The sequence below is a fragment of the Manis pentadactyla genome, chromosome 6 (assembly GCF_030020395.1).
Source record: "Manis pentadactyla isolate mManPen7 chromosome 6, mManPen7.hap1, whole genome shotgun sequence".
Taxonomy (NCBI): domain Eukaryota; kingdom Metazoa; phylum Chordata; class Mammalia; order Pholidota; family Manidae; genus Manis; species Manis pentadactyla.
Window position 1 is genome coordinate 62,144,078 of NC_080024.1, and position 144,179 is coordinate 62,288,256.

At 39.1% G+C, this 144,179-nt stretch overlaps 1 protein-coding gene and 1 long non-coding RNA gene across 2 annotated transcripts; both read left to right on the forward strand.

Moving 5' to 3' along the window:
- The first annotated feature begins 34,486 nt into the window (after positions 1 to 34,486).
- LOC130684238 (uncharacterized) lies at positions 34,487 to 42,061 on the forward strand. Its single transcript, XR_008998427.1, has 2 exons — positions 34,487 to 34,623; positions 41,542 to 42,061. It is a non-coding gene; the product is annotated as an uncharacterized LOC130684238 (long non-coding RNA).
- A 10,671-nt stretch (positions 42,062 to 52,732) lies between these two features.
- SP3 (Sp3 transcription factor) lies at positions 52,733 to 116,299 on the forward strand. Its single transcript, XM_036876933.2, has 7 exons — positions 52,733 to 53,420; positions 54,030 to 54,163; positions 54,609 to 54,731; positions 61,898 to 63,257; positions 102,477 to 102,669; positions 111,912 to 112,108; positions 114,555 to 116,299. Exons 1-7 carry the CDS (start codon positions 53,414 to 53,416, stop codon positions 114,869 to 114,871), a joined length of 2,331 nt encoding a protein of 776 aa, XP_036732828.2. The 5' UTR covers positions 52,733 to 53,413; the 3' UTR covers positions 114,872 to 116,299.
- The last annotated feature ends 27,880 nt before the right edge of the window (positions 116,300 to 144,179 follow it).

The following is a 144,179-nucleotide window of genomic DNA, read 5'->3' on the forward strand; positions in this document are numbered from 1 at the left end:
CCCCAGAAGGCGGGAAGGTTGCTGTGCCAGTTCCATGCGGCGTGGGCAGCCACGCCCGGCTGAGCCGTGGCGCTGTGACGGCTGGAGAGCGGAGAAAGCAGGCCCAGTGAGACAGACGGCAGACCTCGGCCTTGGTGAGGGCACCTCTGTTAGCGCCCACTGCCCACCGTTAGTGACGCGGCCCTTCTTCCACCGGGCGCTGTTGCGGGGGGTGGCCGGCGCTGCTGCTTGTGCCTCAGGAGGACTCATGTTAGAACTGAACTGAGAGACCTTGATGGAAGCTGTGTTTAAATGTTACCTCAGATGGAAGCTGAGGTAACAATGTTTAAAGACCTTCCTTACGAAAAAGACTATTTCCCGTGAGTTATTGCCCTTAAGACTATTTATTTTTAATACCAAATGTCTAAATTCATCTATGCACTAGAGGTCATTTCATCTCGGACTGTGTGCTATCTCAACGGAAAATAATGCTTTCCCCAAATGTGTCAGTTCTATTTTTAAAAAGGTTCAGTGACCTATTTCTGTAATTCTTACAGACACTGAAAGAACAGCAGAGTCTAGTTAGGCTCAGCTTTGTCACCAAAAAGTTACCTCTGCCAGGTGTCACCTACCCAGGCCCCATCCTGCTTTACAGTAAAGAAGAGCAAATTAGTCCGCATATGGTTGGAGTGAGATCACTAGAGAGCATAAACACCATACACGTACACATGCACACACACATACACAGACTTCTCCATTTTTGAACAATGTCATGATGACTACAGCTAACTTTAGCCAAACTCAACATTAGGAGATTGCTTAAGGACCAACCAGTTCCTGGACAAAGGACTTGAAAAGAAAATTTACAAAAGTGGAACTACAATTAATCAATTAATACATTGAAAAATGGTTAACTTCTCTAGTAATCAAAGAAATGAGAATGCCACTTTTCAAAACTAACCCATGATGTGAGAAGTCAGGACAGCAGTGACCCTTGGCTGGGGTGCAAGAGGGATAAAGGGGGCAGGAGAAGGGCTCCTGGGGTTCTGGTGTTTCTTGATTAGGGGGCTGGTTACTTACTTTGTGAAAATTCACTTATGATTTAGGTAATTCTCTGAATATGTGATAAACCTCACTATAAAGTTTTTAAGAAGATAAGCTCACTTTCTACCCATTAAGTTAGCACACAGACAAAATAAAGTTTTTTAGGTGATAATATTCAATGCAGTTGAAGCTATCACAGTGCTGGAATTTTCACATATTGCTAGTGACAGTGTTCATTAATACAGCCCTCTCTGGTGAGTTCAGCAATACGAACTTAAAACTCTTAGAAGCATTCATATTTGTTAACTCAGTAATTCCACTTCTGAGACTGTATCTTAAGATATAATCCTAAATATGAAAAAAGGTTTATATATACATATGCATTGCAATACCACTTCTAATAAGAAAAAAGTTATAATAACAACAGATTGGGAGCAATCTCAATGTCCAACTAGAGGGCAATGGTTAAATTAGATAAATTCACATGATGACATTTTATGCACAGACTACGGTAAACTAAAGTGAGTAATGACAGGAAAAAAACACAGCATGGTCAGTAAGAAAAGCAGGATATGAAATTGTAGGCACAGTTACAACTATGTTTAAAAGAAAAAAAGGAACAACCCTCTGCAGAGAAAATCACCAGAGGGTAAGCAGGCGGGCAGTGCTCGTGTTTGGATGACTGAATCATGGGCGACATCTTTCCTTTAGTTTACTTCCCATGTTTTCCAAACTCTATTTAAGCCTGTATTCCTCTGGTAAAGGAGGGAATGTTTAAAAGGTGAGTCATGGGCTGTTTGCAGTTTCACAAGTGTATATGTTATTGTTTCCATATCAAGAAGCAATCACTAGTTAATATTTTCATAATTTTGATGTCTTTAAAACATTACCTTAGCTATTTGCAGGGGCATGTGGGATTTGAGGCCGAGAGCTTCCCCTGCCACCACTAACGTGGAGACTTTGTACAAAGTCCCATTCTTTGCTCAGATGTCCCAACTGGAAGAGGCCACCCTAGGCGCCGGGCCTGCCAGCTCGTGCTCTGGTTGTGTCTTACTCCTCGTCACTGGAGGGATGGCTGATGTTAGTGTCGCACCTCCAGGTGTTGGCTCTCTGACCGATGAGTATGGCCACTGTGGACCACTGGCTATGTTGGCCCACAGAGTAAATGGACACTATATTCTGGAAGGACTCCCATCCAGCTTCCTGTTTACTGTGCGAGGTGTAGGTTCCTTAATCCTGGACTGATCCAGTGCGACCAAACATTCCAAAACTCAGTAGATTTCTTCTTTACTCATTGAATTCATCTGTGTCCTATTAGATTTTTCATGGTTAGTGTATTCATGAGAGTAAGACTGCTAGGCTTTCTGATGGGTTAGAGTATGTTTCAGAAAGAAATCAGTGGATAAAGGATTTGCTCCTGTTAATGAAGTTTTAAAGGCTGCACCAGTCCTCTGATATGAAAAGCAGCAGAAAAGCCTCTATGAAAAGATAGGAAGCACATCAAGGCTTGGACTGGAAGTCTTCTTGGTATCGAAGAGACAAGCTAATCAGCATTTTTTCCTGCTGACCTATATTAATGTGCCAATGATGTAAAATGGAATTTTCTTCTTAGGTTTTCATTTCTTAAAGAAATATACTCTCTTTCTACAACTATAATATTGAATAAAGTGAAAATTTTTTACAGCTCTCTTAATATTTTTTGAAGATGACATTCCTGATTTTCAGAAATTATTGTAAGATCAGGAAGGACAATCCCATAAGCTGAGAACCTGGGACAGCCGATCAGCTTTACTTACGGTGTTTTGCTTTTAAACAGAATGTGTGATAGCACATTATTTCAGATATGTATTTAAGATTGTTTCCTGGACAGCAAAACATATGAAAAAAGCAGAGATAAATGATTTTTCTAATAAAAAATAATTACCTTTGAATATAGCAACAAAATCTGAGCACTTCTCCATTACTTGTCTAACTCCTTCCCTAATGTAGAAGTGGCTGTAACAAAACACTGGAGACTGGTCTGTTCGTTATTCAACCTTGTGGATTTTCTTTGTCCACAGACACTCTGCTGCATGCAAAGCCACCTGGAAAAGTGAGGAGGAAGTAGGGGCTCCCACCGCTCCCCAAGACAAGGCAGCTCTGCTGGCAGGCTTCGCTCCAAGAGCCCCTTCACTTAGAACCCTCCTCCCTCCAGTGTCTGCTTGGCTGACATCCTCGGCACCCTCAAGTCTCTCGCCACTTCAGTGAGACCCATTGGGGCCACCCTATAATATGGCAGCCAGCCTCTTGCCCCCCTGACTGCAGGATCTCCCTTTCCCTGTTCTATTTGTTCTTTTACCCATAGCAACTGTCAGCCACTCAGCCAGTACTGCTGCGTGAGCATTGTCTTTAAAGCTGACGGCACACTACCCCTGCCCACCACCCAGCCCACCCACCCACTACTGCAGGGTGAGCTCCCTGAAGGTAGGCTGCTCTCTCTTTTCTGTCCTCCAACTGTCCCGGGGGCCTAGGGCAGTTCTGGTCACTTAGTAGGCCCTCTATTCATATTTTTTGAATGACAAAAAGAGTTATTTAGGTGGCTGTGACTTCTTCATGAAATAGGAGGGGCTGCAGTCAACCTTTGGAAAGATGGGTGGCCTTGCCATAGACAGGAGCGAGGCAATCATCGGGAGGCAGCAGGTAGAAGGGTTTCCTTTCATAGGCGATGGGAGGGAAGGAAGGGCTCTCTATGGAAGGGTTTTGAGCAGGGAAGAGACTTGACGCAAGTGATATTTTAGGAAGATTAATCTGAAGGTGGGGAGAGGTCCTGTCAGGAATGTTTTCCTCAGTCTCCACCCCTGCCTTCCCCTCCTCATGAGCACTCTGGGCTTTTCTGTGCCCCCATTTTCTCTGTGCTCTCACTGAACCTGAAGATGTGAGGTGTGTAGCACATCTTAGATTTGGAGGGAGGAGGTTTCAACTCTGCCCACTTCTCTAGGTGAAGTCATTATCCATGGCCCCTGGTCAGAAATGGTAGGCATTGCTTGGAATGCTTCGTTTTGCTTCTCCATCTTCTAATTTGTGCCAAGGCCCCCCAAAGGGATGAATGAATGCTTTGAGATTTCCCTAAGCAACACTAAAATTCCAAAGGAGTGAAAGGCCTGGAGCCCTTTGCCCGGCACATCAGGGTTGTGGGCAAACCCAGCCCCGGAGCCTGTGTCACAGCGGCAGGCCCCGACTTTGAGCGGGGCGACCAGCCCATTAGTGAGAGCGCCTGGAAACCGACTTCTCTGCCATCTCTCCAAACACACACACATACATGTGTGCACGCTCTCACATGCACACGTTCCTTGGGTGCTGCGAAGATCAAGGCCAACTGCAAAGTACCCATTCCCCAAGACTCCTAATTTATGTTGGGAACTAGCTATAAAGCTCCCCTGGTCCCCAGTCTTCCCTTGCAATGATAAAGAGCATGTCACATCACACTAAATGTGACACTTAATCAAAACCCATCTTCTTTAACAAACCCTTAACCTCCTGCTCACGAGAGTCACCAAGGCCACGGGATGAGACAGGGAGCCGACTCAGGTGGTACATGCTTTGATTAAGATGATACAGATTTCCTTTTATTTCACTTTCATCAGAGTTGTAAAATTCAGATCTGTCCCCTTTTTGATTTGACAACAGCACATTTCAGTAGAGGTTGACACCAAAAAAAGACCGAGACTTGTTCTCTCTTCAGCCGGGAGTAGGCAATAATTTCTCTGAATTCCCTTCAGTAATGGTTGTCAGAGCTTCTGATCTTCCCATAAGCAAGTTTTGCAGGGAACATGGTTAACTGAAGCACAGCCCTGGCTGGCATCCTGTTCTTTTCTTAAGTGGTGTCTAGATAGCCTTCATCTACAGGCCCTGGAAAAGACCTCCCCTTCTCTGCCTCCTTCCTTGGGTCTTTTTTCTGAGACTTAAAGCCTCAAATGAATTCTTTTGCCAAATTTCTGGGGTAGGAAATTTACTTCCCTGTCACATAGTAGTTTAGAAACTTCTGGGGGCTCCAGCAATTGTCTATTTCTATAGCATGGCCTTTGTGGGATTTTGTTTTAAAATTATTTAATCATTAGCTGGTTTCCAATGGAACAAGTGCATTTCTATCTGTTCAGTGTACATTTATCAAATCCCAATTATGGATGACATAGGTGTTATAAGAGAGAAATATTTATTTCTGCTTCAAAGAAGCTTTCAATCTCAAAGTAAAAAGCAATGGTGGTAATACATAGTAGAATGTGACAAGTTGCAGCAAGAATTCCAAAGCACCGGCAGTTCAAGCATCCAGTATTAATCACCTACTCTGTGCTAGACCCCATTCTAGGCACTACGCTATGTATAGTTTTATGTATAAAACAGACAACATTCCTGCCTGTAAGGTGCTAACATTCTAGTTAGGGCTGGGCAATGTTTTCAGGTTTTGTATAGTTGGCTTTTGAACAACCCACGCTTGCAGGCTTTAGAAATTGACCTTCTCTGATCACCTTTCATACGCTGAATGTGGACTCTCACATACCCACTGACAAAGGGCACATTTGAGTTATTGTTTGACTTCATGCCAGTGGGACTCCAGCTCAGTCTGTGTGGAATCGATGCCCTTATGATTCACTAAAAATGAGCAGAAATCTTAAAGACGTGTGTATGCTATATGTTCTCATTAATGTATCATAATTGAGACAAAGATGGAAACCATTATGAAGGAGAGAAGCAAAATTAGAGGACCTGTTTAAAATGTAGAAATATCAAATATCAAGTCTGACATTTAGGATTGTTAAAATATATTTTTTGTTTTTGTGAGAGCAGGCTTTCTTATAACGTATATTGTCAATATCTCGGGTGGGTTTTCAGCAACAGCATCCTCTGGGTTCCCCGTCTTTGTGGGAGATCTTCCTTGCCACCCTGGAGGGCTGGGAGCTGTGGTCAGTCCTAAGAATGGACCAAGCATGGCCCAGTACCAGGATAAGACACTTACCATTTACTCAAGGACATAAAGGAAAATAGAATACTCAGCATATTTCAAAGCAGGAGGAAAAAAAATGGTTTTCTAGGAAAGTCTGTATTTCAGCCAGAAAGAGAAGATAAGACAATAGTAAAGAATCTTCTCTTTCCCATGACCAGGTTAAGATTAAAGATTACAGACTAACCTAGAAGGGAAACGTAGAGGCTGGTGCCAAGAGCCAAAGCTGGGAAGGGACTGAACATCAGGCCTGCTCGGACCCTCTAACCAGACCTTCTCCGTTGCCCCAAAGGCCAGTCTTATCCTGCCCAGCGCCTTGCAAGGGGGCTGGCATGGGAGTGTTCCTGAGTGCAAGCCTGAGAGCGAGGCAGAGCAGGACACAGCCAGCACGCCAGCTGGACGTTGTGGGGTGCGGGTAAGGGCAGAAAGAGCAATCCGAAGCTGTAATAACAAGAACTTTGCTTGATTACTCCATGCCACGAGGTCTGTGTCCGATGGGCTCTCGCACAGGCCGGAACTGCACAGGCAGCAACATAGCGCACGCAGGGGGAAGCACAGCCCCAAACGCCAGTGAGAGCTGGGCAAGGAAGCTGGCATTTGTTCTGGGAAAGGAGCCCTTTCGGCCTTCTTGCCAGGCAGGGGAGCTGCCAGTGGTGCTACAAGCCTTGGTCAAAGGCGAGTCACCTTCCACCGTCCTGTTTCAGTCACCTTCCTATTGTACCCAAGAGCTGACCCCTCCTGGCCATTAGGAGGATTATGAACCCTCAGTAAAGCATTCAGTCCTTGGTAAGGTGGGTAAAAGGGTGTGTTTAATTTTCCTCTGTGAGCTTTTATGATAAAATTGTCTACATTTTAAACTTTTTATCATAAAAATTGTTTTCAACACACATAAAAATAGAAATTATAGAATCCTGTATACCCACCATCTAGACTTAGGCATTCACATCTGATCATATGCTCTAAGCTGAATGTTAATGTCCCCCCAAAATGCATATGCTGAAACCTAATCCCCAATGTGATGGTGTTAGGAGGGGGGGTCTTCAGGAGGGAATTAAGTCATGAGGGTGGAACCTTCCTGAATGGGATCAGCGCTATAAAAGAGAGCCCAGAGAGCTCCCTCACCCCTTCCAAAATGTGAGGGCACAGTGAGAAGGCAGTCATCTATGACCCAAGAAGTGGGCCTTCATCAGACCCCGAATCTGTCAGCACCTTGATCTTAGACTTCTAGCCTCCAGAACTTTGAGAAAAAGTTGTATTATTTATAAGCCCCCCCCACCGTCTGCAGTCTCCTGCTGTAGCAGCCTGGACCGGCTAACACGACGTGCTTGCTTCATCAGGGTTTTTTCGTCAATATTTTTAAATGAATCCCAGATATCATATTTCACCACCAAATATTTCAGTATATACTAAAGATGAGACATTTTCTTATGTAACCATGACACCATTATCACTCATCAAAATTAATAATAAATTCTTAAATATTTTCTAATGCCCAGTCCCAATTCAAACATTCTTGATTATCCCACAATGTCTCTTACTGTCTGTTTGAATCAGGATCCAAACAAGGTCCACTCATTGCATTTGGTTGGTGCATTTCTTCAGCAGCTTTAACCTAGAGGATCATTTCTGAAATTTTACCCAATGGGTTGCTCGCACCCACCCGCCCCTCCATCTAAGGTTCAGGGCATCACTCCGTGTGCTCTGAGGCCCCTCCCTTGTGGTCCAGCTGACCAACCAGAGTGACAGGGGCCTGAAGGGATCAGCCTTGGCACAGAACCAGAAGCACCAATTCCCAACATGAGACCATGAGAGTTCGAAAAATGTATGATGCTGTCTCTGTCCCCTGGCTCCAGATAAGACAGAGCTTCCACCTGGAGGAGAGGGAGAGAAGAGGGACCTAGGATAGAAGCCGAATCCGGAGAGCACTGCTCACACTGTGGGCCCAGGCAGAGGGGCTCAATTTGCAGCTTGTGCTGAGAAGCTGGGCAGCTGCCCACTTCAGGGTCCCCCTGCGAGTGTCATAGCTGGCAGTCTCCTTTGGCTTTTCCACGGGAGGGATGTCCGTCTCTCAGGAAAGCCTTTGCAGTCAAAGGCCCATGGCACAGGGAGCCGCCTGCACAGGGGGTGGAGCCCTGGATACCTAGAGGGTTGGTGGAGCTCAGAAGGAGCCCCAGAACCTGGCCAGCAACACTGAGGCCAGGCATGCAGCTGGGCTGGGGGACGCATGTCCTGGGCTCCATCTTTGTAGGACTGCCTGATCACTGGCATACCTGTGCTCCCTCTGAGAGTTCAACCATATGCTATGCTGATTTCCCCCAAATGTAAAACTTTGCTCTAAGAACAGCATTCCTTCCATGGGAGGAGGGAGTGTCTGGAGCCTGAGTTTTGTCCCCTAGCACCATATTCCCCCTTCAACCATGTCCCGGGCCTCTTGGACCAGAACTAACCATGTTATTGGGCCCTTAGAGAAGCAGCCCCCATGGACCCTGGAGACAGGATGGGGAGGATGTGAGCCACACCCAGATGGCGGCTGTGCTCCTGGCTGTGGCCACTCCGGAGCCCTAGCGGCCTTTCTGTTCATGTCTGAGGGAAGCTTTGTGCCTGAGGAACACGTTTGGGGGACACCCCTCTTCTCTGATGACTTGGTTAGTGCTCTTTGGGCTCTTGTCCTGTCTTTCCTGGCCTTGGGGACAGCAGGTCTGGGAAGCCTTTGCCCTCAGAGAGGCATCCCCTGTGACCCCAGAAGTGCCGATGTACCAGGATGGCGGGAGCTTCACGGAGATGCTGTTCTGCTGGGCCCCTCCACGGAGCTTAGAGATCTTGGCGGCTGGCAATCTGGTCTGCATCGGATCAATTTTATCTGCAAAGTATTCAGAAAATTTCTTCCCTAAAGAACATGTTGACCCTCTGGGGGAGGAAATGCAGTGTGGGTCGCTTGCTTGAAGACCTTCTCTGTTTTGATGAGGCTGTGCAAAGACCAAGAGAAGCCACAGAACATGAGCCAAGTTTTGGGGGTGGGGGAGGGCTCCTCTGCTGACACTCCACATCTCCGCCTGCCTTCCATTCTATGTGTTTACCAATTGTGAAAGCAAATCCAGCTGCTGGAGGAATTACTTCCAGATGACATTATGGGAAAGGAAAACACACTATAAAAAAGCTGCAGAATAAAAAGCAGAACATGTACGCTCTGTGGGCCAGGACTTCATGTGGACTATTTCCTGATATTGTGCAATAAGCCAGCTCCTGGGGTAATAATAAGAACAGTGCAAATGCTCTCTGTACCAGAGTCAGGAGACCAGAGCAGGACGGGACTTGGCAGAACTTGCAGAAAATCACTTGACCTCCCTGGGCCACTGTATTTTCTCCCACTCAAAAACTGCTTCCCACCTTCACTGGGGATCCCTGTGAAAGCCTCAGAAAATATCTTCCGTATGCTGAATGATGTGACAGAAACTATGAAAAAGCAAGGACATTCTGCTTTTGAAAATGGGATGCATTTCTCAGCCCCCCAGAACAGAAATTTGCTGTGTTGGCTTTCTCAAAGATTTTAGAAGCTCTCTAATGAGCTGGAATTAAAGTGTCCTTTTACTAATTTGGTTTTACAGGTCACTGGATAAAATCTACTCAGAGTGGTTTGGAAGAGGATTAGGACATTTGTGTCTCTTCCAATCTGACTTTCCAGGCAGGGTCAGTCAGCAGCTGGAGACTCCTTGGGCTAGGGGCCAGAGCTCTTTTGTAAATTGGGAGTTTGTAAGGGCCTGGTGAGCACACTGTAACTATCATCCAAGACACAAAGTCTGCAGGAAAATGAAAATGTAAATGTATTTTCATGGCGCAGATTCCCATTTGCCTGCCTGGAGAAAATGCCAGAAAGCCCAGCATTGCAGTTCCCCAGGGCAAGAGAAACAGTCAAGGCCACCGAGTTACTCTTTAAAGCCCTGAATGGACTCCAGTAGCTAGAGAGTTGCCTTACACTCAGTAAAGCTTCTTAGATGGGCACTGTAGCCGCTAGTCACATGTGGCTATTAAAATTAAATAAAATTTAAAATTGCTTTCAGTCTCACCAGCCACATTTCAATGGTGCCTGACTGCCGCGCGAGGCGAGTGAGTCCTGTGTGGGACACGCAGCACCCTCATGGAGGTTATGTTCTAAAGGGGAAGATAAACAACAGACAACAAACATAATGAGTAACTTCCTATCAGTTGGGATCCCAGCAGGAAACAGATGACACACTCAACTGAGTCACTAAGGAGAGTTTAATAATGGGAGGGTTTACCAAGATGTGGTCAGACTTCAAGGAAGCCGACAAGGAATGGTGCAGGGCCCAGGGATCACCCACTGCAGGGAACCACGACCCGCGCCTAGGCCTGAAGGGGCGAGAGGAGCGACAGCCACCGAGCTGTGGCCTCCACTGGAGGAACCTGGCCGGGTGAGGCCCACGGGTGGGCAGGAGCCTTGGAACCCCATTCTGCTCTAGGACCAGAGATCCTGCCTGGGCCTCCACGGGCTGGGCCCTGGGGAGCCGTGGGCAGGGAGCCCCGGGAGCAGACAGCAGGCTGGAAAAGGATGGGCAGGGAATCCGGAGGGCACAGTAGTCTTACCGGCTGTTCAAAGGCAATGGGTGGAGGAGGAGCAGGTAAGAGGGACAAGGGCGGGGCAGGGGTTGGCACTCTGCTCCCCACCGCCGCCCCTCCCTGCCTTCTTCTGCCTGCCTGTGTCCCACCATCCCTGTCCTTCTCGTCTCTGTGCTGCCGCTGCCTCTTGCCCCCCCACTCTCTGGGCACACTCACCAGCCCTGGGGCGCAGTCAGGGGGCTCTGCTGAGCCTTGGGTGAGTTCCCATGCTCTGGTTACCTTCGGAGCACAGGTGGGGCAATTTTTAATTTTTATTTTCAAATAGACTTTATTTCTCAGAATAGTTCAGTTTTACAGAAAAATTTAGAATATAGCATAGAGAGTTCCATCTACCCCACACCCAACTTCCCCAATTATTGATAGCTGATGTTAGCATGCTGCATTTGTTATAATTAATAGCCAGTGATGATACATTAGTAACTGCAGTCTGTATTACAGCTTGGTTTTCGTTGTTTTCCCACCAACAGGACCTTGCTCTGGGCCCGCTCTTGCCACTTCCTGTTGCCACTGTCTGTTTTCTCAAATCCCCTTCCAGGCTTGGAAAAGCATTCATAGAGAAAATCATAAAACCGGGGTGAGTGGGTTCAGGCGAACGAGAGAACACACGGAGCACTAAACAGTTACAAAGGGATCTGCAGACGTCGGGGGTTAGCGACCCCCTCCTCCGCAGGCCCTCACTCCCGGTGCCGCCCTCCTCAGAGCCCCCCCTGGTGCTAATACCTTACTTACCACGGTACGGCGACCAAACGGAGAAGCTGAGGGTGACAGGAGACTATTAACTGAGCCACAGCCTTCATTCAGCTCTCACCAGTTCTCCCATGAAAGTCCTTTTTTGGTTCTAGAATCCGATGCCGGATCCCGTGTTGCAGTCACTTGTCCCGTCTCCTCGGTCTCCTCCAGGCTGTGACAGTTCCTCAGGCTGCCCTTGGTCTTCAACACCTTGCCACTTTTGAAGAGTGTTGGTCTGGTATTTTGTAGAATGTCCCCCAGTTGTGTTTGCTTGATGTTTTCTCATGACTATCTGGGGTTATGGGTTTTGAGGAAGAGCACAGAGGGGAAGAGCCTTCTCATGAAATGTTTTCAGGGGGTTCATGATACGAGCATGACACATTACAGGTGACATTAACCTTGATCACTTGGTCAAGGAGGTATCTGTCATACTCCACCACTGTAAAGTTACTGATTTTCTTTTTCTGTACTCTGTTATCCTTAAGTCACTAAACCCAGCCCACAGTCAAGAGAAAAGGAATCACCCTCCTGCTCTGGAGGAGAAAGCCTCAGAGAACGTGTGGACATACGTCAAAAGCACCACGATACATAATTAATATTTTTGGGTAGATGCTTCGAGCCTGCATGAAGATACAGTTTCTCCTTAAAGTCTCACCCACTAATTTTCACATTCCTCAGTGAATCTTGCCTGCGGCAATTATTACTGTGGATCTCTAATGGAGTACTTTACTTCCTTCATTCCATCTACAGTTATAATCTGGAATCCTTCTGTAAGGACAGTTTGTCTCTTTTGCTTATTTATTTATTTATATAGTATGAACCCACAGATATATATTTTTTCCTTGAATTATAATCTAATAACTATTGTTATTAATTTTATGTTTAAATTGTTCTGGTTTTGGACACTGGGAACTTCTTCAGGTTTGCTTGTGTCCTTTTGACACGCCCTCATCCTTTTTGCGTTTTGCTTTGTTTCGACCATTACTTTCCTCTCTGTCAGTGTAAAATGCCCAAGCTCACCTTGCAATTTCAGCCCCAGCTGCCCCCTGCCCTAGCATCTGCCATTTCACCAGAGGACCTCCCAGGACATTTTTAATTCCCCTGCTGATATGACAATGACTTTATTTAGGGCCTGCTGCTCTGCCGGGATTGGAATCCTGTCTGTACAGGAAACTCTCACAGTGGTAAAGAGTCTGACAGATTCCAGGCTCCTGGCCCAGCACTTAGTCATTTTGTGACTTTGGGCACATAACTACATAAGCCTCAGTGTTCACTTCTGTAAACTGGGGAATAATCATCATTCTTCCTTGTGGGGTTGGTGTGAGAATTACATGAAAGAATGCAGGTGAAACAGTTTACATGGCCATCATAAGTAACCAATAAGTATTTTTTGATGATAATGAAGATAGTGCTGTTTTTGGTGGGAGCGATTGGTTTTAAGGGCAGACTGCCTGGCTATGTAACCTTAATAAAACTCTCTGTGCCTCAGTTTCTCATTGGGAACATAAGGATAATAACAGTAAATGATCTCATAGAGTTTTTGTTGGATTAAGTGAGTCACTACACACAAGGCCCTGAGCACAGGGCATAGCATATAGTAAGCACTATTAGCTATTATTGCTTTTTAATTATTACTTTTGTAGACTGCATCTCTGGTTCCTTTGGTGTTATCCTTCCCATGGTTAGCAGGCCAAGAATTATGGCCAAAAAATTAAACTCTCTAGTTAAAAAAAAAACTATGAAATTTAAAGGTAACAGATGGTTAACATCATACAGGTATAATCCTGAGAAAGAGAACAGCCAAATTCAAATTCATAACTAGTTTGATCACCATCACATGCTGCTGACATTTTCTCTTCTGAGGTGCTGACAAATGGCTGAGACAGAATTTCTCAATTCACATTTGCCTTGCACTGAATGCATGGGGCCTAAATGGCCGGCAGCTTTGGGAAAACTTTATAAATCCATCAAATTTGACCATTTAAAAAATGATAACTATGATCAGCCAATGCTGAGGGACCCATTTTGTAAAAGAAATAATGGAACCAATACAGTTAGTGACAATAATTAGAACGCAAGGGAGACTGCTGACAATTTGGAGATGTTTTCTTGGAGAAAATATCAAATGCCTTACAGTTTGCAGGACATTAATAGATAATTAAATTGGCAATTCATGGCTGCAGACGGACAGTTGCTTCCATCTCCATGCACACAGAGTCAAGCATCAAAGGCAATTCCTGCCCCATCTTAGCTGTAGGACAGAGTACCATGATGATGCCTTCCCTCTCCCTGGAAACCCCAGTGAGTTTTCTTGTCAAGAACCTTAAGGTTTTCTTACTATTAGCATTAGTGTGCAGCGGAAGCTACACTCATGTGGGTCATTACTAATTTAATATTTTTCTTTTATTAAGCTCACATTTGAAAAACATGAATGCCCAAGTTAGCCTCATCCTAACCAACAGTATCTATGGCTTCATGGGCTCTGATGATGAGAAATGTCAGGCGACCTCAGCCAGTGGCTAGGTGGGGTCTCTCCTCTCTATGAGGAAAAATCCACTCTGACCTGGCTGAGAACAGAAGAGCATGGACAAGGGCCTGTAGGAGAAAATCAGGCTCTATTCAAGGAGGCAGGTTTCTCCAAGCTAAGACCAGGACACTGGCAACAAGCCCCTCCAGCATTCATGGATACACGTCTGTTCACCATTGACAAACATCAGGTTTCCTGAGGTCCAAGAGCATGAAAGGCAAGGTGGCTGGGAAAAGTGAGAAGGGAGGTTGTTAAATGAGTCAGGAGTTTGCAGGGTGGAGATGGTCAGTGGGTCTTGCAAAGCCACCCCAGGATGCTCTGGTAGGGGCTCAGCATATTAGGAGGGACCCCCTACAGTCTGCTCCAGTCCCTTGGCAGTCCGCTCTGATCTCTGGTTGGGTCACTGGCCACTGTGAGGAAGATAGGGGTCCTTCTGGGCAAAGGCAGAGTTGCAAACATTTGTACCCCACCAACATTAGGACAATAGGAATAGTTTTCACTGGAGCATAACATGCAAGGAGTGAAGCAATGAGAAGGCTGGAGTGGGGTCTGTAGGGGGCAGATGGTAGAACACCCTGCTCCCAAGGCAAAGTAGTTTAACACTATCCAGACACTGGTGGGAAGCTGTAAAGGACTTAAAGAAGGTGGTGACATGAACAGATTTGTGTCTTCAGTCACTCTAGTGGCACTGTTTTCGTCGCACTGAGGAGTTAGAGGGCTTTGAGGTGAGGGGCAGGGAGGTCACTACTGATCGCTTGGTCCAGGTGATAGCAGAACTCAACCAAGGTAGTTTGTAAAGGTGAAGAGGCGATAGCAGATTCCTGAGATCAGACCTGGTAGCTGAGCTGATGGGGGCTTGTAGAAGGAAGAGGAGTTTCTGATGGCTTCTGGGTTGTTAGTACAGGTAATAGATATCATACCCAAGGGGAGGAAGAGCAGGATGTGGGGTAAAGGGGATGTATTCAGTCATGTGCATGATGTGTCTGAGGGATCTGTGGGACCCCTTAAAAGTGTCTTGTCTGTGGACACACTGACCTAGAGTTTAGGACGGAGGGGTAACTGGGGAAACAGAACAAGAGTCCTAGTGTCCACGTGAGCACAAGCTGTGGGCACAGGTAACCTCATCCAGGAGGAAGAGAAGAAATCAAGTGTTCACTTAACATGAGGAAGGAGAGAGTAGCCCATGAAGGAGATTGAGAAAGAGCAGTCAGAGAAATAGGAGAGACCAACTGAGTCGATGGCCTTTTTGTTTCTCCTTGAAGTAATCTTAGCCAAACTGGCTGGACAGTATTTGGGTTCCCCTTTGGTAACCATTCAACATCATTGCTCAGAACTCCATCCCTCAAAAATCAAACAAAAACCTATAGTCTTTAACAAAACAAATGCAGATTGTACTGGGTAGCAGATATAAGAGAATTGGCGATTATGTAAACATAGGATGTATGTACACCAGGATTCTTCCCCAAACTCAAGTATTCTGTGAACCTAAAAGGATGGGACCATGAAACAGTATTTTGGATTCAACAAACATGCAGGTTCCCTTCACCATTTCTATTCATTTGCTTTACTTTGGAAAATTTAGTTTTTTGCTATCCAGGTATACCCAAGGTTTTTTTTGTTTTTGTTTTTTGATGGACAAACTGAGGTAGCATATCCTTATGACTCACTCACATAGGTTATTACATCAAAATGATAATAAGACCAGCACATATTACACCCATGTAATGAATAGTTATGAAGATTAAACATTATTTTCCTGGCACTTATGCTTTCTTCAGTGATAGCACGTATAAAGCAGTGTTTCTCAATGTTCTTGTGTTCTTGTCAGACTTCAAATTAGTTGTTGGTAGCGTGGGTAGTTGCAGGCCAGAAGTTACAAATTAGCAGCCCATGGAATGAATTTTGATCATCCTGCAGGTGTTTTTCTAAAAGTTTGAATTACCCAACAACATTTAGCAACCTGGTGATTTCACATAAAAATTTAGATGTCTGGCTTCTCTTGAAAGATTGGGAGATGCAGTAACCTGGCCCTGCATGTCAACAATGAGTTCATATGCCTCATGGCGGCTCTCCCTTCAGGCCAGGCCTGTCTTCTCTGGTTCTACAGCCCCAGCCCTTCAGATTTATGTTTCCTGTCTCTTCTCTGTAAGCATTTGAGTTTGAGGCCAGACCCCCGTTCTAAACCAGTTGACAGTTGTTCAAAGTGAACAGCGGCTCATATTGTCACCATTGTCATTTGTGTTTGTCTCCTCTTGAGATTGGGAACTCCTCGAGGGCTGGAGCATTACTTCTTTTATGTGCTTCTGTACCTATAGCCCTGGGCTAAGCCTGGCACATGGGCACTTAGTTAAAGTTTGGTTAACCAACTATGAGGTTTAATTCTTTGCAAGCATTTGGCTATAGATGAGGAAGGTGAAATTGCAATGATATGTCTCAGGCCCTAAAGTTTAGAAATCCTGAGTATGAGATCTGTCCAGGTTGCCTGTGATGAGGATGTGAATAAAGGATAGGCTTGGTGTTCAAGCAAATTTATTGACAGGTCCATCAATCCTGCAGTGCTGATTCCTATAAATTGCTTTTGAGTCACAGTATGCATATCAAGGGCTCTAAGAAATTCTGCAGTAAAAAAACAAATGACATGTTTTATTTGGTTTAACTGAATGTTTCTTAATCTTCATCTACATTTTCACTACTTTGACACTCAACTGTTGATTCATAACATTCCATTTTCTTAGATGTACTAAATGGCAAGCTATTTTTTAATGGTGGTGAAATGCAAGTATCCTGGTTAAGACAATTCTGCAAGAATTTTGTGATAGTCTCAGTGGTCCCTGGGGTCTCCATCAGGATATTGCTAAAACAGCATTGGGAAATATGGCTCTCGCTGCGGTCTTGTTAGAAGTCAGGGTTAAGTATCCTATTTCTTTTTCTCCTTGGATTGGGCCATAAATCTCTGAACATATAATAGTTTACTTTGCATGGCATTTTACCATTTGCATGATTACATGCATTATCTCAGCTTTTCCTCACAACAACCCTGACGGTAGGGAGTATTATTCTATTTTATAGATGAAGGAAAGGCCTCAAAGAGCTTCAGTGACTTGTTCAAGGCCTAAAACCAGCGAGCGGCAATGCCACGTCTTTCTGTTCTAGATCCTGTCATCTTCTGAAGTCCTGACTTTTTATCTTCAGCATATCCTTCTGCTTTTTCATCACATCAGAAAGTGGGCACACCACATCAAATTCCTAAGATTTGTAATCCCCTATCCCCTATAGAAAATACTTGCTCTGTTGTTCTCTAGGGAAGCCTTGAGGACCACCGGGGGAAGGCACTAAAGACCACGTGTCCAGGGCCTGGAGGACATAGTCAGGGACGTCACAGAGGCCCAGGACCGGCGAGCTGGGTCTGCACTGGGATTTCTGCTCCTTCACCTAAAATGTTTCCCATTCTACACGGTGCATCGGGGCCACAAGCTCAATCAATCTGCCTTCAAACATTTTCTCTAAGGAGTTGCAAAGCCTCAGTTCCCCGGTCCTAAAGAAGGAGCCATTGGTGTGAAACGCGGTATTTGCCGAAAAAGGCCTCCTCGGGACGCATTCGGGCGCCTTTAACCTGCTTGGAAGGTGTCCCTGGCTCAATGTGTGCAGAATCTGGAGCCGGAAGCGCCGGGACACCGGCGGGCGGTGCGGCGGCGCCTCGGGTCCACAGCTCCCAGCGCCGGGGAGGGGGGCTGGGGGTTCTCTCCGCGGCCGGTGCCGCTTCCCTGCGCGGCGCGGGGAGCAGGAGGGGTGGGGACGCGGCGGGGGCCGAGGAGGGGAGGGGACGGGCGCGGCGCGGCGCGGGCGGCGGGGGCGGCGGGAGGATCGGGGAGGCGGTGGGCGCCCGCGGCGGTGGCCCGGCAAGGGGGCGGCCGGCCGGGCGTTGGGCGCGGAGGGAGTGGCGGCGGGCGCTGCAGCCAGCCGAGGCCCTTTCGGATTTGCTCTTGCCTCGGGAACTTGGGTTTAAGACTGGAGTGTGGCTGCGCTTCTGTACCCAGCAACTGCCGGGAGTGCACCTGGCTGCTCGGAAACTTGCAGGGGAAGTGTGTGGGCTTTCGTTCTTCCAGGCTGAAAGTGTGCGTGAAGCCAGTGTGTACCGCGTGTGTGAGCTGGAGTGAAAGTCCACCAAGGACGGGGGGCTTTGTTCTCCGAAACCCTGTCCCCAGACCTCCAGTGAACGGTGGAATGAAGTGCCAGGGCCACCCGAAGGTGAGGGCGAGGCGGCTTGTTCAAGTTCAAAAAGGCAGGAGGTCCCCAGGGAAGCCTCATCCTCCATGTGGCCGAAGAGCTGCGCTCCGTCAAGAACGGCGCGGACGGTCGACCTTGGCTCCCGTGTCCCGCGCGTGCTGATCTCCTGGGAAGCTCATCATGAAGCCCTGGAGTTTATTGCATTTGCTCTCCCTTCTTGCCTGCTGTTCTCTGCTCCCAACCCCAGGTTACTGGCTCATGCTTGTGTTTCTGCCACCACTTGGTCGGATGCCCCCCTTACTCCTGACTCCCCGGTCTCCCCCGGGCCTCTGGACGTCTCACAGGAGGCGGTATTAAGAGCCCAACTCTAGAGACAGACTTCGGTTTCATCTCAGCTTCACCACTAACCAGTTCTATGATTTGAGGCAAATTACCTACTCTCCCTACAGGGCAGTTCCCACTTCGGTTAAATGGAAATAAAAATAATACCCACCTCACAAGGCTGACTGGGGGATTAAATGAAATGATTCATGTGGAGTTTATCTAGTCTTATCCGCCAGAGCCGTGAGCCTGCTTTCTCCTAAGCTACCTTTGGTATTCCTGCTCTGCACCCCTTCACTCTGCCACCTAACTCGTTACACAGAATTGCTTGACACGTGTTGTCTTTGTGGATAAGATGGCTTGTTTCCTCAACCTGCTTTTTGAGTTCTTCCAACATACTCACTTTTATTTTTATGTATATTCAATGTCATCAATTTGATACATTGCCCAGACTGATTCAATGCCCATACATTGAAGAGCTTGTATTCAAAAAATGTTTATTGACAGAATGATTAATGAAATCTCACCGATACCTAGGGAGAGATTTTTCTAGAAAATTTGAAGTTAATGAAAAGAAAAACTACATGGGGCAGGGTAAAGAGAAGAAAACAATATATGAAGTTACCAGTTTAGGACCATAAAAATGTGTCATATATAGTAATCTCAAGATATATTTTAAAAACTGCAAAAGAGACGTTTCAAGTGAATGTGTCAAATGTTTAGTTGATGCCGTGTCCGTGGTCTAGTAGGATTATGACTGGTATTTTTTCTCCTGCTTTATACTTTTTAGCCCTTTCCAATTTTTCTACAGTCAGTGTATATTACTCTGTTACTCAGAAAAAGTATATATAATTTAACTGATAAAATGATCACATTTTGGATATGTAGAGATGGAGGGAAAAAATTCTGAGTCAGCCACTGGGGTTTGGAAATCTCATCACACTCAAGTTTTGGCTGCCTGTTATGATTTGAGTTTTAAAGAAACCTGGCCTGGATTTACAACTCTGACGCTTAGAGTTAGTGCTAATAGCCCACAGAGTTCATGTTATATATTTAATCAACCATAACTGAGCCATTTTAAGGGTATTTGATTATGTCCTTTGCTATGGATAGAATAAAGAGATTAATTGATAAAATGTCTAAGCTAATCTAAAAGAGCATTTTTCCTAGTTTCTGACAATGTCTGGGGCTTCTAAGAACTGCCACTTAAGTCTCAGCCCTGTATTCTCTCCAGGGACACAGGACTTGCAAGATTTTTCATAGAGACAGAAAAGGATATGACAAGCAAGAATATTTGTTTAAGTTGAAATTATGATCTTCTTTTGCCTCCATAGAAGCTCCTAGATACAAAAGGTATTGAGGGCTGTCCTGCCAGAGAACATAGTAAAGGCAGTTGGGTAATTTCCTGGGTTAATAGCTTTATTTATGCTGTTTACAGGACTAGCTCTCAGAAGTTTACCCCTTTTCAAAATGTCTGTTTTCAGGAAAGGTGGGGCCACGAGAGGATGAACTATCTGTGGCAAAATATCTGGAATCCCCACCTGTGACTCAGGTACCTCTATCCACTTTTTAATAAGGGCCCACAGTGTAACATTCTTCATTTTTGAGAATGTCAAGCCTGGAATCTTGGAAGTACGTTTGGCATGGAGATTGCTGGGAAACAGGACTGGCAAGGGATGTGCACAAGCACATGTCCTGGCTTCGCTAGCTTTTCTCTGAATCTTCTAAGATGGAGCTTCCTTTTGCAGTTATAGTGAGGATGCAATAATGTCAGAGAGAGAAGCTAACCAATTCTGCAGACAGGCCTAATGAGGGGTCATCACAGTTGCATAGTCCCCAAAACTCACACTGTGAATGTAACTAGAATGATCAGACTCTCAGGAGCTGATTCATGCTAGCCAGACTCAATGAAGGCTCTTGAGTGAACAGAATGCCAGTAAACAATGGGGACATTTATCTCCAGTGACCAGAAGACTCATGTTATGTTCTCCAGGACCTTCACTACTAACTCTTGGATACCTGGGGGAACCATCTTAGTAACTAGGAAGTTGTTCGTTGATGTCTACATCGAAGAGAGAAATGGTTAGTGTTACAGGTTGAATTGTGCACCTCCACATTCATAAGTTGAAGCCCTAACTCCTAGTGCCTTGGAATGGGACCTTATTTGAAAATGAAGTCATTGCAGATGTAATTAGGTAAGATTAAGGGTAGAGTGACCCTGATCCAGTATGACTGGTCTCTTCATAAAAAGCGATGGGAACAAAGTTGTTATTGAATGTAACAGATAAAGGTTGTTATGTGTAAGTTTCATGGTAATCACAGTGCAAAAACCTACAGTAAATACACAAAAGCTTGAGCAATCTCAAGAGAGAGACAAAGCTGGAGGTACCACACTTCTGGATTTCAAACCATAGTGTAAAGCTATAGTAATTAAACCAGCATGGTATTGGCATTAAAATTGACACACAGAAAGCCCAGAAATGAACCCATGTATACATGGTCAATTAATTTATGACAAGTGTTGACAAGGGTGTGGAGAAAAGGGAACCCTTGCCACGGTTGATGGGAATGTCAACTGATGCAGCCACTATGGAAATCAACATAGAGGTTCCTTGAGAAATTAAAAATAGAACTATTATATGATACAGCCATCTCACTTCTGGATATTTATCCAAAGAAAATAAAAACACTAATTTGAAAAGATACATGCAATCCCATGTTCATTGTAGCATTATTACCATACTCAAGGTATGAAAACAACCTCAATGTCCATCAGTGAATGAAAGGATACAGAAATTGTGGTATATATACATATACATATATGTATAATGGAATATTAGTCAGCCTTAAAAAGAATGAAATGGTGCCATTTGAGACAACATGGATTGATCTCAAGGGCATTATGCTAAGTGAAACAAGTCAGACAGACATACAAATACAGTATGATCTCTCTTATATGTGGAATCTGGAAAAAAAAACAAAAACCCTAAGCTCATGGATGCAGAGAACAGATTGCTAGTTGCCAGAGGCAGGGGGTAGAGAGGTGAGAGAAGTGGGTAAACTGTTTTTGTTTTTGTTTTAGTTTAAATAAATTGAATTTAAAAATAAATATTCTTTTGTTGAACAAAAAAATAAAAATTCTCTTTTAGATTCAGTGATTAATTACATATGACCATAAAAATATCAAAAGCAAAATCTAGTCCTATAAACTGAAATGAATTTTAACAAAGTATTAGTCTAGTTGTATTTAAGCAACAGAAATAAAAATAACATTGTTTTCTGAATATTGCATATTTGTTTTAGAAAAATTAAAAAACACAGATAAGCAAACAAAAGGAAATAATCTAACTGGAACTCCAACTCTCAAAGATCATAACAATTTCAACTTGGAAGTATTCTTCCAGATTTTTGCCTATGTGTAAATATTCACAAATATTTTAAAATGTATAATTATGTATATATATAAAACATATATACATACATATATCAAACCTACATTTTTCTCTTAACAATATAATGTAAATAATTTATATATCAATACATATACATCATCTCTGTAATAAAAAAAAGGGAAAACCTGGACACAGACGTGCGCACGCAGGAGGATGGTGGGTGAAGATGAAGGCAGAGATTGGGGCTATGCGTCCCCAAGCCAAGGAATACCAACAACCTCCAGCACACCCCCAGAGGCTTTGTCCCTTGTATGTATGGGAAAAACCCTCCCCTAATTTTGGTCTTTGGCTTTCCTTTTCCTAAATCCAGGAACATCTCCCATCTTCTGTTCATATATTCTTTCTTCTGAAGGGTTAAAGCACTTAGGCCTCACAGTACAGCCACATGGCCCCTGCCAAGCATACACACACACACTCCCTGGACAGTCTCAGTTTTAGTGAATAAAAGGATCGACTTGGGGCTACTGATTTAAAAAAGAAAAGGGAAAGTATAAGAAAGAAACAGAAGGAGGAGGAGGAGGAGAAGGATAAAAGGATTTATGACCCCTTGAAATTTTGATGTGTAAGTTTTTGGTGGGACCCAAAAATAATCATTTTAAATAAGCAGCACATGTACTTGTTAACCTCCCTGATAGTCTGTTGATTCTTGCCAGTCTTTCTTAGAGCATAATCTAAATTGTAAGGTCTGGAGGCATCCAGCTTGGTCCGACTTTGGTAGGTTCTACTCCTAGCTTTCAGGACTCAGGCATTGCTCCCTGAAAGTTCAGAAGTGGAGCGGGTGTCCAACCCAGTCCAATTCATTCATTCATTCATTCAAAAACATTTTTTGAGCACCAGCTATTGCTACAAATCAAATACTGTTCTAGGAACTGGAGGTACATCAATAAAACAAATAGAGACAAATTCCTTACATTCTGACTGGGAGAAACAGTGAATAAGTCAATAAATACACTAGTTGAGCAGTATTATAGTAATCTAGAAAAAAATAATCCAAGTAGGGGGACTTGGGTGAATGCAAAGGGTCTACAGGCATTGCAACTTTCAATGGGGTATCTTGGATAGGCTTCACTGACACACTGACTTGAAGGGGAGCTCTGTGAATCTCTGGAAGAAGAATGTTCCCAGGCAGTGGGAACAGCCAAGTATAAAGTCCCTGATCAGAAGCTGAGTGCACCTGGTATGTTAACAGAGATCAGAGGCCAGTATGGCTGGAGTAGAGTGAGGAAGTAAGGAGGAGCTGAGCTCAGAGAGTTTATAGGAGACCCATGCCCTTGTAGGGCATGGCAGGGTCGGTGGCTTTTACTCAAGCGAGATGGGGAACCACTAGAAGATTCCATGACTTTTAAACTATCACTCAGGCTGCTGTAGTGGAGACAGGACCAGAAAAAGGGAGACCAGTTAGGAGATGAAACTCTGAGATCCCAGGTGAAATGTTGATGGTTGGCAACAGAGTGGTAGTAGTAGAGGTGATGAGAGGCAGTTGGTTGCTGGATATATTTTGAAGGCAGAGCCAATCATTTTCTGATAAACTGGATATGAATGTTGGAGAAGAGAGCTGTCAAGGAGGGCCCTCATCAGGATGAATGTTGGCACTCTTGCTTGACTGCTGAGCAGAAGCACCCCCAGATGAAGAAGGATACAGCCTGCTCCTCTGACCCGGACTCTGAGATGGCTCCCAAATGCACACTATGCCTAAAAGAAGCTTTTCACAGTTGCACCAAAGCCAGTCTTGAGACCTCAGGGATGACTTTCCCAAAATGTTTTTTTCTCAGGCCTCTCCCATCTCATCCATCTCTTGGCAAATTGTAAGCCCCTTAGAACTATGGCAGGACCAGGGTGGACACACCTGGCATGGCAGAAAGCCTGAAATTATAGCACAACATCAATGGGGGGTGAGGGGGCAGTGGTGGTGGTAGTAGTAGTAGTAGTAGTAGTAATAGTATTGTCTATGTTACAAAGTTGAGAGCAGAGATTAAAGGATCTCCCTAGGATCAGAAAGTCTACTGCAAATCTAAGATGTGTTTGTCTGACTGACCAATTACAATCTACCTGTCACAGAGAAGAGAGAAGAGCTTTTCAGGAGGAGGTCATCTGGCTGACTACTTCACTGACTGGCAATATATTGATATGGATACCATAGATCTGATCCCCATTTACAGATCCAATAACTGCTCAGCCCCTCCACTCAGGGTGATTAAGCTGGAACAGATTAATTCATTATATAATTCAAATTAATAAGAGACCGATGCATAAACAAGTTTGTCAAATTACTTATAATAGGAAATGTTTCTCAAACTTGAAAACTTGTAGACTTTTGAATATATCTCATTTGAGAAACATTGCATTCACACTTACATTTTGAGATTTTAGGTGATCACTTGACTAAAACAGTCATAAATGCAAATCTAGTCAGGGCATTGATATTACATGGCATTACTTTGTAAGAAGGTGGAAAATCAGATGATACTTGTGTTACAGTTTTTATATTAGATTTAGAATGAAAAACACAAAATTTTAAAATTATTCTGAAAAATTCCTGGACCTCTGAGAATATGATTAAAGACTCAAAACATGAAAAACAATGCAATAGTAGAAAGACTTTGTTTGAAAACTGGGACTGGTTTATGTATACAGGACGCTATAAAGCAAATCCACTCAGGAAACCAGATTGCAGATCAGAAGGCAGATTGGTGGGTGTAGAGTAAGAACAGAAAGAGTTGACTGTTCTCAGGATCACAGCTCTCAGGCAAAAGTAACTAGTTATCTTATCTACATTTGCTCTATACATATTTCTGTTTAAGACTCTACCAGTCATGGAGAACAGACCTCTATCTTTCTGGCATTACGGGAGAGAAGCTGACAAATTATTATTCACTGACTCCACTTTTTCTAGACTTCATCTTGAATTCATGAACTCTCCCTGCCAATGCCTCATTTTAGGTAAATAAGAATTTCACTCTCCTCCTGACAAGGAAGGGACTTGGAACAGAGAGGTGGAACTCCAGAGATCATGCTTTTTCCAACTAGCACATTGCTAGTTTCTGTACTGAACTAAAATTACAAGGGACCCTTATATGTTATAGGAGGTGCTAAAAGGAACTTTCTTATCTGTCCCAATTTTGTCTACAACAGACTCTGAGAATCAATCATTCTTCTCAAATGACTTGTAGTTTTTCTGCCTATTCCTATTTTAGATCCACTTTGACCAACCTTCCCCTTTCCCACCTCCTGCCTCAACTGAGTCAGTGCTAGAAATGAAGGAGCACCTACTGCCCCTTGCCACATACTCCCTCCTGGCTCTGGAACTAGATTGGACTAGAGCCAGACCCAGCACTGGGCTGCTTCCCAGCAGGCTGAGAGAATGCATCCTGTTCCCAGGCAGCGATTCCAGGGGCAGCATTCAACCGCCCATTCTTCCCCAGCCCTTCAGAGCCAGGCAAGGGCATGTAATCCCTTGGGCCACTTGGCAAATGCCTGCTTGTTCTCCAGGACAGTCAGAACCGGGTTGGTGGAGGTGGGGGATGCCTGGCTAGCTTAGAAATGTGCATGCTTGCAGAGAGCATGCCCTGAACTCCAGGGAGCGCTGCTCAGGAGCACGCAGTCACTGCTGTCTCCTCCCTTACCTGTCTGTCACACCCTCTCGGGGCTGATGCCTGCACATGCACCACCCGCGGAGTCCAGTCCTTCTGCAGCCTGGAACGTCCATCCCCTTTTAGCTTTTCCTCACCAAATCCTCCCCACCCCTTAAAAGCCACAGCTGAAATGGGTCCTCCAGAAAGCCATATATGATCTATAACCAGAAAAGGATACCTCCTTTTTTTGTCAACAGCCATACCCATTTTCCTGGGCCTATCTTAAAACAAAGACAACTTTCTGGTTTCTGTTTGTAGCTATTGAAGTACATTTCTTATTTACTCTACAAGGAAATATGGTGGGATATGAGGGCATGTCTGACTGCCTTTGTTTTTCCCATAATATTCTGCACATTGTAGGTACTTACTATTTGTCAAACGAATAATAAATCAGTAATTAAATAAATAATAAACACTGCACATGTGGTGCACAAATTACAGAAGACTGGATCTTTTACAAGTTTCCCTTCAGAAGGTGGGTGTTGGGGAAGTTGGCTGTTGAGGAAGCTGCTGGAATGGTTTCACCTTTCATTAATTACTTGTGTACCCTTGGGCGAAAGAGCACCGGCCTGGCAGTGAGTAGGTCTGAGTCCTAGATCTGGTGTGGACACCTGCACTTGGACTGCATGTTATGTTGTCACAGTTAATTCAGCTGCACAGTAGGGGCACAGTTGAGGTTACAGTGAGGTCCAGGCTGCTCAGTGCCTGTAGAAAGTCAGGAATGGAGCTTCAAAAACACATAGGTCAAGAGTTAGTGTTTATATGTTGAACCTTCCTGTGCTTTAATAGGGTATTTATTGGTTCTAGACCAGGACGTGGAATTGAGCATTTGCAAAATATGGAGAAAATAAACAGGTGCCCTCAATATCAACCTGATAATATGCCTAAGAGTCTGAAGTATTTTTGCATGAAGCAGGAAGTGTTTCTTGTTAAGTCAAATCACCTCTTTTCACTGTAAAGACAATTTTTTGTCATGCAAGTTCTTTGTTATTTCTCCTCTGAAAGGACTCATGCACATCGCCAGATACACGCAATGCATGATGTAGGTTATGTGAATGTCTGACACAATTTAGTGTAGTATCACTGCTTTTAGTAGTTGGTAAAAAAAAAAATCATGTGTTGGTTATATTTTTCTGTGCAAATAGAATTGCTTAATAGAAGAAAAGGAAATAAAGCAACTGTTACTAAATGACCCAAAAGCAGAAGTTGAGTGCCTTTCACATCAGTATTCAAAAGCTTCAGTCACACATTCTGGGCTGGCAGCTGAACTGGGGAAGGCCTGAGCCGTGTTGGCCCAGTCGGAAGAGAGCTTTCTGCACTGCCAGAGGAGAGCGGGCAGGCGGCAGACGCTTGGAGGTGGTGTTGGGTGAATCTTCGAGCAGAATCACTCAGGTGTCATGGTAGCCATGAATGCCAGTCACAAATCCAGTTATAATCACGTAACAGAAACACATGTGGGCTTTCTAATTTTCCAGGCACATGTTGTGTTTCAGAAATCTTGAAATTCCCTAAGGGAACTTCATCTAAACTGGCTCTGTTCAAGGCTGGACCCCTGACAAGCTAACCAGTAAAGTAATTTTTTAGATCAGAATCTGAAGTCTTGAAAATAAGCATATAACAAATAGTTTGGAATCTGAACAGAGATTACAACTTCAACAATATGCACTTGAACATGAATTATCACTGGTTAGACAGGTATCAAATTTGTCCAGTCCACAATTCCTAGCCTCTTTTTTCCCATAAATCCACAAATACAGTGCCAGTGCAAAATAAAGGTTGCTGGATGGGCAGTATGACTGTTTCTCTGGCAAAGGGAATTTTCATAACTCATTCATATGCCACTGACTAAATGCTTAAGACTTGATATTGGCTATTTATTGTACATTACAAAAAGTTGGTTCTGTTTTTAATCCTGGGAAGAGAGCAGTTATTATTTCAGTCTTCAAAGAAGGACCGGTTCTTGAGAGGGAATGACACTGACAGGTAGGGCCAGAGTGTTAACAAGGGAAGCTTTGTTACACAGACAGGATTTTGGAGATGGTATTTTAACACATTTTGCTTCAGAAAATTAAGCTTTCTGATTGCTTTTGTTGATAAGATACAACTATATGAAATATGTGTCTGACTAGTTTCTTAACTAGTTAATATAACTAGTTTCTCTGGTATATTATATACCAGATATAAGCTGATGCTTTGTTTTTACCTAAGTTTGAAGTTAGATGTTTTGAGAAAGACTTTAAATTTACATGTTATTACTAAGGGGCAGCACAGACAATCATCTCCTTCAAGTCTCTGCTCGGTGTTGCTGTGGCAATGAGGCCCACCCCAACCACCTGGTTGAAGATCGTGGTACCACCCCACTCCTCAGCTCTCATAGCACTTAGCACTTTCCTCCTACTGCTTTAGTTATTTATTACATTTCTTTACTATCTGTCTCTTTCTACTAAAAGGGAACCTCCACAGAGGCAGGATTGTTGTTCGCTGATGTATTTTTTTATCAAGGTACCATTGATTTACACTCTTATGGAGGTTTCACGTGAGCAGCATTGTGGTTACTTCATTCACCCATATTATCAGGTCCCCCCACACACCCCACTTCAGTCACCGGCCATTGGCATAGTGAGATGCTACAGAGTCACTACTAGTCTTCTCTGTGCTATACTGCCTTCCCTGTGCCCCCCTACATTATGTGCGCTAATCGTAATGCCCCTTAATCCCCTTCCCCCTCCCTCCCCACCCACTCTCCCCATTACCCTCCCCTTTGGTAACCACTAGTCCTTTCTTGGAGTCTGTGAGTCTGCTGTCATTTTGTTCCTTCAGTTTTGCTTTGTTCTTATGCTCCATAAATGAGTGAAATCACTTGCTACTTGACTTTCTCCTCCTGGCTTATTTCACTGAGCATAATACCCTCTAGCTCCACCCATGTTGTTGCAAATGGTAGGATTTGTTTTCTTCTTATGGCTGAATAATATTCCATTGCATATATGTACTTTATTCATTCATCTATTGATGTACACTTAGATTGCTTCCATATCATTCATGTGTTTTTAATGCCATAAACAGAGCCTGGCCTGTAGTGGGCATGCAGTAAATGTTTGTTGAATGAGTGAATGGACATCTGTATATCTGCACTTTCAAATCTTCTTCAGTACAAAGGGCACTACCAATATCTAAGAACCCTAAGGTGCATTTCTTGAAGGCTAAACCCCTGTGGGTATATGTGATCAAAGTATAGACAGAGAATTGATGCTGGGCACATATTGTGGGAGTTCCAGTAGCTCTTTGAGCATTACCAGAAGCAGCTAAGTGCCAGCTCTGTATCAGACATAAGGCAGAAGTTCTCTCAGTTACTAGGAAGTCAAGGAAGCAGATACCTGTGAGGCGCTGTGTGCCCAGTGCTGAATGCCCTGTGAGGGTCCCAAAGAAGAGAAGGCCCTGCCCTCGTTCTCACATGTTTGCCATATGGCTGGAGGAGGGTCCATAGTAATGTCTGCCTGTGGTTCATGACTCTTATTAGCAAGAGGATCCCCCTAAGTTTGATAAAGGAACTGCTCCAATATGAGGGTTAAAAAAAAAAAAATCTCAGGCCAAAGAAGATCACTGAAAGCACTTGCAATCAGTTGCTCAGACCAGTAGCCCATTCCTCTGACCTGATATCCAAAATTTTTGAATGTATTTATTTGTGTAGTGAAGCCAAGCTGAATGTTTTCCAAGTATCTCCATACCTGACCGTGCTTGCGATGCAGACAGTTCGCATGTTTCCCTGCTGTCCTCTGCTTGCTGTGAACATTCAGTCATGAGGGGATGCCTGATGCTTGTTTGTTTAACCAAGAAGCAAGTCCATGCTTGCCTCTTACCCCAGCTCACCATTCAGAGCCCCCAGGGACTCCCTAGTGAGTTCCCCAGGGCTCTCATCTGACGGGTGCAATCATCTGCTGGTCTGTCTTAGTCCCTCTACCTCCAGCCCCTCTGCACCAGAGCCAGATAAGTCCTCAGTCATGGCTCTCACCTTACCGTGCTCCTCTTTAGGAATGATTACAGATGCCTAGAACTAGATCCAAACCTCTCACCCTAGAATTTTAGGCTTTCCATCAACAGCTCTGCCTGGTGCAGATGCCCTCGGGGCCTGGTCCTTGCCTCATGACTTAACGTGGTGCCCTAGTCTCTTCTTTTGTTCTACATTCCCCTTCCACTCTCTCCTTTTCCTTTTCCCAGCCCTTGCTTTCCATCCTTATACTCCTCTCCTTGCCTTTGTTTGTACTGTTACTCATTCTTTCATTCACTAATTCATTAAACAGATGAGTTTCTACATATACTAGGTAGTTTTTTGGGCCCTGAGGATACAAACTCAGCAATTTGGAAACTCTTTTTTTCTCCCACAATTCAAGGCATTCCAAACCATACACTACCCTCCAGAAACAATTCAATCCTCAGTTTCCCAAAGGTTTCCTGACTGACGCCGTGGGCAATGGAAAGCAGACAGCTGTAATGCTTACAAGCAAAGGCATGGGAATCAGATAAATCCAGGTTGGAATTTTTGCTCTGCCACAAACATCTATGGAGTATTAGGCAAGCAACTCAACCTCTCTAAGCCTCACCTATAAAATGGGATCATAGTACTTCATGGGTTTGTTGTGAGAATGAAGAGAAATAATGGTCAATGATGACTTATTTACTATCTTTTCAATGTTACTATCTTTTTCTTCTCTGAAACCTTATAGCAGATAAATGATGCCTGGTCACTTAAGAAAGAGTGAATATTGTTGTAATGCTTTTGTGTGGTTTTTCATGAAACTCCTTCCCTGCTCAATAGTCCTTTAAAAGTGTTTGGTGGATGTATGTATGGTAAAAGGGCCCTCAGTTGTCTCATCATCTCTCCTATTGGATTCCCAGTTCCTCAGGGACATCAGCTTCTGGCTGTCCTTTCTACTCTACCTCCCCATCAAGATGAACCTTTTCTGTGAACTACAAGCCATCAAGATAGAAAGGGCGATGCCTCTATCTGATCTGGGGCTAATGGAAGAGGGAAACTCTTACAAACTGGAGGATGCCAGAATTTCCAGCTGGTGTTTAAGTGCCCATAGCAGAGTGGAACCCATGGCTTCACTGTGGTCTGTCAGAGAGGGAATTAAAAGTAAATTTGAAGTTTCACAACATAGTTCTCTCTATTATGGGTAGTGCTGTGCATTCAAATTGTCTGTGTGAGGCTCATTGGGATGGGCAGAGATTCAATCACTGCAAATGGCTTAAGGAAATGGGGTGGTGAGAATTAGCATCATCCATCCCAATTGGGGCAAGAAGGAGAACCAGGAAATGTGTTTTTCAATCTTGACATCTTGCCAGCTGGAGCTAGAGGGAAATGTTTTTCTGAACTCATTGGGCAGCCTACTCACAAATCATGGAGATAGCTGCATTCAGTAAGAATAGATATAATTTTTATGTGGCCTCATTAAAGACTTGCACCACCCACTCAGAGTTGTGCAGAGCACCCCTCAGGGACCCTTGAAACTATACCACATCACTAAGGAGAAGCCCACTTTAGCAAATGCCATGATAACTGGTTTTATGCAATGAGGTTATTTACATATCCTCAGCAACATATCTCCTAGTAACAGTTTGGAATATTATAAGAAGAATATGATATGCATATTTAGCCATCAATAGATTATTAAGTTTTTATCTACTAGGTATAATATTTAGGTGTGGTATCTGGTTTTGTGATACTGAGACAGGGACCATAAATGTAGTCAGAATAGGGTGAGGGCCCCCGGAGGGGATTGCAGTCAGAGCAATGTAACTACATGCAAGGAAACCCCCCTGCTAAAACTCCATGTTAAACATTGAGCTCTAGAATCATTCTTCAGTGAGATCAGTTAATGTTCCCCAGATAAAGAAGAGTAGCACATGTTTTATTATGCTAATCATTTGTAACCATGTGTAAGATTCACTTTAGCATACTAAAAGGCCCAGGCCTATGTGCTGTCTTTCCTCCTTCAGATCTGACAGGGTGATTTTTGCAAACTGAGCAACTAACTTAGCATGCAGACCCAGCTGTAGACGACATGGTAAAAGGCAGGAAGAATTCCATCTTAAAGATAAGGTTGCATTTTAACACCCAGGAAGTTCAAGAGGCAAGATTCTTTAGCAAGTAGACAATACCTCAGCCCACCTTGGGGGCTGGGCAGGCAGCCTTTTGATGTGCTCCCAGACCAAGGCACTGGTGTCCCAGAGAGAAATCAAGGCAGGAAATTCATTACGTTAAGTTAATCTTTAATATTCAGGACCCACTTAACAAGTCCCCACCCGTAAGTTTTTTCATGTTCTCGAAAAATCCTCAACTGCCTATAAAACCACCTAGACAACGCACCAACGAGGGACTCTCTTGTCCCCTCCTGGCGTGAGCTGGGAGCTCTGTCCTTCCACTTTATCTCTAAATAAAAGCCTGTACGTTGCTCTCCTACCTTGACTGTTTGTGAAGGTCATTCTTGGGCTCTGCAAACAAGAACCCAGGCATCAATACCACACCTAAATACTGGTTATGTGTTGATGTTAAGTAAGGCTTTAAAAAAATGAATATTCTGAATAGCTTACAAACCACCTTTATAGTTTTCAAAAAAACACATGATCTCATCTGGTTTTTATGACAACCCTGGGACAAAAAGCAGGGTGGATAATTTTCACCATTTTACACATGAAGAAAGAGAGAGGTTAAGTGATTTGCCCAAAGTCACAAAGCCTCTAAGTAGTAGAACCAGGGTAAGACTCCTAGTAGACATTATTGTTTTATTTCTGTGATGATTGTTATTATTGACTCCCAGACATATCTGTCTGATTTTTCTTCTCTTCTGTCCTGTGCACAAAGATGTGTGAAATGCATGTGCCCCTGAGCTGCTCCTGCTTACCTTGGACTAGGGAGCAGGGTGTCTGACTGGGCCTTGACTTTCACTGGGGCATTGAAGGGCTTAGATGCCTGGCCTGGCCCTCTGGGTGCATTTCCTAGCTGTGCCTGGGGCAGGCCTGAGTGGGATGGTTAAAACTGGAGCCCTTTTCACACTTCATGTTTTTCTGGTTTCTAAAAATGAACCAGGGCGAGAACCCCCTGCTGCAGGAGTGTTTGTTCCAGCCAGGGTGTGCCCCCTGCTGCCCGCCTCTTCCCACAGAATGGGAGGATCTGCCTGTAGGCACTCCTGTTCCCCTGTCTGGGAATGGGATTGCTCTGACAAGCTTTAAAGATGTATCACAGTCAGTGTTCGGATCTGACTAGGGAATTAGAATGCAAATGGAGTAGGTGACATGGTTTCATTTCATTTTAAAAACTTTTCTGAAAGTTGAGAGTTGCACGTGTTTGCTAATTTATGCTGAAGCCTTAAGAAGGTATTGTTTCCAGCCCCTAAAGTCAGGCTGGATGGCCTGACTCTGGGAAGGAATGGTGGTGACCAGCGCAAGCTGCCAAGTGCTGGTTTGGTGGGGGTGGGGTGGGGTGGAGTGGGGTGGGGTACAGCTCAGGCCAGGGCTGAGGCTCTGCTGTGTAATTATCCGAAAGAGATCATTCATTCTTATTTGGTCTTCATTTGAACCCAAAATTTCAAATAATGGAACTTCATTAAGTTGGAAGCACCAAGGTTGAGTGGATGGGGAGGGTTTAACTTTAAAAAAAATGTAAAAACCTTGCTCCTGTACAGCTGTACCCTATCCATATTGCACATCTGTATTACTCCTGCCGCCCATGCTTTCATGGTTGTTTCTGAGGGCAAGGACCTGACTTTCAGATGCTTATGAGTCAGAACCATGCCAGGGGAAACCCAGAAACATTTGGCAATTCTACCCAGAGCATGCAAAATAGTCACACCCTCCCATTCAGTCTACATCACGCACGGCTTGGACACAGTAGACTCCAAAAGTCTTTTTAATAGGCTGTAAGAACATGCTTTCCACATAAACTCTGAGACATCTAGGGAGAGAGACAGATTAGAAGAAAGACGAGTGGAGGCAGAGAGACCTCTGTATAGAATAAGCCCCGAGCGCAACAGCAGCCATAAACGTGCCAGAGGAGGGCAGGCAGGCAGCCAAGAGTCTCTGAGCAAAAGCTAAGAGGCAGGGCAGGCCCCTCTCCCCACTGGCCTGGAAGAGTTGGACCGTGCCCACCTGTTGCCTAAGCAACCAGAGGGTGTTCAGAACCCCCTGGAGGTTCATTAGAACTCTGGGCTCCAAGGAGGGCCTCCTTATTCTTTCCTAACTTTGTAGTGAGCAGCTGTGGTTTGGGGGCTTCAGGAACCGCTTTACGCCTGGTTAGCTGAGACCCCAGCCTTGGCCTTCGTGTGATCAGGAATGGACTGAGTCATGGCAGCAGCTGTGTGTCTCTCCAGCTAAAAGCTCCATGTAAAATCATATTCATTGTTGTATCCTAATCCTTTCAGCGTAGATGTGACTTGATTTTTAAATTGTCAAATTAAACAAATTTGGCAAAAGCCAGCTGGGGACTGTGTTACCCCAAGTCACCGTCTCACAGTTCCTGAGTCTCCAGTGTCCTCCACAATTAGGTTTGCCCGCACTTCCACCCAGGCAAGACAGAAAGGAGCATCGTGCTGCCTGAAGCATCTCAGCTGCCAAGTCCTCAGAGGATCAGGCCCCAGAGAGAGGAGGGGGCCTCCTGTGCACCAGCTGTGCGCCATCATGTCCGGGGCCAGGGGGGCCACCATGGCCAGCCTCCTCCAGCCTTGGCACCCCTTCTTTCCAACACTCTTCCCTTCTCAAAAGAAACTGCATCCCCCAGGCCACCATATCCTAGTTCCTGGCTCCCAGAAATCTTTGGTGTGAGAACAGGCAGAGGAATCTCCTGGGGTGTGTCTGGAAAGAAAGGAGTAAGCCCTGGGTTGGATAACTTCCACAGGAGGAATCTAAATCAGTGTTTCTTAACCCTTGTGCACAATAGAAGCATCTGCAAACTATTAAAAAATTGCGACGCCTAGGCCCAGGCTGGAGATTCAGTTCAACGGGCCTGGACAAAGGTTTGTTTTTTGGTTTTTTGGCAAAAGTTGTCTGGAACAATTCCTAGGCAATTCTGAGATGCAACCAGGGTTGAGAGCCACTGACATGAAGGTGAGTATCTTGGGCAGGAGCACAGACAAGCTCCCCGCATGGTACATCATGGTTCTGCACCCGACTGGTCTGCAGTAAGCTCCCCTCAGGCTGGGCCTGTCAGGCAGCTGCGCTTGAAGGTGGAGACCTCTTTCTTTCTCTCTTTCTCTACCAGATGCACCTTCTACATAGCTTCAAACTTGAGGGAGGTGCTCCTGAGTAAGAAGAACCCAGCTCTGTAGCACCGTTATAGTAAGGGAGCTTTGGAAAAGCAGCAGAGGAGAAATACAACCTCAGGGCACTGTGGGGAGAGGGAGCAGTTTGTAGGGTTTTTTTTTTTTACATCTAATAGAAAACCTAGAGTAGGGGGTGGGGCAGAGACAAAAGGAGGGAAGAAACAGAAGTGAAACTGCAGATAGAGTGGTGAATGAAAACGAGAGAATCCAGGAAGGTTACTCCGGCCCCCCCCCCACACCTGTTCTTTGAGAATCTCAGAAGGGGGTGCTTTTGCCTCAAACAATTAAAACAGCCAGCGGCCTTCCTTGGAAATCTGTCCCAAATCTCTTGAATAGCTATAGCTCTGGCAGCTGCTTTGGGACAGTTATTTCAGTGTCCCAGAGGAAAGATATTTTGGGGTTTAGTCCTTGCCAGAAATAAGCCAAGGGAAAAGGAGAAACATTACAGAATTTCCAAAAATATTTTGATAGCAATGCAAAACTTTGGGGAGGTTTGAAGAAAAATTGGAGTATACTCTTATTTTAAGAACACCTAGTGGACTGGCTTTGTATTTGGGCTAGTAGATTTATCATGTTTTCCTGCGTTGTCCTCTGTGGAAGGGCCTGCAAGTTCACAGATGTGGGAAGGTATGTGTCTACATGTGTGTAGTGTACCATGTGCATACTTACTTACATATTTTTAGTTAGTATCATGATTTGTATATATGGAATAGATAAGGTCTATTTAAGTTTTAAAATAACATAGAACTTTTTCTATTTGGGAAAATGAGGGAGATGACATCAGATCTAATTCTGGTAGGAAAGTGAAACAGGAAAGGTTTCAGTTAGTGATTTAAAGTTGGATACATGTCAAGAAACCAAACAGCACCCTTCCTATCCATGGTCCTCAGGGTGGTACTGGTCCATTATCATAATTTACTAGGAGGAAGTAATGCCCTCCTAGAAAAGCTGGCTCTTTTTCTCCTCCAGTCCTTCCGTCGACCACTGCCTGCTTCTCCTGCATTGCCTAGCAAAAGTCTCTTCATTCTAAGGCATCCCAGTCTTAGTGGTTAAAGGACTTTTCTTCTCCCCAGTGGCCAAGCAGTAAGACTATTTCATGCGTCCTTATTTTTAATTAATAAGCTATTAGTTGTTGTTCTGTAATATTTTATTTGTTATAATGTGCTCATTTTCTCTACAAGTGCCCAAGGGCTGTGTTACACAAGGTACAATTTAAAAAATAATGTTAATTATGCCCTAGAGGTCGACAGATGTGGACTTAAGAATGACTGCATTGCAAGGTTGTCCCTCAGTTACGTGCATTCTCGTAAGTATCTGCCCAACAATCAGTCGCCTTGTCTGGGCAGTCAAGTCCGTAGAATCAGTTTGGGATCAAAGATACCAAAAGTGGCAAAGCCTTGCTTATCTCAGCAAAGAAGGTCTTCATACAATTTAGGATCAAATAACAAACATTTCCGTGGTGGAAAATGAAAACAGAGGATCTGAAGAAACAAAATTTTACCAGCAGTCCTAATGTGAGCCCTTTTGAAAGACGGGTGGCTAATACTGAATCTCGTTCTGCTCCAGCACTCAGCAATTGAGTAAACAATATCTGCTCTATAAAGTGGGTGGTAGTGTGTAGCAAAAAACTCACCCCAGGGGCTCCTTTTTCTTCTTTCTTTCAACTTTTTTCCTTAATAAAGAAAATAAATTGTATTTTTTATTTAAAAAGAAAGAAATATATTTATTCCTATGATTATGCCTGTAGGAACTCCCCCAAAGCAGAGTTTTAAGTTTGTATTGTTACTACATTTAAGATTGAGCTCAATTAGGAAAGTTTTCAAGTTGAATGTTAATTGACAATGATTAAGATTTTACAGTTAAAAAAAGTATTCACATGCTTGCTCATGTAATTTTCACAATGTAGAGAGGAAGATGAGACAGGTTTTATCATCTCTGCTTTATAGATGGAGAGGCCAAGACTCCAAGAAGTTAAAGATCTTGGCCCAACTCATAAAACTGGTACATGAAGAATGTAAGTCTTCTGATTCCAAAGCCATGCTCATACTTAAGTGCTGATTGATTAGTTGGGAAGGACTTAAAAGCTAATGAATTATGTATTTGTGTCTTGGACCTCATGGTTTCTTATTAGCTTTAAGTTTTGTCAGGGTGCTTTAAGAGAAGAATCTCAGATGGTAAGCAAGCTCAAACTTCCTATGATTTCCATTCTCTCTGTCCCAAATCATCAGCCTTATTGGGTCAGGCAACTGTTGCTCCTAATACCAATATTGAATAAGTTCTAGAAAAATTCTCTTTCCTCTTAACATAGTCCAGCCCAGCTTTGACAACACTGGACACTTTCAAAACAAGCTTATTCTAGTAAAATGAGTAAACAATTATAAAAATCTATAAATGGATTAGTGTGTGGAACAGAGGTTTCTAAATTCTAATTTAATCATAGTCTGGCTAGTTTGGCATTAACCTTCAGGACACCTACCTCCAGTTCCTTTGCCTGTTTTAATCATCTGGGATGATAGAGAGGAGATGACATGGGAGTCCTCAAACACCTCGCCTGGGGTGGATTTCAGGTGGCGATGGTATTCTGCGCTCACTGGGGTCATTCTCGGGTGTGAGCTCTCTCTGCCCATGCACCCTGCTGCACCTCTGCTTTGCAGCCCCTTTTAGCTCTTTGGGCCTGATGATGCCACAGGGGCTGTTCCTTATGATGTGATGGAAAGGCTCCAGGCCGGGACGAGGGGGTAAACCTGGGTTCCCCTGTGTGACACCGGCAAGTCACTCTGCTCTCCTGGGTCCTGGCCTCCACCTCTGGGAGGTAGTGGGGTAAACTAGACAATCTCTCATATTTTTCTCACCCTCTGTCCTGGAAGTTTCTCTCAGAAGTCACAGATGCCCAGTGGCCAGAGCCTAAGAAGATACAGGCTAAGGTGGTAAGGAAAATGTTGTATTTGACCAGTGCCTGAGCCTATGGGAGAGGGGGTGGCTTAAGCCTGGGACCCAGAGATGCAGAACCCCTGCTTCTCCAAAGACTTCAGTAAGCTGAAAACAAACTAATTCGGGGCCCAGAGATGTAAATAACAGAAACAAGATAATGACCTCTAGGAGTTCAGACCTAGACAAGAGGCAACTACCACAAGGACTGATAGGTGATGATGCCCGGATGGGACTCCATGCTGCCTGGATGCTAACCTCACCAGGGCAGTGGTTTTTACTCTGTTTAATGATGGATGCCACACATAGGCACTCAATAAATACTATTGAATGATGAATGAATACTTCAGACTTGTGATAAACTAAATGAACAGTGTGAGGTTATCTAATTTATCTAACTACGTTCACCCTGTATTCCAGGGCCAGTCTCTGTAGTGGCGGTTAGGTTAGGTCACTAACTAATCACTACTCTCCTTGCAGCCTACCTATAGCCTTCCGTTTTACAACTTGCACTTTCTCCAGTTTGACTCTTGCCTGTGGATGGTTGGTCTGACAGTTATGACTCTGCCCATTGTCAGTTAATAGACATCTCCAGACTAATCAAACCTTAACGATTCAGTTCATTACGCTGAAATGGTAAGGTCATGCAGGCCTCTAGAGCCTTTATACAGAACTAAGGGTGTGTTGATGTGTGGGTAGATATGTGAGGAAGTAGTAAATACTAAACTGCGAAAAGGAGAAACGGATGAGCAAGCCGCCAAGTCTGTGCGCGCCTCTCTGGTAATCAGGGACGCGCTCAGACCCGTTTAAAAATACCCTGCTCTGCCTGTGTTCTCCTCAGAAAATAGACTAAGCGCGTAAAACGGTTCATTAACATCACTTTACATATAATGACAGCAGTCAGGATTTTTGAACACAACAAAAGCCTGACACAAAAAAGGAACAAACCAAACAAGGTGACAGGGTAACAGGGCGAGAAGCAACCTGCTTGGGGCTGAAGCCAGAGTCCCGAGCTGCCGCCAGGCCACGCCTCCCCCGGGCCGGGCGCCTCCGGTCTGCACTCTCTCTTCAGGCGGGTTCAGGCTGCTCTCTCCTGGGTGTATCTCCCCTAAAGAGTTTAGTTTTTTGAGCTCACAGTTTTGCTATTCTCCTTAGTTCCTACTAGGGGTTGCTTTTTTCTTTTCTACCAACCTCGGTCCTGCCCGGGTTTGTGTCTCCTTAGGAAAGATTTCCTCGCAGGTGTGCTGGTCAGAGCGCTGAATGCATCCATGTGCCTGTGTGTTCCTCCCAAGAAGCATGTAGGTTTACATAGTTTGGGTTATATGTGATCCTTGCCCTCCAAGCAGTTTACAAGCAAGTAAACAGATAAGGCAGGTAAATATTGGGTGATGTGTAAACAAGTAAGTCAACTGACTACAATACAAATTATAAGAAATACATTTAAAACGCATAATTCACAATGAAGTAAGACTAGTTGCTTTTAGTAGAGAGAATACAAAGACCTGGCAGATAGGATGGATTTATGGTTTGTTCTTTCTCTCACACAAGAAAAGTAAGTCAGTGTGCTATGTTGGTAAGAGAAAGAAGATGAATAAGACATGATTCCTACTCTCCAGGGTTATAGTTTGTAAAAGAGAGGTTGGTGTTTTACACACATATCTAAAACACGAGATAAAAGGTGTTAAGTGTTACAAGAGGTACACAAACAAAACGTAGGCAAGCACAATGATTTTTGGCTGGGGTGGAGGCATTTGAGGTGAACCTGAGGTATAGGTGGGATTTTATATTTTCACATAACCAGTGTTTCACCATGGTACTGATGCATTGAGGTAAAAATAAGTCACATTAACTGAAAAAATAATAGTTTTTCAGCTTTGGCCCATATCTACAATAGTAATATTCTCAAATCTTACCAATTCTGCTTGCCCTGATGACCTTAACTTTTTGAGATTGCATTCTCTTTTCAGAACCTGAGAAATTTATAGAACTTATTTTCAGAAAAATAAAACATAGACTCCCAGTAAGCTGCATACAGTTTTCAGGAATTCATGGACCCCTGCAGCTTCTTTTCAGACTCCCAGGTATCCATGGTCTCCAGTTTAAGAATTCCTGATGCAGTCTGTCCCTGAAGTGTGAACGCCATCCGTGCTCAGTGTTCAGCAGGGCCACACTGCCAGAGCCTTGGGAACGCTACTGTGCAGAAGCCACACTGTGTTCTCTGGAGTCCTCAGTGCTCACCTCCCCACCCCCCAATGCAGGCTGATCTGCATAACACTGAGGGCTAATTTGGGTGTTAAAGCAGTGCAACTTGCTAGTTGCACCCATGGGTACACACACAGTCAGAATGGGGGATGCATTTGTTCAGGGTATCCATATTTTTTATAGTTTCCCTGGTGATTCTGATATCTGTGATGTGTCCTCCCCACACCCATTCGTTGCCTTAGGATGCTATTTTCTATGAGCCTCTTTCATCCCGCATGCAGACAGACTCCTGGCAAGTCCATCTGACATGCCCAGACTAATCTGAATCCTGGCTCTGAGACCAGCTTAGGCTCAGGCTAGGTGATTCCTCCACTCCCCTTCCATGCTGAAGTAATATTGAGGCTGAATGTCAAAATAATGTCACCAAAAAGGGAACTCTAGAAAGCAGGCAGTTTACAAATATTGAAGAAAACACTTCTGTAACACAGCTTCATTGAGCAGGAGTGGGACTGGAGCCTTTAAGAATCAGGACTGTGACCTGGGGTTGCTGGCTGAATTTTGAGCTGTTCTGATCTGCAGCTTCAGAACTGGACCAGCCTCTGAGGGGTGTGAATAGGCTGAAGTGACAATCATATCCTTTTTCCTATTTTTTATGCCATTTAACATCAATGTGGTATCTCCCTCAGGACTACAGCAGGTTACCCAGAGGGCACAGTCAGCACATGCTTGCACTTCAGCAGCAGCCCCTCCCAGTTTCCACTCCCACCTTAAGCAAGGCCAGGTGGGCTCTTGTCTCCATCAGGATTCCCTTCTCAACTGGAGAGCACAAATAAGGCAGAACTGTAGGTACCCTTTGATTTCTGGATGGCAATCTCTGAAGACTTGAAGACAAACAGCTAGTTCAGACCCTAGTACTTCCCAAAACTTATGATATTCCCAACAGTTACTCACAAATACTCTATCTGGATATTGGGTCAGGCACATCAGAAAGGAACTATTTATGGTGAGTTTGTGACAGGAAGATAGTCTGGGGAGAGTGTGAGGAGGAGGCCTTCCCCAGACCCCTTGACTCATAAGAGTGACTGTGTTTATTGTTTGCTAACCAGGCCTTCTTCAGCTTCTCTTTTTTCTTCACTTATTTTTTCTTGGTTTAAATTTAATGTAAAAGTTTTGCTGTCTTAAATGATTTCATTTAAAAGAAAAAGAGAAAGAAGAAAGCTTTTAAGTCTTTCTAATAACTTTCCATCCTTACATTTGCCCTCTAATTGTTGTGACTTTAGACATGACAGAATGGAAGCAAGGGGGAGGAGGCCAGGGAGGGCCTGGGGGCAGGGCTGCCCACAAACACGGGCTGGGCATCCCTACTCTGCACAACACTAACACTATTAAAGAGACGCTTTTGAGGTATGGGGACTGAGTTGTCTTAAAAGGAAGGATGTATTTTTCTCCTACTGAGAGTTATTATCCATGGAATTTATTTTCTCAGAAGGCAGCAGCAGCCTGATTTTGGCAGTTTTCAGGGCAGTGTGCTTTTGAATTTGCTTTCATTTCTTTTTTCTCTCTTAAAACGTAGGACTGTGAAAAAGACTCAGGGAATTCACATAAGGAAAGGGCGCATGTCAACCTGGGCTGAAACTGTCGTGCTACAGGATTCCGAGACGCACATGAGCTGCCCAAACAGGAACAACCAGGACTCGGGACTGAGTTCAATCTTAAAAACAAACCAAACAACCAAAACCAAAACAGCTACCAAAGGCAGAAAACAAAATGAATTCCACACCTCTGAATATCTAAATATCATTAAAAGGCAAATGAAAAGCTGGGAAAAAGATGTTTGAAGTATATAGGAGAGGAGTTTAATGTCATTAATGTGCACTTACAAATCAATAAGAAAATGTGAATACCTTGATAAAAAGTTGGATAAAGGATATAAACAAGTAATGCACAGTACAAGCGATACAAATGGCACTAACCATAGAAAAACCCTCACTTGTAATCAAAGAAGTACAACTGAAAACAAAACAAAAAAAGTGATCTTTCTGATTATTAAATTGGCAGATTAAAAATAAAAATAAAATCTGAGTTGGTGACTATATGGCTGCTCACTTTTGTAAGTTACTAATGCGTGTACATATTGGTAAAACCACTCTGGAGGGCAATTTGACAGTGCAAGTCAGAAGCCTTACAATTGTGGACACCCTTTGGAACAGCAAGTCCACTTAAAGGAATGTAACCTTAGGAAATTTTAATAAGTCTGTGTAAATATTTAGCTACAAGGATGTTAAATAGTATGTTTACACTATGAAATATGCAGGTATTAAAAATGATGTCACGGGTATTTGTGTACAGGATAGTCATGATATATCAAATTTTAAAAGTTAATTAAAATTAGCATATAACAGGATAACCTAATTTTTACAAAGAATAAAAGACTTTATGGATACAAAAAAAGGTTCAGTTATAACCAAAGGTTTTCTAGGGTAATGGAATTATAGGTAATTTAATTTTCTTCCTTTTCATTATCTCTATTTTCTAAATTTTATGCAAAGAATGTATGTTCTTTTCATAACTAGAAAAATAAAGCTCCATAGCTTTATCTATTTAGCCAAATGGTAGTATATATTTATCTTCTGAGGCTGGTGCCAGTGGAGAAGCTTTATGGCTTCAAAGGTAACTGGCCAATGAACTCTGTCACTTCCAAAGTTTAAATAAGAATTCTTTGAATTTGAAGTAATTTGATTTTGCCGTTTGTGGGATAGTTATGTGAGAACTGTATCTAGAGTAAAAAATTCATTCTATGATTTAATCCCCTTTGAAAAATTGAAACGATGTTCTGAGGAATTTCAAGTCCACAATGGCTAATGCAACCATGCAAATAAGCATTGATATTGGCAGTGTTAAAAATAAAGGCCCCAAAGCCCATAATACCAGTTATGAGAAGAACATCAGACAAACCCAAACGGAGTGACATTCTACAACATACTTTACAATGACTCCTCTAAAGAGTCAGGGAAGCAAAGAAAACCTAAGGAACTATCACAGCCCAGGGGGCACTAAGATATGACAGCCACACATGTATGGTATCCTGAATTAGATTCTGGAACAGAAGGACATTAGTGATAAAACTGGTGAAATTCAAATAAAGTTTGTTGTTTAGTTGGTAGTAACTCACCAGTGTTGGTTTCTTGGTTTTCACAGATGTACCACAGTAATATAAGATGTTCACATCACGTGTAAGGTGATCAACCATCCAGGTTTGCCTGGGAGAGTTCCTTGGGATGTGGGACTTTTGGTCCTGAAACCATGACAAGCCCAAGAAAACTAGGACCTTTGGTAAACTCACAGTAGGGGAAACTGGGTTAGAGGTAGATGGGAACTTTGTATTATCTTTGTAACTTTTTCATAAGTCTAAAAGTATTCCAAAATAGAAAGTATTAAAAAATAACTAAATAAATTAAAAACAAAACATGAAACAAATTGGGGATAGCTGACTAAAAGTGAGATCATAGGCTAAAGAAGGACAATAGCCTGTGTGTCAAGTTTTCTGCTGGACTCTGCTTTCAAGTGGACAAGGCAGATACATCCAAGGATTCAGGGCTCTGCTCTTTATTATCTTGCTGATATGTTTTCAGAGATATGTATGTGTTCGTGGGCAATTCTACGGGTTTGTTCATCGGGCCTTTTTACGCATTCACTTTTAGCATACATCAAGTAAGCTTTAAATAGTCTGTGCTTGCTTGCATTCCATTGCTTATCCATGGATTGTACCTACTCCCAAAATAGTTGTTTCTAAGCCTTTGTTCATATGCTCCTGTTTCCTCCTCAACAAGTTGCCATGATTAGCTACCCCTCTGTGTACAGGTCCCTGTGTTGTTCTTATGCTTCCTTTCACTTTCAGTATTCTAGATTTTTTAATGTGAAGATTCTATTTACTTTTTTCTTTCATTTAAAAAATTACAGGATAACTTACACACAGTAAAATTCACCCTTTTCAGGCACAATTCTATGAATTTTTGACTACTCTATTAGATTTTGACTATTTTAATTAAAATATTTCCTTCTTAACAGATGCTTGAATTCATCAATAAAGATAAAGGTGACTAGAAATACTTATAGACTATGTCTGTACCAGTTATGATAAAATCTTAATTAAATTATTGTTTGTTCCCTAAATATTCTTTTTGTCCTGAGTACAAGATTCAGAATGACTGATTTCCACGGTGGACAAGACATTGGTACATTTTGTAGAAAATCAATGACTGGAGGTATCAGAAAGTCATGATTTAATTTAAAGAGTCACCGTGGAGCCACATCTCATCTGCCTCAATCATGTGAAGTGACCTCTGTGCCTGATGACAGACATCAGCTGAGGGAAGCCTGGAGGCAGTGCTTGGGGGTAAAGCACCATGACAAGAGCAGCACACAAACAGCTGATTCAGAAGTTAGAGGAGTGTGGGGCAGGGATGAACTGCTTCAAGGGGATTAGACATCGATTTGGTATCGAAGTGTGGAATAGTTTGGAATGGATGGATTACAAAGCCCCAGGAATCAATATTAGGACCAATTTTATTCATTTTATATGTCAGTGACTTAGAAGACGGAACGCGCCATAAGTTTGTTATACAAAACCAGAGGGAGGGACAGTCAGTACAACGAAGGAACGGAATGACTTACGTAGACGAGGAACATGAGCAGGTAAGCGGCTTACTCAGTTCCGTGTGGAGAAATAGGAAGTAGGAAGATAATCTTATAGTAATGTGAAATCAGAACGCTCAAACTGGACTATAAAAGTAAAAACTCACGAGATGAGTAAGCATGTTAGAAATGAAGGAATTCAAATGCTTTGAGTAAGACAGGAATGGTGACTAGAATTTAAATATTAATTTAAATATTACTATTTTAAATATAAAAATTAATTATATTTTTAATGTATTAAATTAAGAAAATAACTCACTGGAATATATACAAGTAGAGCAAAAATAGTGACACTTGTCTGTGAAGGATGATAGAATCCTTACTTAAATTATGGGTGGTCTATTCACACCAGAAATATCTTAAATTAAGTGATAGGGTCAACCAATTTATTATTTACCACACTTTCTAATTCACATAATTTTATGTATCCAATGCTATGTAACAAAAACACTTAAATATTTCCTTATAAGTTTTTGATGATTTATTTGTTCAGCCTATGAATACTAGTTTTGTGGCCCCTATATTACTGGCAGTTTTTCCCTTAAAATAAGTCTGAAACTTTAATCCTAATGGAGTCCAAATCCGTGGTTAATGAAATCAAGGAATCATTCAATAGATATTTGTTGATTATCTTTTATTGCTCAACACTGTAGAATTGTTTCTTGAATTATTTTATTAAAACAACATGTCTTTTTTGATAATGCATAAAAATGTAAGGTTTTCCTTTAAATTTGATATTCAAATAAGTTAATGTCGTAGCTTAAAAGCAAAGTCTCAGTAGGACAAAAGAAGAGCTGTTTTATTTTCAAACCATACCTGTCTCCTTCCCTGAGGGTCACAGAAGGGTGAGACAGCCTGCTTGTGCACAAATGCTTATGATTTAAACTCTGGTGACAGCACTCTCATGAATTAGGTGTAATATTAAGGATACAGGCTCTATATAATGAAAAGTTAAAGTCAAGGGAAACACTACTTGCTGGAAGCAATGGCTTTAAGGAAAGAGGTTAAGACTGAATGGAGGCTTAAAGGCTTGCTAGAATTTGCATGAGCACCGGGGAGAGGGAAGGACAGTCCTTGTGGCAGACTAAGGAAACACTCAGGGGTAAAGGGGATTAAACACAGGGCAGTGAGGAGTTAAGAGAGAGACCCTTGAATGCGTTAGATCTGGGGCATCACTAATGATTTTTGAGTAAGGTAAAGGGAGGTTAATTTGGTGGCAGGTGCAGAACAAAAAGGAGCAAGAGAGTCTGGAATACTGGCTATGGCCTTAGAAATGCAGCCAAGGCAAAGCTTGCCTTGATCTCTTTCAGAAGCAGTGGACTGACTCTCAGTCATTTCTGAATTTGGAGGAAACTCCTTGGGCAACATATCTTGGGCGTTTTTGGCTTTTGTTCTTTCTCTTCTGTACTATTTGAATTTGGGTATGTTTACATTTGGTCTCTTACTTGGACTATCTGCTTCTTGAGGTTAGGAGCCATGCTGCATCTTGCAGGGTGGGTTTCAAGCAATTCTGTGGTTTCAATAAACGTGTAGCCGAGAGAGACTCTGCAGGAAAACATATTGGGGCCTGATAACTGCCTGCTAATGGGAGAAGAGAGAGATGCGTCAAAGGTAAATTCATGCACAGCCATATGGGAAAACGGTGAGAACATTGCTGTCAGAAACAGGAATGTCAGAAGGGAGATGTTTCTGTTTCTGTAGAGAAAGCTATGGGTTCAGCTTTGAACTTTCTGAGTTTGAGTAAAAGTGAGCCATTCAAGAGGAATTTACAGTGCTTGAGGAACTCAGATGACATGGGACAACTAAAGATAAGATTTGGGATTGAATTTAGAGACATGGCTGATGTTATAGGAATAGCTGAGCTTCCAGGGGATGAGCTTGGGAAAAACTCAGGGAATCAAAACCTGAGTCTGGAGTAATGTTCATATTTAGGGACTAGATGGAGGAAAAGAAACCCCAAAAACTATACTGTTCAATATTAGTGGTCACTAGCCACGTGTGGCCAATTAAATCTAAATTAATTAAAATGAGATACAATTAAAAATTCAGTTCCTTGGTCACATTAGCCACACTGCAAGTGCTCCATGGGCCCACATGGTTAGTGGCTCCTGTAAGGAACAGTGCCAACAGATTATTTCCATCATCACAAATAGTTTTGTTGGATAGCTTTGCAAAGACATGGAGAAATGCTCATCTGAGAGAAAACCAGGTGACCTTTCAAGGAAGGAGAGAGTTTAAAAGGAGGAAATGTTTACAGTACCAAATGCTGAGAAAACCTGAAAAAGTTTATGTTCACCAGTTTACCGTAAAGGATCTAGATGAATAGCTGGAAGAGACACACAGGCGAAGTTTGGGGAAGGGGCGTGGAGCTTCCATTTTCTTTCTGTGCATATGCTACCTTGTTAGCACTTGCACATGTACAGCAACTGGGAAGCTCTTTGAACTCTGTATTTTAGGGAATTTTATGGAGACTTTATTATGTAGGCATGACCGATGATTAACTCATTTTGCAGCCTTCCCTGGAGGATGGGGGTTGGGACTGAAAGTTCCAAAGTTCAAATCATGGATTGCTCTTTCTAGTGACCAACCCCCATCGAGGAGCCCATTCAGGAACGTCACCTCATAAGAACAAAGGATGCTCCTATTATCCAAGAAATTCCAAGGGATTTAGGAGCTCTGTGTCAAGATCCAGGGTCAAAGACTAAATATTTGAACAAAAGATGCACCTAATGCTCTTATCACTTGGGAAATCACAAGAGTTTTAGGAGCTCTGTGCCAGGAACCAGGGGCAGAGACCAATTTTTATGTTATTTCACAGGCCCCTAAATCCACGCCCTGCACTTGCTTCTCTTTTCAGCTCTGGGTTCAAATTTACAATAGTCTGTGGATATATATCCTCATCGATATCCTGCTAGCACCTCCAGCTCAACACATCTAAAACTGAATTCATGATTAACCATCCCATATCCATTCCTGTTTTCTATATTCCTTATTCCAGCTCATCTTTCCACTTAACTTACTAAACTAACTAACTTACTAAACTAACTAACTAACTAGAAAACTTGGTCATATGAGAATTATTTTCTTCCTACCCTCCACCCCTTCAGTCAATCAGTTGCCCAGGGATGCTATTACTACCTTTGCCATAGACTCATTTATTAATTTATTATTTCAGTTTGTTTAAAATAATGATTATGAAGTTTTTTCAGGCAAACAGACTACTAACAGAAACAATATAATAATAATAATAATAATAATAATATACTCAGCCTAGCTTAAGTAAAACTTGCAAATACAAAGCTCCTGGAAAGCCCATTCAAATCCCATTCTCTTCTCCATACCAAGGATAATCACTATTTAATTTAGCATTTCTCATTCCCATGCAAGATTTTATAGTTACTTCACATCTATGCATTCACATATTGTATAGAATGTAAGTTGGTATGTTTTTAAACTTTATATAAATTATATTATATTGTTCATCATGCTATAACCAGCTTTTTTCACTCAGTATTATTTTTTGAGACTTATCCATGATAAATCATCTTTCCTTTATTTTAAATGTTATTTAATGAATATACAATGTTAATAATCATTGTGGATTATACTATATACAGTATGTGTGTGAATATATATACATATATATGTATCCATATGTATGTGTACATGTACAATTGTATTTTTTTTTTACTCTACCTCTTGCATTGAAATGGGGTGATGATATGTTACATTTTAGGGATAATTGAAAAAATTGTATCAAGGCAGAAAAAATTATTTTCAATATTTTCTACAGTTCTATCCAACTATATCCCTGCCACTTGACACTTCATCTTACCTTCTGTAACTAGGCCTTGCATCTGGTTGGCTTTTTTGAGAACAGTTGAAGGATATGTCTGGCTTAAAGGATTAAAGGATAGACAAAAATTCCATTATAAGGTAGAGATTGAATCGTGAAATAAAGTATGCATACAGTTCATGCTGAAAGTTTTTGTATATATATCATTTAAGGACACCACCCTTTAGTGGCATTAGGTTATTTATTTATCAACATTATTTGTTAAGTTACCTAGTAAGTTTGCTAATTTGCAACCAACAGAATTTCTAGCATCTGTATGATTCTGAGATAGTTAACAAGACATTTTCTAGCATTCCATATTCTTCGAAGACAGATTATTAAGAAGGTAGAAATACATAAACCATCTTTTCTCAGAAAATTGAAGTGATTCAGAAATCTGTCAGTGAACTAAGCTTCCTGGACTGACATGGAGATGTCTTCAGAAGTATTATGGATAATTAGAAAATTTAGAATACCCGGGGATGTTGATAGCCTGGGGAAAGAGAATGGGAGTCCTTGAGTTATAAAAACATCAGTCCTCTTGTATCATGGTGATATTGTTGGTGTGGAGCCTGAATGAAAATGAGGGTCTAACTCATTTGGGAAAGGTGCTCTTGGCGAGGTGAACTATTAATAAGGTTGAAGAAATTTTATTGTATGGTATTTACTTATTTTTATTATTTTTGTAGTCATATGTAAGTTTTTAATTGAAATATTAAATAATCTGGTCTCACTGTAGTATAGTAGCAATAATTTCAAAAGTGATGACAATGACATTTATAGATATTTATACAACTGCAATTTAATAGGGAAGAATACAGATATGGAAATATCTGTGATTTTTATTAGTGACAAAATCACAAATACTGTTTGATTATACCATGGCTTGCTAATATTTACCGTCCAAATTTCTATTTGAAGGAAATTCAAACTTTCAGTTAAAGGCTAATAAAACTAAAGATATAATCATGTTTTATTTTCCATGTAAAGCCAGAGATAACCTCAACTCTACCCATAAATCCTATATTAATAACACTTGCTATAGATATGGAAACCATATTGCTTCATGTTTCAACTGATAATCAATTTTTCTAAGCCAGAAGTTCATAAATTGATAGATCAACAGATCACCTGGGAGCTTCATTTTTAATTTTCTTATTGTACAGTATTTATTGGTCAATTGTAATTTTTATTCATTATTTATTTTATCACAAGATAATTATCTTGACAATCTTTCTGCTTAATATTAAACATCCATAACATATTAGGTATTGGTTAGAGCATTCAAAATAGATGACTCCTAACATAAGAAACTCACATTCCAAGACTTGCTTTAAAAATGATCTTCCTTATAAATATGTACCTATTTTATCTAGTTCATTGTTTTATATTTTCTTTGTTTTTGCATAATGGATGGGTGAATCTCAAACTGATCATGTTAGAAGACTTGTTAAATGGTGAGACTGAAGCATGTGGGTTGGAATCCTGACTCTTCCGCTTATTTGAAAAATGATACTGAGCAATTCTTACAATCTTATACTCTTGTTGAGCCTCAGTCTCCTCATCTATAAAATGATAAGCCTATAATTCTTATCTTTTAGGGCCCTGAAGATTTTAAAGATGTGAAGGAGTTGGCACATAGCAAAAATTCAAAAATGTTACCTCTCCTTTTGGTAGATTAAGAAGAAGACAAGCAATATGGCTTTTGAGGCATATTTTGAGTAAGTAGGGAAGAAATATGGAAGGAGTTTAGTATATCTTGTCAATGTCAACTAGAATACTTCCTAAATATGATAGTGATTATGTGTAAAACAGTCTTGAAGATTCTTGAAATCCAATGTGAAAATTAAAGAGATCCAGGGGTGAGTAAAAGGACTGTCCACAATCATGGCAGCAAAGATTATGTTAAAGAGACACTGATTTAGGCAAAATGATACAAAATTGCTACCTGTTTAGATTAAAAAAATGGTTGAATATTGGCAATTTCATATAGTCTGCTTAATAGACGCTCAAAAGGGAAGAAAGGCAGTAGGGGCTGTGAGGGAAAGAGCAGAGTCCTTTAGGTGCAATGCCGTTAACCAGAGCTGTTCCTGTTTTTAATATAGAACAGCTAGTCTCCTGCAGCTTTGAATCAAGCATCATTTAGAGGTCTCATCTCTGTAGAGAATAAGGGGGTTGAAGAGGGTGAAAATTCATGCCAGTGGGTTTATAATAGTCATTCAGGCCCTTTGACATTCATCACGGTTTCCAAAGGATTAAAGAAAACTTACTGATCTACTTTGATGTAAACAGTGGCTAGCACAGAGCTTCCTCAAATCATCTTTGGAATGGACAAAGTATACATAATATCCAGCACAGTGTTTCGCTTCCTGATAAGCAACTGCAATTCTGTACTCGTAAGTATTTAGAAAAGCGGGTGCCACTCGCTGCTTTCTGAGAAAACAGATCTCTTTTAATGAACATAAACTGTATTTTTAAGATTTGACTATAGTACTTGAATAGTTAAGGGAAGGTGTTCATTCTAGAGACTATCTTCATTTCCAGCCATCTTAAGATAGTCCCTGATAATCACTCTTTTTTATGTGTGGTCTGAGAGGGTCTTCTGAATCTGATCTGTAGTATTAATACTTTTGGTATATGTATCTCTTAAAAATATTTCATTAAAAGCAGAACAGTTAGCTCTGGTAGGATATTTTCTCTTTTCAGAAAGATGATATGAAGTGTTGTCATCTTGTCAAAATGGCCTATGAAGAAAACAAGTTTGAAAATGATTTCATTCTTTTTTTCAATGAGGGAATGAACTCCTGTGTCCAAGTGTTTTGCTCTCTCTGCGTGGCTGGACTTTGTTAAAGGGGCATGGAGATACTATGTGTGTAGACCCATAAAACACATCTCCACTCCTGAAAAAACATCTGCAGATGCCTGAATTTTCTCTCTTTGGGTAAGTGCTATCCTCCTGTGATGCATCCATTTAAGAAAAGAGTGACAGTGCTGTGACTTACCTCCCTCTCTCCCATTCGTTTTCACTTCTGTCCTCTTCAAGTCTTCCCTCTATTTTTTCTTTCAAAAATCAGCTTTTTCCACACTTTTTCTTTAAGAGTACAGTGTTTATAGTATTTACCTTTTAAAGTGATTAAATATGAGACCAAAGGTCTTACTATTTGAAGAGATCAAGCCTATTCTTGGATTCAGAATTTCAAATCCTTTTTCTTCATGTTTGTGGTTTTTAGGTCATTTCCCTGGAAGTTCTCTTTTGCGCAATTAGGTGTCAAGTAACCATACAATGTTTCTGATTCTATGAGCATAGGTGGCAAGTGTAAGTGCTTTAGAACTGAGAGGCAACTGAGTCTTTCACGGATGGGTTGGAATTTTTTTTGTTAGTGTGGGCAAAATCTAGTTCACCTGCTTGGACTGTACAATACCATCCTCCAGCACAACTTTATCACACAAAATATAATCATCAGATTATTGTCCGATTTCTAATAAAAAGGGTATTGTAGACATATTATTTCCACTGCTTGAATTTGACTTGTTTCTTGGCAATTAGATCTAAAGGTAAGAGGCAGAGATGTCTCTTAGTTGGCAACACACACACACACACACACCCTGAGCATTCCCCTGCTCCTACCTCTCCGCCCCCAGGATGACAGCTAGATATCAAGGATGCCAAAGAGCTAAAGTGTTAACCTAACCCAGTAAGTGAAAGGATATTTTAAAGTGTGACTAAAATGTTCCAAGAGAAAAAAATACTTCGCTGAGAATCATTTTTTAAATGTTAGCAATTGTTGATGACCTTTTTCAGATGTTTGCCTTGTTATCAAGACGATTAAGAAGCAGGGAATACCATGTTTGTACAGCAAAATTATATTACCTTTTTTAAAAAAAGGATTCTGCCCTTCTGAATATGTATGTGTGTGTCACACCACGTTATTAAATGAAATATACGTTAATTGCCAGTCTTGGTGCCAGTGGACGGAATGCAAGCTCTTCTCCGGTATGTGAGGTGAAATTACTTTTTTTTTTTCCTTTTACATGCCTGGCTCCAGGGTAAGAGTGGGAGACGGGTGGGAAACCTGGGGCTAAGGGGGATGGGAAAGAGATGGCTCTGACTGAATCTAAGAGCTGAATGTGTGTAAGAGAAAATCCTCCTCCAGCCTCGGAGGGGGTGTCTCCCCCAATACCAGCTCCCTCCCCCGGGCTCGTGGGGCGGGTCTGCTTTGCTCAGAAGCAGCAGCGGCCGCAGCACCAGCCCCGGGGCTGAGCGGCGGCGGTGGCCTCCTAGCAGCACGGGGAAACAGCGGCTCCGAGACCTCGAGGCCCTGGGGAGATTCGGCAGGGGATGCCGCCGGGATGGAGAAAGCGTCGAGCGGAGCCGGAGGCACGGGGGACGGATTTCTTCCCCAGCTCAGGTCCCCTACAGCTTGCCGGGGCCAGCACAGAGCGCCTGCGAGGTGGGAGAGGCCTGCGCCTCTGGTCTGGCAGTGGCAGCCCGCGAGCGAGGCGGGCACAGCGGGACAACATCCGAGCCCTAGCCGCTCTCAGGCATCTACGCCGCCACTGCCGCTCATTGTTTCTCCCCTTCCACCCGGGGGCAAACAGGAAGCGCGCTGCCTAACCGAGCGACGGACGGCCGTCTGAGCCAATGAGTACTGTCGACGGAGAGCGTGGCGGCGAATAAGGACGGAGAAGAGGGGCGGGACTTCCGGGCGGGCTGTCACCCTCTTCCCCCCTTTTGGGCTGGAGGCTCCACCTTTTGTGTTTCCCGCACAGTCAATCAAAATAGGAAAAAAAAATCCCCGGACCGCTCCGGCCGTGTCCGCCGCCGCTTCCCGCATCCTCTCCCGCCGCCGCTGCCTTCGCTCCTTACCATGTGTAAGGCGGCGGGGAGCCCCGCCTGAGGTGCCCTAAACACACTATGACCGGTACGTAAAGCCGAGAGAGCAACCCTTGCTGCCGCCGCCGCCGCCGCCCACAGCCAGCCCGGGGCCGCCGCAGCCGGCTCCCGGCCCCGTGTGTGCGACGGAGTGTCTGTGAGAGCAGAAAGCCGCACTCCCCGCCGCCTCCGTCCCCTCCCCGCCGGCCACCGTCCCCCGTCAAGCCCCAGCAACGTCGTGTCCCCGTCGGGCCCCGGGGCTTGCGGCCCGGTCCTCCGGGAGCGCATCCCCCTGCGCGCGGGCGCGGGCGGCGGGAGGGCGTGTGAGTGACTGACGGTGCGAGAGGAGCGAGCGCGAGTGCGAGCGAGCGAGCGGCGCGAAGGGAAAGGGGAGGAGAGGAGAGGGGGCAGGGGCAGCGCGGGGAGGAGGAGGAGGAGGGAAAGGGGAGGAGGAGGAGGGTTACAGTCCGCGGCGGGCGGGGGCAGCAGCGGGAGGAAGGAGGGAGCTGCCGCCGCCGCGCCGCCGGGGGGCGGGTGGGGGAGGGGAAGGGGCCGCGGCCCGAGCTTTCCGAGTGATTTCGCCTCGGCCCGCGGGGCCCCCTCCCTCTCCTCCACCCGCCTTCCTCCCCACCCCAACCCCCCCGCGCTGTGCCTGCAGCTCCCGAAAAGCCCGTGAAACAAGAGGAAATGGCTGCCTTGGACGTGGACAGCGGCGGCGGCGGCCACGGCGAGTATCTGCAGCAGCAGCAGCAGCAGCACGGAAACGGCGCGGTAGCGGCGGCGGCGGCACAGGTGAGGAGCGGCAGAGCCGCGGCCCGGCTCCCCTCGCGCCGCTTTCTCCTCCCCTCGCCGCTCCCCTCCCTCCGCGCCTCTCTCCTCCCCTCCCCCCGCCCCGGGAGCTGCCCGCCCGAGGCGCCAACGCTCCGACCCCGCCCGCGCTCCCCTCCCGCCGCCTTTTTGTGAGCGTGAGCGTGTGTGCGTGTATGTGCGCGTGTGAGTGTGTGTGCCCTCCCGGGGTGCATTCCGGGCGGAAGGAGGGGGCTCGGCGCGCTGCCCGTCTTCCCGCGGACGGGGAGCGGGGCTGCGCACGAGCGGGAGGACGCGAGCCGGAGGCCGGGAGGCGGCGGCGGCGGCGGCGGCGGCGAGGACCGAGTCGCACTTCCTGTGCGAGCGGCGGCCCGGCCCTAACCGCCACTCCCTCCCTGTCTCTCTCTCTGAACCCGCCCACCGGGGGTAGGACACTCAGCCGTCACCGCTCGCTCTGCTGGCCGCTACCTGCAGCAAGATAGGGCCGCCATCGCCGGGCGACGACGAGGAGGAGGCGGCCGCCGCCGGGGCCCCCGCCGCCGCCGCCGGAGCGGTGAGTCTCGCGCGCGCGGCCCGCCCCCGCCGAGGCCCTGCGCCCGCCATCCCGGGCCTGAGGCGGCCCTCCCTCCCAGAGGCCTCCCGGGCGCCCGCGCCGTTGGCGGGGCGGCGGATCGCGCAGCCAGGGCGCCCTTTCCTGCCTTCTCGCAGGCCTGCGTGGACCAGAAGCAAGCCCAGGCTTTCTCTGAATTGTCATGCGGCACCTCGATCCAAATTCACTACAAAATGAAGTCTGAGAGGGCGGGGGGAGACGACTCCAAAATGGATGTTAGAGCGATTCACATCTGTGCCGAAAACTCCTTCGTTGAGCACTACAAAATTTTCAAGCACAGCCTATCGGCCATAGATAGTATCAACTACAGAGGCAGTGTCTTTAGTTTCTCGTATTTTTGAACCTGGAGCTTTTTTTTGCTGGAACTTAATGAACCTCACTGATTTAAATCATAAACGTTAAAAAAAAAAGGAATGAAGTTTACCCTTTGAATCACTCTTTTGTGTGCAGGAGTGACACTTTGAGTGCTCATTTAGGGGCCATTGCAAACTGTTCAGTTTTAGTTTTTGCAGACTACTCAAATTGGCAGTAATTTTTCATAAGTGGATGAAGTGGAACAATTAGTGACCATTGAAGTCAGCAAAGTTAGCACTTTGGCTTTTGAAATTGAATATGAATACAGTTACAAACACAATTACATGTAAGGAACTGTATTTACATGAATGCTAATGAATACCATGCTTGTTTGGTTGGTAAAAGCTGTATTTTCATTTTTTTTTGATTGCTCTTCTGATAGGATGTGGTGGGATTCTTTTTGTACTGTTCGCAGTTTGGAGCAGGGGGAGGAGCTGGCCAGTGTGTATGAGAGTTTAATACAATTTAGTTAGAAACAATATTTTAGACTTAGTTTGAATTTTATATTTGACTCATTGATGTTGCATTAGTTTCTAACAGGTAGATGTGTCCACTTACTAAAGTAATTGAAACCTCGCCGTCATGTTTGGGTGTTTTTGAAGTGTGTTATAGGAATAGATTTGTGTAGTGATACTGTAAATAGTCACCATAGACACAAAAGTTTGATATTTGGTATAGTCCGAAGGGTATTCTTAGTGTGTCTAGGATTTACAAGTGAAGTTAATGTTAGACCATATTGTTAAATACTGTATGTGTAATTTTAGTGCTTCAAATTATACTCCAGAGGGATGTGAATAGTTTAGTGTCTTATTAAAAGTATGATACTATATCCGTCTACCCCCACAATGCCTAAACAAATTGTTTATCTAAAAAAAAAAAAACCCAGTGCTTTGTTAAAATTGCAAAGTAGATTGCTTCTATTTATCTTTTTCAATAGTTGAAATTAGAATAAATAACTAATTGCAATTTACCAAGTTTAGATACCAGCTCACCTGTGGGAGAGGGAACATGTGAAGGAGGAAGTTATGGATGAAAAATGTGTATATGTGAGTCTCAGCCCTAGGAATAAATCACTATCTCCAGTCTCAGCCTATTGTGCCTATGTACTTGGAAGGAAGGTCTTTCAGTGCCTCTTCAGCTCTTCCTCTTAACTACCAAATCTTTACTGATGTCACATTTCCCTCCAGATGAACGTGATTTAGAATCAGAGCACTTTTTTGTATGTATGGTACTTTTGCCTGAAAATTTTCACTGAGTAAAATCAGTAAGACTAGCTTGAATATGTTTGTTTAAGCAAGTGGGAAAATTATTTTTCCAGTTTAAAAAGAAATTTCAGACATGTACATCTCAGAAAATGAAAGAATATAAGTGACACTGGGATTTCTTTTCCAACTTAACAGTGTGCTTAGATAATGGTACTTTACTCAAATTACTGGGAATCATAAGAGGTCTATAAAAGCTTTTGTAGCTGTGCTTTTGAAAAATTTTATTTTGGAGTAACTTTATAGAAAAGTTGCAAAGGTAGAAGTAAGAGTTATACTCTTCACGCAGCTCCCCCTAAGGTTAATATAAACATGGTACATTTGTCAACTAGAAGCCTAACAATAATACATTGTTATTAAATAAACTACAGACTTAATCTGATTTCATCAGTTTTTTCACTAATGCACATTCTCTATATTAGAATCCAGTCCAAGATGCCACATTGCATATAGTATTGTGTTTAAAACCAAGTGCATATTCACACATACAGTTCAGCTTTATTCTAGTTCAGTTTGGTATTTTAAGATTAAAAGGGCATTGAAAAGCCAATCAGCTGCACTCAAGATTTGCTTTAAATACTTTGAATTTAGAATTTGTTATAATATGGTACAGATTTTTCCTGGAGCCTGGCCAAGAATGTTTGGTTACCCTTAGTACAATGCTGAATAGGTCTAATTACTAAGTAATCTCACCTGTAATGTCCCACAGCATGGACTTCTAAAGTTGGTTTGATGACAGGACTCTTTTGTACTTCATTATTAGAAGTTGTGTAGTTGATTACAGTGACAAATCAGGATATAGGAAAAGTAAACCTTTATGCAATATTAACTTGTGTGCACTTATAGATTATTAGTTTGCTCATTTCATGGTACTTTTTAATAAACTGCAGAAGTAAACATTACAAATGTCATTTCCTTACCATCAGTTTAGGTTGTAAATTTAGTGTCCATTAATTTATTACGTAAATGTTGATTAGCCAAAAAATGAAAGATTATTTCAAAAAAAGCTTATTTTCACGATTAAAACAAGACCTATACTGTCATTGCAGTGAATTCATTGGGGAATTGTTTTAAGTCTGTTTTGAGTTTTTTAGTGTTCCTTGAAGATTTTAAGAAACATACTTATCTAAGAATGGTTCTTAGTTTGTTTCCACCTTAGCTTCACACTGGTTCTTGTTTCCAGTTACAACTCCGTCCTTGCCTGTTTCTGGCTTTCATAAAGCCATTTCTGGGAGCTGAGAAGTTAATAATCCTTTGTAACTGCTGTGCAATAAGTGATAGGAATTTCTCCTTTTTTCCTTTCCACAGGTATTATTTGAGAGGATAGCCTCTTTTTTTCCCTCTCTTAGCTTCCCCTTCCCCCTCCATTTTTATGCCTGGTTGCACTGGAGAATGCCCTTGTAATGAATTGCTATGGCAACATCCCAGGGCTACTCTGGTTGTGGTCCTTTCTACCCTGTGATTATGTGTTTATGTTCAGAGAGAGGCTTAGAGTACCTGCAATTACAACTTTTTACAATAATGCCGAAGTCCATGTTAGGTGGTGGTAGTTGTCTAATAAAAATATTAAGAGTTACTGATAGAAACTGGTAGATTTTCCTTTTAGTGTGTAAGCTTAATGGAGAGGGTTATCTTAACTTAAACTTAAAACTAGTTCTTGCTTGGGTTATATGTTTTTATGTCTCTCTCCCTTTATTTCTATGGTGTTTCCAGTAGTCTACAATCAAACATTTTTACAACTTTTTTTTGGTGTTGGATGATTTTCTAATTTATCTTTTAGTGGTATGCTGCTGATGAAATCCTTAGTGGAATTATGGAAATAGGTTTAAAATTGGTATAGCGTTTTTTCATAGAAGACTGATGTCTCAAGGGTAGCTTTATTGATCTATTTTTCTATCATTTTCTTTGCAATGATTTAAAAGTATATATATATATATATATATATATATATATACCTTTATTTGTTCAATGAATACAGATTTTTGTGCCAGGAATTGTGCTAGGCATCTAATGGATGTTTCTCAAATTTGTCCTTATAATCTTAGTAACTATAGTAATATGTTAGGACTGCATAGTGCTTTATAGTTTATGAAGTTTAACGCTTGCTTTTAGTTCTTATGACCTTGCAAGGTAATATAGTTCCCATTTTTAACGTAAATTGAGTGCTTGCTGCTCTAAATCACACACGGTTCCCTAGTTCTACCTGGGACGACACATTTCTGACTTCTTTTAGTGTAATAAAACTCCCCTCCCCCAAGATAGTCTTAGCTTAAATCATGAGAGACTAGTACTTTTCTGATTCAGTTTTTCTTTTCAGATTTTTTCCTCAATTCTATTAAAAAACTTGATAAATTAAAAAAAACTGTACCATTTATCATTAAAAAATCATTTTTGTTGCCTTTTTTTGTTTAAATTATCTGTTGCTGTTCCCAGCCTCCCCCAGGCATTGGCTTCATAAATGTTTTTTGTGTATGCGTTTCACCTTAGATTTATTCAAAAAGTTCAAATACATCATTTTGTCCTGGGTTTGGGGATTTCCTTTCAATTAATAGCCTGCATTGTTGGGAAAGTGCTACTACAGTTTTTTTTTATTTAGTTTCTAGAGGGGTGTGCTTGGGGTAGTATTCTGAGACTTGCCATTTGAGTAGTATTTATTTTCAAGGAATTTTCTTGACTAGAATGCTGTTCACTTATAATTGAATATCTGTTATTTCTATTTTGAGATTAAAAAAAATACTCTAGATGCCATAATTTGACTATTCTTTAAGGATGAAAAAGGGGCAAAATACCACTAGTGCAGAATTAATTTGTACCTGAGATACTGTATGCTTTGATGCAAGTTGAATAATTATAAACTTAGTAGTAGTCAGAAAATTCAACAATTGATTCTCCAAAGAGAACAGTAACCTTAAGGATTGGATTTTAGATAGTGTTCTTTAGTGTAGATTTCAGCATAAGGTGTGGATTTAAATATCTTTATTTAAAATTCCAGGAGACTGAAATGAAACATGAATTGCTATTCTAATATTGGGAAAGGTGACTTAAGCTTGTAATTTCTATACCAGATAGAAAACTAAGAATACTATTTGATTTTGTCTACATTTTAATAATTTAAATTTGATAATTTCAGATGTTTGCATTTAAAATATAGATCATTATTTTTGTTCAGGTCTAGACATTTGTACTGGCTCCCACAGTTTCTCTGCCTTTAAGTTTCTTTTGCCTTTCTTTCTGTCTCCTACTCTAGGTCTTAGTTTATCTTTATAAAACATATGATTTCACCAGTCACTTGCTTAAAAGCTATACCTTGTGTAGCTTTCATTAACTATCTGCAGGATAAAACCCAAACTCCTTAGCAGGCTCTATGAAGCCATTTACTCCAGGCCCTGATAAAAATGTCTGGTCCTCTTCCCCATTACTTTTCTCTGTGAATATAAGGCTTTTCTGGATCCTGTCTTGAACTTAAAAGTACACACTTTAGAGTTTTGTTTGGTCTGTGGCTTCATTTTTCTTATACCTTTATTAGTGCCTCGGTTTATGTCTACTTCCTAGCTGCCTACAGTGAAATCTTGAATTTTATTCTGATTACTTTAAATACCTCTTAATTGAAATATTATTTTCTCAATCTTCTCTGTTCCTGAAAAGTGTTTTGATCTCATGGCTAGTGTACACCACTATTCACATAGTAGTAGCACGTATGTGTATGTCTGCTTGGATAGACTGAACCATTTGATTATAAAGATTGTGTATCTCATGGGCTTACTCCTATGCTTATTTCATCTTGGTAGATAAGCTCAAAGGTCTTGAACTGAGTCATGAAACTGGTTCATTCATTGAAATGTATACTTTTCAGGTGTGCACTTAGATGAAAATTAGGTAGTGATTTTAAGAGACTTGTAAGATCTTCTGGTTCTCTAGTATTTTTATTAAATTCTGTAGAATGGTTTACGTTGAAAGAACAGTGTTTGTCTTAACCTTTTTTTGTGGTCATAGACTCCCTTTGAGAATATGTTGAAATCCTAGGTTATGCCTTCAACCCCCTAATTGCAATTTCTCATGAAGCTGGTATGCTATCTCATGACCAGTCAAAGAACTCTGGAAGCCTGGGCATGGATCCTAGGTTGAGGATGCTGGGCTAGGTGTGTTTGTGTTCCCATTGTCTAGTGATACGTGGAGTTAAAGGAAATCACATACGAATTTTGAAGAAAGTGGGATAGGAATTTTTTTTTTTATGTTAATTTATATATGGTCTCATTTCCCATGTCTTTAGAAGACAAGTGTGGTGTAGTATTTAAGGGCCAGGATGCTGGAGTTAGACTTTGCCCATTTTTCAATCCTGCCTTGGCCATTTGGTGGTCATGTGATTTTTGCCCCTCAATTTTCTCATTTATAAAATGGGATGATAATAAGAACACCTGCCTCATAGGATTGTTTTAAGGAGATGATAGAATCCTCCAAACCCTTGTCATAGTACTTGACATATAAGAGAATGGCTCTCAAATGTTAGACATTACTGTTGTTATTCCCTTGAAAAAATTTACCCTTTGACAATGCTATGTAGTATTCTATGGCTTTCTGTTTTTGTACATTGGTATTTTTCCAGTGTTGCCTAATCCAAAAAATATGGGGATGATACTTGAGATTCTAGCAAGTCACAATACAGATATGTATGTTTGGCATTCTATTGCAGAATTTTAAATAGAGTAGTAGATAAAGCCATAATCTATATATCCTCCAGGTTTTAGATTCTAGAAAAACCTTTCAGATGGAATGACTTTATCATGTGGTCACAGAGCAATAACCTTTCCTCATTAAATATTTTTAAGATTTTTTTTTTTTCTTTACTGGTTCATGGGGAAACTTAAAGAATTTGATGGCTTGCTAATGGAATAGCCCTAGTCAAGTTTACTCTGGGGTACATTAGTACATGCCATAAAAGGGTAGCTTTAATTGTTTGCTTTAAGGTTTTATAGCAGTAATATACAAATCTTAATCTTAATTTTTCTAACTCAGATGAGTTGACAACACAGCACTAATGTTTCTTTTTTGTACACAAATATGCACTTGACTTAGTGATATATTTTTAGTGGGTTGTATACTTTTCATGTTCTTTGCAGTGTTTAAGGCCTGTTTGGTTTGAGCTGTCCATAATCTCTTTTAGCCACTTCTCCTTTATTTATTTTTAACTGTACTGCATCAGAGATCATAGATGAAGGATTAGATAAGTTTGTAGTTGTAAAACAAAGAATATACTAAAGTTTTTTTCCTGCTCAAGTAGCATGGATTATCTTTGCAATAACTAATAAAATTGGAAATGATAATTATTATTATTATGGTTTCTTCAGTAATACCTCTGTATTTGAACTCTGTTGTGTTATTAAGAGACTTTTATTTTCAGGTAGTAGGATTTGTATCAGTTTTTAGAGTTTTTTGAGGATTGGTTTAAATATACCACAAATACATATCACAATGTTTTTTGTTTTCTTCATCCAGACAGGTGATTTGGCTTCTGCACAGTTAGGAGGAGCTCCAAACCGATGGGAGGTTTTATCAGCCACACCTACAACTATAAAAGATGAAGCTGGTAATCTAGTACAGATTCCAAGTGCTGCTACTTCGAGTGGGCAGTATGTTCTTCCCCTTCAGAATTTGCAGAATCAACAAATATTTTCAGTTGCACCAGGATCAGATTCATCAAATGGTACAGTGTCCAGTGTTCAATATCAAGTAATACCGCAGATTCAGTCAACAGATGCTCAGCAGGTTCAGATTGGTTTCACAGGCTCTTCAGATAATGGGGGTATAAATCAAGAAAGTGGTCAAATTCAGATCATTCCTGCCTCTAATCAAACCTTGCTTGCCTCTGGAACACCTCCTGCTAATATCCAGAATCTCATACCACAGACTGGTCAAGTCCAGGTTCAGGGAGTTGCAATTGGTGGTTCATCTTTTCCTGGCCAAGCCCAAGTAGTTGCTAATGTGCCTCTTGGTCTGCCAGGAAATATTACCTTTGTACCAATCAATAGTGTCGATCTAGATTCTTTGGGACTCTCAGGCAGTTCTCAGACAATGACTGCAGGCATTAATGCCGATGGACATTTGATAAACACAGGACAAGCTATGGATAGTTCAGACAATTCAGAAAGAACTGGTGAGCGGGTGTCTCCTGATATTAATGAAACTAATACTGATACAGATTTATTTGTGCCAACATCCTCTTCATCACAGTTGCCTGTTACTATAGATAGTACAGGTATATTACAACAAAACACAAATAGCTTGACTACTTCTAGTGGGCAAGTCCATTCTTCAGATCTTCAGGGAAATTTTATCCAGTCGCCTGTTTCTGAAGAGACACAGGCTCAAAATATTCAGGTTTCTACAGCGCAGCCTGTCGTACAACATCTACAACTTCAAGAGTCTCAGCAGCCAACCAGTCAAGCCCAAATTGTGCAAGGTATTACACCACAGACAATCCATGGTGTGCAAGCCAGTGGTCAAAATATATCACAACAGGCTTTGCAAAATCTTCAGTTGCAGCTGAATCCTGGAACCTTTTTAATTCAGGCACAGACAGTGACCCCTTCTGGACAGATAACTTGGCAAACATTTCAAGTACAAGGGGTCCAGAACTTGCAGAATTTGCAAATACAGAATACTGCTGCCCAACAGATAACTCTGACGCCTGTTCAGACCCTCACACTTGGTCAAGTTGCAACAGGTGGAGCCTTGACTTCAGCTCCAGTTAGTCTAAGCACTGGTCAATTGCCAAATCTACAGACAGTTACAGTAAACTCTATAGATTCTACTGGTATACAGCTACACCCAGGAGAGAATGCCGACAGTCCTGCAGGTGAGTCTTAAGTCATGCCATACTGTAGATAGATTAAGTTCAGTGATTTGTTAATATGTGGGGAAGTTTTTTGCTTTAGGTTTTTAATGGCATGTGGCTATCTTTAAAGGTGATGGTAAATTTCCCTGTGTCTGTGTAAAAAGTAGACATCAAAATGTCTTCCAAATTGTCCTTCATTGAAAGTTTGTAGTTTTTGAAGTCAAGGATTCATTTCTCTATTAGGCAAACATTTGTAATTTTTGCTTACTTCTAATTTTTTTTTGCTTATATTTTTGTAGCTTACATTTTGTAGTTTTACCTTGCATTTGTTTTCACATCTGGTTGGTATTGTCAAACATAAAAATTTTTATTTCTCAGGTAAGGTGTCTTGGTTGTCCTAGGTGTGGTGTAAATGAAATGTTGCATGCCTTATATTTTGTTGGGGAATCCGATTGGCATAGTGAAAGCATGGTACCTGGGAGTCTTATGTTGTTCACCCACTAGCTATGTGGTTTTGGTCAAGTTCCTTTTTCTTCCCTAAGTTCAGTTCTTTCATCATGTAAAATGGGATTGTTTGACTAGGTAACTGCATCTAGGGTAACTTCCAGACTTAAAATTCTTTGATTCTGTGCGATAGTTTATTCTTACAAGTATGTAGTGGGCATTAAACTTAGCTCTGCTAGATAGATACATTAGTACTGACAATATGGGTAGGAATTTCAGAAGTGCGCTCTTTGAATGTTGTGCAATAATTAAATAGTAAAGTTTTAAGAGATAGTATCATTTTTATTTAGATGACATTTTATAAAATGTTTTCTTGTGCACTGAATCCTTACTTTTACATTTCTACTTAAAGTGTTTGGCTTCTTATGGAGATTGTATTATTGTCACAACCCACTACTGAGTCAGTGGTTCCAAACTCTTGAATTGGGAAACTTGAATTTAATTTATTCAAGTAATTCCCATCACCATAAAGATTCCTTTTTTCTTTTGAGAAGTTTATGTTATCTACTTAGAAAATAGGAATTGTCCTGAAGCCTCATATCTGTACTTGGAAAGCCTTTCATTGCATTTGAGCCTTCTGAAGCTGGGGTTTAGAGCGGCAGTTCTCAAAGAGTGGTCTGTGGACCCCAGGGGGATCCCTGACACCATCTAGAAGTCCTTGATGTCAAACTACCTTTCTAATACTAAAGTTACTTGCCTTTTTCACTGATGGTGGCTAAAATGGCTTGTATTTTAGTACAAGGTAAAGCAGTGTCACTACACTGTACTAGTAGTTGTATGCTTCATGGTCTTGTGCTGGTAGTTAAAGAAAAATGGCAGTTTCACTGAAGACTGATCTTGATAAACCAGGCAAAAGTAATTTTTACTAACTCTTGACCCTTGAGTGCTGTATATCCTTTTAAAAATAATAGCTTTATTGAAATAATAATTTATGAACCATAAAATTCACCTCTTAAAGTATACAACACAGTGGTTTCTAATATATTCACAGACTTGTGCAAATATCACCACTATCTGAATTTAGAGTATTTTCATAACCCTGCACCCCTCCCATAACATCTCATGCCCATTAAAATCATTCCTCATCTCCTCCCCTCCCCTCTCCTGATCCCCTGGCAACCACTAAACTACTTTCTGGCTCTTTGGATTTGCCTATTCTGTATTTGCTTATTATTTCCTATCAGTTGGAACCATACCATACATGTCCTTTGTATCTGACTTCTTTCATTTACCATAATATCTTCAAGATTATTAGTTTTAACTTGGTATTAGCTTGTATCTGTATTCCATTCCTTTTTTGTGGTTGAATAATATTTCATGTATGGATGTACCATATTTTGTTTATCTGTTGATGGACAGCTTTTCCCCTTTTTGGCTATTATGAATGATGCTACTATGAATATTTGTGTACAGCTTTGTGTGTGGATGTATTTTGAGTGGTTGGGTTGTATGTAACTGTATGTTTAACATTTTGAAGAACTGGGAAACGTTTTTCCAAAGTGCACTATTTTACATTCTCACCAGCGATGTTTGAGGGTTGGTTCTAAATTCTCTGCATCTCCATTAACTCTTACCATTGTCCTTCTTTTTTATTATAGCCATCCTAATGTGTGTGAAGTGGTATCTTGTATTTCTGATTTGCAGTTCCTGCTGTATGTCCTTGTAATATTCTGTGACAAAATGGGAAGTATGCTTTAATAAAGCACTTATGCTGCATACCGTAAGATGATTGTCTTTGAAAAGAAATTTTTAAAAATTGTGCAGTTGTATGAGTTGCAAGCTGAATTACAAGCTGTTTTCATCACTGTTTTTAAAAGAATGACTGACAAACTGGTTATTGAGAGACTCATATTTAAGTGACACATATTTTCTTTCAAAAATGAATTGAGTGATCTTGTTGCTTAAAGGTAAAAAACAAAAATATTTGCTATCAGTAATAAAATTTGGGCTCTCCTGTAAAAATTAGAATTTTAAAACACTCAGATCTACTATGAACTTGGTAGCTTTTTAATAATTAAATATTTCCTGATTAGATGGATACTGATATGAGTAAATAGGATTCTTGTGGATACTATTATAATGAAATGTTCTAACATTTAGAAGATCTGTATGGTAAGTCAGTGACCCAGTAGTTTTCAAGTAACCATCTCATGTTTCAAAAATCATGGTAAAAGATCCATTCAGAGTTCTCTGTAGACCAATAACAAGCATATGGAAGGTTTACCAATATAGTTTTAGATCGTACATTTCAACTGACCTTTAAGAAACTGCCACTTGTCAGCTTTGGTATACTATCAAAAAAAACCCACAAATGGCTGAAAGGCATTAAATTACTCCTCCTTTTCTAGCCGTGTATCTTTGTGAGGCTAGATATTCTTGATATGCTCCAGCCCAAACCCACATGTAACAGATAGAATGTAGAAGCAAATATGGGACTAGTTGTCATCTTTTAACCTAGGTATTTATAAAGAGATTTGCAAAAATATAAAATAAGGACTCTCTTTACATTAAACTTTTATATATTTTTGGAAAAAGTTTTCATAAAGTGTTGATTTGTGCTAACATAAAACAGGTTTATTAATCTTGAACTAAAAAATGTAAAATTTCTCTTTTATGGTAATATCGAAATAGTGAACAAAACCTTTTGGGGACCTCAGCAATATTTAAGAGTTCAGGAGGAGTTCTGAGACCAAAAAGTTGACAATACTCATAGAATGACAGACTTCTGGATATTTAGAAGATAGTTTTTAGAGGCTTTTAAAGCTTGTACAAAGTTAAGATTATGGAGATCTATACATTCTAGAAAAACATCTCTGTAGAGAATTTATTTGTGATTTTTGTGGATTTATGTTGGTTATGAAATTAGATTGGTATAAGGACTAAGTGCTTCAGGGCAGTAATTTATCTCCAAAATACAATAAAATTTATTTCCAAAATAGCAATATTGTATGAAGTAAATAGAAAACGGGATTTTTGAAGTGGTAGCTTAGTTTATTGAATGGTGGCAAGGAAACAAGCACTCAAAAGGACCATTAAATTTGAATTGTGCCCCTTTTAAAGGAATAGACAAAGAATTTGAAGAAAATTAGAAGTTAAAGAGAGAATAAAAATGCATAGTATATAGTAGCATATTTAGCAATAAACATGGGAAATTTTAATTTGGGGGATATTTGGTAATAGGAAAACTGTCCCTTGGTGTACTGTCTTAATGACGAGAAGGAAGATAATTATTACAGGATGTGTCTCGCCTGAGAAAATTAGACAAAAACATTTTTATCTGTGTTAGGGCATAGAATGCCCAGATGAAATGCTTAAAACTTTGACTTCATTGGTTTTCATTTTTATGTTTGGTAAGTATGGAAATAATGTGATGATTTTCCAAAACAAATAAGAAAGCAGTTCTTTACCAGGGCTCTGGAATTTCTTCGATTTTTCTTTCTTTGCTTTTTTTTTTTTTTTTTTCACTCTCTCATTTAACAAAAATAACCTCTACTCCATCCTGTTTTAAGCAGTGATTCTGACTCTGGACCCCTTCTACTGAAGGGTATGTTTAGTGCCTTTTAACTCCTTGGAAACCACAAACCCCTGTCTTCCTTGGAGCATAGAGCTCATCAGGCCCCAAGCTGCAGCCCCACTCACTGGTATATTTCTGTTCTGTTCTTCCTCGCAGAGAGATGCATGCTGTTTTAGAGGACTTGTGTTTTTGAAGTTTCACTTTGTCTACCATTGCTATCTAATGTATCTGAAACTGGATGAGGAGGCAGTTAGAATTTACTTACTTTCCCAGTGTCTTTTCTACTGAGGGAATTTCCCCAAAACTTAAGCTAATACTTACTCAGTTTCTGAAGATTTATAGTCCTTTGCCAGATTTTGTTTTACCTAAATACAGATTTAAAGACTGTGTATGTTTAAAATGCAGTCAGATGTTTGAGGTAGAAAGGTTTATACAAGTCATTACTTTAAAGCAGAAAACCTAATGCTTAAAATTCTCCATTATCCATGGAAAACTACATAGTGGTGGATTAATTGGTAACTGCGCTTTTAAAACTAGTAGTGAGAGAGTGGAAACACTACAAAAAGTTGGATTTTTAAAATTTTACAGTTAATTATTTAATAAGTATTGAAGGGCAAAAGGGAGAGATCACTTATGGACTTCCGTTGTGCCAGGTGCTATTTAGATATTTTTAGGTATATTATCTCATATAATTCTTTCTCAGAATAATCCTGTTACTATTCTGACATTTGGGGGAAGGAAACTGTCTCCACGTCTTCATAACTAGCCTTTTTTTTAATCTCCAATATACTGTGCTGACTTGGTGTTCTACCATTTAATTTACATCAATAATGTACCTTTTGGGGGGCTGTTTTGCTTTAGTTTTTTTCCATTTTTGGAGGGAAAGTACTAGCCTTATGTATTTTTTCCCCCTGGTAAGTGGAGGAAATGTCTTCTAAAAATTTTTAAATAATTTTTATTGGTTTTACTCAAGAAATCACATGTCAGAACTGTCTAATTATACTGCTAAAGGCTAAACCTGTTGCTTGAACAGCAGAGTATAGTGGAAAGAATGGAGAAAAATATGTGACTATGGTCCATATGGATTTAAAATAATTGTTAGATCTTGTTGCACAAATAGATCAACCTAGCTATTGTTTTATATAGACTGCACAACAGTTCATTATTAACACAACCTGAGGACATTTTAGTTAGGTATTACACAGTGTACTCAGCTTTGTTTTCATTCTGAACTCTTTATTTGGGTAACAGCATATGCAGGCCATAGTCTTTCACTGAATATTTTGGAATTTCTAAAATTTTTATTTTAAAGCTTGAGAAAAATAATTTGTATTCTGACTTCCCAAAAATATTTTTTTTGGTTTACTCATTTTCAGTCTTAATGTAAATATGTGTTTTCTGAATTTTATTAAAGTTTGCTTACAAAAGTAATACAAGTTTGATGTGGCAAACAAAACATGGAAATTTTAATGTGGAAAATGAAAGTCTAATCTCATCTCAGGAATAAAACTTGGTGTCATATACATTTTTCAGTATTGTCATAATTATACTGTACAGCTTTTTAATCCTGCTTAATTTTTAGTTACTTTTTAAAAATTGGTTGAACATACCTGCTAATTATTTAGGTCAGGAATTATATCCTACTTAATTATCTATTAATAAAGATAAAAGCACCCGCATGAGGAAGAGCCAAGAGTCAGATTCACTGCTTAAAATGGGGGTTGGAGTAGTCCCCTTTTTGTTAAAGGGGAGATGAAAAAAAACTGTTGTTACTTTAAGGTATGGGTTAAATAAGGCAGTACACTTATAGAGATGGGGACACAAATAGGAGGATGTCAACACAGTCTTGTGATCAGCATCTGAACCAACCTGGATCACTGAATTGTTAGTTCAGTATTTAGATCTGTGATATCTTCAGTATTACCTCTAAAGACTATATAAGACCTAGGTCTGCACTGGGGCCAGAGAGACTTGGTGGAGGCATGTGAAAAAATAGCAGGTGTGGAGGAATAATATGTAGAGAAAAACTGCTCAAGTCTGAAAAGCAAAATGGTGGAGGCAAAATCTATGAAAGATAGCCAATAAAATAAACACTTTGGAAATGAATTCATGTCAAATTAAAGAAAAGACAATAGGACAATATGTTAAATTTCTAAAATCACTATAATTGTCTGAAATAAAGGAAGCTATAGCATCTTTAGAAAAATTGTGAAACAAAAAAGGTAAAAAATAAACTCTAGAAATGAGAAACATTTTTCATTGATTCAAAGACACATTACTTTTAAGATTTTAATATTTCTGAAATCAGGGTCTATCTTTAAAATCCATGACATGTTAATGTTTAATGGTGCTTTTTCTTTTTGATTGGTGGTGTGTCCTGTCAACATTGTCTTAGATTAGATGAAATAGAAAAATTTGGAGTGAGTTAGAACAAGGACAGCTCTTCGGCTGAACATAGCAAAAGAAAGAATGAATAGTATTATACTAAGGAATTTACCCAGAATTTATAACATAGAAATAATGAATGATCAGTTGAGAGACTTGAGAGATAAATTGAGAGCCATCAACATAGGACTTCCAGAAAAAGAGAATAGAGTGAATGGCAGGAGAAGTAATATTTGATGAGATAGTAGGTGAGAATGTTCTTGTGTTAAAGAAGTACAGTCTACAGATGAAAATTTTACTTCAAATATTAACATAAATAAAAATTAAGTCCACTCTTGACATACAGTAAAATTATGGAGAAAGAGATAATACAAATTTTAACAGACAGAAAAGTCATATTACTAACAAATTACAGACCTACAAACTTCTCATCAGCCACATAGATGCTGAAAGATCATACAGTAATATCCTCATAGTACTGAGAGAAAACAACCAGTAGCCAAGAATTCTATATGCAATTAAACTCTTACTCAAAAAATAGCATATAATGAAGACATTTAAAATATTCAAGGACTGAGTTAAAGAGGAAATACTAGTGATCACAGAAATGGATAAAAAATAAATTTTACTAGTAAACTATTACAACTTTAAAAAATAGAGAAAATTTCAAAAATACACAAAAGCAGAGAAATGTAATGAGCCATACATAATAGTACCACTTCCTAGCTTTAACAGCTCCTGTTTCCTCTATTTCCATTACTTAACATTTTATTCTTGCTGGAATAAAGTAAATCCCAATCATGGTATGATTTTACCCCAGAATACTAATGGAATGATTCTCAATGTGTATACCCTGAGACCCTTTTCATGGGGGACCATGAGGTCAAAGCTATTCTTGTAATAACACTAAGATTTTATTTGCCTGTTTCACTTTGACTTCATAAGTAGTGTACAGCGGAGTTTTCCAGAGGCTATGTGATGTGACAACAGGTTGAACACAAACAGGTGTGGAGATCAAGCTGTTTTCTAATAAGCCAGATACTAAAAAGATTTGCAAAAATGTCAAATTATTCTCACTTAAAATTTTTTTAAATAAAAATATTACTTATGTTCATATTTAATGAGTTATTTTAAAATCAATAAATATACCTTTAAAATTTTCCCACTTTTTATTCTTAATATGGCAAATATTGATAATACTTATGTAAACAAAGGCCCTTTGAGATCCTCAAATTATGGAAACAAATTTTTTTTATAAAGATATAATTAAATGCAGTAAAGTTCACAATTCTGCACATTGACAATTGCACACAAATGTGTAATCACCATAATCAAGATAGAGTATCATCTCACCACTCCTCATTCCCATGTTCTACTTCATAGTCAGCCGTTCACCCTTATCCCATTCTTTCGTACATAGGTGTAACTAATATGAACTAAAGCTCCTTGAAATCCTCATTGATTTTTAAGAGTTAAAGAGATCGTGATACCAAAAAGTTTGAGAACTGCTCTAATGAGTAAGGATTTTTAAAAGCATAAGCACAGTACATTATTTACAATACCTTAAATTTATAGTAATCCTTTAATATGACTTAATATCTTCCCAGTTGATTAAAAATTTCTTTCTAGAATTGATTTGAATTAGGATTCAAATAAGGACTGTGTTTTATTGGTTGATAATGCCTCCAAGTTTTAGCTTTTCAAGTAATGGTTTTAACAGGTTTTCATTGTCATTTGAATTCCTTACTAAGGTTTGTAAAATGGTGATTTTTCTAATTTTCTTAATCTTTTTGTTTTTATGGCTATGATTCTACCATAAAGAACCTCTCCCTCATTTGCTATTTGGTTACCCAAAAGCACAGTTATTACAAGAAATGCAGGATAAACTATTCGTTCCTTTTATTTTCAGAATGAGTTGGTGCCACGTTAGCTGCCATCAGAGATTCTCTTTTCTTTTGGAGTATCATTATGATCTCATTTTTTATCAATTGTGTTTTAATGCATGTATATCATTATTCTTGGTAGTTAGTGTTTTAAAAAAAGTGGAATGCTAAGCATGTAAACAAAGAAATAGGGGTGCTGGGACTGTAGTGGTTTATCTGTGGGTAAAAGGTTCTTGTCATTTTTAGAAGAATAATCCCAAGAATAGTTGCCCTTTTTACAGAAATTTATAATTTGGGTTTAAATATAAATAGAGTATAAAAATGCAATTTTTAACTTCTAAACTGGGTAGGAGGTAGAAAATTATCAATCCAAAAGAAAATGGGGAAGGAAGAAGCAATGTAGCAAAGAAAAAGAGTAGTAGTAGATACAGAAATTCACGACAGCCCTGAAAAGGAAGCAGGAAAAAAAATACTAGTAATTCCATAGCCAATAAAGTTGGTAAATTGTCTTCTGGTATTCTGCTATATAATATTCTAGTGCTTTTTCTGTGCATATTATATACTGTAAATGTCTTTATAAAGTTAGGGAGGGTTACATACGCAACATCTTAAAACATTTTTTCAAACAATACATTGTGTGCATTTTCTCATGTCTGTAGAAAACTACAACGTGGTTATTTGGTTTCATTACTAAGTATTTTTGTATGGCTGTTGCATTACTTAAGTAATCTTCTATTGTTAGGTGTTTAGGTTATTACTCATTTTTTCCTGTTGCATAGAAATCTTTTCTCAAATTTCCAATTATTTCCTTATGCAGAAGTACAAAAAGAGGAATTTCTCAGTTAAAGAATGTTGTCATTTAAGGGTTTGACATATATTGCAAAATGCTCTTTAACCAGCATTGTATCAGAATATAGGGTTTGCATACTTCATCCATACTGAGATATCTCAGTTTATCAAAAGGGCAGAGTTTTGGTGGGGGACATAAATAGTATCTAATGTGTTTATTTATTACTAGTAAACTTGTGGGCAGTTTTGTGTGTTTATTGGCTATTTGTGTTTGGTCAGTTGACTTTCATATTTTTTGCTTGTTTTCCCCCCACTAATAATTTGTAGTACATCTTTAAAAAAATAAAAAATTTTAAAGGCATCTTTATGTATTAAGGATGTTAATCTTCTGTCATATACCACATATATTTTCACCACTTGTTAGTCATTAAGTTTGGTCATGGTGAGTTTTAGCACATATAAATTCTTAATAGACCTTTTTGTTTAGCAGAGTAATTCAGAAACTTTGAAGCATAGTTTTGGAGTTTAAGTTGTATTGATTTACAAGTCACCTAATGCAATTCAACAGTTTGTGCAAGAAACTGGGAATTTGAAATTATAAACCTGATGACTAGAAAAATATCTAGGATACGTTATGTGCCTTTTAAAATAAAATAATTTTTTATGTGTATTTTGGTCACGTTATTTTCTTAGTATTCTGTGGAAAAGTGCTCACAGATTTATGATCAATTACTTCACAGTGATACAGCAGCCTCAAATATCTATTTAGTTTTTTTGTTTCCCTTTTTCATTTTTTGCTTTACCTTTTCAAATCTCTAAAATTGGTAAGTATAATAAACAGTATTATGTGATATAAACCATGGAATCTTAGAGGTAAACTAATTCAACTCATTAGATTTATCTTCAACATGTAGCTGCTCAGTGTTTTTTTTTTAAGTACCTTTTTATTTTCTGAAGTGGTATATTAAATTAGTGATTAACCAAATTTATTCCATAATATAGCCAGTAATAATGCAAGTTAGAATTCTGGATAAACACAATTGAGTGGAAATTGTCTAATGTATGGTTTTTATTAATTTGCTTTCTTTGATATATTGTTCTATAGTGTTGTATTATTTTAAGAGAATAACTTTATTAAAAGCCAGTCTAAAAACTACTTGTTCATTTTAGTGGTTATTAGGGACAGTTTTTGTGTCCAGCTTTATTATGTGAGGATGCTTGATATGTGACACTTTTCATAAATTCTCCAATGAATAGTACCATCATCCTGCCAGCAACCTCGATTAGAGGAGTCAGTCATCATTCATTCAGTCAACAAATGTTTGAGGGCCTCCTACAGTATTTCAGGTAATAATGATTTTTAGGTTCTTTGTAACAGTGAAAGAGGCAAAGTCCTCACTCTTAAGAATTTTGTGTTGTAGTGGATAAAGACAAATGAGCAAACATTTAGATGATTAGTGTTAATTATCTAAATTAATTTTAGAAAATTAGTGTTAATAACGAAAATATTTTTGTGGAATAATAGGCAATATGGAAAAACCAGTGGAGGATGGTTGTTACTTTAGATAGGGTGATTAGGAAAGACCTCCATATAAGCAAATTAAAGTACAAATCTGACCATTGAGAAAGGAACCTATCATTGAGATCTCGAGGAAAAGAGTATCCATGAAGGGGGAATGAGCTAAGGTGGCTGGAGATCAGCAAATGAGTTGTTAGAAGATGAGACTGGAAGTTGACAGGGGCCAGATAATGTAGGCATGGTAAGGAATTTGGATTATTTTTTAAAATAGGAAGACATTGGAGGGTTTTGAGTAGGGAAATAATGTCATTTTCTTAGGTTTAAAAAAAGATCCCTCTGGCAGATCCCTGTAGCAGGTGGGCCTGGAGGGTGGGGGTTGAAATGGCAAAAGTAAGTACTATGTAATGCAGTAACAGAGGCAAAAGAGGACAATGAGCTTGGTTAGGCTAATAATAAAGTCTGGGGAAAGTTGGAGTGAAGGGAGAATTAAGACTCCTGTTTTGGCGTTGTTAATTTTAAAATGCCTGTAGATATTCAAGTGGATGGTTCGAGCAGACAGGTGGCTTTCAGAATCTGGAGCTCAGATTGGGATATTTAGAGAGAAAATTTTGGGAATCATTAATGTAGACAGCTGTGACTAGATGAAATCATTTGAGTCATAGCTTTTCAACATTTGGCTACACAGTAGAATCTCACAGGGAAGATAAAAAAGATGCCAACAACTTGTGTTCACCTTCCTCCCAAATTCTAATAATTAAATTCTAATAATTAAATTTGCTCTGCATGAGTCCTAGCGAAGATGTATTTTTAAAGTCCTCAAGTGATCTTGAAGTGCAGCTGCTTTTAAAAAAATTGGTCACTTAGTAGGGAGGGAGTATAGATGGCGATGAGATTGGAAGCTAGTTAATATTCTGAGCCTCAAATTGTTTTTCTAGATTTTTCAAAAGCCCTGTTTAGCATAGAATCAAAGGTAACCAGGCATATATGAAGAGATGAGAGAACATGTGTGAGAAACAGAAGAAACAAAAACCGAACAACAAAGAGGACAACAGAAAGAAGATTTATGGGAACTCTGGATACTAGAATTATGAAACATAGACTAAAAAAATTGTTTACTATGGTCTAGGAGATAAAAGCTTGAAGGTTGAAACATTTTATCAGAGTTGAAGAGTATAACAAAAATGACACACCAATTTGTAAAAGAACTAAATAGAAATTGAATATCTGAAACTTAAAATAACCAAGATTCATCTGAGACGCTGAAGCTTAGGACATTTTCAATATGAAGAGGGCAAGAAGTAGAAGAGACAGAAAGCACTAACAGGAGAGAGTGATATCCTGGAGCCAGCTTCTTAAGAAAGTTCTTACCCTTGAGATATGGTAGAGGGTATATAAGATGGTAGAGAATGGGAGTTCTGGTTCTTGGTGATGGGTAGTTTCAGTGGAGTGTGAGGGAGGAAAGCCTGAATAGAATGATCAAAAAGGAGATTAAGGGAAAGGAAGTGGAGATAGTAATTACAGGCACATTTTAAAGGTTTTCTTCTGTTAAGAAGAGGAACTTTGAAAAAGGAGATGGTAGCTGGAGGTGGACCTTGAGGTCAAAGGAGGGTTTTTCTGGGATTGTCCCAGTAACATTAGTAACATAAGTGAGAAATTGATTCAGGAGAAAGGTATAATAGAGGAAAGTTTTTAAGAAGGCAAGCAAAATGAAACACAGGACATAAGCATAGGGGTTGGCCACAGATAGGAGTGGGGATAATCATGTTTTAATGGGAAGGGCAGAGGGTAGAGCTTTGCAGGTGCACATTTGTTGGTAGAAAGATAAGGTAATTCTTGTCATATTCCTCTGATTTCCTTTTGTAATAAGCAACAGGCTGAGATGGGTGAGGAGGTCAGGGGTTAGATATTTAAGAAGGAAAAAGATAGAACATGGTCATACGAGAGCTGGAAAATGATGTTGTTGGTGAAATGTAGAGTTGCAGGGGTTTTTGTGGTGCCCACTTGAGTAATTAGCACAATTGTGTTTTTTCTCTAGTTGTCCTTTAGTTACTTGGTTACAGATGCAGGGTTAACTCTTGTCTGTTCCCTAGTAGAAAGTTCTTGAGTCTGATTTTATCTCTGCCATGTTTTAGTGATCCCTCTCCATTCTTGTTTGTCAGTATGGCTTTTACTGTTCTCCTAGGCGATTGTTAACATTTAACCTGTTTTCTGTGCCTTTAATCTTTCCTCTTCCCAGTGCATTTAAAATTCTTTTTCAGAAAATGCATTTATTTCTTGAATAGAATAAGCAATGCCTGCATAAGGCACAGATTCACTAAGTCTAACAATAATTAAACAAATAGTTTCTCTTCTTCATCTTAACCCCTGTAGTTCCTTTCCCTAGGGTAGCCATTGTTATGTTGTTTTTTTTTTAATGTATGGAATATGCCTGGTGGAAGGGTACATTTACAAACATTACCATACTTACATATTCTCTGCCATTCTCTGAAATTGTACCTTACTGTACTCATTCTTCTGCATTTACAATTTTTATGTTAGGAGAACAAACTGGTGATTGCCTTAGAGGAGGAGGGAGGAGGATAGATGAAATAGGTGAAGGAGATAAAGGGTACAAAATAGCAATTATAAAATAAGTCCAATTATACAATAATTAGTCACAGGATGACATGGGAACAGAGTTAATATCGTAATATCTTTGTATGTTTAAGGATGGTAATTATGCTTGCTTATCTTGGTGAGCTGTTGTTATATCACTCTGTTGTACACCTGGAACCAACATCATACTGTGTATCAACTATATGTCAGTGAACAAAAAATTTGTGTTTGATCTTAATATTGCAGGTATACAGCTATCTCATTCTTAGCATTGGCAATAACAGTATCCTCTTGGACAAGTGTCTTGTCACTTACTTAATAAGATCCTTATTGATAGGTATTTGTTTTCAATTTTGCTTCACATAATGCTGCAGTGAATACTCTTATACATGTGTATTTTTCCCCCCTTAGAGTATGTGTATCTCAAGGATATGTATCTAGAAGCAAAACTCTTGGGATAGTGTTTATGTACATCCATTTCCTTTGTTTTGTATTTTAGTTAACATGTTTGTCTCCTTTTGGAATTCAGCAATCATTTCTTATTCATCTTTCTTGTCTGTTTTTTTTTGACAATAAATAAATGAAGACATATCAGTAATAGATACAGAAGAGATAGAGATCTGTGTGGTAACGTTAAAATGTAATTTTTACCTCTTTGCTTCAGAAATGCTAACTTTGTCCAGATGTATGATATACGTGGTACTGTTTATTTCATACCACTGCCAGTTGTACAGTTGTGTTGTTTGTCACCTTTAAAGACTCTTGACATTTAGAATTGTTTCAGAAGCCAACCTGTAAAACTGGGGGGAAAAAATCCAAGAGGAATTCAGATTTAATCTTGCCTGCATGTGAAGGAATTTAGAAGAATTAAACGATTTCCCACAGTGTTGTTTTTTTTTTAATACTACAGGTGTTGTGTATTCTAAGAATACCATAAAGAGAGATTTTTTAAATGTTTAAGTTATTCATTTTTGAGCAGTGCATACTGAAATATTTGTAGGTGAAATATTGTCTGGGATTTGTTTCAAAATAATGTGGAGGCAGTGTGGGGTTTAGATGAAACAGAATGGTCCCAGAGTTGATTGTTGAACCTGGATGATGGGTGGGTCCTTTGAGATCTGTTATTTTATTCTACTTTTGTATATATTTGAGGTTTCCTATAATAAAAACTTTTGAAAAATGTAGGTTTCATTCTCTCCTGTTTTTATTAGTGGACATTTTGAATTATTAAATTTTTAAAGAAGAAATCTAATGTACAAGTAAGATTGGACTTTAATTTTGGTGTGAAAAGTCCTCTGTGATGTTGGGGTTAGTGAGCCTTGTTCGTAGTAACAGCTTGGACAGGGTGTGAGTACTTTTTCACAAGAGTCAAGAGGACTTTATGTTTCTATGACAACATTAAAGATGGATTTTGGCTGTTGACACTCTTTCTCCCTGCCCTATTGCCTTTAATATGAAGAAAGTAGTTGATAATAGAATAGCCAGTCACACTAAACTACAGCAAAGTATTCTTGTTTTTTCATGTGTATGAAGGGGAAAGTTACAATTGTTTTTATTAAGGTATTATTGATAGACACTCTTATGAAGGCTTCACATGAAAAACTGTGTGGTTACTAGATTCATCCATATTATCGAGTCCCTCCCCATACCCTATTGCAGTCACTGTCCATCAGTGTAGTAAGATGCCACAGAGGCACTATTTGCCTTCTCTGTGCTACATTGTCTTCCCCGTGACCCGCCCCACACCATGTGTGCCAATCATAATACCCCTCAATTCCCTTCTCCCTCCTCCCTCACCCCTCCCGTTTGGTAACCGCTGGTCCCTTCTTGGAGTCTGTGAGTCTGCTGCTGTTTTGTTCCTTAAGTTTTGCTTCGTTGTTACACTCCACAAATGAGGGAAATCATTTGGTACTTGTCCTCTGCCTGGCTTATTTCACTGAGCATATATCCTCTAGCTCCATCCATGTTGTTGCAAATGGTAGGATTTGTTTCTTTCTAATGGCTATATAGTATTCCATTGTGTATGTGTACTACATCTTCTTTATCCATTCATCTACTGATGGACACTTAGGTTGCTTCCATATCTTGGCTGTTGTAAACATGCTGCAATAAACATAGGGGTGCATATGTCTTTCTGAATCTGAGAAGTTGTATTCTTTGGGTAAATTCCAAGGAGTGAAATTCCTGGGTCAAATGGTATTTCTTTTTTTAGTTTTTTGAGGAACCTTCATATTGCTTTCCACAATGGTTGAACTAGCTTATATTCCCACCAGCAGTGTAGGAGAGTTCCCCTTTGTCCGCATCCTCGCCAGCATTTATTGTTCTTACTCTTTTGGATGCTGGCCATCGAAACTGATGTGAGATGATACCTCATTGTGGTTTTAATTTGCATTTCCCTGATAATTAGTGATGTGGAACATCTTTTCATGTGCCTGTTGGCTATCTGACTTTCTTCTTTGGAGAATTGTCTGTTCAGATCCTCTGCCCATTTTTTAATTGGGTTATTTGCTCTTTTGGTGTTGAAGCGTGTGAGTTCTTTATATGTTTTGAATGTGAACCCCTTGTCAGATATGTCATTTACACATATATTCTCCCATACTGTAGAATGCCTTTTTGTTCTGCTGATGGTGTCTTTTGCTGTACCGAAGCTTTTTAGTTTGATGTAGTCCCATGTGTTCATTTTTGCTTTTGTTTCCCCTGTCTGAGGAGATGCATTCAGGAAAAGTTGCTCATGTTTATATTCATGAGGTTTTTTGCCTATGTTGTCTTCTAATAGTTTTATGGTTTAATGACTTACATTCAGGTCTTTGATCCATTTCAAGTTTACTTTTGTGTATGGAGTTAGGCAATAATTCAGTTTCATTCTCTTGCATGTAGCTGTCCAGTTTTGTCAACACGAGCTGTTGAAGAGGCTGTGATTTCCCCATTGTATGTCCATGGCTCCTTTATCATATATTAATTGACCATATATGGTTGGGTTTATATCTGGCCTCTCTAGTCTGTTCCATTGGTCTATGGCTGTGTTCTTGTGCCAGTACCAAATTGTCTTGATTACTGTGGCTTTGTAGTAGAGCTTGAAATCAGGGAGCGTATTCCCCCCAGCTTTATTCTTCCTTCTCAGGATTGCTTTGGCTGTTCAGGGTCTTTTATGCTTCCATATGAATTTTAGAACTGTGTGCTCTAGTTCGTTGAGGAATACTGTTGGTATTTTAATAGGGAATGCATTAAGTCTGTAGATTGCTTTAGTCAGGATAGCCATTTTTACAATATTAATTCTTCCTGTCCATGAGCATGGGATGTGTTTCCATTTATTATTCCATCTTTAATTTCTCTCATGAGTGTCTTGTAGTTTTCAGAGTATAGGTCTTTCACTTCCTTTGTTAGGTTTATTCCTAGGTATTTTATTATTTTTGATGCAATTGTGAATGGAATTGTTTTCCTGATTTCTCTTTTCATCGTTAGTGTATAGGAATGTAACAGGTTTTCTGTGTATTAGTTTTGTAGATACATTTTTAAAATAAATCTTTTGGTGCTTACATTTTGGCAGCCTTGTTGGGGCATAGGTATAATATAGGCTCAAGAGATTGAGAGAAAAGAGAAGTTGAACCATGTTTCTTAGAGTGGAACTGTACTTACTTAGTCAAGTAAGTCAGATAATTAGCTCTGTTTTCAGACTGTGGTCTGTAAGAGAGGTATGTACATTTTCAAGTTTCCAGTAGCTTATGGATTTGGTAGAGGTATTTAAAGCAGACACATGGAGCAGTAATCAGTAATATAAACCAATGTGTAATTGACAATATAAATTAATATAATGTTACTAATTGCATGATACAGGTAATGGTAGAGAAGTTCAGAGATTGAAGATCAAAGAGAGCCACAATTGTCAGAGAAGATTTCATAGAGAAGGGAAACCTCAGTGGAGGAAATCTAGATTTGTATAAGTAAAGAAATGAGGGGAAGATGTTTACCAACAAGGCGAAAAGGAATATAAATGAGAATAGAGGCAGCCTATCAAGAAGACAGTTCAGTAGTGCACCATTTCCGAAAAGATGGTTTGTAAGATATTAACAGGTATTATTATTATTTTTTATTCATTTTATTATCATTAATCTACAATTACATGAAGAACATTATGGTTACTAGACTCCCCCAATCACCAAGTCCCCCCCCACAAACCCCATTACAGTCACCGTCCATCAGCGTAGTAAGATGCTGTAGACTCACTACTTGTCTTCTCTATGTTGCACATCCCTCCCTATGCCCCCCCTCACATTATACATGCTAATTGTAAGGCCCCCTTTCTTTTTCCCTGCCCTTATCCCTCCCTACCCACCCCTCCTGCCCAGTCCCTTTCCCTTTGGTAACTATTAGTCCATTCTTGGGTTCTGTGATTCTGCTGCTGTTTTGTTCCTTCAGTTTTCCTTTGTTCTTATACTCCACATATGAGTGAAATCATTTGGTACTTGTCTTTCTCCGCCTGGCTTATTTCACTGGGCATAATACTCTCTAGCTCCATCCATGTTGTTGCAAATGGTAGGATCTGTTTTTTTCTTACGACTGAGTAATATTCCATTGTGTATGTGTACTACATCTTCTTTATCCATTCATCTACTAATGGACATTTAGGTTGCTTCCATTCCTTGGCTATTGTAAACAGTGCTGCTATAAACATAGGGGTGCACCTGTCTTTTTCAAACAGGAGTGCTGCATTCTTAGGGTAAATTCCTAGAAGTGGAATTCCTGGGTCAAATGGTATTTCTATTTTGAGCTTTTTGAGGAACCTCCATACTGCTTTCCACAATGGTTGAACTAATTTGCATTCCCACCAGCAGTGTAGGAGGGTTCCCCTTTCTCCGCAACCTCACCAACATATGTTGTTGTTTGTCTTTTGGATGGTGACGATCCTTACTGGTTTGAGGTGATATCTCATTGTGGTTTTAATTTGCATTTCTCTGATGACAAGTGATATGGAGCATCTTTTCATGTGCCTGTTGGCCATCTGAATTTCTTCTTTGCTGAACTGTCTGTTCAGCTCCTCTGCCCATTTCGTAATTGGATTATTTGCTTTTTGTTTGTTGAGGTGTGTGAGCTCTTTATATATTTTGGATGTCAACCTTTTATCGGATCTGTCATTTATGAATATATTCTCCCATACTGTAGGGTACCTTTTTGTTCTATTGATGGTGTCCTTTGCTGTACAGAAGCTTTTCAGCTTGATATAGTCCCACTTGTTCATTTTTGCTTTTGTTTCCCTTGTCTGGGGAGGTATGTTCATGAAGAAGTCACTCATGTTTATGTCCAAAAGATTTTTGCCTAAGTTTTTTTCTAAGAGTTTTATGATTTCATGACTTACGTTCAGGTCTTTGATCCATTTGGAATTTACTTTTGTGTATGGGGTTAGACAGTGATCCAGTTTCATTCTCTTACATGTAGCTGTCCAGTTTTTCCAGCACCATCTGTGGAAGAGACTGTCATTTCCCCATTGTATGTCCATGGCTCCTTTATCATATATTAATTGACCATAAATGTTTGGGTTAATATCTGGGGTCTCTATTCTGTTCCACTAGTCTGTGGCTCTGTTCTTGTGCTAGTACCAAACTGTCTTGATTACTGTGGCTTTGTAGTAGAGCTTGAAGTTGGGGAGTGAGATCCCCCCCACTTTATTCTTCCTTCTCAGAATTGTTTTGGCTCTTTGGGGTCTTTGGTGTTTCCATATGAATTTTTGAACTATTTGTTACAGTTTGTTGAAGAATGTTGTTGGTAATTTGATAGGGATTGGATCAAATCTGTATATTGCTTTGGGCAGGATGGTCATTTTGACGATATTAATTCTTCCTAGCCAAGAGCATGGAATGAGTTCCCATTTTTTTAGTGTCCTCTTTAATTTTTCTTAAGAGTGCCTTGTAGTTTTCAGGGTATAGGTCTTTCACTTCCTTGGTAAGGTTTATTCCTAGGTATTTTATTCTTTTTGATGCAATTGTGAATGGAATTATTTTCCTGATTTCTCTTTCTATTAGTTCATTGTAAGTGTATAGGAAAGCCACAGATTTCTGTGTGTTAATTTTGTATCCTGCAACTTTGCTGTAATAAGATATCAGTTCTAGTAGTTTTGGAGTGGAGTCTTTAGGGTTTTTTATGTATAATATCATGTCATCTGCAAATAGTGACAGTTTGACTTCTTCTTTACCAATTTGGATTCCTTGTATTTCTTTGTTTTGTCTAATTGCCGTGGCTAGGACCTCCAGTATTATGTTGAATAATAGTGGGGAGAGTGGGCATCCCTGTCTTGTTCCCTATCTCAGAGGAAAAGCGTTCAGCCTCTTGCTGTTCAGTATGATGCTAGCAGTGGGTTTATCATATATGGTCTTTATTATGTTGAGGTACCTGCCCTCTATACACATTTTGTTGAGAGTTTTTATCATGAATGGATGTTGAATTTTGTTGAACGCTTTTTCAGCATCTATGGAGATGATCATGTGGTTTTTGTCTTTCTTTTTGTTGATGTGGTGGATGATGTTGATGGACTTTCGAATGTTGTACCATCCTTGCATCCCTGGGATGAATCCCACTTGGTCATGGTGTATGATCCTTTTGATGTGTTTTTGAATTCGGTTTGCTAATATTTTGTTGAGTATTTTTGCATCTACGTTCATCAGGGATATTGGTCTGTAGTTTTTTTTTCTGGTGGGGTCTTTGCCTGGTTTTGGTATTAGGGTGATGTTGTCTTCATAGAATGAGTTTGGGAGTATCCCCTCCTCCTCTATTTTTTGGAAAACTTTAAGGAGAATGGGTATTATGTCTTCCCTGTATGTCTGATAAAATTCCGATGTAAATCCATCTGGCCCGGGGGTTTTGTTCTTTGGTAGTTTTTTGATTACCACTTCAATTTCGTTGCTGGTAATTGGTCTGTTTAGATTTTCTGTTTCTTTCTGGGTCAGTCTTGGAAGGTTGTATTTTTCTAGGAAGTTGTCCATTTCTTCTAGGTTTTCCAGCTTGTTGGCATATAGGTTTTCATAGTATTCTCTAATAATTCTTTGTATTTCTGGGGTCCGTCGTGATGTTTCCTTTCTCCTTTCTGATTCTGTTGATGTGTGTTGATTATCTATTTCTCTTAATAAGTCTGGCTAGAAGCTTATCTATTTTGTTTATTTTCTCGAAGAACCATCTCTTGGTTTCATTGATTTTTTTATCTATTGTTTTATTCTTCTCAATTTTGTTTATTTCTTCTCTGTTCTTTATTATGTCCCTCCTTCTGCTGACTTTAGGCCCCATTTGTTCTTCTTTTCCAATTTCGATTATTGTGACGTTAGACTATTCATTTGGGATTGTTCTTCCTTCTTTAAGTATGCCTGGATTGCTATATACTTTCCTCTTAAGACTGCTTTTGCTGCGTCCCACAGAAGTTGGGGCTTTGTGTTGTTATTGTCATTTGTTTCCATATATTCCTTGATTTCTATTTTAATTTGTTAGTTGATCCACTGATTATTTAGGAGCATGTTGTTAAGCCTCCATGTGTTTGTGAGCCTTTTTGTTTTCTTTGTACAATTTATTTCTAGTTTTGTACCTTTGTGGTCTGAAAAATTGGTTGGTAGAATTTCAGTGTTTTTGAATTTACTGAGGCTCTTTTTGTGGCCTAGTATGTGGTCTATTCTGGAGAATGTTCCGTGTGCACTTGAAAAGAATGTGTATCCTGTTGCTTTTGGATGTAGAGTTCTATCAGTGTTTATTAGGTCCATCTGGTCTAGTGTGTTGTTCAGTGCCTCTGTGTCCTTACTTATTTTCTGTCCGGCGGATCTATCCTTTGGAGTGAATGGAGTGTTTAAGTCTCCTAAAATGAATGCATTGCATTCTATTTTGTCCTTTTGTTAGTATTTGTTTCACATATGCTGGTGCTCCTGTGTTGGGTGCATACATATTTATACTGGTTATATCCTCTTGTTGGGCTGAGCCCTTTATCATTATGTACTGTTCTTCTTTAATCTCTTGTTACTTTCTTTGTTTTGAAGTCTATTTTGTCTGATACTAGTAGTGCAACACCTGCTTTTTTGTCCCTGTTGTTTTCATGAAATATATTTTTCCATCCCTTGACTTTAGCCTGTGCATGTCTTTGGGTTTGAGGTGAGCCTCTTGTAGGCAGCATATAGATGGGTCTTCCTTTTTTATTCATTCAGTGTCTCTGTGTTTTGATTGGTGCATTCAGTCCATTTACATTTAGGGTGATTGTCGATAGGTAAGTACTTATTGCCATTGCAGGCCTTAGATTCATGGTTACCAAAGGTTCAAGGGTAATTTTCTTACTATCTAAGAGTCTAACTTAACTCAATTAGTATGCTGTTACAAGCACAATCTAAAGGTTCTTTCCTGTTTCTCCTCCTTTTTTTCCTCCTTCATTCTTTATATATTAGGTATCAAATTCTGTACTTTTTGTCTATCCCTTTATTGACTTTGGGGATAGTTAATTTAATTTTGCATTTGCTTAGTAATTAGGTGCTCTACTTTCTTCACTGTGGTTTTATTACCTCTGGTCACAGCTATTCAACCTTAGGAACACTTCCATGTATAGGAGTTCCTCCAAAGTAGACTGTAGAGATGGTTTGTGGGAGGTGAATTCTCTCAGCTTTTGCTTATCTGGAAATTGTTTATTCCCTCCTTCAAATTTAAATGATAATCTTGCTGGATAAAGTAATCTTGGTTCCAGGCCCTTCTGTTTAATGGTATTAAATAATCATGCCACTCCCTTCTGGCCTGTAAGGTTTCTGCTGAGAAGTCTGATGTTAGCCTGATGGGCTTTCCTTTGTATGTGATCTTATTTCTCTCTCTGGCTGCTTTTAGCAGTCTGTCCTTATCCTTGATCTTTCCCATTTTAATTACTATGTGTCTTGGTGTTGTCTTCCTTGGGTCCCTTGTATTGGGAGACCTGTGGATCTCCATGTCCTGAGAGTCTATGTCCTTCCCCAGATTGGGGAAGTTTTCAGCAATTACTTCCTCAAAGACACCTTCTATCCCTTTCTCTCTCTCTCTCTTCTGGTATCCCTATGATGCGAATATTGTTCCGCTTGGATTGGTCACAGTTCTCTCAATATTCTTTCATTCTTAGAGATACTTTTTTTCTCTCTGTGCCTCCCCTTCTTTGTATTCTTCTTCTCTAGTTTCTATTTCATTTATTGTCTCCTCCACTGTATCCAGCCTGCTTTTAATACCCTCCATCGTGCTTTTCAACGATTGGATCTCCGACCTGTATTCATTCCTGAGTTCTTGGATGTCTTTCCGTACCTCCATTAGAATGTTGATGATTTTTATTTTGAACTCCCTTTCAGGAAGAGTCACGAGGTCCATATCATTTAAATCTTTCTCGGGAGTTGTATTAATAATTTTACTCTGGACAAGGTTCCTTTGGCATTTCATGTTTGTATATGGCACCCTCTGGTGTCCAGAAGCTCTATTCTGGAGCTGCTCAGCCCCTGAAGCAATGTTGTGGGTCGCAGTGGAGCAGTATTGGTGCCTGGGGGGAGGAAAGAGCTGTTCCCCGCCTCCCGGCTGCTATGCCTGTCTCCACTGCCTGAGCCAGTGGGCTGGGCACACAGGTGTAAGTTTTTGTCCCAGAGCAGCTGGATATGGATCCCTGCTTTCCACAAGCAGCCAGAATCCCAGTCTCCCCAGGAACTCTGCCTGTATTAACTTTCCAACCCAGTAGTCATGCGAGTCTCATGAAAGCACCGTGAAATGTAGGTTTGTGCTCCCAGCGCAGATCTCCGGAGCTAGGTATTCAGCAGTCCCAAGCCTTCCACTCCCTCCCTGCTCTGTTTCTCTTCCTCCCGCTGGTGAGCTGGGGTTGGGGAAGGGCTCAGGTCCCGTGGAGCCAGAGCTCTGTTACGTTACCCCGTTCGGTGAGGTCTGCTCTTTTCTCCAGCTGTGTGCAGTCTGACGCCATCCTCTTTCCTGTTGCTCTCTCAGGATTAGTTGCGCCAATTAAATTTTCTAATTGTATCCAGTTTTAGGAGGAAGCCTCTGTCTCTCCTCTCATGCTGCCATCTTTTGGATATCAACAGGTATTATTAAATATGCTATGAAAATTATCACTAGCATGTTAAGGTTTCTGAGAAATCCTGTGGGAAATAAACCTATGACTGTTTAGGGAAAGGAAACAATATCCCTTTTCTTTAAATTTTAGATTATACGTCTTGAGGGATTAGTATTTCATTTAGTTAATTTTGAAGAACACGTTGGAAAATGCTATATAATAACATGAAGAGAAGGCTTGGATGTTTGTGAGCTAGTTGTGGATAGGACACACTTGGGTTAAGAGTGGAGAGCAGTGTGAATACTGTCAGTGAGGATTTTCATGTTTTTAACTTAGGAGGCTAAGGTTTTGAACAGATAGTGAAAAAAATCATTTTTTGAAATATGCACTTCAAGAATAGATTGGAATGGGCAGAAACTATCACTAAAGAAGGTAGGAAGCTATTTCAGTTACACAGAGATAAAATAAGGAAGTGAGAATGCCAGACATTTCAAAAGATGGACCTATAGTATGTGGTGATTTGCTATCAGGAATAAAAGATGAGTCCTTTGTTTTTAAAAAGGTTGTGTCATTGGCAGAGTTGAGAAGGGAAATTGACCTTGGGGAAGCAAAGGGATACCAGCATTCATGGATTGAATTTGTGGTGCTGGGTTGAAATGACTGTTGGTAGGTAGTAGAGAGAGAGGACTGAAATTGTGTACAATAGAGCTAATCTACATGAAATTCTGTAGAATAATGGTAGATACACTGCATAAGAGAGTTATAAAAGGAAAATGCTTTGGAAAATCTTTTGGGATTGGAAACTTAATTAGCTACCCTGTTGACATCAATAAAACAATCAGAAAAATGTGAATATTTTCCACCATTTCTCAGATAGTCTTTTAGGATTATGAAGTTTTAGTGGGTAATATATTTCTTTGGGTAGGAGGAACAGGTTATTTCTATTTCCTGATAGCTAGTATCAGAAAGTTTAGTTTGGACTAAGTAGAGTTTGGGTTTTGGTTGTTTTGTTGGTTGGGCTACTTTATTTAAAAGAGCTTATTTTATCCTGGATTCCTAATTAATAAGTTAGAACACCCAACTTCAAAACAAAGATTTTTGTAGGGAGACATTAACTGCTATATGAAACCAGTTCACGTGTATACTAGTACATTTATTCCCTAAGCAAAATTTGCTATGTTTTTTACATAATCTCCTTGTGATGCTTTTTATATCCTACCACTTATACCTTACCTGGGGATATTCTTTAATCCCCAGTATTTTAATGTATCCAGCCATTATCTTGGGTTTCTCTAATATGCTAAAATTCTTTCTTTGGATGCTTAAGTGAAGGTAGAATAGAATGTAATAAACATTTGTTTTTAGAAGAAAGGGGGTTTCAGCCTTAAACCTGTGAAAGTAAAGCTTTAGGCTTTGATGTAATAAATTTTGGATTAACAGGCAACTGATTTTCATGCTGCAGTGTTAAATGGCAGAAAGTTACAAAGTCAAGAAAGAAATCTTTATGAAAAATGGTAAGAATATTTTTTTTTCTCTTTCACTCCACTTTTAAGGAATAAACATGGCCTTTTCCCCTCCCATTTAATTTTCCTTCAGTCTTTTCTTGTTTCAGCCATAGAAAGGCTTGGCAAGAGGTTAAAGATTTTAAGTACTTGTTTGCCAAAATGAAGTAAAAGGAATAAAAGAAAAAGTAAAAGGAAGTAAAATTTGAGGTCTTTTCACATCTTTTTAATTGCTTTTACCAAATCTTCAGGAACTTTGTTGAAGAAAAAATCATGTTCCATAGTAAAAAAACTTTACTTGTTCTAGAGTTCCTATTTTAACAACTAGCCAGTAGTAGAAGTATGTAATTTCATCATTTTGCCTTTTGATGTGGGTAATTATTGGCAAAAAAAAAGGAAAATTTAAAGGATGAAACTCCTTAAAGACGTAATCAGAAGTTTTAAGTTATGATTTAAAAAATGGTCATGGTACAAGTAGTGACTCTGTGTCACCTTACTACACTGATGGGCAGTGACTGCAAATGGGGTATGGTGGGGTGGAACTTGATAATATGGGTGAATGAAGTAACCACATTGTTGTTCTTGTGAAACCTTCATAAGAGTATATATCAATACCTTAATGAAAAAAAATCTTTAAAAAAATGGTCATGGTAGTCATTAGTGCTGTCTACCTAATGTTTCTGTTTTTCTTTCTGGCCACATCCAAGTTGGATGTAGCTATGTAGCTTGCTTTGGCCAATGAAATATGCCATAATGACTGCTGTCCAGCCTTGATCCTTGGGTGAGGAGAGTGTGCAGTACCCTCAGCTGACTTCTGATGGACATGAATGGAAAAAAAACCTGTTTTAAGCCATTAAGATTTGGTCCGTTTGCTGCTGCCTTACCCTGCCCCCTGTGATCTCACACGGAGCTATGAGCTGTGTGGTGCTACTAAACACTTGAAATGTGGCTAGATTTGAATTGAGATGTGATTGAGTGTAAAATACAAACTAAATTTTGAAGATTTAGTATGGAAGGAAATGTAAAATCTGAAATTCGGTATTGCTTGCAGGGTTGAAATTTAATTATTTTGGGTATATTGGGTTAAATGAAATATTAAAATTTCACTTTCTTTTTACCCTTCTAATGTGGCTGCTAGAAAATTTAAAATTACATGTGATTTAGGCTGTATTTTTATTGGGCAGCATCTGTGTAGCCATCCTGACTAAAATCGAAATTAATACAAGCAAAAGGGTGCTGTGACAAAAATCCTCATATGTGGCATTGGCTCAAGGATCAGGCGGGCAGCAAGGAAACAATGTTAGAGGCTGGGAAGACCAATACAGAGAAACATTTGGGTAAAACTTGCCTGAAACAACTGGGAAGACAAGTGTAACATACCTGATGAATTTGTAGCTTTAGGGGAGGAGGTTGGAAAACAAGTTGTATTTTAGCTGTTGTTGGCTCCATTTGACAAGATACAGAGGAGGGATGTAAGTCCAGGGAAAGGAAATCCCAGGGCAAAATACCTCTACAAACCTAAATCAGTCAAAGGGAGAAAAAATTTAAAACCTGTTTATTGCTTATTGCTTACAAACTGTAGTCTAGGGCCGACTCTCCCTCCTCTGCTCCTGAAGAAGCCAACAAGCCAGCCAGCCCCATCTCCTTAACCTCTCAGGTTCAGACACGCCCTCGGTTGCCCAGGTGTGTTAGGTTATACCCATTGATGTGGAGATGAACTTCTCTACACCCCTGAGGAATGATGCAAATGCACTAAAGCCATACTTCTCTCCACCCTTGAGCGCCTGTTGATATGCAGATGTACTAAAGCCAGGCGAAATAGTTTGGGAATATTACAGTTTTACCCACAGGGGAGCTAGGAAATGATTGGCTTGTTTGCAAGTAGGAATGAGAAACAGTAAAGTGAGTGCAGAAATTTGGGGATTTGTAGAATTGGAAGAAGTTAATTGCTTCCCTCCTTTAATCAGTAAGACGTGAACAGATAATTAGAACTGTCTATGGCAAGGATCCAATCAAAGTTATGACCATCTTTGTTAAAATATCTGAATAGATTAAGGTGACTCAGAGTAAAGGTCTAAGAGGGTGGTGCCTTTTAATTGAGTTAGGGAAAAGAGACTAAAAACAATTCCCTACTAAAGTCAGGTAAGCCCAAGGTAGCCACAATTAAATAGAAATAAATAGACCCACAATCTTACGGAGCACGAAAGCAAAGAAAATGTAGTAAGTCTGAGAGGCATATGTAGAAAAAAAGCCGTGTTTTTAGATATTGGCACTTAGACATGGCTAGAATCTAACAGATAAGCCTAGTTTTCAGGGAGTTGTACAGCTAAAGGAACTACAAACATAGAAAAAGTGTGCAAAAAGTTTTAACTGTGGGAGATTTTATGTTAGTCCCCACTCACTAACCTCTGACCAGCAGGCTGAGAATTCTTGGAGGAGGAGGCACACCTTGTCCACTTCCGCTGTGATGGAGGAGGGTAACAGACAAGGAAAGACCTACTGGAAGGTAGAACTAAAGAGACACAGAGAACTCTTGGATGTGAAACTCCTCCCAGTGATCAGTCAGAGCATCCCCTGCCCCCAGGGCAGAGAGCACTTGAACTATCTATGCAGTGAATTACTCTGAACCACTGACAGTCTTACTAACCACTGACCCCTTGGGTCTCCTGTTTCTTTCTCCTCTTTTGAGTGGAAGTGTTTTTGCGGTTATACTTAACCTTGTTCTTTCATTGTGTATTGTGTGTATGTGAAAGGAAGTAGATAACTTGTTTTAGTAAATAAGCCTCTCTGAAGAGGGGCCACACCTGAACCTGAAAGAGAGGTTATTTCCATATCATCCTTTGACTTTGAACTTGACATTGGAACAGGGTTTTCATATTATCTTATGCAGGGAGGGAACAAATATGTTCCTTGTAAGGGGAGAAGAGTAAAGTGAATATTTGACCAGCAGGGGGTTTAGGAATCAGGATTGTTGATAGTCACTTCTCTTCTAAGCACATTATAGGATTACCCTTTCCTGTCATTTTTGAAGTCAGGCATGGCCATGTGACCTACTCTGGCCAATAAAATATGAATGGAAGTTTAAGAGCAGGATTTGATATACCACATTCTATTTAATCTTCCTTGGCAAGGCAATCTTGGAAGTATGTGTCAAGTGGAGCCTAGGTTCTGGAGGGACTGATGAGAGATCTCTCTTGCTAACACAACTGGACATATAAAACTAGTGAGGAAAGCTTTTGGTGTGTTGAGATTTGGGGATGAATTGTTACTGTAGCACAACCTTACTAGCCCTGATTGATGTGTTAGGTTATACTTTTAGTCACAGTAGGTGCTCAATCAATGTTTGAATTGAATACATTGAAATTTGAGGGCAAAAGTACAATCCTTGTGATAGCCAAGCCCATACATTGACTAAGCATGTCTTCATAGGTAATATGGCAAGAGATTACTTAGGCAGAAAACACAGGAAAAAATAGCAGTGGAACTTAAAACTAATAACTAGAAATAACTGTTCAAAGCTATATATAGGTGTGGTTTACTGGATCATTTAAAGCATTGTGTTCTATTTTTGGTGAATCTGATTAAGATTGCTGAGAATCTATGGAAGTGTTAGGAATAATCCTTAGGAAAAAAAATAATAGGCACCTCTGAAACAGGATTGAGAGAAGGGAATCTTTTGTTTTAAAGGGAATAATTTTTTTAAAAATCTTTTTACTTCACGGGCTAGGGAAAAACCCTAAAACCATTATTGTAGCCATAGCGGCAGGGGCAGTACCATCGGTTTTACTCCAGTCCTGGCGTAGAAGCCTTTCCTGAATAAGTCTTAGGTAGAACTCCAGTGTATAGCTCATCTTATGGTCCTGGGTCCTTTTCCACTGACACTGACAGTGCCCTTTAAGGAAACAGTTGAAAGTCCCTGCTGAAACAGGTATAGTCACTATGGCCATCTTCATTTTTGGGGGTTTGTATTTCTTAAGAAAAGCTTCAGGTACTTTCTTAAGGCCTATTTTATCTAATTTTTATATACAGTTTTAACAATTGTGGCTGACTGCCAAGTTTAGAAATGACTTGGAAGATACACATTAGAAGGGAAGATGGATTTGGTGACTTGGATATGGGAATGGGGGGAGAGTTTTTACTATCAGTTAGGAAGAAGGCAAAAAAAAAAAAGATGAAATAATTAAAAAGAACTAGAATTCTGGGCTTTTTAATAGGATTTCCTAGGGCTTGCTTAATACCAAAAATTATTTGTAATAATGAATTCAGAGTCATTAGGTTAAATAATATTTTGAGATTCCTGCTAAAAGAAAGTTGGAAAATGTGTAACTAATTCTAGAGAGATTTCCATTGTGTGATAAATTGTAGTTACTTAGTGTGCTGCCATCCTAAAAAACTCATGTCCTGAGGTTTTGAATTTTAGGAGTTTACAACGTATTTTTTAAGTGATATACACTTGATTAAAACACACTGAAATAGTAGATGTTTACGTTTTAAAAGTTTTTTACAATTAAAATGTAATGAAAAAAACTCCAGGATATTTGAACTTGTGAAAATAATTTTATATAATGCTATATGCCTTTGCCATGTATTTCATTGAGTTATGATAACATAAAGTATCTAAGAAGCATAACTGAAATCTGTTCTTAGTGGCTGTTTTTTTAAAGGGTATTTTAAGAGATGACTGCAAACCAATTTAAAAGAGTTTTCTTGCAACATGAAATTAGAAAGAATTAGTAATAGAATTATTGTAGAGCTATTATTTACATTCTTAGAGACACACAACACAACACAACACACACAGCCTCTCCCCTCCTGCTCCCCGCCAAGAAGATGGTTTTATCTACTGGGTGGGAGGTTAAAATCATACATGTTGTGTATTTACCCCCCTTCTTACTAAAGAAGATTTAAAAAACAAAAACTGTTTTGTCCCTAAATGTTTAGACTGGGAAGGTGTTTACTTATTGTAGTGATAGAATATTTAGAGGATTAGGTGATAACAATGTAAACTACTGTAGTATCCAGTTTATATTTATATAACAGTTCCCAGTTAAATGCTTACCATTTTTCATGAATATGTTACTTCAGTTCATCTTCAGTTGTCTATAAAAGTGGATCTACTCTTAGGATGAATGTGTGGTACTGTTAGGATTTGAACAGGGAGAGTAGAGATAGCTGCTTTTAACAAATGACTTTTCTTACTTAGCAGTATCCTTTTTGGTATTATTTTAACCTAGGAAGTGATGAAAGAAAACAGTGTTTTCTTTTTTCTTTTTTTGTTAACTTTAGAGTAACTTTAATCTTTTTTTAATCTGAAGAAGAGAGGAAAAGTTGTCTCTCAACTAGTTTGTGAGGGAAAGGAGGAGCCTTAGGAAAGAGTACTCCCTGCCGTAATATCTTATATATTGATGTTTATCTTTCATAGTTATTCTGAACTTCTTATCTGTGACATGGAAGATTTTATCTGTGAGGTTCCTAAAATAAGTCCTTTGTGAGAGTGGGAAGCAACAAGGGAGATTTTCCCAGATTTAAAATCATGCTAAAAAACATAACATTAAATTTACTATCTTAACCATTTTTTAAGTGTACAATTCAGTTGTGTTAGGTATATTCAAACTTGTGCAACAGATCTCTAGAACTTTTCATCTCTCAAAACTGAAACTCTGTACCTATTCCCCTCTTCCTTCTCCCTGCCCCTTAAGCAACAACCTTTCTGTTTTCTGTTTCTGTGATTTTGATTACTTTATATACTTCATAGTAGTAGAATCATAATTTAACCTTTTGTGGCTGGCATATTTCACTTAGCATAATACTCTCAAGGTTCATCCCTATTGTAGCAGGTAACAGGATTTCATTCTTTTTTAATGCTGCACAATATTCCATTCTATATACATATAACATTTTAGAAAATCCTTCCCAGAGTTTTAAAGTCACATTAATTTCATATGATCAAACTACAATTAAAATGATATATTCATATGTAAGGAGGATAACCTAAAGCTGCTATTCCTGGGAAGTAGCAATGATGGGGAACTGGTCTTCAGTAGTACTTGTAACATGATTTTGAATAATTATCTTTGTCTTCTGTTCTCATGCCGTCCATTTTCAACTGTGTGACTGGAGGCAAACTGCTTAACCTCTTTGTTTTCTCTTCAGAAAAGCAGGGCAAAAATACCTTAAGTCATTTGGGAACATGAAGTAAGTTAATGTATGCTAAGTGCTTATAATAATGCCTACAAGTAGTAAATCTTATATGCTAGTTATCATCACCACCACCTGAGTAGAACAGTGTTACCTTAACAGGGACTTATTTAATACTTCAGATTAAATAAAGTGAAGTTAATATTTCACTCTTTACAGTGTATTAATTGTAAATCACATGGTCTTTTCTAATTTATTTGTGGTATGACTGATGTTTTCTACAAGGCATATTAAAAAATTCTTTTTTAGTTCATGTGTGTATATTATAAAAGCTCATATTATTTAGACTTACTTGGAAGAATAATACTATAATGAATAATCTCCAGTTGGGTAGAAAAGCTTTGAAGTTAACTCGAAAAACTGCTATTAAAAAAATGGGGATTTTAAAAAGATAAGTAGATATGAAATTAAAGGTTAATTTTAAGTGGGGGAGTGATAGCAATCATAGAAGAGTAATGATCCAAATGTAAGGAGATAGGGTTTGTGGGAAAGATTGCTTCATGTTAAAAGCAGAGGTAATACATGTATATTTTTTATATGTGGTAAAGGAATAAAAGTTGGTTTTAAAATCCTCCTCTAAAGTGTTAACTTAGTTTGATTAAACTAGCAAGGTTATATTTTTTAGGAATCTATGTTTATAATATAAAACTGTGCCCTTGAAAGAACAATTAGAAAAAAACGTCTTTTGTACCTCTGAAATATCCATAGGAATCAAAATAGTTATGAATATGCAGATCTAATTAAAATAATACATTGGATCTTATAGGATTATCCTGTAATTCTGTTTAGGTGGGTTTTTTTTCTTATTGCAGGTGAAACTGATTAAAGGGAAAATGTAAATAAAATAAACTTAGACTCAAATGAAGTAATTTCATCAGTGCTCAAAAAATTGAAGGCAGAGTATGAAAGCCTTTAATAAGAACAACAAAATCCTAATGATATGCTATTGATAAAGGAGAATGTCTCATTTTATCAACAGTACTGTAATTCATATTTATCTAGTGTTAGTTATTTCAATTAAATACGCACATTCCAGACTTGATAAGAATTTATCTTAAATATTCTTTTAGCGCTATTGATAAATAATTAGCAACTTAGTCTTAGGAGGAAGCATTTAGCATTTTCTTCTGGCAGTATTTTTAATAGAAAGCTAGACATATCCTGAGTTTTATAACACCTAACTAATATTGATTACACAGATTGCCATTGGTGCCTTCACTGATTCCATGTCAGCCGTGTTTGTGTTTATATGTGATATGCTTGGTCTTCATGTGCTTTCAGTGTGCTGCTGTGTATTACTGTTCATATATGTGCTCAGATTAAATGGATTTATACTTTCTGGTTTTAACTGAATAAACTTCAAAGTGGACAAGTGGCTTTAGTGTTCATAAAAGAAACTAGGGATTGAGTAGAAAAGAAAATACTGCTGAAAAACAAGAAAATGACAGGGTAAACACTCTGCATCTGCTATTAATAATGTGGATCCTCACCCTAAATATTTCGTTGTGATGTACTGTCTGATATTGAACAATTAAGCAATTTCACAAACTTGTTTAATTTGCTCAATAAAACAATTAAAATTGTCTATCATATATCTATTTGTGTTATATATTATTTCATAGTCAATTAGAGTGATAGTACATGTGTATGCTTGCTTAATAAACACATTTATGAAATGCATGTTCACAACTTTACTAATAGTGTCAAATCATCAGTAAGATTTGGAGACTGCTGGCTTCATCCTCTTCCTAATCCACAAAAGCTGCCAAACTCTTTGAAAGTCAGCAATGCTTCATAGTAGTGGCTATGGGAAGCTGGTTCCTTCTGAACCCTCACCACCACACTCCTGTACCCCAGGAGATTGTATTTCTATCACATTCTTTCCTGTTTTGGTATTTCTCTACTTAAAAAGTGCTAATATGTTAAGCTATATCTTACTATAATTTTGTGTTTGTGCATTGGCTAATAAAAGAAAATTAGTCTTCATAACTATGTTGTTTGTGTGTGTGTGTTTCATCATGTCAAGTCCAATTCCCTCTCTTTTTCTTCAACTCTTGTCCAGGAAGTTTTTTTTCATTTATATATCCCTTTCACAAACTTGTTTTATTGGGGTAGGCCTTGAAAACAGCTAAAATCATTCTGAGATAAAGAGTAGACGTAATAAGAAAAAGCACTGTTAAGTGTTAGTTCATAAAGTTAAATGTGTATGTAGATCTCCTTGAGAATTTCTATTTCTATTGCTTATATTTTTGGCATTTAAACTTGTTTTTCCTCAAGTACAGAAAGTCAAGTATAAATAGGCATATTCATTTTTTATATTGCTAGTGTATGTTACGCAGGTATTGCTGCTGAATATAAAGGCTAATTTATGTTATTTTAGGTACTCTTACGTGTTAAATCTTATCTTTGTGGGCTAGCTTAGGAATTTAGTGCCATGTTTATAATGCTTGATTTCCCAACGGAACTCTTTGACAGAGTTATATGTACCTGTTTTCCAGTTCATCTCTTTGCGTGCATCTTGAAGCTCCTGTCTGCAGGATTGTGTCCTCACTGCTCTCCTAAAACAGCTGTTGTCAAAATCGCCAGTGGTTACCACATTGTTACATGCAAAATTCATTTTAGTCCTCATTTTACTTATCAAGCGTTTTGACACATAAGATTATGGTCTTGAAATGATTTCTTCTCTCGGTTTCTAGACACCAGTTTCCTCCTGTCTCGTTGGCTTTTTTTTTTAATCTCCTCTACTTGTTAACTTTGAAGAGACCCAGGGTTTCCTATCTACATTCCATTCCAGGCGACTCTTAACCAACTATGTGCATGATGCCCAAATTTGTATCTACAGGCATACTTCCTACCTGAACTTGGGACTCATCCATCAACTGCCTCATCACCACCATCATTTGCATATTTCATAGGCACCTCAAAACTTTCATATCCAGAAATAGGCCCCTTATTGGCCCCCTCTGCCACAATCTTTCCTACCTCCATTCTACCCTATCACAGTTAGTGGCAACTCCATCTTTCTAGTTGCTCAGGATATACACCTAAGAGTTGTTTTTAACTCCTTTATGGTTCTCACACTTTACATAAAACTGCATTATCAAATCTGTTAGTAAATGTCTTTGAAGTTACCTACATAATACTTATTGACTCTGACCAATTCTTACCACTGCCTTATCAACCTAGTTTTAGGCCACTGCCATCATTTGATTGGTAATCACAGCAGCCTTCTAATTTAATTAGTCTTCTACTTCTGCTCTTGTCTCCCATCAGGTCTCCTTAACACAGCATCCAGAGTGATGCTGGATTTATTTTAATAAAGTGTAATTTAAATTATGTCACTCCTCTACTCTTAATCCCTCACTGACTTCCCTCACTTTGAATAAAACATAAAGTCCTTAAATGGTCTGTGAGGTAATACAGAGTGTATAACATAATATATGATCTTATTCTCTCCCCACGTTCACACATTTTTACCTCTGAGATCTTAATCACTTAGTGCTCTTACTCCATATGCATTCCATTCTAGCCTCACAGGTCTTCTTGCTTTTTCCTGAACACACCAAGCATACATCCATCTTGCTTTTCCTTCTGCCTGGAGTACTTTCCCCCACCTTGCTTTCTCCTTTGACTCCTTCAGGGTCAAATGTCACTGTATCAGCAAAGCTTTATCTGACCACTCTATTTAAAACAGCAGTACTTCACTTACTTCCTGTCCCTCCTTACCTTACTTTTTTCCCATAACACTTCACCACTTCCTAAAATACTATAAATTTACTTGTTTGTTCTGTCTTCTCGCAGCTAAAGACTAAAGTTAGTTAAAGGCATGAACTTAACACATTTAACTGTTTTGTCCTTACATCCTAAAACAGTGACTGGCACATTATTGTCAAGTATTTGTTGAGTATCTAACATTATATTCTAAACTTCAAACTGTGGACTGAATTTTTTTGGAGCACCCTCATCTTAAGGTTTTTTAATTTTAATTCTTATGTTGAGGGAAGGGACTAGTTGATAACATAGGAACTAGAGATGAAGCCACAACAAAATAAGTTGATTTTTTTTAACAGAGTTCCTAAATAATCTCCTGTAGATTACTTTTAAAATTTTTATTTGGAATAATCTTTATGTTGATGTAAAATATGTACCATATGTGTATAACTTGATGGATTTTTATAAAATGTCACATAGGAAAAATTACAACCCAGATCAAGAAATAAGATATTACCAGCAACTGAGCAATCTCCCTGTACCCTGTCCTTACCCTTCTTAAAGGTAGGCAATCACCTTAGAGTAGTTTTGCCCATTGTTTTGAGCTTTATATAAATGAAATTCATGTACATATATATAAAGAGAAAGTCTCTGTGTATGTGTGTGGCTTCTTTTGTTTAAAATTATATTTGTGGCATTCATTCCTGTTGCATATAAATTGTTAATTTTCATTATTACATACACCATTGTATGACTGGATCATGAATTATTTTCCATTACTATATTAGTGGATATATGACTTGTCTACAATTTAGGGTGTATTTTTGGTGTCATGTGTATGCATTTCTGTTGGAGTAGAATTGCCTGGGTTATAGAGTATACATAGGTTCAGCTTTAGAAAATGTGGTCAGAAGATTGTTCAAAGTTGCTACATAGGTTTACACACCCACTAACAATGTGGGGGAGTTTCAGTTGCTCTACTACTTTGCCATTTTGGTGGGTGTGTAGGATATCTCATTGTGATTGTAATTTTTATTTTTCTGATTAATGATAAATGTTGAGTCTCTTTTCATGCTTTATGGGCCATTTTTTATTGATTATTACTTCCCCTTCTTCTGAGCCTTATGAACGAAGAAATTTCGAAGAATAACTAGGTACCATGTAGGATACTAATATAAAACACTAAAAATGTTTTCCTATCTACACAAAGATACTGAGGAAGATGTAAACTTGACTGCCTGGTACTGAAGACTTCTTTTTAAAGTGTTTGTATTAAATTGCTATGTAGTTGGCAAAGGGGAATTATTATTTAGGATTTACTAGATTAATTGTATAATTTAAGATTCTAAAAAGCATCCCAGATGTGTATGAGCAAGTGAAATGATTAAACAATGAGTATGACACTTGTTGGACATTTAATTTGTTCTCTTCAGTGAACACTTTATAGTCTTGTACATACGAACTGACTCTTAATTTTATAAAAATCTTCTCTTTATGTGTTATTTGCAGAATGAGCATAGAAAAATAGAGGGCAAAGCATTTCCAGGTAGATTATTACTTATATTGGAGGTTCCTCCTTAGGGAAGGTTTATTCATTTAGTCAGATTGTATTTTCTGAGCACTTTTGAGTGAAGCATTCACTATCTAAAGGGATGTATAAACCAATAAATAGAGTTAGTTCTACCATATGCATGTAGAAAGGAGGTGCGTTTAAACTAGTCTTGAAGGATAATTAGAGGTTAGTTAGATGAAAAAGCTAGAAAACAGTCCAGGCAAGAGGCACATACAAGTGTGTGACATTGAGAAAGGCCGTGTTCTGAAAATGAGAATGTCTGTTTTAATACTGAAATTTGCAAAGGTTGGGGCCGGATTGAGAATGTTCTTGAATACCAAGTTAATGAATTTGGACTTTATATTTTAAAAAAATAGAGACTTAGTGCAAGGATTGAGTGAGGAAAGTGATGCCATTAGACTTTTATTAAATAAGAAAATTATGGAAGCTGTGTAGAAGATGGATTGGTAAAAAGAGAGAGGGAAATGAGGGACTGGGAATGGACTGACAGGACTCACCTGAAGTTGATAGTTTGAGCAGTTAAGTGGCTTATAATATTAACTAAAGGGGATGCAAGGAGACTTGTGTGGACAAGATGTGTTCAATTTGGATATGTCTGTGTTGTATTTAGGTTAAATAAGAAAGCTAAGTTGTAGGTACCCATGTCCATGCCACATTATTTAAACATATTTTGTAGGTAGTAAGAGAATTAGCAATAGGAGCAGGAACTTCCTATAATATCTTTATCCCCTTAGGTTGCATTTCATTCTTACCCTTTCTCATTAGTTTTTTGTTGTTGTTGATTTCTATGCTGTCTTTAAATCTTCTGCCTCTTGAGACTAGATTATCCATTCTTGCTGGTAGTATTTTTGTCCTCCTTTTTTCCTGCTGTCTTGTCACAAATAGTATAAGGCCAGCAGCTTTAAAAACATCTGATAAAATTCCTCATTTTATGGGCTTAAATTTTATCCAGCTCTGGATATGGGAAATCCATATGCTACATCTTTTATCTAACTTGTGAAAGCTAGTACTGTGCAATGTTTGTGCAAGAACTTAAATGTCATATGATGCAAGGTATACACCTGATGATAAAAGAACAAGGTCAATACTCATTTATTTTGTGTATTTGGAGGAATTTTATACTCTTCATCCTGTCACTGAGGAAATAAGAAAGCAATTTCCCTTTAATTTCCAACTATCGAATTCTCTCTGTATCTGGGGTTTAGCACTTTTGGTAGCACGTAGTAGGTAGTTATTGGATGAATGAATGTGCCTGTGTCTCTTCCATGTAATACAGGAAGAGGTGGCTGTGCTCCATCAGCTAAACCTGTAAGAGTTCTGGATCATCTCCTCATGACTTCTTAGGGACTTAACTCCTGTTTTCAGTCTCTCCCCCTGTAATGAATCTGTCTCGCAAGCATTTAAACATGTTCAAGTCTTTCCTCTCTTTAAAAACAAAACTAAACACTCTTTCCTCTCTCTTTTGTTTGATCCCCTTAAGCTTTTACTGACATGTTTTTGTCTCTCTCGAGCCAGATTTCTTGATAAACTTATTTGTGTTATTAAATACTTTCTCAGTTCTTGTTCACTTTCTTAGCTTCTTGAATCTGCCGTATTTGATGTTGACCACTTCCTGTCTTTTCTTTCTTTAATGTAGCACATTTTTCTGGGTACTCCTTAACTTTGCAGGTTCTCCCTCTTCTGCCTGTTCCTTAAATGTTTGTATTCCTCAGAGGCCACTGTTCTCATTCTACTCATAATCCCTGAGTGGTCTAAACTCCTCCTTTAGATTGACGCTATCACTGTGTATATACTGATTACCTGTGTATCTCCAGCACATGCCTGTTTTTCTGAGCTCCAGACCTATAGGTCCGGCTTCTTTACTTCTGTGTCTCACAAACAGTTCACCTGTGAACTCCTCACCTTCAACTCATTAACTATCTTTCTTTACCTCCACCTGAACTTCATCCATTTTTTCTTATCTCAGTGAATGGCATCACCATATAATTCTGTTCCTCCAGCCAGAGTTCCCTCTTCTTCCCATTCCCACCCCCCACCCCCCCTACCTGCCATTCTTTGTTGTGATTATTCTAATAAACTAGTTTTCAACTCTTTGAGCATTTCTCTTAATTGTTGGTTGTACATTACAGTTTTCATTAGTATAAATTCAGGAGTTACTGAGCACATTTGATTTTTTTAGGCTATTTTTGTACCAATTACTGATTAATATCAACCTAAAATAATAAAAGAATAAGATTTTAGTTTACATGATTCAAAATAAAAATTTGTGGAAATTTATGTTTTACCAAAGATGGTTATATTCAGTATTTCTTGTAAATCATGTATTATTTCTTTAAACAATAATCAGTTCTCTGAAATGAAAAAAACCTCATAGTTCCACATAGAAAGTGATGTATCATTATTGATATAAATAAATATGTTTGGCTCTGTTGAGAAAATGATGTAACTTCTTGCCATATCCACTCTTCTTCACCATCACATGCTCATTTTATTTCTCAGTCTGCTTTAAAAATAGAAACTCTCTCATACTTCCATACTTCCATCCACCTGGTGGTGTGGCCATTGTGGTTGGTTAATGTAGTAATAATTGACTTTAAAGCTTAAGTCTGTGAGTAACAGATTCAAGTGAATGACATCTTCTTTTGCATTCACATAATACCTACAGAAAGGCATAGTTTAACAAGTTATGACAGGTTTAAGGCAGTAGAATTTGTTCTTATGAATTGACTACTGAATTTATTGACTAATTGAAAAATTATAATTGAAGTTGCAGATTATTATGACTTTTTACCCAAAAAAATTTTTTTAGTGAACTTTTAACAAGCAAGTTCTCATGCTGGCTTTGTTCTCTTTTTGGCTTAATCTGATATTTAGAATAAAATAGATTGTTTCAGAAGCATAAGCAATAAGGAGCAATGATTTTGCTCTACAAAAATGATTTTTGACTTTTATACATAGTATTTACTTTACCTTAGAGATGCTCAGATCTCATACTATCTTTTTGGGCCAGTGGGCTGCTTCTCATTTGCATTTGTTTTTTCTTTAGATATTAGGATCAAGGAAGAAGAGCCTGATCCTGAAGAGTGGCAGCTCAGTGGTGATTCTACATTGAATACCAATGATCTAACACACTTAAGAGTACAGGTGGTAGATGAAGAAGGGGACCAACAACATCAAGAAGGAAAAAGACTTCGGAGGGTGGCTTGCACCTGTCCCAACTGTAAAGAAGGTGGTGGGAGGTATGCACACATGAAAACATCCTTTTTTTTTTCTTTTAAGACTGCTAATATATCATTATCCTAATTTTTGAAATTATTGCATGCCATGTCACTTAATCATGGGAAATTATTCATTACATGATCATTTTGTGTGTCTATATGTATGTGGCAGAAAAAGTTAGAGAACAAAATATATGAAATAGAATTCTCAGATCTAAGTGACTTTTTAAAATCTAAAATTAGTTTGCTTAAAATCAAAAGTTGATTCTTAGCTTGAGAATAGCAATTATATAAAAATAAGTTCAGAAGTCACTGATAAGAGTAATAAGCCTTAATAATGTAATTTTTAAAAGAAATAGAACTAATATTTTGATTCAGTGTTAAAAATAAACATTAAGACAAAACAGCACTATAGGAGTAAACTCAAAACAGACCAGTGAATTATATTAAACATGGATGGGTTAAACTTAGTAACTAAGAGATTGAGATTCAGATCATATTTCAGAAACATAAAATCCAGCCTTACATTGATTATAAGGGGCATCTCAAATAAATTGGCACAGGAATTTTGAAGATAGAGGAATGGGAAAGATTTATTAAGCAAATGTTAAAGAAAACCTGGATAGCAAATGTTAACTATCAGGCAAGGTAGGATTAAGGTGAAATCATCAAATAGATAGATAGGGATATATTTCTCAAGAATATGAAGTTTTCACCAGGAAGATTGAATAGTCTTGATGCCTTTTCCCCACAACTTTGAAATACATAGAATAAAGACTGATAGAACTCTAAAGATGTATTAACCAAATCTCTAGTCATAATAAAAGACTTTAATGTACTTCTCTCAGAAATACACTGTTGAAACATAAAAAATACTATTAGTACAGTTAATGAGCTTCATCTAGTAGAGGCTTTCTGTCTTTGAGTTGGTCTTACTGATTTTGCACATTGGCCAGCCTGTTTGCAGTAATAATAATGACTAATAACTGCTGACACTGAGCTTACTGTGTTCCAGACTCTTGTAAGTGAGGAATAGAGAGGTTGAATGACTCTTAAGGGCATACACAACTAGAATTTGTACCCAGTTTCTTACTCCAGAGCCTTAATCACTATGGCTGTACTGCTGATCTGCTTCTGTATCTGATCCTTTGATATTTGTATTTACTGGTAATTATTCACTTGTTTGAAATTTTATCTATTCTTTGAAATGTTTTGGTCTTTTTAAATAAGTATGGAGTTCTGGTTAGGCAATAACTTTTCTGAAATTCTCATTTTTAGGAGAACTTTCAAGACAATTGTTCTTGAAAATCATGTCTAATTGAGGGTCAAGACCTGGCCTTTTGTTTTATTTATTCTTTCCTTTAAAATGAAATCTTTTGAATTTCTCTTTATTGAACTAACATATGCTTGTAAAAATTCAAAAATACAGAAGAGTATTAAAAGAGTACCACAGTCCTGGCCCACTTCATGATAATCATTGTAACATTTTTGTATTTGTCCTTCCAGACTTTACATATATTTTTAAGTAGAGTCATCTTATTTTCACTGTTTTACATGTCTGCTCTTATTTTGAAAAATTTTGTGACCATATTTCCAAGTCTGTATAGAGTCTGCATCAGTTTTTTATGGCTGTAGAGTATTTTTACTGTACTGATGTATAAGAATTTAACATCTTCATGGGAAGTTTATTGTTGTCATGCTATTCGTTACACATCTTTACACATTTGTCTGATTATTCTTCAGTATATGTTGGCAGAAGTGGAATTATTGGATCAAAGGGGGGTTGCTGCTAGAAAGGCTATATCAATTTATACTTCCGCCAGTGGTATGTGAGAATATCTTCTTTCCCACATCCTTGGATTTTACCATTTTTTTTTATTATGTCTTGCATTGGTGTTTTTTTTTTTTTTTTAATTTTAAAATTTTATTTTGTTATCATTAATCTACAGTTACATGAAGAACATTATGTTTACTAGGGTCCCCCTTTCACCAAGTCCCCCCCACAAACCCCATTACAGTCACTGTCCATCAGCATAGTAAGATGTTGTAGAATCACTACTTGTCTTCTCTGTGTTGCACAGCCCTCCCCATTCCTCCCCCCCCACATTATACATGCTAACTGTAATACCCCCCTTTCTTCTTCCCTGCCATCGCTCCCTTCCCTCCCATTCTCCCCAGTCCCTTTCCTTTTGGTAACTGTTAGTCCATTCTTGGGTTCTGTGATTGTGCTGCTGTTTTGTTCCTTCAGTTTTTCGTTGTTCTTATGCTCCACATATGAGTGAAATAATTTGGTATTTGTCTTTCTCCGCCTGGCTTATTTCACTGAGCATAATACCCTCTGGCTACATCCATATTATTGCAAATGGTAGGATTGTTATCTTCTTATGGCTCAATAATATTCCATTGCGTATATGTACCACATCTTCTTTATCCATTCATCTACTGATGGACACTTAGGTTGCTTCCATTCCTTGGCTATTGTAAATAGTGCTGCGATAAACATAGGGGTGCATCTGTCTTTTTCAAACTGGGCTGCTGCATTCTTAGGGTAAATTCCTAGAAGTGGAATTCCTGGGTCAAATGGTATGTCTATTTTGAGCATTTTGAGGAACCTCCATACTGCTTTTCACAATGGTTGAACTAATTTACATTCCCACCAGCAGTGTAGGAGGGTTCCCCTTTCTCCACAACCTCGCCAACATTTGTTGTTAGTCTTTTGGATGGTAGCCATCCTTACTGGTACAAGGTGATATTTCATTGGGGTTTTAATTTGCATTTCTCTGATAACTAGCGATGTGGAGCATCTTTTCATATGTCTGTTGGCCATCTGAATTTCTTCTTTGGAGAACTGTCTGTTCTGCTCCTCTGCCCATTTCTTAATTGGATTATTTGCTTTTTGTTTGTTGAAGTGCGTGAGCTCTTTATATATTTTGGATGTCAACCCTTTATCGGATCTGTCATTTATGAATATATTCTCCCATACTGTAGGGTACCTTTTTGTTCTATTGATGGTGTCATTTGCTGTACAGAAGCTTTTCAGCTTGATATAGTCCCACTTGTTCATTTTTGCTTTTGTTTTCCTTGCCCGGGGAGATGTGTTCATGAAGTCACTCATGTTTATGTCCAAGAGATTTTTGCCTTATGTTTTTTTCTAAGAGTTTTATGGTTTCATGACTTACATTCAGGTCTTTGATCCATTTTGAATTTACTCTTGTGTATGGGGTTAGACAGTGATCCAGTTTCATTCTCTTACATGTAGCTGTCCAGTTTTTCCAGCACCATCTGTGGAAGAGACTGTTATTTCCCCATTGTATGTCCATGGCTCCTTTATCATATATTAATTGGCCATATATGTTTGGGTAATGTGTGGAGTCTCTATTCTGTTCCACTGGTCTGTGGCTCTGTTCTTGTGCCAGTACCAAACTGTCTTGATTACTATGGCTTTGTAGTAGAGCTTGAAGTCGGGGAGTGAGATCCCCCCCACTTTATTCTTCCTTCTCAGAATTGTTTTGGCTCTTTGGGGTCTTTGGTGTTTCTATATGAATTTTTGAACTATTTGTTCCAGTTCGTTGAAGAATGTTGTGGTAATTTGATAGGGATTGCATCAAATCTGTGTATTGCTTTGGGCAGGATGGCCATTTTGACCTTATTAATTCTTCCTAGCCAAGAGCATGGGATGAGTTTCCATTTGTTAGTGTCCTCTTTAATTTCTCTTAAGAGTGTCTTATAGTTTTCAGGGTATAGGTCTTTCACTTCTTTGGTTAGGTTTATTCCTAGGTATTTTATTCTTTTTGATGCAATTGTGAATGGAATTATTTTCCTGAATTCTCTTTCTATTGGTTCATTGTTAGTGTATAGGAAAGCCACAGATTTCTGTGTGTTATTTTGTATCCTGCAACCTTGCTATATCCTGATATCAGTTCTAGTAGTTTTGGAGTGGAGTCTTTAGGGTTTTTTATGTACAATATCATGTCATCTGCATATAGTGACAGTTTAACTTCCTCTTTACCAATTTGGATTCCTTGTATTTCTTTGTTTTGTCTAATTGCTGTGGTTAGGACCTCCAGTACTATGTTAAATAACAGTGGGGAGAGTGGGCATCGCTGTCTTGTTCCCGATCTCAGAGGAAAAGCTCTCAGCTTCTCGCTGTTCAGTATGATGTTGGCTGTGGGTTTTTCATATATGGCCTTTATTATGTTGAGGTACTTGCCCTCTATACCCATTTTGCTGAGAGTTTTTATCGTGAATGCATGTTGAATTTTGTTGATTGTTTTTTCAGTATCTATGGAGATGATCATGTGGTTTTTGTCTTTCTTTTTATTGATGTGGTGGATGATGTTGATGGATTTTCGAATGTTGTACCATCCTAGCATCCCTGGGATGAATCCCACTTGGTCATGGTGTATGATCCTCTTGATGTATTTTTAAATTTAGTTTGCTAATATTTTGTTCAGTATTTTTGCATCTACATTCATCAGGGATATTGGTCTGTAATTTTCTTTTTTGGTGGGGTCTTTGCCTGGTTTTGGTATTAGGGTGATGTTGGCTTCATAGAATGAGTTTGGGAGTATTCCCTCCTCTGCTATGTTTTGGAAAACTTTAAGGAGAATGGTATTATGGCTTCTCTGTATGTCTGATAAAATTCCGAGGTGAATCCATCTGGCCCGGGGGTTTTGTTCTTTGGTAGTTTTTTGATTACCGCTTCAATTTATTTGCTTGTAATTGATTTGTTTAACTTTTGTGTTTCTTCCTTGGTCAGTCTTGGAAGGTTGTATTTTTCTAGGAAGTTGTCCATTTCTTCTAGGTTTTCCAGCTTGTTAGCATATAGGTTTTCATAGTAGTCTCTAATAATTCTTTGTATTTCTGTGGAGTCTGTCATGATTTTTCCTTTCTCGTTTTTGATTCTGTTGATGTGTGTTGATTCTCTTTTTCTCTTAATAAGTCTGGCTAGAGGCTTATCTATTTTGTTTATTTTCTCAAAGAACCAGCTCTTGGTTTCATTGATTTTTGCTATTGTTTTATTCTTCTCAATTTTATTTATTTCTTCTCTGATCTTTATTATGTCCCTCCTTCTGCTGACTTTAGGCCTCATTTGTTCTTCTTTTTCCAATTTTGATAATTTTGACATTAGACTATTCATTTGGGATTGTTCTTCCTTCTTTAAGTATGCCTGGATTGCTATATACTTTCCTCTTAAGACTGCTTTTGCTGTGTCCCACAGAAGTTGGGGCTTTGTGTTGTTATTGTCATTTGTTTCCATATATTCCTTGATTTCTGTTTTAATTTGTTAGTTGATCCATTGATTATTTAGGAGCATGTTGTTAAGCCTCCATGTGTTTGTGAGCCTTTTTGTTTTCTTTGTACAATTTATTTCTAGTTTTGTACCTTTGTGGTCTGAAAAGTTGGTTGGTAGAATTTCAGTGTTTTTGAATTTACTGAGGCTCTTTTTGTGGCCTAGTATGTGGTCTATTCTGGAGAATGTTCCATGTGCACTTGAAAAGAATGTGTATCCTGTTGCTTTTGGATGTAGAGTTCTATCAGTGTTTATTAGGTCCATCTGGTCTAGTGTGTTGTTCAGTGCCTCTGTGTCCTTACTTATTTTCTGTCCGGCGGATCTATCCTTTGGAGTGAATGGAGTGTTTAAGCCTCCTAAAATGAATGCATTGCATTCTATTTCGTCCTTTAGTTCTGTTAGTATTTGTTTCACATATGCTGGTGCTCCTGTGTTGGGTGCATACATATTTATACTGGTTATATCCTCTTGTTGGGCTGAGCCCTTTATCGTTATGTAATGTTCTTCTTTATCTCTTGTTACTTTCTTTGTTTTGAAGTCTATTTTGTCTGATACTAGTAGTGCAACACCTGCTTTTTTCTCCCTGTTGTTTGAATGAAGTATGTTTTTCTGTATCTCTTGACTTTTAGTCTGTGCATGTCTTTGGGTTTGAGGTGAGTTTCTTGTAAGCAGCATATAGGTGAGTCTTGGTTTTTTATCCATTCTATTACTCTGTGTCTTTTGATTGGTGCATTCAGTCCATTTACATTTAGGGTGATTATTGAAAGATACGCACTTATTGCCATTGCAGGCTTTAGATTCGTGGTTACCAAAGGTTCAAGGTTATCTTCTTTAGTATCGGGTTTTGTAATTTTTTAAAACCTTTAAAGTCTGACAGAAGAACAATACTCAATAATGTTTTTATTTAGTATATTTTTTTACTTTGTGAAACTGAATGTTTTTTTGGTGTGTTATTTTACCATTTTGAAATTTCTTTTGTGAATCTCTTAATTTGTGTTTATCATATGTACAGGTATTTTTCCCCCAGTTTTTTACATTGCCCTTCAGCTTTGTAGGTGGTTTGCAAAATGCAGTTACAGAAGTGAAGAAAGAATTATTTACATCAAGTTTGCAAACTTTTTTTTAGCACAGAATTTTTAGCTGGATATTCTTTATGGGATGTCTTGTTTATCATGCTATTATGTCTTTTCTATCCCAAGGATTATAAAAGTGTTCACATTTATTTTTCCTAGAACTTCCATAAGTTCATTTTTTAAAAACTTACTTTTTTTAGGCAATCAAAATTGAAACTCTTAAGGAAAAAAATACATTGTTTCTTAGAGCTCATTTGAACCAAATTCAACCAGTATATGCATGGTAAGCACAATTGTATCATTGATAATCGCTACGCCTAATTGATAGAAGCATAACATATAGAGTAAACCCAAAATATTCCAAAATGTTCTGCAAAGGTGTAAGAGAGGTGGTATTTAAAATATTTTAGAATAATGCACTTTTTTCTCAACCATATTCTTAAAATGAAAAAGAAGAATCTGTGTTAGGTGGCGTCTTTAGAGAACTAAATTTCATTTGTTTACCTTCTTGGAGAAGGTGTAAAATATAATTAGGTGTCAAAAATTGTATCCATTTGAGCATCTAGCCAGTTCCAACCATCAGCCTTCAGAAACTTTTGCTGTAGTGGAAGAAAAAAATAATTTTAATAAAATTAGTTCTTAAAGGCATTAGTGTTATGTAGGTTTTGTGTCAAACATCAATCAATATTTTAATAAGTTACTCTGAAAAATCCATTTTCTTTCCTGTCAACATTTCAGTTCGGGTCCTGTTTGTCCCACCCCAAGCAAAAGAAAAACTTGATTTGCTTAACTTTATTCTTAATCCCTTTACTGAGAGTTTAGCTTTATTTATTCTGTGTCACTCTATCTTGACATTAAATTGTTGGGAACAAGTTTAGGCATTCCAGAATAGAAACTTAAAATTATTAGTTTTTCCAGGTTATATAATAGTTATTAGTTGTTTGATTATTAAAGTCAAGAAAAAGACTTGGGGCTTAAATCTTTTATTACTTGAAGTTTGTTGAGAAATTTACTTTGGTTCTCTTCATTCCTTCCTTCACATCACATTATCATAAATCCCTATCTAGCATATCTAGGTCTTTTCTTGAATAAAATATCCTTTTTAAATAAAAACTTGGACCTGGGTATTGGGTTTTTCCCTTAAATTATATATTTGTGTGTGCCACTGTCCCCATTTTTTTCTTTCTTAGATTTCTGTCCCATTTTCAAACAGTATTTCTTGTTTTCCTATAATTTAGTTGAAAATACCATTCCTGGCTTCTTGGTTCTTTGAGAACCCAGATGGATTTGTTGTAATTTGTCACAATCTTGAGCTTTGTTAGTGCTCTCAAGGTAAATAAGTTAATAAAGTAGCACTTTTGTGTTTATAAAAAAAACATTGACTCACCTGAGTGGTAGGCTTAGAAAAGAGGTAAGAAATCATGAGTACAAGAGTGAACTGAATTGGGTCTCTGTGAAATTGCTATGGTGAACACTGTATGTAAAATTGATTTGTATACCAGTAGCCACAAACATTACTTTTTATCTTTGGGCTATTTAAGAATAAAATCTAATTAAATTAAAAAGCTACATTAAATGGAAACAATATTGGCTTTGGTTAAGACTTTTGGCATTGCAGGTGAGCCAGAAAAATCTGTTTCACTCAACACAGCTCTTTGAAGAGAGTTGTAGAAATTGGGGGTGGACTGGAGCAGAAACTAGAATTGTGTAGATTATGACGTCCTTGCCCTTGAGACAACAGCATGACTCCTCCTTGTCTTTACTTATGCTATTCCTCTGCCTGGAATGCCTTCCCTCCTTTCTATCTAAATCCTACCCACCTCCTCCACGAAGCCTTCTCTAACTACTGGAGCCCACATTGATGTCTCCCTGTTCAGAACACCTATGGCATCTTACAGCCAGCACTGCACCGTTTAGCACTGTTTGTCCTATGGCAATTTCACATGCTACTGAGTGTGAGTACATTAAAATATAAATGTGGGGAAATAATGCATTTTTTTTCCTGTCAACATTTCAGGTGTCTGTAGTATTTTCTGTAGTATTAATGCTATTTGAATATCAGTTGTAGAATCAAAGAGTTTTCTTTTTGCTTAGGCTAAGATACCTGTGTTAACTCATCTAATAAGCCACATACCTCCCAAACCCTGTTCTTGGTATCAAATACTGAAATGGAGCAAATGTTAAATTTTGTGCTGTGGAGAAACTGTATTTTATTATATCTCTCATGTGTAATTTTGGGTTTCTTTGCATGGTTAGTATGAAGGGAATTTTAATACGATAAGTTTGATTTATATTATATATAATATATATTATATATATAGCTTCTTTAGTACTAAGACAATAGCTTTGTCTAGATTTTTTTATTTCTTCAAGTGTGTGTGCAGGGTGTGGACATACAAATATATGAATAAATATGCTTAAATCATGTTGAAGTCTGCTTAAGGTGCTTACCTACCTTTTAATTCTGTGATTATTTAGGCATTCACTCTTGGTTTATTTACTTTTTAAATTGGCTGACATCATGACTCTGAGAAGACTAGTTTCTCATACAACTGATTTCAACTGATGGGGCTTATGTATAGAATTTGTGAATAGTTCTGACAATGATAAATAGCCTTATTGTATATTCTTTCTGATGTCCTTTTAGATTATATAATTTTTGAGCATATTTATATTAGGACACTGATCCCATTAATCCTATAGTAAAATTAATAACTTAAGACTTTAAAGTTTCAAATATAAAAATTTTATTTAAATTGATTTTACATGGTCTTGGTTTCTGATTGACCTCATGGTGATGTCTTCTATTTAAATTTCAACATGGGGATATATGATATAACTGGTAATATCCATTTGAGTATTTTCATGTAAGTATATATTCTGTGTGTGTTTTTTAGAGGTACCAATCTTGGGAAGAAGAAGCAACACATTTGTCATATACCAGGATGTGGTAAAGTCTATGGGAAGACCTCACATCTGAGAGCACATCTGCGTTGGCATTCTGGGGAGCGTCCTTTTGTTTGTAACTGGATGTTCTGTGGTAAAAGATTTACTCGAAGTGATGAGTTACAGAGGCACAGAAGAACACATACAGGTTACTAATACTTACTTTTAACAGACAAAAGTAATTATAGGGCTACGTACTGCCTGGAAAGTTTTTTTCAGCACATCTTACTTGAAAGGACTCTTAAAAATATGACCAATTACATCGAATTTTTGTCTTTAGTAATATCAGTTTAAAAACAATAATTCCAGACAAGCTGGTATGGATTATCTTGTAAAATAATGATTTATTTTATGCAGACTTTAGTTAGCTTTTTTTTTTTAAGTTAGTTTAGGTGGTTACCTTTTCGGTTTTGTTTTGACATTACTGGATTTCTTAATCCAAATTTATGCTATTACTGTGTTAACCTTCTAAATAGTTGTCTGCTTCTACTCTTGATCTGTCTTATTTATCCTCCTCTTTAACACTATAATAAAGAGTGATTCCTTTCTTATAAATTCAAGCATTTCACCTTTTCTCTTGTTTTGATATCTGTGAGGTAAGCAAAAGACTTTTCATCGAGGAATAGCCAAGGCATTGTTGATACCATAGCATTTAATTATTTTTACATGGTGTTGTGTGGTTGGAATGACCCAGCCTTTTAATATATCTTAGAGCTAGTTTTCTCCTGCTACCATGTAATGATCAAAGTGTTCAGTCTGTGCCCAACACTGAAGAATTGAAAAATATATAATGTATATACAATCTCTAGAGAACTTAGAAGAAAGAAGTTGGTGAAATGGAGGACAGTATGGATTTCTAAATCTTCTAGATCCGAATTCAAATCCAAGTTCTCTGTTAGATGAAGCAAATAACCTGATTCTCCTTTTACACCTCTGACACTGGCTTTAAATGTATAAAATAAACTGAAGTGCATAGTAGTACATAGGTGCTCTACTTGTTTTAGTTTCTGTCTCATCAGGTAGGTAGTCAGGTGAGCATAACTGGTTTGAAACTAAAACAAACAATACAAGAAAGTAGATAAAGTATGCTCAGAAGCAAGGTCATGATTGCTTGGGATAGTAAGACATTTTGGGGCAATGAGCTGGGTGGGTTAGGAGACCTTAAAGGCTCTATAACAAAATTTTCCCTTGAAATTTCATTAGCAGGATGTAAAAATAATGTAAAAAGAAAGAAAAGGTCTATATGATTAAATAAGTGTAGGAAACTCTGGATTAAAGCGGGTTACTATAGTACTTTCAAGGCAGCACCTTTTAGGTTTTTTTTAAATGAATGTTTAATTTTTAAAATTGAATCTTAGCACCATGCATCTCAGAAGTTGGGGGATGGTAGTGTGTGTGTAGCGAATTGTACCATTTGCTGTGGAGCATCTCAGAACTAATTCTCTAGTTCTCTTCCAAGAGGAACTTTGGGAAATATCTTCCTAAAAGAATAGAATAGTATGTGAATAGAAGAGGTAAGAGGCCATTTGACATGAGTAAAGAGATTTATATAACACATTTCTGTTAAGTAGGATTAAGCCACATTATGGAGGTCCTTGCAATTTAGGCAGTGGAGAATGAGAATATAAACGGTTTAGTTATCTGTGAATTGCTCTTGCCTTCCCATGCCACTTAGTACAGTGGTGAAGTACTGTAATAAAATTTGGTATTTAAGGAAGATGGTCTGATGTTGATTTGTTGGATTGGAGAGGGAAAGACTTGGGGTGTCATTGCAGTATAGAGTTAGAGGTGCTGGAATAAGAAATAAGACATTTAAGAAAATACCAGATTTGTTTATTGATTGATTTCTCTGGATTCCTTTTAGCTTGACTTTTTACCTTATCTTCCAAGTAATCCTCTTACATAGTAGGTTTTTAACATAATAGAAAGTCAGTCTGTCTTTTGTACTAAAAAAAAAGTATTTTGTTCATGCCTGGAAGTAAATTTTAGGCATCAGGGTCTTACTAACTTTAATGTCATGATATATTTGGCTTGTTCTTGATACTGATTGTTCCAGCTGAAATCAAGTGAGCTAGCTATCTCCATTATTCTTGGGGTTATGCAATTTTATTGGACCTAAGCTTGTGTCCTTGCTTAATCTAGAAACACTCTGTGTGGTTGAATTCAGATTTAAGAGTTGAAAGTTTAGTATCATGGATATGACATAATACTATCTTAAATACAGCTTAAAACAGTGTATTTTCTTTAAAGAGGTATGTTACAGATGGTCATTTTTTAGCTGAATGGTATCTTGTGACAGATGTTTCAAAGTCAACTATTAGCATAGTTGAGGTTTTAAAATATTATCTTAATATCAGTCTGTAATTTATTAAGTTTGAAGTTTGCTTTTCATCAAAAAATAAAGATGACATTTATTTTGAGGGAAAATATTCTGAGAGAAGTCTCTCAGTGGCAGCTCATGAAACCAATATGATTATTGTACTCTGCTCCCTGTCCCAACTATCAGTGATGACTTATTTCTTTTTCAGTGAATTATCAGTGTATGTATGATGTTGGATTTAAAAAATTAAGTAACTGAATTTTTGTCTTAACAGGTGAGAAGAAATTTGTTTGTCCAGAATGTTCAAAACGCTTCATGAGAAGTGACCACCTTGCCAAACATATTAAAACACATCAGAATAAAAAAGGTATTCACTCTAGCAGTACAGTGCTGGCATCTGTGGAAGCTACACGAGATGATACTTTGATTACTGCAGGAGGAACGACACTTATCCTTGCAAATATTCAACAAGGTTCTGTTTCAGGAATAGGAACTGTTAATACTTCCACCACCAGCAATCAGGATATCCTTACCAACACTGAAATACCTTTACAGCTTGTCACAGTTTCTGGAAATGAGACAATGGAGTAAATATTACACAAATACTTATTCATTGTGGTTATTTTTATACAGTAGTGAGAAGAATATTGTTCCTAAGTTCTTAGGTATCTTTTTATTGATGTGCAAAACTTTTTGGATTGACAGTAACTTGGTTATACAGACACTGAAATGCCTTACTTTGTATGATATTCCATAGTATATTAAAAATGGTAAAATTGCATGGGTTTTGTAGGTACTTTTGGAATCTAGAAGAAATGAAATTTTACCAAGTTATATAAAGAGAAAATTGAATTTAACAATGCGAATGGTAGTCTAACCAAATGCATCAATCCTGTGTGGTTTAGTGTAAAAATGAGAACATGTTGGTATTTATCTATTGTAAGATAAAAAAAAGTTGGTGGGTGAAAGAAATCATGTTATGATTAAAAAATTTTTGTAATTTTCTTGATGACTGGAATTTTTATTATGCATAACTGACAAATCAAGTTTCCAAGCAAATGTTACATAGTGTAGGCTTTACTTAGCTTTATCGATTTGTCATTTTGAAGCTAATTATTTTAATTAGGTTAACTATGTACAATATTTTAAGCATTACTCTTGTAAGATTTTGAAAACTACATTTTAACATGGAACTCTAGGGATAGTCACCTTTTAAATCCTGTTGAAAAGCCATGTTTAAAGATTTAATTTGCCAAAATAATGTCTTGTTACTATCCTTTCAATAATGAAGTTGGGCAATATAACCAATGTTTAAAAAAAAGTTTAAAATGTATAGGTTGAGGCATTTGGGTGGTAAGAAAATGTTATAGTGAATTATCCCTTTTCTTGAATATTGGAGGACCAAAACATAAGGTGTATTGCGTCTTAGCAGTGATTTTTTTTATCCAATCTTGTTTCCAAAATCCATTATGTCTGCCAGGGCCTTAAAAGCCATCATGTAAATTACCAGTAAAGTATAACATATGCAAACATAACAAAATCACTTCCATAGTGACGATACTCCAACTATATGGATGTTAGTCATAGTAAACTAGAGGTTTTATGATATTTTTTTAAGTCTTTTTTTTTTTTTTTTTTTTTGTCTAGGTAGTCAGTCTGCACTTAAATATCAACCATTTTCCTTTTTTGCTTCTTCCCTTAAAATTTATATGTATCCAGTACATTTAATTGAGAAATGTATGTTTTTTTATTCTGTATTTTCTTTTTATTTTTTAATTGTTTATATTTTCAATTATTAAAAAATGTATAAAATAAAGTTTCATTGCTGGTCTTGTAAGAGCTCTACAATTTTCATAAATGTATCCTATAACTGCAGCAGTTCACCTATTTCAAAAATTTGGAATTCTGTTCATTTGTTATTCTTAAGACCACCTCAAATTTAAAGGCTACCTTATTGTACGTTTAAAGTGTATCATAACTGTGTGGTAGTTAATAAAACACTATTTTTTTTTCTTTTGAGTTTGTTGTATTCCTATGCATTTAAAATACTTCAGTGGTTATGGGGTAAGAAGATGTGTGTTGTTTAGTTTTCTTCAGTTTAGCCTTTTATTTGCAGATTATTGATTTTAGACACTGAAATTAATGAACAGGTATATTAAAAAGGGAAGAATAGAAGCAGCAGATGACTAATTTTTCACCTAAGCATTAGCTTATTAAATAAATAAAACAAAAATCTTTTTAACTCTTAGCCCACACTGATTCATAAGTTTTATCAATATATTTTGCAAACCTTTTTTCTGTTTCTTGTTAAAGCAGTGCAGAATATTTTGATTTATCAAAAAACTTGAATTTACATTTCAAGATTCTTGAAAATAATAAAATAAGATGGTCTTTGGTTAATTATGGCAAGAGTTATTTGAAAAGGTTATGTTCTGAAATGTGTATTTCTAATCATGAAAAGGCCAGGGCAGGAGGAAAGGAAAAATTAACAGAATACTATTATGACTGAATTTTAGATATTTTTAAAATTAATCCAGCTACTTTCCACATGTATGTAGTGGGGGTAAAGATTTCCATTGTCTACTTTCCAGGCCCAATCTGATACTCTCAGTAATATCTTTGAATGCATAGGGCAACTCTGGATACACATATAAACACAAAGATTTTCTAAATGTGACTCTTGAGTTTGTGCTGTGAAATAGGAAGTATTGCTTGGAAGCTTAGAAATTAATCAGTGGAACATAACAGTTATTTTTAAATTACAAGGATTAGAATTTGAGTCTTCAAACGCCTTTTAGGTAATTTTTATTGCTTAGGATGTGTGAAGAGGATTATGTGAAGAGATTGCTCCTTGAGCAAAATACCCTTTAAGTCAAGAGATTAAAAAGCTTTTTAGAGTGTGATAGTAGAGATGTTTTTAAATACTATTGAAAATTTACAGTAAGTTAATAAAGTGTTTCTGATGTCTAAGCATATTTTATCAGTTCTTAGTACATGAATACAATGAAGAAAGTAGTGTTGAGAATTTTTTAAATAAGTTCTCAGATTTTGAGTGCCCACTAGGAATATACCAGAAAACTTTGAATCTTTACCAAATAAAGTTAGTATTCAATGTCAGCCTAGGAAATTATTTCTATTTTTGTATTTAAAAAATTCTGAGTATACTCTGGAAACTTACTATTTGAAGAATTATTGTAAAGTTTTTTTCTAATTATAGAGTATTAGTATCATGTATGAGTATAATATTTCTTAGTGTAAGTATACTCCTTAATTGGTGTTTTCATCAATTATTTTTGTAAAGTCTATAGTTAGTACATAGCATTACATACAAATAATTCCATAATCAGCATGTTCATCTAGGGAACCTAGGGTGTCTATACTCTGTACCTCAATTTAAAGAAAGCATCACTTAAGAAAATTACATTTTCTGTAGATTAAAACTTAATGACTTTGAGAGGTAATTAAATAAACCAAAAGAACGTAAAGCTTAGAGTACACCTATTGCAAAAAGGTGCCCTATTAGTAACTTTGAGCAAAATAGTGAAACTGCTTAAGATAATTAAAGCATAGTGAAAAGGCTTAAACAGTAGAAAACCATAAGTTGAAGTCATGTTAAATATATTTCATAGAAAATTCTTAGCCAGTGTTCATCAGAGAATGCTGGAGACACTTAAAGTCCACAGGCCTTGCTCCATCCTTGACCTATTAAATCTACATTTCTGAGGATGGAGAGTATATATTTCATAACAGATTCTCAAGTGGCTCTGGTAAACATTCCTGGATTAGAACCACTTAAATAGAGCAAGCATCTCCTTAGTACCTTAATTGTAGTGGAGGTCCTAAAACTACACACCCCAAAGTTTTTGTTCATTAGAATTTTTATTGTATTCAATATTGTTTGAAATGGGTTATTACTAATAATGCTTTTTTAAATACATAAATTGACATGTTGGTCATGCTATTTATTAGACAATTTAGTTTTCAGTTTTAGGTTGGTAAGAATTGTTTTCAGTGTGTAAAAACTAGTTGTTCTACTGAAAAGTATGTTTAAAACTTTTTGTAATAAGTTGTGATAATGAGCATAAAACAAATTGGTTGACATCTTGGGAACAAGATATCTTGGTGAAATCACCTCTTTGTAGACAGAAAGATAAACTGATTTGACCCCCTGCCTTGTTCAGACAAATTTGTATATAACCAAATATGCTGTGGTAAATATGTATTTGGCAGATACAAAGTGCTCTGGAAACTTAGAAGAGGGAGAATTCTGCATGGAGAGGTCTGGGAAACCCGGGCAGTGATACCTTAGGAGTGATAGGGGAATTTGTGAGACGTAGAGTGGAAAAGTTGGAAGAGGAGGGGTGTCAAATTGCAAAGGAGTTAAGAATTTAATCTTTACTGGTGATTCCTAATCTTTCTGGAATCATAGATGTTAGAAAAATGCATGTCAAATTCATTCAAGTCGAGTGTTCAAATACTAAATGGGGGTGTTTGCAAAGGCCTGAACCTTGGAAAAGAGTTGCACTTAAGGAATTTGTGGAGGAAGTTAACCAAGGAGGCTGTCATAGATAATACAGAAAATGTCGAGGTAGTGACGAACATCAGATGCAGTTAAGTTGGATGAAAAGGCTGTTGATTTTGGCAGTAAGGAGTTTCCTAGTGATCTATAGAAGCAGTTAAGAGTATTTGTGTAAAAGACTGGTTGAGGGCACAGGGGATGAGGCTATGGAGGCAGCAAGCTTAGATTATTAAATTTAGTGGTGAAGAGAAGGGCTGATGTGTGGCTGAGTCAGGAAAAGAAGAAACTTGGGAAAATTTCTCTATGAAAGTGACACATTTTATATTGATACTGAGGAAATAATGAGTATAAAGTCATTTAAATGACCTCAGCTACCCAGAGATAATTGTTGTTTTCTTTGGAAATGTGTAACAAAATTGAACTTTAAAAAAGCTGCATGGTATGCTGTCATGTAACATAATACTTCATCATTGTATATTTAAAATAGTTTTTTAGAAGTAAAAATATGCTGAATAGGGGTTTCTTTCCTTTACCTTTGTCCCCACACCCCAGCTTTCAACTCCCTTCTCTTCTAAACCCATTTTCCCCCTTCTAAAGCCATATTATGTTACATAGTAGACATGGGATACTGGATGTGCATTTCTTACCTTAAGTCTTTTTCATCATCCATAAAAAGGATAACAATGTTGTGAGGATTAAAATGTAAGCATTTAGCATAGTGCCTGGCTGGGACTCAGTATTTTTTTCCCCACATTTCTTTGTTAATTGGAGATGGTGTTTTTCTGTAGTGAAGACTAGTGTTTGGGGGTTCTCACTTTCACTGTAGTTCATGTGCTGATTGCTTCACAATTGAGTTTTAAATACAAAAACGTGAAAAGAGAACTGTAGAATCTAAATTGATAGTGGACTTCACTACCTGTGAGCAGGAAGACGAGCAGGAGGGAAGCAGGATACCTGAGCAGGCTGACCACAGAGCTTTATGGTGAATTGAAGAGACTTGATCAAGGTCCCACAAAGAGGAAGTATCAGAGTTGAGATTCAGCCCCAGTGTTAACACCCACCCTGGTCTCTGCTTCCAATTTTGGGCTTTCCTCCTTACAATTCAACATGCATGGAGCCCAGGAACCTTTCCAATTCTCTCTCTGTCACTAAAGACTGGTGAAGAAACATTTCAGCTCAAGAAAAACAAACACCAAGGGGATCTCAAGATGACAGCATGAGTAAGGTGGCAGAAATCTCCCAGAACCATATATATTTTGAAAATATGGCGCATACAACTATTCCTTAAAGAGTGAATGGAAGACACAGTACACAAGCCAGGCTACATTTCCGAGACCCCAACAAAGGGACTGCTGTTGATGGAAGTATGCCTAAGGCTAAGTAGCTGTCACCAGAGAAAAAAACCACAGCAAAAAAAGTAGACCTACCAAATGCTAACTAAAAGCAAAATAAAATCAGCTATGCACAAAATCAGTCAAGGGAAACACAAAGAATACAGAATAAAACATAACATACAAAGAGTGGAGGAGGAAGAAAAAGAAGGGAGAGAGAAAGAATCATCAGACTGTGTTTATAATAGGTAATAAGTGAGATAAGTTTGATGGTTAGATAGTAAAGAAGCTGCCCTTGAACTTTGGTAACCATGAATCCAAAGCCTTCAATGGCAAAGAGTACAAATCTATCGATAATCACCCTAAATGTAACTGGTCTGAATGCACCAATCAAAAGACACAGAGTAACAGAGTGGATAAAAAGCGAGACCCGTCTATATGCTGCCTACAAGAGACTCACCTCAAACCCAAAGACATACACAGACTAAAAGTGAATGGATGGAAAAAGATATTTCATGCAAATAATAGGGAGAGAAAAGCAGGTGTTGCAGTACTTGTCTCAGACAAAATAGACTTCAAAACAAAGTAACGAGACAAAGAAGGACATTACATAATGATGATAAAGGGTCAGTCCAAAAAGAGGATATAACCATTGTAAGTATCTATGCAACCAACACAGGAGCACCTACATATGTGAAACAAATACTAACAGAGTTAAAGGAGGAAATAGAATGAAATGCATTCATTTTAGGAGACTTCAACACACCCTCATTCCAAAGGACAGATCAACCAGACAGAAAATAAGTAAGGACACAGAAGCACTGAACAACACATTAGAACACATGAATCTAAAAGAAATCTAGAGAACTCTACACCCAAAAACAGCACGATGCACATTCTTCTCAAGTGCACATGGAACATAACATTTTCCAGAATAGACCACATACTAGGCTACAAATAGAGCCTCAGTAAATTCAAAAAGATTGAAATTGTACCAACCAACTTTTCAGATCACAAACTTATAAAACTAGAAAGAAATTATACAAGGAAAACAAAAAGGCTCACAAACACATGGAGGCTTAACAACATGCTCCTAAATAATCAATGGGTCAATGACCAAATTAAAACAGAGATCAAGCAATATATGGAAACAAATGAAAACAACAGTACAATGTCCCAACTTCTGTGGGACACAGCAAAGGCAGTTCTAAGAGGAAAGTATATAGCAATCCAAGCCTATTCAAAGAAGGAAGAACAATCCCAAAGGCATAGTCTAAATTCATGATGATTGAAACAGGAAAAAGAAGAACAAATGAGGTCCAAAGTCACCACAAGACATAATAAAAAACAAAAGAAAACTGAGAAGAATAAAACAATAGAAAAAAATTAAACCGAGAGCTGGTTCTTTGAGAAAATAAACAGATAAACCCCTAGCCAGACTTATTAAGAAAAAAACAATCTACACACATAAACAGAATCAGAAATGAGAAAGGAAAAATCATGATGGACACCACAGAAATACAAAGAATTATTAGAGAATACTATGAAAATCTATATGCTAACAAACTGGAGAACCTAGAAGAAATTGACAACTTTCTAGAAAAATACAACCTTCCAAGACTGACCCAGGAAGAAACAGAAAATGTAAACAGACCAATTACCATCAACGAAATTGAATCGGTGATGAAAAAACTACCCAAGAACAAAACTCCAGGGCCAGATGGATTCACCTCTGAATATTAACAGACATTTAGAGAAGGCATAATACCCATCTTCCTTAATATTTTCCAAAAAATACAAGAGGAGGGAATACTTCCAAACTCATTCTATGAAGACAGCATCGCTCTAATAACAAAACCGAGCAAAGACACCACAAAAAAAGAAAACTACAGACCAATATCCCTGATGAACATAGATGCAAAAATACTCAACAAAATATTAGCAAACTGAATTAAAAAATACATCAAGAGCATCATGCATCATGATCAAGTGGTACTCATCCCAGGGATGCAAGGATGGTACAACATTCAAAGATCCATCATCATCATCCACCACATCAACAAAAAGGACAAAAACTACATGAACATTTCCATAGATGCTGAAGAAGCATTCGACAAAATTCAACATCCATTCATGATATAAACTCTCAACAAAATGGGTATAGAGGGCAAGTACCTCAACATAATAAAGCCCATATATGACAAACCAACAGGCAATATCATACTTAACAGTGAGAAGCTGAAAGCTTTTCCTTAAGATGGGGAACAAGACAAGGATGCCCACTCTCCCTGCTTTTATTCAACATAGTACTGGAGGTCCTAGCCACAGCAATCAGACAACACAAATAAAGGGCATCCAGATTGGTAAGGAAGAAGTCAAACTGTCACTGTTTGCAGATGGCATGATATTGTACATAACAAACCCTAAAGAATCCACTCCAAAACTATTAGAACCAGTATCTGAATTCAGCAAAATTTCAGGATACAAAACTAATACACAGAAATCTGTTGCATCCCTATACACTAATGATGAACTAACAGAAAGAGAAATCAGGAAAATAACTCCATTCACAATTGCATCAAAAAGAATAAAATACCTAGGAATAAACAATCAAGGAAGGGAAAGACCTATACCCTGAATACTCCCAAGAGAAATTAAAGAGGACATTAATAAATGGAAATACATCCCATGATCTTGGGCAGGAAGAATTAATACTGTCAAAATAGCCATCCTGCCTAATGTAATCTATGCAATCCCTATCAAAATACCGACAGCATTCTTCAACAGACTGGAACCAATAGTTCTAAAATTTGTATGGACCCACAAAAGACCCCGAAGAGCCAAAGCAAACCTGAGAAGGAAGAATGAAGCAGGGGGATCTCACTTCCCAACTTCAAGGTCTTCTACAAAGCCACAGTAATCAGGACAATTTTGTGCTGGCACAAGAACAGACCCATAGACCTGTGGAACATAATAGAGTCCAGATATTAACCCAAACATATATGGTCAATTAATATACGATAAAGGAGCCATGGATACACAATGGGGAAATGACAGCCTCTTCAACAGCTGGTGTTGGCAAAACTGGACAGCTACATGTAAGAGAATGAAACTGGATCATTGTCTCACCCCATACACAAAAGTAAACTCGAAATGGATCAAAGACCTGAATGTAAGTCATGAAACCATAAAACTCTTAGAAAAAAACATAGGCAAAAATCTCTTGGACATAAACATGAGCAACTTCTGCATGAACATATCTCCCCAGGCAAGGGAAACAAAAACAAAAAAGAACAAGTGGGACTATATCAAACTAAAAAGCTTCTGTACAGCAAATGACACCATCAGTAGAACAAAAAGACATCCTATAGTATGGGAGAATATATTCATAATTACATATCCGATAAGGGGTTGAAATATATCCAAAATATATAAAGAGCTCACACACCTCAACAAACAAAAAGCAAATAATCCAATTAAAAAAGTGGGCAGAGGATCTGAACAGACACTTCTCCAAAGAAGAAATTCAGATGGCCAACAGACAGGTGCACGAAAAGTTGCTCCCCATTGCGAAGTATCAGAGAAATGCAAATTAAAACCACAATGAGATATCTTTAGGATGGCCACTATCCAAAAGACAAACAACAACAAATGTTGGTGAGGATGTGGATAAAGGGGAACCCTCCTACACTGCTGTGGGAATGTAAATTAGTTCAACCATTGTGGAAAGTAGTATGGAGGTTCCTCAAAACACTACAAGTAGAAATATCATTTGACTCAGGAATTCTACTCCTAGGAAATTACCCTAAGAATGCAGGAGCCCAGTTTCAAAAAGACATATGCACCCCTATGTTTATTGCAGCACTATTTACAATAGCCAAGAAATGAAAGCAACCTAAGTATCCATCAGTAGATGAATGGATAAAGAAGGTATGGTATATATACACAATGGAATATTATTCAGCCATAAGAAGAAAACAAGTCCTATCATTTGCAACAACATGGATGGAGCTAGAGGGTATTATGCTCAGTGAAATAAGCCAGGAGGAGAAAGACAAGTATCAAATGATTTCACTTATCTGTCGAGGATAACAACAAAGCAAAAACTGAAGGAACAAAACAGCAGCAGAATCACAGAACCCAAGAATGGACTAACAGTTACCAAAGGGAAAGGGACTGGGGAGGATGGGTGGGAAAGGATAAGGGGAATAAGGGGCATTATGATTAGCACATTTAATGGGGTAGGGGGCAGGGCAGGAGGAAGCACAGAGAAGACAAGTAGTGACTCTACAGCATCTTAGTATGCTGATGGACAGTGACTATAATGGGGTATGTGGTGGGGACTTGATAATGGGTCGAATCTGGTAACCACAATGTTGCTCCTGTAAGTGTATATTAATCATGTTAATGTGTCGGCATGAGCCAAAGAATATTTAGGTTCATTTTGATTGAACTTATCATTTAGTGTTTCCAGCCTTAAGTTGGAACGTCATTAAAGAAATGCAGCCTACTCCAAATAGTGTCTAAGCCTTCAATTAATAGACAATAAAAATACCGGGAATGTTAGGGTAGATAACTTTTAGGATATCTGCCCAACTTTCCTATTTTCTGAATATTGCTTCCTAACTCTTCAGGAAAGAGCTGTTCAGATGATCGAACAAGAAGTGGATATCGGGTCAAATATTTCTCCTGAAGATGTGGAATTGGAAAACTGGTGTCTCGGGAGGTTTCCTTTGTAGCATGGATGTGAAGCAGAAAGAGAATAAGGCAAAGATGGGAGACCACAACCCCAGAAGAAAAAGACGAATATGGCTGCTTTGAGTCCCAATAATTAGAGTTTTGTCCCACTGTTTTGTGCCTGTCTGCAGTTCCTATTTCTTGTCCTTAAAAGAACTCTTAAAACCTTACAGAGACTCTCCTACTATCATCTTTAGGTTTTTTCTTAATTTTGGGATCTGCTGATTGCTACAAAATAAATGCCAACTACAACAGAATTCCTTCTTGCATAAAATACAATGGTTTGAAATGGTTGATGATTTGGTCATGTAGAAGATAACAGCAAAAAGTCATGGTTAGTGCCAGGGAAGTCAGGTTTAGATGAGGGAGAACTTAATATAGAGCCTGAATGAGTCAGAAGGGGTGAGCCTTGAAGGGCCATAAAATGTGCCCAAGCGAACTGATTTAAAAGACCTAAAAGTGTATCTATGGTCAGGATGCTCTTATCAGAGGGCTGAGTCTGTGTCTGTAGTTGGTCTTAAAGAATACTGACTCTCTGCCAACATTAGCTTTACAGTTAATCTCACACCGCATGGTGTATTCTCATTATGTATTTAGACTCAGGTTCAGTTTGGCCCTCACTTTTAATTGTTTACTCAGTCTTCCTCACAGTCCGATCCTTTAAAAATTCTTAGTTAATTGCATCTTTCTCATTTTTACTCTTGGTAACTTTCTATAGCTTTTTCATCTTGAGTCATTCAATAAAGGTGAAACCTTTCACAATACAATGTAGTGCATCGATTTTGGACTTGAACACACCTGGATTTATGTCCTGGCTGTGCTACCTACTAGCTATGTGACCTTGGATTCTACTTTTCCACTCAGCCTCAGCTTTCTAATATGTAAAATGGTGAAAATAATAGCATCATCTTCATAAGGTGATGGAAAAGATTAGTTAAACTATTGCATGTAAACTACTTCCCACAGTGCTTGGCACATAGTTGAGTATTGGTAAATGAAAGCCTTGGAGAAATCGATATTCTTTCACTTGGAAATAATTATCCCCACCCTATATTGTTATTCATTCGTTTGATCCACCTAGCTGTTTTTGTCAGCAACCATTTATTAACAAAATTGTTAGTATTTGTATTGTGTCTTTTATTATAAAGCATTTCAAACATGCAGAAAAAAACAATATAATGATTATCTACCCACCATCCAGCTTTTACAGTTTTATTATTTTACACATATTTGCTTGTCTCTTTTAAGAAGAAACTGTTATAGCTATCGCTGAAATCTACGTAGCCCTGCCTTGTTCCATTTCTCTCCCTTCAGTCAGAGGTAACTGCTGCTCTGAATTTGATGTTTTTCAGAATGATACCATGAATGAATGGTTTTGTATGCTTAGTATCTGTGTACATAGGTAGGTTTGTTTTTGAAACTTGGTATAAGTGGTTTCATAGTGTATATAACCTAAAGTTTGTTTTTTCACTCATGTTTTTGAGATGTATCCATGCTAACACATGTTTAAATTCTTCATTTTAAGTGCTGTAGGGCATTGAATGAGTCTGTACAATTTTTATCCATTTCCTTGTTGATGCACATTTCAATGATTCCCAGTTTGGCTAATATAAACATCGCTGCAATGAAACTTGACATGTCTCCTTGTGCTCATGTGTGTTTCTCTTAGGTCAGATACAGCCAAATTGATCTCCACAGTGTACATACCAAATTACATGTATCTGCAGTGTATAGGAGTTCACATTTTCCCGTACTCGCCCCAAGCTTTGGCCTTGGCCTTTCCAAGGAAAAAAGTGCAATTTTATTTTGGAATTTAACAAAAGGATTCAAATTTCATCAGGGATTAAAACAAGCAACTATAACAAGTTAAAAAGGAATCAGAAAAACTAAACAATTGACACCAATAAGCATAACCAAACATTAACTGTAGCAGAAACAATATATGTTTTTCTTAATGGTTCCACCTTTTAACACCCATTCAACACCTGCCCTGGGCATGGTACCTTCCACAGCCTCTCACTCTAGAGGTCCATTTACGCTGTAGACAAAACCCTTTGGATTAAATGCAGGGTAAGGAAATCTCAAGCCCAGCTAGCTCCTTCCATGGCGTTCACTTCATTCAACTTCATCCTGGGCCTGGAAGTATAGGCTACTGTGCAATGTCCTCTTGTTTTTGCCCTGTTCTCTCCAGTTCTCCTCCAGGCCCAGCCCCACTCCAACTCAAGTAGAGTTTTATGGTTTCATGACTTACATTCAGGTCTTTGATCCATTTCGAGTTTACTTTTGTGTATGGGGTTAGACAGTAATCCAGTTTCATTCTCTTCCATGTAGCTGTCCAGTTTTGCCAACACCAGCTGTTGAAGAGGCTGTCATTTCCCCATTGTATATGCATGGCTCCTTCATCATATATTAATGGACCATATATGTTTGGGTAATGTGTGGAGTCTCTATTCTGTTCCACTGGTCTGTGGCTCTGTTCTTGTTCCAGTGCCAATTTGTCTTGATTACTGTGGCTTTGTAGTAGAGCTTGAAGTTGGGGAGCGAGTTCTCCCCTGCTTTATTCTTCCTTCTCAGGATTGCTTTGGCTATTCGGGGTCTTTTGTGATTCCATATGAATTTTAGAACTATTTCTTCCAGTTCGTTGAAGAATGCTGTTGGTATTTTGATAGGGATTGCATTGAATCTGTAGACTGCGTTAGGCAGGTTGGCCATTTTGACAATATTAATTCTTCCTACCCAAGAGCATGGGATGAATTTCCATTTATTAGTGTCCTCTTTAATTTCTCTTAGGAGTGTCTTGCGGTTTTCAGGGTATAGGTCTTTCACTGCCTTGGTTAGGTTTATTCCTAGGTATTTTATTCTTTTTGATGCAATAGTGAATGGAATTGTTTTCCTGATTTCTCTGTCTGCTGGTTCATCGTTAGTGTACAGGAATGAACAGATTTCTGTGTATTAATTTTGTATCCTGCAACTTTGCTGAATTCAGATACTGGTTCTAATAGTTTTGGAGTGTATTCTTTAGGGTTTGTTATGTACAATATCATGCCATCTGCAAACAGTGACAGTTTGACTTCTTCCTTACCAATCTGGATGCCCTTTATTTCTTTGTGTTGTCTGATTGCTGTAGCTAGGACCTCCAGTACTATGTTGAGTAAAAGCGGGAGAGTGGGCAACCTTGTCTTGTTTCTGATCTTAAAGGAAAAGCTTTCAGCTTCTCGCTGTTAAGTTTGTTGTTGGCTGTTGGTTTATCATATATGGGCTTTATTATGTTGGGGTATTTGCCCTCTATCCCCATTTTGTTGAGAGTTTTTGTCATGAATGGATGTTGAATTTTGTCAAATGCTTTTTCAGCATCTATGGAGATGATCATGTGGTTTTTGTCCTTCTTTTTGTTGATGTGGTGGGTATTGATGATGGATTTTTGAATGTGGTACCATCCTTGCATCCCTGAGATGAATCCTTCTTGATCATGATGTATGATCCTCCTGATGTATTTTTAACTCGGTTTGCTGATATTTTGTTGAGTATTTTTGCATCTATGTTCATAGAATGAGTTTGGGAGTATTCCCTCCTCTTCTGTTTTTTGGAAAAGTTTAAGGAGAATAGGTATTATGTCTTCCCTAAATGTCTGATAAAATTCAGTGGTGAATCCATCTGGCCTGGGATTTTGTTCTTGGGTAGTTTTTTGATTGGCAATTCAATTTCATTGCTGGTAATTGGTCTGTTTACATTTTCTGTTTCTTCCTGGGTCAGTCTTGGAAGGTTGTATTTTTCTAGAAAGTTGCCTGTTTCTTCTAGGTTATCCAGTTTGTTAGCATATAGATTTTCATAGAATTCTCTAATAATTCTTTGTATTTCTGTGGTGTCCATCATGATTTTTCCTTTCTCATTTCTGATTCTGTTTATGTGAGTAGACTCTCTTTTTCTCTTAATAAGTCTGGCTAGGGGTTTATCTATTTGTTTATTTTCTCAAAGAACCAGCTCTTGGTTTCATTAATTTTCTCTAATATTTTATCCTCTCAATTTTATTTATTTCTTCTCTGATCTTTTTTATGTCCCTCCTTCTGCTGACTGTGGGCCTCATTTGTTCTTCTTTTACCAGTTTCAATAATTGTGAATTTAGACTATTCCTTTGGGATTGTTCTTCCTTCTTTAAATAGGCCTGGATTGCTATATACTTTCCTCTTAGAACTGCTTTCACTGTGACCCACAGGAGTTGGGGCATTGTACTGCTGTTTTCATTTGTTTCCATATATTGCTTGATCTCTGTTTTTATTTGGTCATTGATCCATTGATTATTTAGGGGCATGTTGTTAAGCCTCCATGTGTTTGTGAGCCTTTTTGGTTTCTTTGTACTATTTATTTCTATTTTTATACTTTTGTGATCTGAGAAGTTGGTTGGTACAATTTCAATCTTTTTGAATTTACTGAGGCTCTTTTTGTATGTGGTCTATTCTGAAAAATGTTCCATGTTCACTTGAGAAGAATGTGTATCCTGCTGCTTTTGAGTGTAGAGTTCTCTAGATTTCTTTTAGGTACATGTGCTCTAATGTGTTGTTCAGTGCCTCTGTGTCCTTACTTATTTTCTATCTGGTGGCTCTGTCCCTTTGGAGTGAGTGGTGTGTTGAAGTCTCCTAAAATGAATGCATTTCATTCTATTTCCTCCTTTAACTCTGTTGGTATTTGTTTCACATATGTAGGTGCTCCTGTGTTGGGTGCATAGATATTTATAATGGTTATATCCTCTTTTTGGACTAACTCCTTTATCATTATCTAATGTCCTTTTTTATCTCTGTTACTTTCTTTGTTTTGAAGTCTATTTTGTCTGATACAAGTACTGCAACACCTGCTTTTTTCTCCCTATTATTTGCATGAAATATCTTTTTCCATCTGTTCACTTTTAGTCTGTGTATGTCTTTGGGTTTGAGGTGCGTCTCTTGTAGGTAGCATATAGGTGGGTCTTGCTTTTTTATCCATTCTATTACTCTGTGTGTTTTGATTGGTGCATTCAGTCCATTTACATTTAGGGTGATTATTGATAGATATGTACATATTGCCATTGCAGGCTTTGGATTCGTGGTTACCAAAGGTTCAAGGGCAGCTTCTTTACTATCTAAACGTCTACCTTAGCCCACTTATTATGCTATTATAAACACAGTCTGATGATTGTTTATTTCTCTCCCTTCTTTTTCTTCCTCCTCCACTCTTAAGTTAGGTGTTTTATTCTGTACTTGTTGTGTTTCCCTTGACTGATTTTGTGGATAGATGATTTTATATTGCTTTTAGGTAGTATTTGGTTGGTGTACTTTCTTTTCCGTGGTTTTATTTCCTCTGGTAACAGCTATTTTGCCTTAGGCATACTTCCATCTAGAGCAGTCTCTTTAAAATACATTATAGAGTTGGTTTGTAGGAGGTAAATTCCCTCAGCTTTTGCTTATGTGGGAATTGTTTAATCCCTCCTTCTAATTTAAATGATAATCTTGTTGGATACAGTATTCTTGGTTTGAGGCCCTTCTGCTTCATTGCATTGAATATATCATGCCATTCCCTTCTGGCCTGTAAGGTTTCTTCTGAGAAGTCTGATGATAGCCTGATGGGTTTTCCTTTGTAGGTTATGTCTTTTCTCTCTCTGGCTGCTTTTACTACTCTGTACTTGTCTTTGATCTTTGCCATTTTAATTATTATATGTCTTGGTGTTGTCTTCCTTGGGTTCCTTGTGTTGAGAGATCTGTGGGCTGCCATGGTCTGATAAACTATTTCCTCCCCCAGTTTGGGGAACTTTTCAGCAATTATTTCTTCAAAGACACTTTCTATCCTTTTCTCTCTCTCTTCTTCTGGTACCCCTATAATGCAAATATTGTTCCGTTTGGATTGGTCAAACAGTTCTCCTAATATTCTTTCATTCCTAGAGATTTTCTGCCTCAGGTTCTCTGTATTCCTGTTCTCTGATTTCTGTTGCATTAACAATCTCTTGCACCTCATCCAGTCTGCTCTTAAATCCTTCCATTGTTTGTTTCATTTCTGTTATCTCTCTCCTGAATTCATCCCTTAGCTCTTGAATATTTCTCTGTAGCTCCATCAGCATGCTTATGACTTTTATTTTGAATTCTTTCTCAGAAAGATTGGTGATTTTGGTCTCACCAGGCCCTCTCTTTTGTGTTTGAGGGACTTTGGACTGAAACAAGTTTCTTCTGCCTTTTCATGGTGATGGAAGTGTTCACTAGCGAGTGGCGTGTGTATCAGCTCAGAGAACAAAATCCCTTCCTGTGTTATGGTCACCTTGCCCATCTCCACTGCCTGTGCTGGTCAACTGCACACAGGGAGCAGCCTCTGGGTTAATCCCCTATGCTGCCATGTGTCGCATGGCCCTTGGGATGGCCTAGGGCACTGGCGGGGGTCGCAGGTGAGCGGTGTGTGTTCTCTCACGTGAATGGCTCCCCTTCTTGTTTTCTGGACTCTGTGCCATTTTCCACTGCCTGTGCCAGGCAACCGCATACAAGGAGCAGTCTCTGGGTTGATCCCCTGAGCTGCCATTGGTGGGGCAGCCCTCGGGATGGCCTGGGTCACTAGTGATGGTTGCAGGTGAGCAGCACGTGTTCTCCGTGAGAATAAAACCCCTTTGTGCCTTCCAGACTCTGCACTGGTCTCCGCTGTCTGTGTCAGTTGACTGTGGGCAAGGGTTAGCCTCTGGGTCTGGCCCAGTTAGCCACGTGCTGGGAGAAGCCTCTGTGTGGTTGCTGTGGGTGGGGCTGCTCACCAGCTGTTCTGCAGCAATGGTGGGCCAGCTGGTGTTTGCAGTGCCTGCAGGGGCGGGGATGAACTGCAGGCTGCTTATTGCCATGAGGGGCTTCAGAGCTGCATTGCCACCCAGGGGCTTAGGGCGCCTGAATTTCCTTAAAGTTCCCAGCCTACTGGGAGTGTGCCAGGACAATTTTGTACACCTGTTATGCCCTTGTCCCTTAAGACTTTTAAAGTGCCTGCTTTTCTTTTGTCCCTGGGCAGCCAGCTGTGGGAACCTGTTTGCAGTCTTAGTCCTGGATTTTGCTTTTCTGTTCCTCTAATATCCAGTACACCATGCAATGTGTGTCTGTGCTCCTGGTGCAGATTACTAGGGCTGGTTATTTAGCAAACCTGTGCTTCCACTCCCTCCCCACTCTGATTCTTTTCCTTCTGCCAGTGAGCTGGGGTGGGGGGAGTGCTTGGGTCCCACTGGGTCACGGCTGTGTATCTTACCCTTTATGTGAGGTGCTGAGTTCTCACAGATGTAGATGTAGCCTGGCCGGTGTACTGTATCTTCTGGTCACTCTTTTATGAATAGTTGTATTTGGTGTATTTTCAAAATATATATGGTTTTGGGAGATGATTTCCACCACCCTACTCACACCGCCATCTCAAGACCTCCTCTTTCTATGAGTTTTAGGATTAAATTGTCATGTATCATTGAAAAACTATGTTAAGATTTTTAAGGGAATTACATTGAGTTTATATTATTTGGAGGATGCACATTATCTTCCCATCCATGGACATTCTATATCTCCTCTTATTTAAGTCTATTTTAATTATTTTCTCTTTGAGAGGTCTTACACATCTTTGTTTAACATTTATTACTATGTAGAGTATTTTTAAGTTGTGGTATGAGAAACAGGCTTTTTTAAGCTAAATGTGGAAACTGATCAATGTTGGTCTATATAAATGCTGCTGATTTTTATCAGTTGATTGTGTCTAACAATCTACATAATTCTCTTAACGAGTCCTAATAGTGTGCCTATAGATTCTATAAGATTTTCTGCACTTACACTGTCTTCAAGTCAGAAAAAGGTTTTCTCTCCTTTTCCAGTTCTGATACTTCTACTTTGTAAAAATACCTTATTGCATTGGGCGGCACTGTGTGAACCCAGGAGGGCAGGAATGGGGCTCTCTGTCCTTTTCTGACTGACATTTACTTTTCTTTCCCACATGGAACATCATTTGCTCCTGATGCTATTTGCTTGGCCCTTGGGATGAAAAGATTGATCCATTCATAGTTTCTGTCCTGAAAGATGTAGTCGGAGAGGTCATGACATTCTCACTACAATCACCTTTTTGACTGAAAAACTTCTATATCTGGTTTCTCTAGTTTCCCATATTATAACAACATACTATTCCCTGTATTTCAAAGTTAGGGGAAAACGAGTTTTTTTTTTCTTTTTTCTTAAACACAGTCCTCTGAGAGCTGCAGCATAATCCTGCTAAGTGTACACATATGTGATGTCTGGAGCATGGCACCTCAGGCAGGCACGAGCCTGAGTGTGGGCCCTCCGTCGGCTTGGCATGGGCTGTGTGCCTAAGGGCACCTAGCAAACCTCCTATGACATTCAGAGAAAAAGCATCAGGGCTGATCAACTCAGGCTCTACAGTTCAGCTCAAGGCTTACTTGAAAGGCCGAATTCAGGGCAGGAAGCAAAAGTAAAACAAAGAAAGTTGCTTCTGGGGTCTTTCTGGCTGAAGTCTCCTCACATCTACTCTAATCCTGGAGTTGGTGCATCACTGCATAGGCACACGCCCAACCTTCTGATCACAGTCAGTGAGGAAGGAAAATGTTGTATCTGCCCTGTGAAATCATTTGACTGACATGCACGGTGAAAGGGGCAGAGCCAGGCTTCTGGAACTGTCTGGGCTCCTCTCTGCTGGGCTGCTTCCTTCTTCAACCAGCAAAGGATAAAAGGATAGCTTTTGGGATGTTTCTTGTATCCCAGAATTTAAATTTAGGATACAGGCAGGAGAGGTTTGGAGGGACAAAGTAAGTGGTTAAGAACCGCTGGTGTGGGGTGTATGCAGGAGAATCCCTGAGGGGTTGCTCAGCCTTCAGTGTGGGCACTGGGTGGCTTAACAATCTGTGCATGAAGAACGGCTGAGGTTCATGGGAGCCAACTTCTTGCTGCTGGCATAGAGGCTTAACAGTATTTGAGGATGGCTTTTTGGGCTCTGACTCAAGGTGGTCTCTTCTTTGTTCTTGAGGCTTTCCCCCACAACTTGAGGGCTGCTGGTGAGCAAGGCGCAAACTTCAATTTATCTTTGGTTTTGCTCTACAAGGGCAGAGAAAACCATCCCTTTGCAGTCATAAAATTAGCAGGACACAGTGTGGCTTCTGGAAGTTGCTGGACAGTCAGGCCTCTAGGTCATGCTAGTCACTGATCTAAGAAGGAGCAGCACCAGGTGGCTAACTCCTTTGTTTTCAGTAAAGTTTCTTCTGCTTAATTCCCTCCTGCCAGATGGGCAGGCAGCTGAGATGAGTGAAGTTGGGGTTTAGCGCCTATTGCCTGCTCCTCACCCTCATAATCAGCTTTTTGAAAGAGTTGTTCACATTCTGCCTCCCTTTTCCGCACCTCTTCTCAATTTACTCTCACTTGGTTTCTGCTCCGTCACCACTGAAAATACTCTTGAAAAGTCAGTGATGACTCCATGTCACTAAACCATGTAACATTTAAACTTTCAAATCCTGTTTGACCTCAAGGATGTTTGGGTCAGCTGATTGTTCTCACCTTTTTGAAACAGTCTCTTTCCTTGACATCTATGGCCTTTCCTTCTACCTCATTCCCCTTCTCCTCTGCTAACTTTTCTTCTACCTGACACTTAAATGTCAAGTTTTCTCAAAGCTTGACCTTGAGCTGATTTCCCTTCTCACTTTGCACGCTTTTACAAGGTGATCCCATTCATTCTGGGGGTTTCCTTTTACTCCAGACATGGGTAGCTGCCAGGTTTTCTATCTCTATTCCACTCCTCATTTAAGTTGCAGCCAAGATTTTTGAATCTATTTGATCTCTCTATTGCAAGTTTCACAGGTACCTCAAACTTTGTGTTCAAACCTCAGTTCCTGAATGTCTGCCCCTAAGCCTGGACCTTCAGTATTTATCTTAATAAATAGCATCATCATATGCACCTAAATGGCCATGCCAGAGAAGTGGAAGTAAGCCCTGACAGCCCTCCTCTTCTCATCCCCCAGACTGGTCCTGTGGAGAGTTCAAGTGTATCAAAGCCATGTATCTCTCTACACCTCCTCTGTGGCCCCCCTATCCAGGAGCCTTTATTTTTTTTGCCTGGTTTATGGCAATATTCTCTAATCTGGGTTCACTGTAAACATTCTTCTTGACCCCCTAGTAGTCTATTCTCCAAATAGCAGCCCAGAGTGATTCTTTTTTAAAAATGGCAAACTCATTAAAACACTTTAGTGGCACTGCAAATGGCAGCCTGAGTCTGCTGTGGCCTGGTTGGTCGTCCGCTGGGTTCACCAGCCTCCTCAGTGAGGTGTCCCTCATCTGCTCTGCTGCAGCCATGGGGCCTTCCCCCTCCTACCGACATCTCACACCCCTGCTGGCTTGCCCCTGGGATTTGCGTGTTCGGTCAGGACTGCATTACAGCTCATGTGGGCTCTAGGCACTTTTGCCTTATGGGCCTCTTCAGACATTTTTTAAAAATTGCATTTTATGGCAACATTGGTGTAAGGATGGATATAATCTACGTTGGATTTTTTTTTCTTTTTTCTATTGAGATAAAATTCACATAACATAAAAGTAATCATTTAAAAATGTGTAATTCAGTGGTATTTGATGCAGCCAGTGTTGAGCAACTACCAACTCTATCTCATTCCAAAGCTTAACCTAAGAAGGCAACCCTGTGCTTGTGAAGCAGTTACTCTCCATAAGGCTCCCCGCCAGCCCCCAGGCCCAAGAACCACTAATCTACTTTCTGATTCTATGGGTTCACCCACAGCAGGGGTTCCATATAGGTGGGGTCATGCCATGTGCAGCCCTTTGTGCCTGGCTGCTTCCCCTTAGCATGATGTCTTGGGGGTACATCTGTATGGTAGTAACTACCACTGCCTCATTCCTATTGGTGGCTAAACAATATTCCATTGTATTTTTTGATAAACATTTATTTTATTTTATTTTATTTATTTTGGTATCACTCATCTACAATTACATGAAGAACATTATGTTTACTATGCTCCCCCCTTCACCAAGTCCCCCCCACATACCCCTTCACAGTCACTTTTCACCAGTGTAGTAAGATGCTGTAAAATCATTACTTGTCTTCTCTGTGTTGTACAGCCCTCCCTGTACCTCACACACACATTATACATGCTAATCGTAATGCCCCCTTTCTTGTTCCCCTCCCTTGTCTCTCCCTTCCCACCCATCCTTCCCAGTCTCTTTCCCTTTGGTAACTATTAGTCCATTCTTGGGTTCTGTGATGCTGCTGCTGTTTTGTTCCTTCAGTTTTCCTTTGTTCTTATACTCCACATGTAAGTGAAATCATTTGGTATTGTCTTTCACCTCCTGGCTTATTTCACTGAGCATAATATCCTCTAACTCCATCCATGTTGTTGCAAAATGGTAGGATCTGTTTTTTTCTTATGGCTGAATAATATTCCATTGTGTATATGTACCACATCTTCTTTATCCATTCATCTACTGATGGACACTTAGGTTGCTTCCATTCCTTGGCTATTGTAAATAGTGCTGAGATAAACATAGGGGTGCATCTGTCTTTTTCAAACTGGAGTGCTGCATTCTTAGGGTAAATTCCTAGAAGTGGAATTCCTGGGTCAAAGGGTATTTGTATTTTGAGCATTCTGAGGAACCTCTAAACTGCTTTCCACAATGGTTGAACTAATTTACATTCCCACCAGCAGTGTAGGAGGGTTCTCCTTTCTCCACAACCTCGCCAACATTTGTTGTTGTTTGTCTTTTCGATGATGGCGATCCTTACTGGTGTGAGGTGATATCTCATTGTGGTTTTAATTTGCATTTCTCTGATGACAAGTGATGTGGAACATCTTTTCATGTGTCTGTTGGCCATCTGAATTTCTTCTTTGGAGAACTGTCTTTTCAGCTCCTCTGCCCATTTTTTAATTGGATTATTTGCTTTTTGTTTGTTGAGGCATGTGATCTCTTTATATATTTTGGATGTCAATCCTTTATCGGATCTGTCATTTATGAATATATTCTCCCATACTGTAGGATACCTTTTTGTTCTATTGATGGTGTCCTTTGCTGTACAGAAGCTTTTCAGCTTGATATAGTCCCACTTGTTCATTTTTGTTTTTGTTTCCCTTGCCCGGGGAGATATGTTCATGAAGAAGTCACTCATGTTTATGTCCATGAGATTTTTGCCTATGTTTTTTTCTAAGAGTTTTATGGTTTCATGACTTACATTCAGGTCTTTGATCCATTTGGAATTTACTTTTGTGTATGGGGTTAGACAGTGATCCAGTTTCATTCTCTTACATGTAGCTGTCCAGTTTTTCCAGCACCATCTGTGAAAGAGACTGTCATTTCCCCATTGTATGTCCATGACTCCTTTATCATATATTAATTGGCCATATATGTTTGGGTAATGTGTGGAGTCTCTATTCTGTTCCACTGGTCTGTGGCTCTGTTCTTGTGCCAGTACCAAATTGTCTTGATTACTGTGGCTTTGTAGTAGAGCTTGAAATTGGGGAGTGAGATCCTCCCCACTTTATTCTTCCTTCTCAGGATTGCGTTGGCTATTCAGGGTCTTTGGTGTTTCCATATGAATTTTTGAACTATTTGTTCCAGTTCATTGAAGAATGCTGTTGGTAATTTGATAGGGATTGCACCAAATCTGTATATTGCTTTGGGCAGGATGGTCATTTTGATGGTATTAATTCTTCCTAGCCAAGAGCATGGGATGAGTTTCCATTTGTTAGTGTCCTCTTTAATTTCTCTTAAGAGTGCCTTATAGTTTTCAGGGTATAGGTCTTTCACTTCCTTGGTTAGGTTTATTCCTATGTATTTTATTCTTTTTGATGCAATTGTGAATGGAATTGTTTTCCTGATTTCTCTATTAGTTCATTGTTAGTGTATAGGAAAATCACAGATTTCTGTGTGCTAATTTTGTATCCTGCAACTTTGCTGGATTCCGATATTAGTTCTAGTAGTTTTGGAGTGGAGTCTTTAAGGTTTTTTTTATGTACAATATCATGTCATCTGCAAATAGTGACAGTTTGACTTCTTCTTTACCAATCTGGATTCCCTGTATTTCTTTGTTTTGTCTAATTGCCATAGCTAGGACCTCCAGTACTATGTTGAATAGCAGTGGGGAGAGTGGGCATCCCTGTCTTGTTCCTGATCTCAGAGGAAAAGCTTTCAGCCTCTCGCTGTTCAGTATGATGCTAGCAGTGGGTTTATCATATATGGCCTTTTTTATGTTGAGGTACTTGCCCTCTATGCCCACTTGGTTGAGAGTTTTTATCATGAATGGATGTTGAATTTTGTTGAACGCTTTTTCAGCATCTATGGAGATGATCATGTGGTTTTTGTCCTTCTTTTTGTTGATGTGGTGGATGATGTTGATGGATTTTCGAATGTTGTACCATCCTTGCATCCCTGGGATGAATGCCACTTGGTCATGGTGTATGATCCTTTTGATGTATTTTTGAATTCGGTTTGCTAATATTTTGTTGAGTATTTTTGCATCTACATTCATCAGGGTTATTGGTCTGTAGTTTTCTTTTTTGGTGGGGTCTTTGCCCTGGTTTTGGTATTAGGGTGATGTTGTCTTCATAGAATGAGTTTGGGAGTATTCCCTCCTCTTCTATTTTTTGGAAATCTTTAAGGAGAATGGGTATTATATCTTCTCTGTATGTCTGATAAAATTCTGAAGTAAATCCATCTGGCCCGGGGGTTTTGTTCTTGGGTAGTTTTTTTACTACTGCTTCAATTTCATTGCTGGTAATTGGTCTGTTTAGATTTTCTGTTTCTTTCTGGGTCAGTCTTGGAAAGTTATATTTTTCTAGAAGTTGTCCATTTCTCCTAGGTTTTCCAGCTTGTTAGCATATAGGTTTTCATAGTATTCTCTAATAATTCTTTGTATTTCTGTGGGGTTCGTTGTGATGTTTCCTTTCTCGTTTCTGATTCTGTTGATGTGTGTTGACTCTCTTTTTCTCTTAATAAGTCTGGCTGGAGGCTTATCTATTTTGTTTATTTTCTCGAAGAACCAGCTCTTGGTTTCATTGATTTTTTCCATTGCTTTCTTCTTCTCAATTTTATTTATTTCTTCTCTGATCTTTATTATGTCCCTCCGTCTGCTGACCTTAGGCATCATTTGTTCTTCTTTTTCCAATTTCGATAATTGTGACATTAGACTATTCATTTGGTATTGTTCTTCCTTCTTTAAATATGCCTGGATTGCTATGTACTTTCCTCTTAAGACTCTTTTTACTGCATCCCACAGAAGTTGGGGCTTTGTGTTGTTGTTGTCATTTGTTTTCATATATTGCTGGATCTCCATTTTAATTTGGTCATTGATCCATTGATTATTTAGGAGCATATTGTTAAGCCTCCATGTGTTTTTTGGGCCTTTTTGCTTTCTTTGTACAATTTATTTCTAGTTTTATACCTTTGTGGTCTGAAAAGTTAGTTGGTAGGATTTCAATCTTTTTGAATTTACTGAGGCTCTTTTTGTGGCCTAGTATGTGGTCTATTCTGGAGAATGTTCCATGTGCGCTTGAGAAGAATGTGTATCCTGTTGCTTTTGGGTGTAGAGTTCTATAGATGTCTATTAGGTCCATCTGTTCTAGTGTGTTGTTCAGTGCCTCTGTGTCCTTACTTATTTTCTGTCTGGTGGATCTGTCCTTTGGAGTGAGTGTTGTGTTAAAGTCTCCCAAAATGAATTCATTGCATTCTATTTCCTCCTTTAATTCTGTTAGTATTTGTTTCACATATATTGGTGCTCCTGTATTGGATGCATATATGTTTATAATGGTTACATCCTCTTGTTGGACTGAGCCCTTTATCATTATGTAGTCTCCTTCTTTTTTCTCTTGTTACTTTCTTTGTTTTGGAGTCTATTTTGTCTGATACTAGTATTGCAACGCCTGCTTTTTTCTCCCTATTGTTTGCATGAAATATCTTTTTCCATTCCTTGACTTTGAATCTGTGCATGTCCTTGGGTTTGAGGTGAGTCTCTTGTAAGCAGCAAATAGATGGGTCTTGCTTTTTCATCCATTCTATTACTCTGTGTCTTTTGATTGGTGCATTCAGTACATTTACATTTAGGGTGATTATTGAAAGATATGCACTTATTGCCATTGCAGGCTTTAGATTCGTGGTTACCAAAGGTTCAAGGTTAGCTTATTTACTACCTTACTGTCTAACTTAACTCACTTATTGAGCTTTAATAAACGCAGCCTGATGATTATTTCTCTCCCTTTTTATTCTTCCTCCTCCATTCTTCATATGTTGGGTGTTTTGTTCTGTGCTCTTTTTAGGAGTGCTCCCGTCTAGAGCAGTCCCTGTAAAATACCCTGTAGAAGTGGTTTGTGGGAGGCAAATTCCCTCAACTTTTGCTTGTCTGGGAATTGTTTAATCCCTCCTTCATGTTTAAATGATAATCGTGCTGGACACAGTATCCTTGGTTCAAGGCCCTTCTGTTTCATTGCATTAAATATATCATGCCATTCTCTTCTGGCCTGTAAGGTTTCTGTTGAGAACTCTGATGATAGCCTGATGGGTTTTCCTTTGTAGGTGACCTTTTTTCTCTCTCTTGCTGCCTTTAATACTCTGTCCTTGTCCTTGATCTTTGCCATTTTAATTTTATGTGTCTTGGTGTTGTCCTCTTTGGGTCCCTTCTGTTGGGAGTTCTGTGTGTCTCTGTAGTCTGAGCAACTATTTCCTCCCCCAGTTTGGGGAAGTTCTCAGCAATTATTTCTTCAAAGAGACTTTCTATCCCTTTTTCTCTCTCTTCTTCTTCTGGTACCCCTATAATGCAGATATTGTTCCTTTTGGATTGGTCACACAGTTCTCTTAATATTGTTTCATTCCTGGAGATCCTTTTATCTCTCTCTGCATCAGCTTCTATGTGTTCCTGTTCTCTGGTTTCTATTCCATCAATGGCCTCTTGCATCTTATCCATTCTGCTTATAAATCCTTTCAGAGATTGTTTCACTTCTGTGATCTCCCTCCGGATGTCATCCCTTAGCTCTTGTATATTTCTCTGCATCTCCATCAGCATGTTTATGATTTTTATTTTGAATTCTTTTTCAGGAAGACTGATTAGGTCTATCTCCTTCTCAGGTGTTGTCTCTGTGATTTTTGTCTGTCTCAGATTCTGCCTTTTCATGGTGATAGAGATAGTTTGCGGAGCTGGAACAACTGATGGCTGGGAGAATGTCCCTTCTTGTTGGTTTGTGGCCCTCCTCTCCTTGGAAAACAGCGACCTCTAGCGGCTTGTGCTGCGCAGCTGCACGCAGACAGGGCCTATGATTCTTGCCCGGCCACTGTGGAGTTTGGCTCCACAGTTGCTGTGGGCGTGGCCTGCTTCGGGCTGCTGCTCCGATGTGGCGGAGCCGCTTCAGAGGGGAAACGGCTGGGAGGCTGTTTATCTTTGTGAGGGGCCTCCGAGGGGGTTAGGGTGCCCAGAGTTCCCCGGGATTCCCAGCTGCTGGGCTAAGTGTCCTGGGACGTTTCCATCCAGCTGTGGGGTCCTGTCCCTTTAAGACTTTCAAAAAGCACTCGGTTTTCTTTGTCTCCGGGGCGCTGGCTGCAGGGACCCATTCATGGGTCTTACTGTCCTGTTTCCCTAGTTTCCAGCACCCCATGCACACACTGTGTCTGCACTCTGGTCTGGATGGCTGGGGCTGGGTGTTCGGCAGCCCTGGGCTCCGTCTCCCTCCCGCTCTGCCTGCTCTTCTCCCGCCGGGAGCTGGGGGGAGGGGCGCTCGGCTCCCGCGGGGCCGGGGCTTGTATCTTACCCCCTTCGCGAGGCGCTGGGTTCTCACAGGTGTGGATGTAGTCTGGATCTTGTCCTGTGTCTTCTGGTCTCTCTTTTAGGATTAGTTGTATTATATTTTCAAAAATATATGTGGTTTTGGGAGGAGATTTCCACTGCTCTACTCACGCCGCCATCTTGGCTCCTCCTCTGATAAACATTTTGATAAATATTTTGTTTATCTGCTCATTCACTGATGGGCATTTGGGTTGTTTAACCTTTTTGCTATTGTGAATAGTGTTGCTGTGAATGTTTATGTACAAGTATTAATTTGAATGTCTCTTCCAATTCTTTGGGTATATGCCTAGGAGCATTATCATTGGATTCATTATTCTCCTGATTTTAAAAGGAATTAAAGACATTTTCATGGATCCCTAAACATATTGTGAGCCTAGGCACTGCACCTCCTGTGCCTGATGACGAAGAGGACCTTGCCTTCTATTCATTCTGTCTGAGGTGCTTCTATTGCATCTTCATGGCACCAGGAGAGGGGCAGCCCCAGCTAGCAAAATGTCCACTGGGAAGACCTACTGTGTGCCTTGTAGGGCAGATGGGGCCTACTGAGTAGGACAGAGCATGGATGCATTCTCAGTTCCCATCCCAGGGGGAAATATGAATTGATGGCAGTGATCAGTCTGAGCTCAAAGTGAAGAACCACTCTGCATGTCTGTGTGATCCTTTCACTCTCCAGCCCCCCTCGGCGGGGCCGTTCCCCGTGTCGCCAGCCTCTGGCACCAGGTCCTTTGGCTCTCCCAGTCTCACCCACCTCACTCCCCTTGGGGAACCTGATGTTAGAAGAAAAATAACTGATCCCTCTAGTCTGGAGTATGGCATTAGTATTAGTAAAAAATACCTAAGTTATGCTGACCTATTTTTTTCAGGACCTTGTGCTCACCAGAAAGACTTGAGTAAAACTTGAACATTGTGAAGAATTCCAAGTAGGAAGACACTGGAGAGCATGGTGCTTTCCCAGCCCTCAGACTCCTCTGGCATTTCTGTAGTGACCTGATAGTAGAAAAGGGGAGGGTAGCCATGTTTTAACTGAACACGTCTTTCTCTTTTTATGTTAATCTCAGATTTTTAAAATCTTCCTTCTATCTGCCTCTTCTTTTTCTTGCATGTTAATTCAGCTAAGAGACTAAAAGGGGACTAGTGCAAAGTTTTTATCAAAGGGGATGAAGTACCTAAATTTACTATCCTTACCATCCAGACTTATTTCTGCCTTTATCACTTTATCTGCATACAGGTAGTTAAGAAGCAGAGCCTGGATAATCTGCCATGGTTTCATGTTCTTGGCATCAATATTGCCTTATGCTGACATTCCTAACAAGAGATTGTAGTCAGGAAAAGTCCTGATCCTTTTTGTTTTAGTCAAACCCACAATATTTTCCATTCCCCCTTTTAATTACATTTGCTCTGTGGTTTGGGTAAGCAGAACACGGTGCTTGCTGCCTGAATTATTTTCCAACTACCAAATGGCTCCATCCCCAAACACATCCCCAAATCATCTCCTACATGTTTTCAGGCAAGCTGTCTTTTAGGGTGTTGAATTATATCCTTTATTATGATGTATAATTACAGCATCAATGTTCACACAGCTTTTATTACAGACATGCTAATTATTTTTTCCTGTTTTAAGATTATTAAAGCGTACTATCAACAGAGTAAATATTGAACAGAAGATTGGGAGAGAATTCAGAGAAAGCAAAGTTTCCATAGATTAACCTACTAACTTCATACTTGTCTTGATGCCCCTTAGTATATTTTTGACAGTAATTTGGTGGATTTCCCTATCTCCCTTTGACTTATTTTGTGAAACCAAATGGGTCATTATGAAGCTTACATACTCGTAACCTTGTTTTATTTTAGCAAGTCAAAATTAAATCCCATTTAGAGATATGCAAATATTATTTGTCAGTACTTAGCAACTGTTTCCCTGTGATGGAAAATTGCCTTTACTTTGGTCAAGAGCTCAAAATGATAATACACGTCATGATAATAAAGAATGGCTAATGGTTCTCAGGCCCGGGAAACCTAAGAACATAGGCTGACACTGTCATGGATTTTTTTTTTAAATACAAAGAGGAGAAAAGTTTAAAAAGGGCTTTCTGAATCCAAGACACTGAATTTCCCAAAGACTCCATATCTTGATGAAAGAAACTAGACATAAAGAGGTTTTCTTAGTCTGCTTGATAATTTTTTGCCCCTCTACTTCAGTTTCACTTTGGTTTTACCCCTTTTACTATGATTTATAGGGCTGTTTTTAATTTCAAATTTTGAACATGGGACCTGGACCCTTAACAGTCTTAATTCTCAATTATAGGCTCTAGTCACCAAAATCATTCTTTCTAGTGACCTAGGAATGTGCTGGAAGGCATAAGATGGTACATTGTGAAATTCAAAAATAAAATCTGGTCTATGGGTCTTGTGGCAGGAAGAGCTCCAGTTCTTTTGCCCATTGAGGTGGGAGACTTGGGTGAAGAAGGCCCACATCTACGGGTGCAGTGCGCACGACCCACCTAAGACAGCAAAGTAGAGCCTC

Coding starts and splice junctions, on each gene's coding strand:
- SP3 (XM_036876933.2), top strand. Junction 54,164..54,608: donor TAGCGGCGGCGGCGGCACAG/GTGAGGAGCGGC, acceptor CACCGGGGGTAG/GACACTCAGCCGTCACCGCT. Junction 102,670..111,911: donor TGTAAAGAAGGTGGTGGGAG/GTATGCACACAT, acceptor TGTGTTTTTTAG/AGGTACCAATCTTGGGAAGA.